Raw genomic sequence first — 143,820 nt, forward strand, 5'->3', positions numbered from 1 at the left:
AGGGAGCGAGGTACATAAAGCGCAGGGGAGGAGAGGAGACGGTGGGGGTGAATAAGTGTGCATGACGAGGACCGACGGAGGGGGGAGGACACGTCTTCGTCTTCTGCCGCAGAAGACACTCCCCGTGATTAATGCCGCCGCCCAGATGGACGAGCGGGACGCCGTGAACACCTGGAGAGATCCTGGAACAATTTATAGCTTATTTGCCGGCCCTTTCCATTCCGCTCGTACAGCGAAAGAAAAAACCAACCCCTCTCCCTTCCATTCTTTACCCTTCTGTCTCGCTGCACACTGTCCCACCTTCCCTCAACATCCCCCTCTCTCTCCTACCCTCTCCCCAAGTCTGCTTCAGCTGCCGTGCACCTGGAGCCCCGGCCGTGGAGAGGGAGAGGAATGCGTCTCATCCATCTTTCGAGGGACCACGCACCGTGGGGTGGGGGGATGAGGGGAGGAAAGAGAAAGGGTGTGAGCGGGAGATGACTAACTATAGATCCACTGAACAGGTTGGTCATACTGAATGTGTAAATACCGATGCATGCATTGTATTCGTCTGCAGTCGGATTGTCAGGTTAGCCTCTCAGACCAGAATGGACTTATTAGTTAGGAGCGGCGGTAATGTGATCACAGTTTAGACGCCAGGGCTCAAAAAGCCCTGGAAATATGATTTACCAAACATAAACACAAAACGTATATCTAACTAGCTAGTAACAATCCACTGCCATCGCAGGATGGAAGAATCCAAAAAATTGGAAAACTTGGAAAAACATCTTCCCTGTGTTTCTCTCTCCTAAATCTATTTTCTTATGATGTTGTAAGCCGCACAGCACGGAAAATTGAAGTAGTGGCAGTGAGACCCTTATTAAAGTTGTCCCAATGGGCGAAATGAAATGAATTCGTCAATAAATCATTAAACGTCTTGAGATGTGACAGGAATACTTCATACGTGCCAAGACATCATCTTCATAAAATGTATTTATCAGTGAATAGTTTGTTTGTGGAATCAATTTTTAATCGCAGAGTGTCAAAATTCTTAGATATATATATATTTTTTTCTATGCAGATTGGCTGGGGTATTTTTGTTGAAATATGCATGGGGTTTTCTATGCACTCCCAAGGCGCAGAAACTTGATTCGTTTAGAGGTGAAAGAAAGATGGATGAAGATTGTCCGGGGTTGGCTGTCAGGGGACCGGGGGAGGTTGCTCCGTTGTTCTATATCTGCCTGAAATGTCTCAGATCAGAAATGGCAGCTCCCGTATGGATTTCCAGCCCGTCGCAATGTGCATACTAATAAACAAACTACAGACAGACACAAACATGGGGAAGAAGTAAAAGGGAGCTCATTCGTTGCTCAAACTAAGCTCACACAGCCACGCACGTTGGGTCGCTTTGAGACAAAGAGGAACAATCAACCTGAAATTTTTGAGGTCACTCGTCTCGATAAATCATTGAATATTATAAATGCTCCGCTGATCTTTCGACGCCTGTATTTGAAAAATACCAAATTAACTATTGTAGAGTTAATTTCATATTAGGAGATTTGCAGGTAGAGATATGGCCCTGTCCCTCTTTTACACATTCATACATACAGATACACACACACGCACGCACGCACGCACGCACGCACGCACACACACACACACACACACACACACACACACACACACACACACACAAATCAGCGTCTCACCATTTCATAACCATTTTGGATGCTGTCAGTATCCGACTCAAAACTTCCTCCAAATGGGAATATCCCAGGAATGTGCTAGATTAGATTCCCGTCAGTTCTGGTTCCACCTCATCTCCTCTGGTGAGAGGTGGGACTCCATCACTGATGGGCTGCACTGGGTCAAATATCTGCTGACAGACCATCATGCAGCAATTTCCTCTCCTGCTCCCCCTCTCTCTCCTTCCCTCCCCTGCCATCTTGGATTCATCTCCCCGTGCCGCTCATCTTTCTCCCTCTCTTCCTCAACCCGCCCTCTCTCCCCTGCAACATCTTGGATTTATCAGTCTGTCCGCTGATTCCTTTCCTGCTATCGCACTCACTTTCTCAAATGACATATCACATGCATTGATCCATCCCTCATATTCTCCCTCAGTCTATTTCCAACATCTTGGATTTATCTTTAGCCTGTACTTCCTCCCTCCACCCACCCCTCTCTCTCTCTCTCTCTCTCTCTCTCTCTCTCTCTCTCTCTCTCGCTCAGTGTCTTTCTCCCTGAAATCTTCAACAAATGTTTGACCAAGCTGTTCCACTCTGCTACTCAGCACTGTGTGTGAGCCGCCGTCGTCGGACTCGTCTGTTTGACATGATGCATTGGCTCTGTTTAATTATAGAGATGCTGAATAAATATTTACAGATGGCCAATCCGTCTTCTCCCAGCCAGGCCTGTGGGTGTGATTTATGAATCGTCAGTTATGGTGGAAGAAAGTGGCTGTCATTGTTTCTGTATGGGGGGCTATAAGTAATACATTCTCTGTTTCAGAACCCAATTGCGGCCAAACGGTATCTGCTTGGTTATTATTTTCACGGGTTCTTCAGGAATTGAGGGAAGAGTAGCTCTATCTTTACGAAGATTTTAGGCCGGTTTCAACCAGGTGTCGGGAATGAAGTTGTGAATGTGAGCACCACATGAGCTGCAGCTTGATCAACGGACTACTTATGCAAGTGTAGATAGATGGAGTTGATGAGAAGTTCTCGAGAAGTAGCAGCAAAGGGGATGTATTATCAGTGACTATGCAACATACAAGATCAACCTGGTCTGTTATACAGAATCGTGGATGAGAATGAATATTTCTGGCGCACACGCAGCCTTGGAGGGCTTTGTTCGTGGTGCGACGGGACGGAGAAGCAGAGCCAGTCATGTGTCCATGAAGGACAATGTGTGTCGACCTTAGTAGACCTCACCTTATTATCTAGAGAGCCCACCAATGCCATTTTACCCCCCCATCGTCGAACCCCAAGATTGTGTCGTGGAAATTAAGACTTAACAAAAGAATTCTTTACAAATAGTCTCAGAATACTCTCGAGTCTCAGAATACTATAAGGCAAAAGGTTATTTATTCAGATATCTCAAGAGAGGACATGGGTGTATTCAAATTTTAAATGCGTGGGTTTAAATTTCATTCTGACTGGCACATAAAAAAAGAAGGATACTGATTTTGATTTTTCTCTATTGAATGGTCTATTCAATTAAAGATTTTGCGAGAATAGAGATATAGCGTCGTATTAAACTGTATATAATAGCAGCATTTGCATGCCTGTGTACATTCCATGGTAGTAGTGAGATTCACCAATCAGACATCGCCGTTACACTTCATCATAGGTAGTGTAGTCTCCACGACATCGCAAAAAAAAAACAAGGTTGATATCATACAGACTTCTGGCTTCTACAGGAGCAAAAAAAAATTATTGTATACATTGCGTAATATTACACCGATATTTATAAATGTTTGAAACCCTAATGCTAAATTCTGCGCAATTGTGTGATGCATCTTGATGCAATCTCCTCATGGGTAAAGTAGTTATATTATTATAAACCACCATAGGTATGGATGAAAAACGTCATGCATGTGTTAATAGAATTGACACATGTAATTTGCAAAGCCCTAAATGATGTGTTAGGACATGTCCAGAGCTGTCCAAAGCAGTATATCTTGTTGGTAGCTCTTTTAATAACTGAGATATAGGGCTTCAAAGGTGACCAATATCTCAGTTTAGGGTGCACTCAAATCTCTCAAAATGACATATGTTATCCTACAAGATGAGACCTTTCCAAAAATGTGCTTGGTTTTGTTCTACAATGAAGTAAAAAGAAAATAAAATGATTTTATTCCATTTAGAATGTGAATGGTCTTAGAACGTGGCACCCCACTGCCATGGCAGAGTTAGATTTTTATTTTTTTTTTTACTTTGTTGTAGAACAAAACCAAGCACATTTTTGGAAAGGTCTCATCTCTTGTAGTGTTTTTTAGCGGTTTAAATTTCATTTTGTATAGCACGTAAAAATCTCCCCGTTCAAACAAATTGGTTTAAATTTCATTATGTATTGCAAGAAAAAAGTCAGACAATGGTACTCGATTGTCTATTGAATAAACGCAACTCAACAGATTTTAGAGTACATTTTAGTGACTATGAGCACAAAAATGCGTGACCAGGTTGACGAGAAACAAGCAGAGCCTTTATGTCAACATCGAGGATGCATATGTGTCATCTGCTTTTCCTCCTCTGGGCCAATCCTTCTCATGCATCCCAACTAGCGTCCAATGGTCCAACAATGGAGCAGGAGTGGAATGGACTCCTGATGCTAGTCCTGAACGTACTGGACGAATAAAATATCATATTATTTTATCTTAAAATGAGGAACCAAAGGTGCTTAGACTTCCACAGTGCACTTCCACAGTCCCGATCACTGTTGGACAGTGGTCGGGACTGTGACCTAGACGGCCTCACAGACTGCGTCACAGACTAGATTATATTTTTGTGTTGATACCATCATTCCAAAAAACGTAGTTCATCTTTACCCTGACAGCAAACCCGAGGTGAGGTATATATGAGAAGCCTTAAACACCAAGAAACAGGCATTTCAGAGTTGTGAGAATGAAGCCCTGAAGTATGATTAAAGATGACGCTTAATTCCAGGGGGTTTGGAATGGTCGGAAGAAGAAGGAGCAGTGAGTTGATAAGCATCACAAAACAAAATAATTTTTGTTCCTGAATGTGAAGAGGTATTCTGCAGAATTTAGAAATGACTTTACAGTAAGTTTGTCAGCAGTTAGATATAGAATATAGGAGGTGCGCCTTTGTGTGCATGTGTGTGTGTGTGTGTGTGTGTGTGTGTGTGTGTGTGTGTGTGTCTGTGTGTGTGTGTGTGTGTGTGTGTGTGCGTTTGTGTGTGTGTGTGTGTGCGTGTATCTATATATGTAACATGTGTGTGCTCCGTCCCATAATAGAAAAAAGCGCCTGCATACGTGTTACAGTGTGTGCTCACTGCTCAGCAATGTCCTTCCCTCTATGTGTGTGTGTGTGTGTGTGTGTGTGTGTGTGTGTGTGTGTGTGTGCGTGTGTGTGCGTACGTGTGTGTGTGTGTGTGTGTGCTGTGTGTGTGTGTGTGTGTGTGTGTGTGTGTGTGTGTGTGTGTGTGTGTGTGTGCCTGCTTGGTGGTGACCCAGAGCCATCTGGTACCTGGTCAGCCTGGCTGTCCTCTGGAGGGCCCTGGGCAGCAGCTTGCTCACCTGGCTCCGCAGGCCCCTGCCAACCCCCACACCTGTCCCACCAGTACACTGTGAGAGGAAACAGCTTGCTCAGTGCATGTCGAAATCACAAGCGGACCTGTGATACACTGTAAACTTTTTTTTTTTGGATTATTACTTATTGCTTGGTTTGTGGAAGTTCGGTCTAAGCTTTCCCTAACCCTTGTCCTCACATCCTGCGATCACACTCATAATTACAGTGCCGTAGACTTCCTAATACCTCCATTATTGCATCTTGGTCGCACTAAAGGGTCTCAGATTAGACAAAGGAACACATTTTTCTAATTATTATTTCATTTATTTATTTATGTTTTTAATTAACAAACACCAATATCACCAATGCAAAAAGGTAATTCCCCCTTAAATGTAATCACTGGTTGCAACAGCTTTCAGCAGCAATATTTTTTTCCCCCATAATTTGATATCAGTCTTTCACATCGCTTTACTTCACTCTTCTTTTTGGAACTGCTTTAAATCAGTATTTAGGAAACGGTATTTTGGAATTTACAAATTAAACATGGGGCCACTCCCCTATCTTTAGAAAATTACTCTGTCGTGCCTTAATGGCAATCGGTCCTTTTTTCCACGAGGTGAGAGATTAATTCCCGACATAAGCATGCAACAATCCACAATGTAAGAATGCGTAGTGCTGATTGTGCCCCTGCCAGCGTGTGCCAGCCCATTCGCTTGGCATATAATACCAGGTTGTCCTCTACTATCAATTACACTCTTTTTTCCTGCGAGGAAGGTGCTCTTTGTACTCCGACACACACGGGCACATAAACACACACACAAACACAAACACACGCGCTCGTGCACACGTGCACACACGCACACACCCAGTGGACACGTAGGGACAGACACCTGCAGAGTGTTTGTCACCTCTTCTGTTGGCGTCTGCGACCGCATGGCATTGTGGGAGAAACCACCATCTGTTGTCGCCAAGGCTGGATTGGAAAGGGCAAGTGGGCATGGTGCATCAAGCTGCTCTTTTCTGCTGCTTCCCACTCAAGTGTTGTTGTGGGCTGTTCCTCTATGTGGGCCATTTAGAAAGAGGAAAAATGAGGGATGAAACTTATATTCAAATAAAATAAAGAAATAAAGATAAAGCCAAATGGCCAAATCGTCCGCCTAGATCCGTGGCAAAGACCTGTTTCAGCAGGGGAACAGCTCTTCAAGAACCTCTGTCTGGGTTTCTAGGAAAAGCCGGAGACAGAATTGAGCCACGTGGCAGTAAAATGCATTCATCCAATTGTAAATATGAATAAAGTATTTGCTAATAATTAATATTAATGTTTCTGAGGGAAGAAGGCAAAAGCAGTTGAGCAAATTAGCACTCGATCTTACTACGTTCATAGGACTTAATGATTTAACGTCACGGTTATAGAAGATATGTCGCTCGTGCATTTATCAAATCAACCTTGTTTTGTCCCTTATAAATATATACTTTTTTGGTTTCAGTTTTTGGACCCTAACCCTCTTCAAAAGAACGCCGTGTAAGAAACAATAATAGGCTTTACAGCATGGTCTCAAAATCCTGGGAGATTGCAGGAGGGAGAGAGAGAGAGAAGAGAGAAGGAGAGAGAGAGAGAGAGAGAGAGAGAGAGAGAGGGAGAAGAGAGCAATCTGCAGCATTTTAAAATGTGACAGCGAAGACAGATAACGGTGATCTTAACCCAAATGTTCCTAAAGGACGTTGGTACAGTGGCTGCTCAGCTGCTCAGCTCCCGCAGCCGGCCCGCATCGCAAACAGATGTTTGGCCAGCCAAGCCTGCAGCGCCACAGGCACTGTGTGTTCTAGAAAAACCCGGAGACCAGATGCCGCTACCTGGTGTCCCACCAGCCTGCCGCTCTACAACGCTGGGCACGCTCCAGCAGCGGGTCACATGACCCCAAAGCGGGTTTCCAGCTTGTGCGCTGTCAATCACATTGATGATGAAGGAGGATGCGGATGTAAGAGAGAGAGCGCAGAGGAGGTCAGTGCATCTGACAGGCCTGAGTTATATTGCGGGCGTATCTCAAATTATAAATCAAATACGGTGTCGCGCGTGACGTACTGGAGTGCAAATGAATCAAAGGGATCCCAAACAAAGTGAAATCAAAGAGTCAACCGGAGGAGAGGGGAGTTGAGTCGAAACTTTGACACCAAACAAGAACGATTAATAAAGCGAGGAGTTATTCTTGGAAACGTGTCAGCGGCAAAATCCCAACATGGTAAAACCCGACGCGGCATCCTACGGAGTGAAACATTTGAAGTGATGTCAAAAACATGCACGTAGGTGCATCTTTATTTCCCCCTCCAATTCCCCCTTCCCCAAATAAGCACTCACTCTCTCAAAAAAAACAAACAAACAGAGGCATACATTACTCATCCAAGGTCCCAATTATTATCAAAAACCTGAGGAAACTTTCAAAAAATATATTTGACTAGACTCTGGATAAAAAAGATTTATTTGCTCTTTTGAAGTCCCGGCAATGTTTTTGTGTTATTTCTTTGACAGCGGCGGGTGGTTAGGGTGTGTTTGCGGCGTAACTGGCTCTGACCCAGAACTGCCAGGGAGCGCACGCGGGCCTGACGACCGGCCGCTCGGCTCCAAACTCCAAACTCCAAACTCCCTTAATGAGCAACGGCTCCATAATGGCACCGGTTCCTCCCAACCTCAAAGGACCCGACGCTCCCCGTCGCTATTTCAACGGTTATTTATACGCTGTTGTGTGACAAGAACAAAGAAAGTGGCGGCCATACGAGACCGGCGCGGCTTTAGGTCGTAGCTGTTGCCGCTCTTCCCGGACACGGCTCTTGTGGGAAATTCAGTCTCCAATATTGCCTCGAATATTTCCCCAGAAACCTCCAAAGTGTTGATCGGGCGAGATATTTCTTTGAGTCGGGCCTGGCCTGATCGGGAGATAGCTGAGTTATTGTCTGGCGCAATCTCTGCCATCTCTGCCTTCGTTTTGATATGCGTCAGTGAGCGGGGAGAATCTTTCATCTTTTCTCATATTTGGTTACACTTATTAGCTATAATGGTCACGCATCTGTTCTAGCCCTCTGATCAGATGCTTAGATTTCAGCAAAGCTTTGAATTCTAATAAAGCCTCATTATTCTTGCTTTTATAATGTGTATTATCTCTTAGATTCATCAGACATACCTCAGTGCTTTGTGCATTGTTGCATCTGTAACCTCCCCGCCCCCCATCCACTTGGGCGCCAACAGAGAGGCACACTGCCCCCTAGTGGCCAATACAACTACTACCGCAAAACAAGTGACGCTTCAGCCATCAAGCAGACAATAATGGCCTGATCCTCTGCCAGCAGCTCGATACAAAGATCTGTCATAGGCAGCGATGCGAGACAATAGATAGCACTGATTGGAGAGGTGCGCTCTCGTGGCTAGGGCGGCGGCTCGGCGCTCACTATCGAATGGCTGTTTTTCTCCCGCTCTCTCCACAGGCTCCCTTATACAGTAATCAATGCTGCTCATTTTAATAGCACCACTTGAGTTATCCATCAGGGCTGGAGGACAGTGGAAAATCAAGGTGGACCACAGACAAGTGTTTTTGTTTTTTTCCTCTGAGGTGAACACAGAAATCATGGAGTACCTCGGGAAATGAGGCGGATAAATATCAGGGACAGGGGCTTATCATGCAAAAATTGTATTTGTATGGGGGGGTACTTAGGTATCTCGGCCTTATGGTTGTAGGCCTAAACAAAGCTCATTTTGGAGATGTGTAAAATGCGAGGGATTGTGTCAAGGATATATGTAAGACTCACTGAGTTTTCAGGCCACTAACCAATAAGAACAAGCGTGTCCTTCACTAATTGAGCGAGTGACCTTTCACCCCTGTCTTGCTGTCGCCTTCCCACGCGAACAGCAGAGAAAAGCCACGAGGCAGCGCCAAGTTACATCACAGCCTTTGTTCTGCCTCCTCCTTTTTCATTTGTGCCTCCATCTCGTCCCGAGCTACAATAAAAGACCTTGAGCCGCCACAGGCACCTCTGAAGAGGCCCTAAGTGAGTGTTCCCACTGACAAGACAGACTAAATACCCACTGACAAACAATGTGAGACTGTAAAGCACACTTTAACAAAGGCGGTATGTAATGAACCCAAGGTGCCTTCTTTCCAATATATCATCCTGAGTGAATTTGCCAACATCACTCTCCGTGCCTGCAAGCATGGTAAATGAGAATTTATGCGCCCGGCACTTTATCATTCTTTACTCCTTTCACCCCCATGAGGTAGCGCCATGCGAGAGAGAGAGATTTCCACCAAAGGCAATATCCCCTTGCAGTAATTATATCAGAGCTGGAGAATGGCTCATTAACATATGCTAGGTATGTCAGGAATTTACAAGCGCCCTTTGTAGACGATTCTCGTCGGCGCGCTGCTCCCGTCCGTATGGTGTCTCCTTTGAGGACGCCGCCTTCTCATTTACATGAATGTCAATCAAGCCAAGAATGCTTCGTATAAATATACAGTAGGAAAAAAAATATGGCACTCGCCGGAAATCAAAATCATAGGGGATGGATGGTTCAGTTATGTAGAAAAAACAATGGCATTGTGCATGTGAGAGTTAAATACAATGACATTAGGAAAACAAAGGCGTGAGACTAAAGCTGTTGGAGTGATGGTTTTAGTTCAAGTGTGTCAGCGAAGACGTGTTTGTGTGTGTGTGTGTGTGTGTGTGTGTGTGTGTGTGTGTGTGTGTGTGTGTGTGTGTGTGTGTGTGTGTGTGTGTGTGCATACGCCTGAGCGACGGTATTTGCATGCGCGCGTGCGACCTCACGCCAGACACCAGACACCAAAGCGACAGGCAGACGAGGCCCGGGGCCACGGAGCTTGTGGCGGACACCGCTCTGCTGCTGCTGCTGCTGCCCGGCTCCTGCTCCAGGACCCAACATCTGCTGCCTGGAAGAAGAAGAAGATGCACTCAGGTCTGGGGGCCTTCCCACCCTCAGCCATTAGAACGCAGACGCTACTGTGCAATGACCTAATTATCAAGTCGTGATGGAGAGGTTTTGTGTTTTCATTGCCTCAACATATGAGTCAAGTTGATATTTTGCAGAATGATCAGCAGACCGAGGAGGTATTTCCTAGACTGCATAGTCTCAACGTGCATCTGTACTTAAACACAGGAAGAAAAAAAACGACAGAAAAAGGATTCCTGTGTTTGTGATGGTTCAACAGATCTGTGTCATGATTCTAATCACTGAATCTGATCTTAATCCTGATCTTACTTTAGAAATGTTGAATTCAATCTCAGATCAAGGGACCTAAGTGTTCTTTAACCGTCTGCTACAGTGTGTGGGAGACGCAGCCAAACAGCGTAATCATGTAGCACGATGCCTCCCCGGTCCGTCTCTGGGCTCCCAGGCATGAGATGAGATGGCAGTGTTTCCCATCGCCCCCCAACCGCTGGACCACAGGGCTTTGACGGCTCAATGCCAACGAGCCAAAGACAAACTAGTGCGGTATTTAGTTCCACAACATTGGCTCAAGGGCCGGCCCTTTTCGTGCCACACAGGACGGAAGTGCGCACTGGCCGCAAAGTGGCTGGGCTTTCTTCAATGGCATGCCTGGGAGATGCGACACTGGAATTTTGATAGACTCTTAACTGTTAAAAGGCCTAAAGAATGGACCAAAAAAAAAAGTTTAAATGAGCCGACTTCATTTCCTTTCGATATTGGGGCCGGATTTACACGTGTCATTGCAAATGAAGAAGTGCCATAACAGGAGTTTGATGGACTATAAAGTGAGGTCAAGAAAGAGGAAGAAAGTCACGCAGCCTTTCAATGAGTCGCCCGTTCTCTCTTTTCATTTTTTGCCCCGGCGAGCGCCATTACAATGAGTGAAGACCCGACGTCCATTTCCATCACCGACCACTCTCTCTATCTCTTCCACTCTGTCTTGCTCATTGTCATTGCATTTCCCTTTAAGTGCACTTTTGCCCACACCACTTGGAAATTGATTGAAACAAAATGTCACAATTATGCCCTGTAGCTTGCCGCTTCAATTATTCATCAATTAGGGGTTAGGCTGCTTTTTTTCTCTCTTCCGAGCTGATTTTTCATTCAGTTTGCCTGAGATGTATGGCTCCCCTGCTGTTAACCAGTCCAAAGTCATTAGTTTCTGGGTTTGCAATTAAACCTGATGCATAATGCATGAGCCTCCGACTCAGTAGACACGCAGCAGAGGCCGCAGCAGCTACAGAACGGGCTAGCAAGCTCTGGAGGCGTGGATGGGAAATTAATTTGCCAGAAATGAAGTTCTCTCTCTCCGTCTCTGGCAGGTTGGAACAGATGCCACTGGCTAAAGAGGGAGATGGAGCCGGGGCAGCTCAGTGCAGCTAGATCAGCACTGATGAGGGAATAGAATCCCATTAGACATTCACAGCCAGAACATGTGTAGGAGCTATATATAACTTCATTTTGCACTGAGAAATAGATTTTTTTTTTTTTTTTTTTTGTACAAGTTAGTGATTTTATTAAGCTGATATCACTCAAAATAAAACTTGAGAGAGAGTTACATATTTAAAAAAAAAAGGATATTCTTACTCTTAACACAATAGAAAACACATTACAACCAAATAACATTTAAAAATGAGAAAGTGATCCAGGTTGTGTTTCTGTGTTCTGTGTGACAAATAATAAGTAACAATAAGCCATACTAACTATTTGATTTTGTAAAAAAAAAAAAAAAAAAAAACATAAATAAGTTAATAAAAACACAATGAAAAATGTTTTGAAATAGCATGATATGTGACTGAAAAAAATGCTTTATATGAGACTGTTAAAATGTGTATTGTATTACTCAGTGTAAAATACACTGAGGCTGCAGGAGCACTTCATACTGTAACGGTCACCCCTGGAAGCTGAGCCCTTTTGCACGGGCTTTTCTGCCATCATGTGGGCATTGTCGTTATCAGCATTTCCTCCACAAGTTATGCAAGAAATGGACTATTTTAACTTAAGCAGTTAAATCATATAAAAACATCTCATGTATACATCACATTTATATATTATGTGTATTATAATCATAATGTATTATATGTAGGTATTGTAAATTTTCATTATTATATTTGAGTAAAGTAACAAATAAAGTAATGCAAAAAAGAACTTCTGTGGAAATGGACAGGCCGACAGACAGACAGACAGACAGACAGACGGATAAATAGACGGATAGATAGACAGATAGATAGGCAGATAGATAGATAGATAGATAGATAGATAGATATATAGATAGATAGATAGATAGATAGATAGATAGATAGAAAGATAGATAGATAGATAGATAGATAGATAGATAGATAGATAGATAGATAGATAGATAGATAGATAGATAGATAGATAGATAGATAGATAGATAGATAGATCGATAGACTGATGGATAGATAAACTTGAGGTACCATCAATGGCTGTTCATCTTTTCACTTTTATTTTACCAAATATTTTGTAGACTTTTTAATTACACATTAATTTTGATAGCTTCTTATCAAAAGAATAAATAAAATAATAATAATAGTAATAATAATAATAATAATAATAATAATAATAATAATAATAATAATAATAATATATAAATAATAGTATAATAATAATAATAATATAATAGTTAAGCTAAAGTTAAGCTTTCAACATGTGTGTAACACATAAGGAAAACGTAGTGTGAGAGTGGTGCACAAGGGCCCAGCCGGTGCCAATTGACAGGGCTTGAGCACATAAACGGAGCAAACACACAGGTGTGCAGAGCTAGCACCAGCTGCGTGTTTGTTTCCTGAACTGGTACGACAAACGGCCCTGAGCTTCGTTCCAAATATATGGTTTTTGACCTTTCATTGTTTTGACTTTTTTTTCTTTTAATTGCTGCCTTCTGTTTTGTTTTTTTGGTTGTTTTTTTTTTTGGTCTTGTGTCACTACAAAGTCAGGTGACAGGTGTTGGCTTCGTGGAGACAAGGTGCAGACGTCGGTAGTACACAACAGATCAACAGTTGCTCTGCGTGTTTTTTTCCAGGTGTACTGCTGATTCCTGTTTATTGAATACTGGGGGGGGGGGTTGTTTTTTTTTACTGTCTCTATTAGCAAGGCTGTGAACGCTTCTGTTCTAGTGCTGCAGCTGGTGGTGGTCTCCAGGCACGGCTGGGGGAGGGCGTCGCTATCTCACACGGTGATTCTCTCTCTCTCTCTCTCTCTCTCTCTCTCTCTCTCTCTCTCTCTCTCTCTCTCTCTCTCTCTCTCTCTCTCTCTCTCTCTCGCTCTCGTCCAGGCACTGACTGCCTGTTCGCTGGTCCACCTGAGCAATTGTTTTGCCATTAGAGGTTTCCACCTACTTGGGGTGGTGTGGTGCACAAACAGTGGCCTCGTTCTCTAGGCCACACTCAGTCAAGAATTGGCGGGGGTTAGAGGTTGTTGGTGGCAGCGTGGGTGTCAATTACGCTAGCGATTGGTTCCCGACATCAGTGATACCTCTACAATTCCTGAGGAAATTGTGGCCAGTGAGCGGGCCCCTGTGCGGCTGAGAAATGGCCCTTTAGCCCCCTCATTAAGATGTAGAACAGTGATTCGTTTGTGTAGCAACCTCATGCACAACATTCAATTCAAAGTGCTTAATATTAATAGGCCATAAAAAGTACCAATGGAAGCAAACATACATTTAGTAAAGAATTATACTCATTTTGGATTGGTGGCAGTGCAGCGCCTGTGTCTTATAAGCTACTTCATTTGAGTGCATTGGAGTCATTATTGCTTTGGGTCATTTAATGGTGTTCACTCTGAGCTGTGTTGCAAAAAAAGAAAAGATTTACAGAAATTGGCCTGGAGCAAAATCAATCTTTGTCAAACAAAATTTTACAGGTCATTAAGTGCTGACCCTAAAAGTTGGCGCAAAAGGGTACTTGTGGACAGCTGGAGCCAATCCCAACTGGCAATGAGGGTAAGGCCAGGGAACTCCCTGAATGGGAGGAAGGCCACGCACATCTACTCAATGCACCCTTCCCCCTTAAGATCTCTGATTTGGTCACTTGAAAAAACTTTTGTGTCAAGGAGCTGAAATTGGCGTGTTGCTTGGCAACAATCACGAGGTGTATTTTGTCTGTTAAAAGATGGTTTAGAATTTGGTTTGCCACATACCCTTTACTCCTCCGCACACCCTGGATATTATGTAATTCTACCGTTTCTATGGGTACTGTGTTGTTATGATGTCACAGCCGGGTAGATGTCAAAGGCTCTCACGGTCTCATTTAATTTGCAGTTGATGGGGCTTTGGCACAGTTGGTTCAGAGTGGTGTCTGGATACACAGCGTGCTGTTCACTCATGGAGAAGCCGCAGAACTTCATGGGCTCTTCAAAATGTATGTGAGGTAAACTGGTTTCATATAATCTGCGCAAAACAGATCACACGTTTGACAATTTCTGGGTTGTTAACGTGACGGGTAACTTTGTCAGTTTGTGAATATATGGTGATATGTTAAAAAAAAAGAAAGTGTGCTTACACTTTATTTGGATCATCAAATGTTACTCGATTCAGTACAGACTGACTAAACACGATCAAAGGCAACATTAAAACCACTGTCTGAAGTGAATAACATTGCTCATCTTGTTCCAGGGGCACCTGTTAAGAGGTGGGATATATTAGGCAGCAAGTGAACAGTCAGTTCTTGAAGTTGATGTGTTGAAAGCAGGAAAAATGGGCAAGCGTAAGGATCTGACTGACTTTGACAAGGGACAAATTGTGATGACTAGACGACTGGGTCAGATCATCTCCAAAACAGCAGGTCTTGTGGGGTGTTCCCAGTATGCAGTGGTTACTACCTAACAAAAGTGGTTCAAGGAAGAACAACCAGCAACAAGGTCATGGGCACCCAAGGCTCATTGATGCATGTCGGAAGCGAGGTCTGGTCCGATCCCACAGAAGAGCTACTGTAGCACAAATTTGTGAAAAAGTTGATGCCGGCCATGATAGAAAGGCGTCAGAACAGTGTGTTGCAGCTTGCTGTGTAGCCACAGACCTGTGAGTGGCCATGCTGACCCCTGTTCACTGCCCAAAGCACCTACAATGGGCATGTGAGCAGCAGAACTGGACCATGGAGCAATGGAAGGTGGCCTGGTTTGAATCATGTTTTCTTCTACGTCATGTGGATGCCCGGGATTAGGGTCCAATGGCGCATCTGTGAGATGTTCTGGAACAAGCCTGATCCATGGGGGGCTCACCTCACAACTTCCAGGACTTAAAGGATCTGCTGCTAACCTCTTGGTACCACAGGACACCTTCAGAGGTCTTGTGGAGTCCATGCCTCAACAGATCAGAACTGTTTTGGCAACACGAGGGGGAGCTACACAACATTGGTGGTTTTAATGGTGTAGCTGATCGGCGCAAGTGTGAATTATTATCAACTTCTTCAATGTAGCTTTATCCATGTTAATCTCTGTGAATCTGAGGCATTTTGGCTGCAGGCTAGAGCATGGTTAAATGGCTGGTAGAATATTAAAGATGGTTAAGCTTAAATTCATATTTCAAGTGTTTCGGTTATCAGTCCATGTATTTTATTGAGGTTTGGCAAACCTGTAAACTATGGCAAAGGAGCCAATAGAAATTGTATTTTCTCAAAACTACTAAATGTGCAAAACTACAGTGAAACCACTGCAATTTGGTTATTGAAGAGTGGACTCCAGCTGGACTCTTAAAACATTACCAAAATTCAGCTCTGCCAGCTTGAAAATGTCTGACATAAAAATTATTGGTTTACATTCCATATAATGTCACAATATTTTCTTAGTGAGGACACAATTCAAAACTCATGTTGTAGTTCAACAGTTCACCAGCCCAAAGTGAAGCTACTAAGCAGCAGTGCACACACTATGTATTTAATTGGCCTGGGAAAGCAATTTTTTTTTCTTTCCCTTCAAATTCAAGGAAGTTGTTTGTCTTGAGTTCCTGACTGATTTAGGGCATAACATGTCAATTATACAGCCTGTCTTAAGTGGCTTCATGTTGTCTTGGATACAGGGCACTTGTATGGTGCTGTGCTCTAGTGGTCACTTCAAAATCATAATGGAAAAACAAAGACATATATTTTTCTTTTTTGTCAGGAACATGCAATCCAGTGTTGAATGATGCAATTAAACACCAATATTTGATTCATGATACTGATGTTTCACAAGATTTACATTTAAATCATCTGCACAAGCTCATCACACATTGGATCTTGACCACAAAACATCATGTTTGTTCTCGCAAACATCTAAAGTCCATTTAGATCACGAGGGGGGTTCCATGTAGCCAGCTAATTTTTCATGATCCTATTGACCTGATGATGATTGGAGTCCAATATGGAGAGCTGCCACACCTGATCTCTCATCTCAGTCACACATCACAACATTCTGTCCTTGCCATCATGTTCATTGGCAGGTGCTCAACCCAAGTACATGTTTGAGAAGTTCAGGAACCTCCTGAATTAGCGTGACTTAATGGACGCTCAGCTGTCTTCTTCATTGGCAGCTTCCTTTAAAACCTCCACAGAATTGTAGTGCTCTCCTAGTCCGTAGGCGTGGCGCATGTACCTGCAGCACAAAGAAAACACAAGGGATGTACTTCCAAACAACCTCCATGTTTTATTTTACGACATGTTTTTAATCAAGTTGACTATGTTTGTGCCTTGATATTATGTTCAATATTTACAAGAGCAATCTACTGAAAGGCTCGAGTCGAATACAGATGGCTCAATTTAATATTTCTAAGCAGTAGTTCAATTAGCTGAAATTGCAAGACTTGTTTTCTGAAGTTAAACTGTATATGTTAATTTAGGTTTTGTATTCATACTGCATTGACAACAGGGTTGTTTGTGTCACTTCATCAAAATGCCAACCAACCCCAACTTGTTAAAAGATAAGAACTTACACAAGGATGATGGGAGTGCTGTTATATTCTTCTCCTATTTTTATAGTAGAGGAGTCTGCCTGGATCACTTCTATTGGAAGCTGAAGGACCTGGGTTAGCGCTTGTAGCTGGTAGGATTAAAACATTAACCGTGGGTTTAGTTTTTGTCTGTTTTTCTTTGTTCTATGATCTAATCAATCAGAGCTTACCTCCAGCTGCCCGCCCCAAGCTGCAGTGTGTTCCACATCATTGCAGTATTTTTCAAACTCTTCTGAAAACACACAAGCATTTCCAATTTGTACCCATAAAAATTACGTTAGTAGTTTCCAGCTACTTGAGCCATATATTAAACCATTACAAATATGAAAAATAAATGCAACCAATCTTGTATACCTCCTGTATACATGTCACCAGTGTTGGCGTTTGTGAGGAACGGCAGAAAGTCGTCGGCATGGCTTCTCATGTGTTGAGCGGTGCAGGATCGCAGCTCCTTTAGCCCCGGCCCTGGCTGAAGAGGCGACAAATAGGCTTGATTTGGCGTCCTTACTTGGATCTAATCTTTTTTTTTCCTAAGATACATACCACTGCTCGTTGCTGTAGTTGATCTTCGATGGCATGGTACATGCAATGGCCATCGGAAGATATTTCCCTGATCTGGAGTCGTCGTTGAGCGAGTTTCTGAGCGAGCTTCAAGCCCTCCTGGTGCCGGATACCCTGCAGGTTCTCCACCTCTGCCTCCGCTATCCGGCTCTCCCTCTCCTTCTCTTGGGCAGCCTTCTTGTCCTGGAAGGGTGGTAAGGGCCATTTAGAATCATAGATTGACTTAAAACTGAAAGAACACACCTTATTGCAAGCCCAGTCGTTTTGGCGAAATGCTCAACTTGATTTGATCTTCGAATATTTAACTGATTCAAGATGTTTATTATATACATATGTGCAGTGAAATGTTATTGCAACACACCCTGAGATTACACACAAAAAGTACTAACTGACACAATAGCTAATTAACTAAACTGATTCCTAAAACGTAATTCAAATATTCAGTAAATAGAATGAAATAAGGGTAAAAAGGTAATATACTGAACGTGAATACAAAATAGAAATAAGAGGAATAGACTTTTGTATACACTAGTGTGTATAGACTGCTGTTAAATAATGAACATGCATTGGCAATGCATTTCCGAAACAGCGGCTAAAAATCATCATCATCATGGTGCTTAGACTGAAACTGTATCTCACTCTTCGTTTCTGTGCCTTTGACACACGTGACTGCTTGCCCTCCTCTTTCTGCTCGTCACCATCCACCCCGAGGGACTCCACTCCATTTATAATCTCTTCTTCCTACAGGACATCACACATGTATGTTAGGATCAATACTCCTGTCGGTGCCCCTGACCAAGGCACTGGCGAAAGAGCTGGAGTTGGTCCCCTGGTGCCGCACTGCGGCTGCCCACTGCTCCTAAGGTATAGGATGGGACAAATGCAGAGGACAAATTTTGTTGTATCCTACTACAATGTACTAGTAGTAGTAGTACAATGAAGAAATATTCTTCTTCGAGGACAGAGAAAGGATTGTGCCACCGTTAACATTTGATCTAAAACAGATTCCATAGACTTATTCACAACAGGATGCCATTTAAGTTGGATAGGATGTAAATATTCATTGCACTTAATCAATACTAAAATATGTGCATCCTCATCCGAAGGATAACCACAATCATTTGTTTAAAACATTATTTTTTTTATCTAACCAACAATTTGTGGTTTACGACAAAATTTACTGAAATACATCAAATTTTAAATAAAGTAGAATTTCTGTCCATATATTGTCAGAAACTGACACAAATATCAGTCATACAGTATTTCTTAGAAATCTAGTATTTCTTAGTATATCTTTAATAAGAACAGAGGTGGCATCTTATTTCAGCTAATGCATAGGCATGAGATTTTCAGCAAGTCCGCCTGAGGGTTTTACCTTTGCACCAGCTGTAGACATGAGCGCGTTGCGTTCCTCCTCCTGTGTGTTGTTAAGTTCAGCCTCTAGCTTGGCAATGTCTTCAGTCAACTGTTTCCTCCGTTTTTTGTCATTTTTGGGAACTGCATTTTTCATGCTCTGGATTTTAGCTGCAAAAGTGAAGGAAAGCACAGTTTGAAACATTAACGGCTACCAAGTCACGTCTTATGGACTCTTGTCTCAGACCCCAATCTGAGATGATTTTTTTACGGTTGGATGTGATTTAGTCCAAACTTCCAAACTGTCCATACTGTGGTTAGGGAGACAACAGTGGAACTCAAGATCAGAACGGTCATTATTCCTCATTCTCTAACAATGAGAATATCTTGTAAATTAAGTAACACGGACATATAACTATTAATCACTTTGCTGAGGATCCCTGGGAGTCCCCGGACCCCGCACTGAGACCACTGACTTAAAGGGTATTGATTCGGGGGTATTGATTAAAGAATGACCACTAATTATATTGTCAAGTCTTCCATCCATAATCTTCAAGCCACTTGGTCCCTTCAGGACCAGTGGTGGAATACACACCCACCAAAATCACCAACAAAGATTCTGAAGCAGGTCAAATAGCTGCGCTAGTCGTTATGATTACTGCTACCTGCTCTACTCCACGCTCCATGGCTCGAAAGCTCAGTTAGCGCCAAGCTGTGAACTAGAGGGGGGGGGGGGGGGGTAATGTCAATACCTTGCAGAGCCTTCTTCTCTCTGCGATGCCGCGCGGCCAGCAGCGCCTCCGGCGTCTCCGGCGTCTCCGGCGTCTCCGGCATACCCTCCTCCATGTCCGTGTGACGACTTGTCAAACGGCTTCACGATCAGCGTCGCATCCTCACAAACCCCAAACGGAAAGAGGAGACTCCAGAAGCGACGGAAGGGGCGGAAGGCGCGGCCTGGCCGGAAGGGGCGGAGCCTCCGCGCCTCGCTTCACTTATCCACGTCCAAGTAGCGTTACTGCCCCCTGCTGGCTGTTTTACAATATTAATAATAATATAATTATTAATATTATTAATAATAATCATAATAATAATAATAATGTTATGAATACTAACTGAAGTGCCACTACTACATTTTAACACTTTTTCCCCCAATACATGTAACGAAACAAGCCAGGTGTAGACGCGCGTAAAGCAGCATCAAAGTGTTAAAATGTCGTGTATTGGACGCCCCAGGCGCAGCGTTGTGACGGAGTTACCTCCACGTTGGACTAGGCGGCAGCTGCTCGCCCTCCGCGACCGTCCCCGGCGTCCGTCCCCGGGGCTGACGGAAACCCACACGAACGCCTTCGGAGCGCGGTCGCTCCACGTCGCGGCGCGGCGCACAACGCAACCTCTCCCGAGAGCGTCCCCGTGTGTGACGTGCCGCCGCCGGTGGACGCGTCACGCCTGACGTCGTGCGTGACGTGGCGCGCAGGGGCGGAAGAGACGCCGAGTGTTTTGGTTCTTCGGAGGAAGTTGCGAGAAGAACGGGAGAAGGCGAAGGTGGAGACGCGTTCCGGGGGGGGGGCTGTGTTGAAATAGTTCTCTAGTTGCTGAACGTCGCCTCGCCGCAATTTGCTCCCACCCCTTGTCTAACAAAAAAAAAACAAAAAAAAACAAAAAAAAGAGAGAAACTCCCTCCACAGCGGCCATTACAGCCCAACACCCGCGCTGCTTCCAGGTAGAGTACGTCTGCGTTTCGGACGCTAGCGGTGGCTGAGCTGTCAGCGAGGCTAGCTTGTCGACTGCGCTTGGGGCTCGCAAAGCCGAAGGCCTTCTGTCCTGCCACAGAAAGCACATTTATGGGGACACCAGTATGATTTTAATATCAAGTGGCCATTGTCGTCGCTAGCAGCTCAGGGGTTGGAATCAGGTGTGTGGAACGCAAACGCTAATGCTACTAAGGCTAATGCTAGTAAGCTAAAGTCAATGGTAGATGGCCGAATATATACATAATTACAGTGTTACAGCATCTCACATTAAACCATTAGGCGATAGGAAAATATAAACAAATGTGCGATATGCTACGATCCTAAAAGATAAATTAAATCTCGAAAGAATGGCAACATACAATACATCGAAACAATTGGTAAACACTTCAACCTCTGTCAAAAATATGAAATTGTGCAAGTTTGTATGTATGTATGTGTGTGTGTGTGTGTGTGTGTGTGTGTATGTATATATATATATATATATATATATATATATATGTGTGTGTGTGTGTATGTATGTATGTGTGTTTGTATATGTGTGGTGTGTGTATGTATGTGTATGTGTGTGTGTATATATGTGTGTGTGCATATGTATGTGTGTGTGCATATGTATGTGTATGTATATATGTGTATGTATATACAGTGGGGCAAAAAAGTATTTAGTCAGCCACCAATTGTGCAAGTTCTCCCACTTAAAAAGATGAGAGGCCTGTTATTTTCATCATAGGTAAACCTCAACTATGAGAGACAAAATGAGGAGAAAAAAAAATCCAGAAAATCACAGTCTGATTTTTAAAGAATTTATTTGCTAATTATGGTGGAAAATAAGTATTTGGTCAATAACAAAAGTTCATCTCAATACTTTGTTATATACCCTTTGTTTGCAATGACAGAGGTCAAACGTTTTCTGTAAGTCTTCACAAGGTTTTTACACATTGTTGCTGGTATTTTGGCCCATTCCTCCATGCAGATCTCCTCTAGAGCAGTGATGTTTTGGGGCTGTCGCTGGGCAACACAGACTTTCAACTCCCTCCAAAGATTTTCTATGGGGTTGAGATCTGGAGACTGGCTAGGCCACTCCAGGACCTTGAAATGCTTCTTACGAAGCCACTCCTTCGTTGCCCGGGCGGTGTGTTTGGGATTATTGTCATGCTGAAAGACCCAGCCACGTTTCATCTTCAATGCCCTTGCTGATGGAAGGAGGTTTTCACTCAAAATCTCAGAATACATGGCCCCATTTATTCTTTCCTTTACATGGATCAGTCGTCCTGGTCCCTTTGCAGAAAAACAGCCCCAAAGCATGATGTTTCCACCCTCATGCTTCACAGTAGGTATGGTGTTCTTTGGATGCAACTCAGCTTTCTTTCTCGTCCAAACACGACAAGTTGAGTTTTTACCAAAAAGTTCTATTTTGGTTTCATCTGACCATATGACATTCTCCCAATCCTCTTCTGGATCATCCAAATGCTCTCTAGCAAACTTCAGACGGGCCTGGACATGTACTGGCTTAAGCAGGGGGACACGTCTGGCACTGCAGGATTTGAGTCCCTGGCGGCGTAGAGTGTTACTGATGGTAGCCTTTGTTACTTTGGTCCCAGCTCTCTGCAGGTCATTCACTAGGTCCCCCCGTGTGGTTCTGGGATGTTTGCTCACCGTTCTTGTGATCATTTTGACCCCACGGGGTGAGATCTTGCGTGGAGCCCCAGATCGAGGGAGATTATCGGTGGTCTTGTATGTCTTCCATTTTCTAATAATTGCTCCCACAGTTGATTTCTTCACAACAAGCTGCTTACCTATTGCAGATTCAGTCTTCCCAGCCTGGTGCAGGTCTACAATTTTGTTTCTGGTGTCCTTTGACAGCTCTTTGGTCTTGGCCATAGTGGAGTTTGGAGTGTGACTGTTTGAGGTTGTGGACAGGTGTCTTTTATACTGATAACGAGTTCAAACAGGTGCCATTAATACAGGTAAGGAGTGGAGGACAGAGGAGCCTCTTAAAGAAAAAGTTCCAGGTCTGTGAAAGCCAGAAATCTTGCTTGTTTGTAGGTGACTAAATACTTATTTTACAGAGGAATTTACCAATTATTTCATTAAAAGTCCTACAATGTGATTTCCTGGATTCTTTCCCCCCATTCTGTCTCTTATAGTCGAAGTGAACCTATGATGAAAATAACAGGCCTCTCTCATCTTTTTAAGTGGGAGAACTTGCACAATTGGTGGCTGACTAAATACTTTTTTGCCCCTGTGTGTGTGTGTGTGTGTGTGTGTGTGTGTGTGTGTGTGTGTGTGTGTGTGTGTGTGTGTGTGTGTGTGTGTGTGTGTGTGTGTGTGTGTGTGTGTGTGTGTGTGTGTGTGTGTGTGTGTGTGTGTGTGTATGTGTGTGTGTGTGGATATATGTGTACGTATGTATAATAATTGCAAGTAATTGCTCCTGATGGCTGCGTCCGTCGGTGTTTGAATAATTGTAAGTTGCTTTGGATAAAAGTGTGTGTGTGTGTGTGTGTGTGTGTGTGTGTGTGTGTGTGTGTGTGTGTGTGTGTGTGTGTGTGTGTGTGTGTGTGTGTGTGTGTGTGTGTGTGTGTGTGTGTGTGTGTGTGTGTGTGTGTGTATACTGTATATATGTGTGTATGTGTGTGTGTGTGTGTGTGGGTGTATACTGTATATATATGTGTGTGTGTGTGTGTATATATATGTGTGTGTGTATGTATATATATATATGTGTGTGTGTGTGTGTATACTGTATGTATGTGTGTGTGTGTGTGTGTGGGTGTATACTGTATATATATGTGTGTGTGTGTGTGTATATATATGTGTGTATGTATGTGTGTGTGTGTGTGTGTGTGTGTGTGTATATACACTACTCAAATAGTTAGGCATATTCGACTTTCGGGTGAAATTTCAGGATGAACCTAAAATGCACTATAACTTTTACAGGTGAACTTAATTTGACCTTCTCTAAACTTTTGAATGCACATGTCCAACTGTTCAATGTTTCAGTACTTTTTGCACAACTTGCTGTTCTCTAACAAGGAGCTGAACGGCAAAATTCACAACAGGTGTTTGATCCATGAATCGACCAATACAATTAGTTCAATTAGAATTGGTATTTAAACAGTCCTCTTCAACATGCTGTTCACATTTTGACATCATGAGACCAAGACGACCCCTAACAACTGATCAACAGTACCTCACCATTGCGAGGCTTCAAACAGGATGTTCTCAGAGGGAAGTGGCCACTGAGCTTAGAGTGTCACAGAGTGTCATCAGCAGGTCCAACAGAGATACATAGAGACAGGAAGAGTCACAGAAAGGCATAGAAGTGGACGTCCTTTGGCAACATCCCACACTGATGAGCGCTTCATTGTGAACAGTGCCCTGCGGAACCGGATGATGAATGCCACTCAACTCCAGGCACATTTAAGGGAGGTGAGAGGCACCCAAGTGTCACGTCAGACCATTCAAAACCATTGACATCAGCGTGATCTACGTGCTAGACGACCTGCAAGGGTACCTGACCACACCACCAGGCACAGGCATCATCGTCTTGCACGGGCCAGGGAGCATTGACGCTGGACGAGGGACCAGTGGCCTCAGTGCTGTTCTCTGATGAAAGTCGATTCACGTTGAGCAGAAATGATGGCCGCCAACGATGTTGGAGACGTCAAGGAGAGCGCTATGCAACAGCCACTGTTGTCACCAGAGGAGCCTTTGGTGTTGGTGGTGTTATAGTGTGGGCAGGTGTGTCTAGTCAATACAGAACTGCCCTACACTTTGTGAATGGTACAGTGACAAGCCCATACTACCTGAATGACATCATTAATCCAGTCATTGTGCCCCTGCATGAACAACACAGGCCTCATTTCATCTTCATGGTCGACAATGTTCCAGCTCATGGAGGTGGCATCATTAGGGAACGGCTGCTGGAGACTGAGGTACCTCAAATGGAGTGGCCTGCACTTTCTCCAGACCTGAATCCCATAGAAAACCTATGGGATCAGCTGAGTCGCTGTGTAGAGGCTTGTAACTCTGTGCCCCAGAACCTCAATGACCTGAGGGCCGCCCTTCAAGAAGAGTGGGGGGCCAGGTCTCAGCAGACAATAAGTCGACTTGTGAACAGCATGAGACGTGGTTGTCAAGCTGTAATTGATGCTCAAGGGCACATGACAAGTTATTGAGACGTTGACATTTTTTGTTGTGGTAAACCCACCACTGTTGTTGGCTTTTGTTTCAATAAATTGTCTGAGATGAGGAAATCACCATTGCATGCTTCTACTTAAATGCCCTACTTTCATGATATAATATCACTGTAGCGTGAACTTTTTACATTTTCCATAATTTTCACCCGAAAGCTGTGTGTGTGTGTGTGTGTGTGTGTGTGTGTGTGTGTGTGTGTGTGTGTGTGTGTGTGTGTGTGTGTGTGTGTGTGTGTGTGTGTGTGTGTGTGTGTGTGTGTGTGTGTGTTTTATTTATATATATATATATATATATATATAAATAATGTGTGTGTGTATATGTGTCTATATATATATGGAAAAATGGGCAAGCGTAAGGATCTGATTGACTTTGACATGGGCCAAACTGATGGCTAGATGACTGGGTCAGAGCATCTCTAAAAAGGCAGGTCTTGTGGGGTGTTCCCAGTATGGAGGAGTTACCACCTTCCAAAAGTGGTCCAAGGAAGGACAACTGGTAAACCAGCAACAGGGTCATGTATATATGCGTGTGGAGAGCAAAGTCTAGTCCATCTGGTCCGATCCCACAGAAGAGCTACTGTAGCATAAATTGCTTAAAAGGTTAATGCTGGCTGTTATAGAAAGGTGTCAGAACACAGTGCGTCGCAGCTCACTGTGTATGGGGCTACGTAGCCGCAGACTGTTCAGTGTCCATGCTGACTCCTGTCCACAGCCGAAAGCGCCAACAATGGGCAAGTGAGAGTCAGAACTGGACCATGGAGGAAGGTGGCCTGGTCTAATGAATCACATTTTCTTTTACATCAAGTGGTCTCTTTCAACAGGATAACGCACCCTGCCACACTGCAAAAAATGTTCAGTAATGGGTTGAGGAACATAACATACAGTTCGAGGTGTTGACTTGGCCTCCAAATTGCCCATCTCATTCTGATCAAGCATCTGTGGGATGTGCTGGAACAATAAGGCCAATCCATCGAGGCCCCACCTCACAAGTTACAGGACTTTAAGGATCTGCTTCTAACATCTTGATGCCAGATACCACAGGACATCTTCAGAGGTCTTGTGGAGTCCATGCCTCAAAGGGGCAGAGCTGTTTCGGAGGCACGAGGGGGACCTACACCATATTAGGCAGGTGGTTTTAAAGTTGTGGGTGATCGGTGTATTATTGCAAAAGATGAATGTTAAAACATCACAAATGTTTGGTTACACCCAGAAACTATAACTAACAAGCACCATTGCAGCGAGCTTACCACAAAGCAAAACACAAAAAATACTGTCTGACTAAGTTAGTTAGTTCTAACTTCACACTCTATTCTCTTCATTTTCTCAACATCCAATGCATTGCCTGTGTTGGACTTCCAGCTCTTCTGGATCAAACCACCTTTATTATTGAGTATCTGAAATATTTTTATAATCACCAAGCACGCGTTCCAAACTTTGTTGTTTCATTTGTTGTTGGTGACTGCTTATTATTATTATTAGGGCTTCACCCCGCAGGACTGGAACCCTATTGTTATTGCTGAGATTTGTATTATTAAAATAATTCTCCTACTTGGTATTTCTCAGGCTAAAAGTGTCTGGAACGCAACAATCGCTGAACCCATGGACATGGTTGCGGTGTCATTAGAAGCAGGACGTTTCAGAGTGGTGGTTCAAGTTGGATCCACATCGATCTACATTTTGTCGTACCTTGATTAGTTTGTGAAGAGAGGCACTTTGTGACATCATGAATTATTTAAGTCCAGGAGATGACAGACTGGGGGAGCGATACAGCGTTCAATGTAAACTGCGAAAATCGTGCTATGTTTCAGAGAACCCGGAAAACAGTTATACATACCGAACTTGACCAAACCAGACCCTGTGTATTGCTGCCTGTAGTTGTATTTATTATTATTATTATTATTATTATTATTATTATTATGTTATCACAATAATACATTTTATTGTCTTGGCCAGGGTGATGGCACATTGTTTGGCTTGTTTTTTTTGGGGGGGATTAAATCGGCACATTTTCTTTAAAGGGGACATATTATCAAAACCTCTTTTTTTCAGTGCTTGTGCACATACGTTTGCGTCTCTCACTACTCAGACACAAACTGTGAAATAAGACAACCAAGCCAAGCCTTTTTTTTTTTTTTTTTTCTCTCTCTCAGTCATAAAATATGTGATTCAACAAGCTGTTCCGATTTTTCTCCCCCTGGGACATCACACGGGACCTCAGTAGAATTAGAACCGCTCCCCCATTTGAGTAACTCCACCCATGGCTGGCTTACAGACCAGCACAAATCTTTTAAAAGAAAGGGGAATTCATACCAACAGTCCATGGGGGGGAAAAAAAAATGCAGACGAGGGAAATGGTAGCTTGACGGTAGGCTGCAACATGTGGTCCACTGTGCGTTTCTACAAACAAAACTAATAAAAAGTGTTTTTATTAGAGATGTATTTTTTTTATGATACTTAATTATTGACTGAAACAAAAAATCTCTGTGCCCTGGCTCCCACAAACTTGGAGCATGACAACAAACGACAAAGTCTGAACAAACTTTTAAATGAGGCCTTATAGCTCTAATATGACTGAAAATTCAGCAAATCGGTTGCTTATTTCTCTCCTCAGATTTGTTCAGAAACAGATTTTGGTGGAGTTGTATCAACCAAACTCTGATGCTCAAACACCTTTCGATTACAAACCCCATTGCCTCACAGAACTAGGGGCCTAGGGAGGGAGGCGCCACCCATTGAAACAGACCATCCTGGAACAGGATGTGATTAGAGCCGAGGTCACTAATAGGTGGACTACAGTCCAGGTCTGGACCCAGATGCCGTCCTATCCGGACCCGGATCTATAACCGATAGATAATTTGTATTTTAACTGTTGCAGCTTTTCTAGCCTTTACGGCACTAGCACCGTAGCTCCGGTCAGAGCAATGTTTTCTCCAAACAAAGCAAAAAAAAAAAAAAAAACTTGATGTATTTCATTTACTCCGTTTCCTGCTGCTCTTGGGCGGCGCAGATTGCTCCTGAAAAATATCCTTCCTGTGTTCTCATGGTCCAAACTAGATAAACTTGTATTGAACTTTATTGCTCATCATATGTGAATTGATTTGCCAACATTGGCCAAAACAGTTATAATCAACTATACACAATCAAATGGCAATTTCAGCATTCAAATTGTGTAGTTCTTTTGCACCGTTAAATCATGTGGGATTTATTAGCAGCCACTAAAATAACAAAGCAAATATTGACCTCACACTGCACACATGGCCAAAATTAGTTACATGGCATCATCTGTTGAGATGCAATGACTTGGTAAACAGCAGCGACACTGGTGCTCTACCTGCCAGAGCACTGCAGACAGTAGTTGTGTCGATGTGTTTGGTTGACACATACTTTGTTTATTTTGACAACATCATCATTTATGGAGCATAACATACTATAAGCCACAGATTGTCATGGCAACACTGATACTAACGCTCTGCTGCTGCTATGATTGGTCTAGAAACTAGTGGTTGCTCTATTTTGGCACAGAACTACTCTGGTAAAACTATCTGGGGTCTCTCATGCTAAATGTGACTTGCTGTCAGTGCACATTGCTCAGAGATGTTAGCTAATACATTAAGCACACATACTGTAAGGTCTGCAACAAAAAAAAAAATTGTGTTGTGGCACTTGTATTTTAGTTACTGTCTTAAAAAACCAAGTCCCCTCCGAATCAGTCTTGAAAGACGTCTCATCCTAAAACTATCTGAAATATTCATTCTTGCTTTCCAAAGTCACATCTGCTCCTTGTTATTGTTTTTTTCTGTAAAGGAGAAACAGACTAAACAAGAATTAACATTTTTCTTCCCTTAATGCATAATGCTGTCTTTGGGTGAGACAGAATAATGCTTATACGCCAACAGAGACACCCACACAGTGGTGATTGTCAGTGTGAGGCTGCTGAGAGCTTGTGGGGTTGGTCAGCCACACAATTTAATTTGGAAACAAATAACAGAATATCCTATCAATGTTGCTGACATTCGACCATATTAACTAATTTATTCACCTGAAAGGCTTTCTTTCCGCTGAATAAAACGTATCCAGCTAGCCAGTGAAACTCGAGGGCCCACCTTATTCCCAGTTCTGCTTTGACTGGCTCTCCACTCCAATGCTCCATTCAGCATATTCTTTTAGAGAATAGTTATCTCTATATACTGTATATTCTGTTTAAAATGAAGTTTCCAAATCGTTGCGTCTTCCAAATTCTCCCAGTGATTTCTAGCTTGGTATCTCTGATCACTTTAATGTAGCAATGTCATTATGGAGATAACTTGTTAATTACCTATATGTCAGCAAGTAGTGTTATCACAGTGATAAGGAGGTGAAATGCTGCTTTTCCTTCCAGTATATGGCGCTGGTGCTTTTGCTTTTCCTTGTAGTGTCACCTGTGGTTTGCTAAGTATATATTTTTTTCTGTCACTATCAAAACAAGTCAAACAGCCAATTTATCACAAGTTCAAGGAACAAAATGATTTCCTCAGTTTTCTCATGTTATTTTATCCTATTATTGTGCTAATTTTTAATTAAATGTAGCCATTGTATCGGAAAGGAAACAAATAGCTTGAGCTCTTGTACCTCTCACACTTTTCGGAAGACATGCTCCTCAAATTTAAAAGACTAATATGTCCATATTTATTTGTCTGGCTTTTTGTAGTTGAAGTCCTGAACACAAAGTCTGACAGGACGCCAGGATCTGACTAGATGGCCAACCGGGGAGGAGCTACGAGACCCAATGGACCCAACGCAGGGAACAAGATTTGCCAGTTTAAACTGGTGCTGCTGGGCGAGTCAGCTGTGGGCAAATCCAGTCTGGTGCTTCGCTTTGTCAAAGGCCAGTTCCATGAGTTTCAGGAGAGCACAATAGGAGGTGAGGAGGTTTATTTGGGCAAATACATTTTCACACACAAGGAGTTTCTCTCAATTGCTGGATAGACAATTGGCATAAAAAAAGCTTAGCAGCCTTAAAACATAACAATAGCTAAATGTACAAAATGGCCAAATTTCCAATGAAATTAGGTAAATAAAAATAAAAAATGGCCAAATATACAGGACAACAAAGCAATTCTGTGCACAGGGTAACAAAAGTCTATATGGATAGTTGGCTAATGGCTTTCATTTCAAATTTATATCTGTATTTTTAACCCCTGTTTAAAGCAACACTACAGTATAGGTGTTCGCACCACAGGAATTTTTCATAGTTATAAGAACCGTTCCTTGTTTTTGTGTCCGCACTGCAGAAACTAGGAATTAATTTTTTTTTTAGCTCCTATTCTAGGACAGTGACTAACCGCCATAAGAGGAACCTTCAGTGATGTAAGTGCACAGTGATTGGTCCAGACGTAAGTCCACGGTCCCTTCACCGGTCCCTCGGACTGAGGACAGTCCCCCCGGTCGTGTGGCAATCAATCTGGTTGAGAACCAGCCCATGTACACTCGGCTGTAATAAAAAAAATAAAATAAAAAAAAACAGAATAAAAAAATACTTCTTTTTTTTTTTGTTTTGTTTTGTAGATGTATTTCATCTATTTCATTTTCGAATGTGTGCGAATGGAACCAGAAAAAAAGCCCTTGAAGGTATCCAGTTCTCCGGGGACCTCCCCAGTTCCTATTTCCCCCTCAGGGAAACTGATAGGTCCGAAAACACCTCATGTCACTTTTTTACCTTAAAAAAAAACAGCTTCAAAATCATTTTGATGATACAAGACTTGTAATATGGAGAATGGCACCTCTTTCATTCCCACCCTCCCCCTGATCAACCCCTTCTTGCACTATGTAACTTCTATGTTCAGGTTCAAAACTGCGGGAAAAATGCGTCACGTTTTACGTACTATATCACTTGCTTGATGTTTAGCTCCGGTAATTACTGTTAAATATATATATATATATTTTAAACAACAATTAATGATACACTTGCTAGTAAAAATGTCCAGTAAATAACGCTCATCCAAAACATAGCCGCTCCACCTCCCCGACAGCGTGGGTGAGACGGGCCAGTGGTGCACCTCAGCCGGTGCACACCGCCCCTCACTTTCATTGTGCCTCAGGGTTTGTTTCACCTTCTGACTCGCATGTGCGAGCTGTTCTGCCAAGCAGAGCACATCTGGTACCTACACCGACCTCTCTCCTTGCAGCAAGCTCTCAGGCCATGGCTCCGGGAAGCGGCGAGATCGGTGCATGGGGCGCTGTAACTTAGGTGTACAATATATTTGCGTATGTAACCTACTGTTATTGAAATGTGACCGATAAGATTCAAATTTGTCTGGTAAAATTTTTTTTTTTCGGACACCAGATCATGTTTTATGAAAGTGCAATTGCACTCAGAAACTGTAGGGGCGCAAATACCAAAAGTTACATAATGCTACATTAAAGGGATTTTTGAGAATGTAGTGTGTCCGTATTTTCTACTTTCCTGTAATGTGGACCAATTTATGATTTAGATAGTAATTCAACCTATAGATAGATTCGATTCTCCTCTAATTATAGTGGAGGTGAACTGGGACCAGCTTCATTTAGCTCCAAAATCAGTAGAAAGCAACCTGCAGTAATTTTAACATTCTTTTAGGAACTGATTTTAGAACCAAATGTTCAAGATCTTAAGCTCTTTTTTTAAAGCTGTTAAGTATGTAAAGTAGTTACATATGACTACCCAAACTGGAACACCCATTCACTGTGAAATAAAACCATTACTTCACCCTTGTTCTGTTTTTGCAAGTCTAGTTAGTCAGCTATAAATATAGAAACTATAAAAAGATATCCTACAGTTTAATCATCAGTGCACAAAGTTGAATGGCATGTGGTTGAGTAATACAGTGATTTTTTTAGAAAAAGTAAATGGGGTGATTTGAACAAGGTGAATTACTTATGCCTGGCAATACCTTTGCAAAATGAATGATAGTGAATGGCGTGAGTCAGGAGTTTTGGAAAGCTATCCGAAAGTACACTGTATTACACATCTATGTGACCATGTAACGTTCCTCTAAAGATAATCCACAGTGTACCTAATTACAGATAGTGCCACATACCGTTTTCAACTGTAGCTTCTAACCAATGTAAATTAATTATTTGAAATTCAAAAAAGAAAAGGCTGAGTAAATTATGAGCTAGTATTTGTCCCACAACATGGGGAGTTAAATGATGTATTCCGTGATGCTTCTCGTCCACATGCTGTCCAATTAGTCTTGCCGCACGTTACAATTTCCCCCTCTCTCCTCCCTCTTCCCTCAGCCGCCTTCCTGACCCAAACAGTTTGTCTGGACGACACGACGGTGAAGTTTGAGATCTGGGACACTGCGGGACAGGAGCGCTACCACAGCCTGGCACCCATGTACTACAGAGGAGCGCAGGCCGCCATCGTGGTGTACGACATCACAAACGAGGCACGTTGACCCACTTTGGCATTTTCTGCGATTTATTTTCTACACAAGTAGTTACGGATATTTACCAGCTCCTCGGTAGCAGCAAGTTCTGTCATTAATATAAAAATGAATGCTTTGTAACCGTAGATCCTTGTTGTTTGCATCAGAATATTCCGATTCTTTATATCGATCTAGATGTCCTCCACCCGTCTTCTCTCTGGCAGGAGTCCTTTGCCCGAGCCAAGAACTGGGTGAAAGAGCTGCAGAGACAAGCCAGCCCCAACATCGTCATCGCTCTGTCGGGCAACAAGGCCGACCTTGCAAACAAGAGAGCCGTCGACTTCCAGGTCTGGGGCGTTATTTGGGCAGTACGCTGCTCACGGTTTCTTGTACAAAAGGAATTTCTGCCTTGGTCGTCTTCATGTTCTGTCTGATGTACCAGCAGAAAGGGGGTCGACGGGGCGCTTGTAGGCTACCGTGCTCAGTCAAGGGTCTCATCGAGATGTAATGTTTGTCTTTTAGATAATGAATTTTAAACTAAATTATTAACTAAATATTTCTATTAATGGTCTTTCATCATGTCAATAATTTTCAACAATTGCTCACACTCGGGGTAGGTTTGTGTATGTGATTGTTTTTTTTTTGGGGGTTTTTTTTATTTAGCTGAATGGCAAAAATCATTTAATAGAAAAATGGTTAACTGATAGAAACATGACTTAAGATTCAAGATTCAAGATTCAAGATTTTTATTTGTCACTTATACAGCGATTTTAAAGTACTAAAGCTGAAAATACTTGATACCTTCATTACTTTATGCAAGCAATATCTTTCCACTCTTAAATACTTGAAATACTGATGGCCACTACACTAGGGCCAGGTCTCCATTGTTAAGTGGAAATAGATCCTGCCTTTATGATCCTACTTTTATGATAACTAAAACTTGGGGCAAGTACATTCTCTGGCATTCCTTTTTATTTTTTTTGCGGTATTGAACCTGTACTGAACCTGTGACATCACTGTATCGTATTGAACCCATCGGTGAATGTAACAACACCTCTAGTATGGGCGTGTGGGAAACAACTTGTGGTGTGTGTTTTCGCAGGACGCCCAATCGTATGCAGACGACAACAGCCTACTCTTCATGGAGACGTCAGCAAAGACGTCAATGAACGTGAACGACATCTTCATGGCTATCGGTGGGTGGCCCGTGCGCACGTTTACGACCCTGCCACTCGGTTGGCTCCAATTTCCTGATGTTTCACACTGTAGTTTGTTTTTCTTCTCAGCTAAGAGATTGCCCAAGAGCGAGCCCCAGGCGGCAGGAGCCAACAGCGGGCGGAACCGGGGCGTGGACCTGACGGAAACGGCCCAGCCGACCAAGGCCCCGTGCTGCAGTAACTAGCGCCCCCCCCCCCCCAAAACCCCACTCGTATAGCAGTAACTAACGTGACCGACGTCCCGAACGCCTCTGCAGTTACTAATGCGACATGTCGTATTGTCTTCCCAAGTCTTCTGGTCTGCAGAACAAGGTGCCCCTCCCGCACTGCAGTAACTAAAGCCCAACTAGGATCTCAAAAACTGCCTTTTTTCCTCGCCCACTTGGTTCTACAGTAACAAATTAAAGCTTCCCCTCCCCTATTCCCAGCTGCTTATTTCGATATTTGATATTATTTCTTAATAGATATTTGTTTCTTCTGCCTTTCCCAGGACTTTTTTTTTTGTTTTGTGGGCACAAGCAGAACTGGGAGGCGAGGCGCTTAAAATTGAACGATTGGTCTATCGCTGAAGACTATCGCTGCATTTCTATTACCAATATTGTTTTGTTTTCTTTCCTTTTTCTTTAAAAAAATATATATATTTTTATTTTCAAGAATACTGTCAGAATGGATGCAGGTATAATTGGGAGGCCTCAAATGGGAAAAAAGTAAACCATTTTTTTCCTCATTAGTACAGAAAAAAAAGATTTGTATTTGAGTAGAAGTGTTGTTGTACATCAGAGAAAGAGGGGAAAACAAGGAAGAGAAAAAAGAGGAATCTCCTTGGCTCGGTGGGATCTTGTCACTTCAAAGTTAAAGAACAAACACATCAGTTGACTTACGGCCTTTAGATCTGACGTCTCTCTCCCCGAAATGTCCCCACGTGCTTTCTTCCACTGGACCTGATGTAGCACAAGTGTCCCTGCCCCGCAGCTCCACCCCTGGGCCACGCCTGCTTCTAGCACCCCCTAGTGGCACGTGCAATGTTACACAGTATTTCATCTGTGACTTATTGTGTCTGCAAGGACCAATCTAATGTGACGTCTGCCCCACCGCACCTCACCCACCTCGGAGTCTCACCCACCAGCACACCTCCATCTTGTACCATCCTCCATAACCCTCGCCTAGATCAATCCGTGTGTGTGTGTGTGTGTGTGTGTGTGTGTGTGTGTGTGTGTGTGTGTGTGTGTGTGTGTGTGTGTGTGTGTGTGTGTGTGTGTGTGTGTGTGTGTGTGTGCTACTCTTTACAACTGTGTGATTGTGGTTGTACCTCCTGGATGTCTGACCTTGTTGTGTGTGTGTGTGTGTGCGTGTGCGTGTGCGTGTGGAGGTGACCCCACAACTCCATCCACGCACACGTTGGGAAGCGAGCACACATTTGCACATGCAGACATGGTACTCCAGGACAGTGGAATAATTCCTTCATTAACCTTCCCCAGCCTTGTACATAACGAGAGCGCGCACAGAGAAACACATCTTCACCGCTCCCTCCCTCCCATACCTTATACACAAACTTTATTATGCCCCCCCGCCCGCACACACACACTTGTTACATAATAGACACAATGTCCAGTCGACTCTTTGGACCAGTTGTCTTACTCATGCCTTGCACTAATGACGCTCATGAATATATCTTGTCATAATTACAGCCAGTGTGATATAAATATATATAAATATAAATAATATACTGTAAATAGGGTGTTGCAATGTAGTCTACTTTTTTCCGATTTACAATTGATAGGACTAATGCTTGCTAGGGAGTTGTCTAGATAATCATCGAAAACAAACTGTACAGTTGGCAGTAAAAACAGCTTCAGTCTGGGTTTTGGAGTTTTGTTGCCATTTATTTTTTATTATTATTTTTTCCTCACAAAGTCAGTTATAATCAGTGGTGGTCTTTATAAATGTATGTAGTGTTATTAACAAAACTCTGTCTTGCAATTTTCTCAAAAGAAACGATTATATCTGAATTTTCTTTTTGTTTAACATCTCACACATTTCACTAATCTTTTCCCCCCATTTGATATTGGGTAACAGGCCTTATCTGTTTAGTTCTCCCAGTTGGTAGAACTGGACTTCAGTGGTTTGATCTGTCAATCATACTGTCTCTACAGTGTTGTGGCGAAGGCTCGCTGGTGCCTCATGAATAAATTAACTAACAATAGGGATATACATTGTCTTTTTTTTTTTTTCTTTTTCTTGTCTTTTTTTTTTCTTTGCTGTGGAGACTTAATTGCAGCTGAAACATTTAAATGCAAGCATTTTACAGTACTGTCATGTAATGACCAAATAAATACAGAAATACATTTGATCATTTTTTTATTGCATTGAGGTGTCATCTGTGTTGAGAGAGGGAGGACCAACAGCAGAAAGACGTGTATCTCTTAACTGGAAATTGAAAATCTCAGGCATTAAATTGGTTCTTGTTCCGTTGATGTGCCATTTCTCTACCTCTGACCCAAGGTAATTTTCCAAAAAAAAAAAAAAAAAATCAAATGTCATCTTAAGATTATTGAATTTGTGACATTTAATACTTATCATTCTTGAACTGTTCAATCTCCCTGACAACCTTGTGTTTGTAATTTCTAGTTTGCATACCGGGTAGTTTTCAACACATTTGACCTTGAATTCTTGTTCCCAAATGCTTACATTTTTGTGACCTCTCCCCTGAATTAGCAGAAATAGGCCGATCCCATTTTGCCCCCCTAGTGGAAGAAAAGGGCACTGCAATGAGAAATAAAAAATAAGGATGAGCGCCATGTCTGATCCTCCGCTTGTGGAATAGAGAACGAGACGTTGGAAATATTAGATTCCCCCCGTCCCGGGGATCCAGCTGGGGGCTCCGTGGTTCAAAGAATGGCCGAGAGCGCCGGGATTCAGCAAGGCTCCCCAGCCATCGGGGCCGCGGGCTCGGCTCCCGCCGCTCCGGGAGCCGGGGGTACGGAGGGCTCCGGCGCCGCGGTGGGATCCGCTCGCATCGCCGTGAAGAAGGCGCAGCTCCGCTCCTCACCCCGGCCCAAGAAACTGGAAAAACTCGGAGTGTATTCATCCTGCAAGGCACGTTGTGTTTTGTGCTAAAAATGAGATTGACGTTAGTTGTTGTTTTTTTTTTTTTTTCAAAGTTTTACAAATGAATCGTATTTTCCGCGCTTGGCAACAATACTTTGCAAAATGCAAACGCAGCAAAGGAAGCCATTGCTACACAATGTTGTTGTTTTTTTTTTTTTCATTTTCTATAGAAGGACAATCTATTTTAAAATGATCGGTAATGTTGATATTTTGCAATAGCCTCGGGAGTTGTTGCACTCCTCCAGCAGCAGCCTGTGGACTGCAGACCTCCCCTGTTATTAGTGTTTCTGGATGGGGGGGGGGGGTTGGTGGACCTAAACACGGCACATCCCGGTCCACGGAGCGGCGGACTGCAGCCAGCACCGCGTGCCTTTTACATTTAGCCTTTCGACAATTCAAGGCAGCGGTTGTTCGCACCGTGTTGGTATGTGCGGTGCGTTTCGATCAGTTTGTGTTTCACCTGCAGAAGGGGAGTCTTTGTTTTGACAGGGTGACAGCTGCTGGGGGGGGCGGAGTTTGTTGATGTTTTAGGACGCGTGCGCAGTGCAGCAGCGCCAGCTGACGGTGACAGGCTCGCCCCACCCCTGCCGTGATCAGTCCTTGTTGGAACAATCACTCATTATTGTACTTTTTTTTTTTAAAGCAAGTCTTGAAAGGCTTTGTTAATTTTTTTAAGGTTTCCTTTTCATTGATCCCTCCCCCCCCCCCTTTTTTTTGTTTATTTTTACATTTATTATATGCTGGCATTTTCTATTCAAAATCTTTGTTCCTTTTTAGGATTAAGGCCTATTTCCTTTCCTTTTTTATTTTTACGACTTTGTTGTTTCGGCCTGTTGTTTTGATGTGTGCTGCTGTAACACCGCAATTTCCCTCCAGGGATGGATAAGTGTCTTACAGATCTATCTATCTAAGTGTTTGTACTCACACATCCCATGGCTTTATTACTTAATCCCTCTAACCCTGTCCAGGCTGAAGGAGCTTGCAAGTGCAACGGCTGGAAGAGCCAGAACCCCCCGCCGACGCCCCCGCGAACTGACCAGCAGTGCAATGCCGTCAACCTGCAGGAACCCTGCCGGAGCTGCTCGCACACTCTGGGTGGGTTCATGTGAATAGTGAATAACAGGGCCAATGCTGCATGGCGCACTGACCTCATGAACTGTGATGAGGCTGAGAGGAGAAGACGGCGATTGTGGGAGAATGTCCATCGTGTGGAAGGAGTGTAATACTTTCGACTTTGTTTTCTTTCTCAGGCGATCACGTGACCCACCTGGAGAACGTGTCGGAGGAAGAGATGAACAGATTGCTGGGAATCGTCCTGGATGTGGAATACCTGTACACCTGCGTGCACAAAGAGGAAGACGCCGACACTAAACAAGTGTATTTCTCTCTCTTCAAAGTAAGCCTGTTTTTTGTTTTTTTTTTTGTTTTGTTTTTTCATTAGTTTCTACCTTTCGAGAGTGATGTGAGGACGATAAAAGCAGTGCATTTTAGTTATTTCTTCAAACTATCTCAAATTCCAAATCAGTAGATTCCTCTGGCCTGGTAGCCTGGTTCCACAAGTCTTTCCTGCAAGGTCTTTACAGTCCCAAGAGGCTGGCCTTTCACAGGGAGTATTTCCCTTGAATCCATCATCTTCAGCCAATCAGATTGATGAAACACGTGATGCTATCACCGGTATATCGGTGTATATAAATTCTTATATACATATATATTCCACTATGTCCGCCGAAAATAAGATTTTTGTTCGAGAGCATCTTCTTAGTCACCAAAGCGGCAGGCGGATGAATCAATTCCGAATCCAGTCCTAAGAATCGCAAAAACGTCTCTTCCTCTGATAAAATCCAACAATGCACACTTTTGTTGGTGTTTTATTGCTGTTAAAAAAATCTATTTCTGCTGACACCGATGCTATGGCAGCATCGGCACGATCGTCTTCGGGAGCCGCTGTTGTTTTTCTGAAATGCGGCGCGCTCTGCACTAACCCGCCTCCTACAACAACTGCAGCCTCCGATTGGTTGGTCACATGGCGGGACAGGCTGAGAGGAACCACCGAGGACGATGTGCAACGACAACTAATACCTCATTCCCCTTCCTCCTCCTCCTCTTTCTCTTTATCTTCCAGCTTTTAAGAAAATCCATTCTACAGATGGGCAAACCGATGTTAGAGGCACAGGAGAGCCCTCCCTTCGAGAGGCCTGGCATAGAACAGGCAAGGGGTACACCCTGAAACCCTGTCACAAGTTACAATGCAGAGTAACACGTCTACACTCCACTTCATCGTCCCATTTTTACTTCCTCCGATTAGGGGGTGAACAACTTCGTCCAGTACAAGTTCAGCCACCTGCCCTCCAAGGAGCGTCAGACCATCATCGAGCTGGCCAAGATGTTCCTCAACCAAATCAACTACTGGCAGCTGGAGACGCCCTCCCAGAGGCGCCAGAGGGTTCCCAACGACGACGCCGCTGGATACAAAGCAAATTACACCAGGTAGAGCCAGCACGGTGACTAGCAGCCGTGGAGGTCAGGGGGCAAGGTCAGCCACATTAGAGCGGGAGTGGATTGCGTTTAAAATACCCAAACAATTCAACATTTCAACTATTAAGAAACCTTATCGTGAAAACAACCAACATAATCTGTCAGTTCCTCACCAATTGTTCGGATTTCCCAACATTGAGTTTATTACCGTGTTATTAAGACGGAAGTGTTTCTGTTGCTCTTCCCGCAGATGGCTGTGCTACTGCAACGTGCCTCAGTTCTGCGACAGTCTGCCGCGCTACGAGACGACCCAGATCTTCGGCCGCACACTGCTGCGCTCGGTGTTCACGGTGATGAGGAAGCAGCTGCTGGAGCAAGCGAGGCAGGAGAAGGACAAGCTGCCGCCCGAGAAGCGCACACTCATCCTCACACACTTCCCCAAGTAAGAGGGATATGGTCGCTGTCAAATACCCACCAAGAACATGTTAAGGAATAAACTAGCAACTACAAGTGCAATACTGTAGTCATCATTTCCAAAATGCAGCCACATAAGTATTCAGTCACTGGCTATGTATGCATTGTGCAGAAGATAAATGTGCTTTTTTTTTTCTAATGATGATGTCTTATGACCACTAACTGTAGAAGTAAATCCAAACTTCATTGCAGCACTTGAAATATTTATTGTTTATAAATGATCTCTGATGCTTGTTGATGCTCAGTTGCTCAAGGGAAGTTAAGATAATGTCATCATATGAGGAGAAATAAACGTTGGTATTTGGGACGTATAGTTAATTACTGTTAATTAATGTAACATATACTACAAGATAAAATGAGATACAAAATATAATTTGATCACAGTCTCATGACATCCATTTCAACGTTTGCATGGATTTGCACTCTCAATATGTGTTGCCAATGTAACTTGCAAAACTAGTTATGTGGGAAGGGACGATGAAAGGTCCGTCCTTGTTTTCAGTGCAGCAGTGATGATGGGAGTTAGATAGCATCGTGATTTTTCCCCTTTTTTGATCCCTGCCACAGATTCTTGTCGATGTTGGAGGAGGAGGTGTACAGCCACAGCTCTCCGATCTGGAGCCAAGACTTCCTGGCTGGAGCCACGGGAGGGCAGATTCCAATCCACACGGGTAACACACACGCACACGTTGTTCTCAGTGCCGAGCTCCTAAACTATCTTCTCTGTAACAGATGGGAAATAAACCTTCTACTGTAAAGGACGCTGTCTGTCTTCACCTGTGCTTCATAGTGATCAGTCCGCCCCCAGTGTCCAGACCGCTGTATTACAGCACCAGTCCTGTGCAGGTGGACCCTTCAACCTGCGGGAGTGTGAGTCCCGCTAGAAAACCAGCCTCTGCACTGGAGCCAAGCACAGGTAGCGTAACAGAGCTAAGAACACATATTTCACTTAGATCTGTTGCTACGTATCAATCACCCTCACCTTATCTTCCATGCTTGCAGTTGGTGAGAAGCGCAAACCGTCTGATCCTCTTTCTCACGAGGGCAGCAAGAGGCCTCGGGCAGTGGGCGACATTCCCATGGAGCTTATAAACGAAGTGATGGCGACCATCGCTGACCCTGCTGCCATTCCAGAGGTACCCAATTACAAACAGGCCTCTTGGAGTCATCTTTTGTCTCGTTATCCTTGTCTGAAAATGACATCTTTCGAGTTTGATTGGAAAACGCAATGAAAAAAGTTTGTTAGTTGTGTATGATATCGTACAGCACATGACAATGAGGACGGGGGGCTGACGGACCGGACTCTGTCCTCCCCCTGCAGAGCAGCCTACTGTCGGCCCACTCGGCCCGCGACGAGGCGGCGCGGCTGGAGGAGCGCCGGGGCGTCATCGAGTTCCACGTCATTGGGAACTCACTTAACCAGAAGCCCAACAAGAGGATCCTGATGTGGCTGGTAGGCCTCCAGAACGTCTTCTCCCACCAGCTGCCCCGCATGCCCAAGGAGTACATCACCAGGCTGGTCTTCGATCCGTGAGTGGCAGCAGAGACAGGGTTATATTAGGCGTTCAATAGGGATGGACTGACACTGATACCAGGCTAAAATATTTGATTGGTATCAGAGAATATCCAGAACCATATCAAACATGTGAGACATGCGAGAAAGGTCTTAATGTTCTGCTTTTTGACACATGGTAACTAACCTTAATAGTCCACATTATTTTGAGAAAATCCATCCGCTTCCTCTTCCAACAGGAAGCATAAGACACTGTCTCTGATTAAAGACGGCCGTGTGATCGGAGGGATCTGCTTCCGGATGTTTCCCTCGCAGGGCTTCACGGAGATCGTCTTCTGCGCCGTCACTTCCAACGAGCAGGTCAAGGTGAGAGGACGTTGGGCACTCTGCGTTCGCTCAATATGTCCACGCTTGTTGACGAGTCATTTTATTTACGGTTTTGACCCGTGTGTTTCTAGGGTTACGGCACCCATTTAATGAACCACCTGAAAGAATACCACATCAAGCATGAAATCCTCAACTTCCTCACGTATGCTGATGAGTACGCCATCGGTTACTTCAAGAAGCAGGTTAGTCTATTAGTCAGAATGCTATTGCATCATTAACCAACGCTAAATTTGTACTTTTGGGCGATGTTCCCAGATCGTTTAAAATCATACCAGTAATGACAAAAAAAAAAAACCTTCAGGTGCAGGCACATGGAGGGAGAGAGGGAGAGAGAGAGAGAGAGAGATTCCCATTGGAAATGTGCGGGAACAATGCTGTTGTTTCAAGGCAGACGTTGTCAGTGACTGTGATCCTCCTTCTCTCTCCCTCATCCTCCACGCTGTCGAGCGAGAGAGAGGTGGAGCAGACATTTTTTTCTCCAATCTGAATTTCAATTGCCAACTTAAGGCAAAATAGAATTATATAAGCTCAAATAATAGCCCTATTTAAGGGAGCTCCACTGTGTGGTTTTAGTTGGAAAAAGAATACAAGAACTCCTTTCCTGATATTATTTTTTGTATTCACGGCAGAAGAGCGACGTATACAGACTATGTAGGTGAAGTATAAATACATTTAGAAGCTTTTCAATCATAGGCCTATTAATTAATCTTTATGTAATTCCATATATACACCGATCAGCCACAACATTAAAACCACTGACACGTGAGGTGATAACATTGCTCATCACGTGCTGAGCAATGATGGGATGGCACCTGTCGAGGGGTGGGATACAGTATATTAGGCAGCAAGTAAACAGTCAGTTCTTGAAGTTGATGTGTTGGAAGCAGGAAAAATGGGCAAGCGTAAGGATCTGAGTGACTTTGACAAGGGACAAATTTGTAATGACTAGACGACTGGGTCAGAGCATCTCCAAAACAGCAGGTCTTGTGGGGTGTTCCCGGTATGCAGTGGTTACTACCTAACAAAAGCGGTTCAAGGAAGGACAACCGGTAAACTGGCAACGGCTTCATGGGCGCCCATGGGCTCATGATGCGTGTGGGAAGTGAAGTCTAGCCCGTCAGGTCTGATCCTGCAGTAGAGCTACTGTAGCACAAATTGCTGAAAAGGTTTATGCTGCAGGTGTCAGAACACACAGTGCATCGCAACTTGCTGAGTATGGGGCTGCGTAGCCGCAGACCAGTCAGAGTGCCCATGCTGACCCCTGTCCACTGCCGAAAGCGCCTGCAATGGGGCATGTGAGCATCAGAACTGCACCATGGAGCAATGGAGAAAGGTGGCCTGGTCTGATGATTCACTTTTTCTTCTACATCATGTGGATGACCGGGGTTAGGGCCTGATCTGATGGAGCATCTGTGGGGTGTGCTGGAACAACCAGCCCGATCCATGGGCTTGTTGTATATACTGTATGTATGTACATGTATAGCTATTGCTATAAGATAAAAATCTGAAATCTTTGTTTCAAACATAGAAAATCCTCAATCATACCTCAATATCGATAATTTGAGGCTATTTTGGGGATGTCTGCATCACAATACATTATGTCATTGATCAGACGTTTTTATCCAAATCTACTTAATTTACTTAATCTACAATAAGTACATTTTGTCACAGTATCAAACCAACTATATCAGTCACAACCAAACCTTCTCTGGGAACAAGCAGAATTAGTAGAGAAAAGTTTTTATTTCTATTTTTAGCAGGAGAGTAAGTAAGAACACCCTGTGGGCCCACCACCTGCAGGGATAGGCGTTTCGGTCGGGTGCAATGCCAGCCGGGCGGCAGGAAAAGGCGGGGGCCTGGGCCTGCTGATCCTCGGCATCACAGACTAGTTCTAGGGACGTGGAATGTCACCTCTCTGGCGGGGAAGGAGCCGGAGCTGGTGCGGGAGGTGGAGCGGTACCAACTAGATATAGTTGGGCTCACCTCTACGCACAGCACTGGCTCTGGAACCAAACTCCTGGAGAGGGGCTGGACTCTCTCCTTTTCCGGAGTTGCCCAGGGTGAGAGGTGCTGGGCGGGTGTCGGGATACTCACAAGCCACGGCTGAGTGCCGCTGTGTTGGAGTTGTCCCCAGTGAACGACAGGGTCACCTCTATGCAACTACAAGTTGCTAAGGGGAAAGCTCTGACTGATGTGTGTGCTTATTCACCGAACACCAGTTCAGAGTATTCGGCCTTCATGGAGTATCTGGGTGGCGTCCTGGAAGAGGCTCCGCCTAGGGACTCTATAGTTCTACTGGGAGACTTCAACGCTCACGTGGGCAACGATGGAGAAACCTGGAAGGGGGTGATTGGGAGGAACGGCCTGCCTGATCTGAATCCGAGTGGTGCTTTGTTATTGGACTTGGTTATTGGACTGTGCTGGTCATGGATTGGCCATAACGAACACCGTGTTCGAGTATAGGGTGGCTCATAAGTACGTGGTATCAGACCACCGTAGGTCAAAGATCGATGATCGACTTAGATGTTGTGTCATCAGATGTGCGGCCATATGTCTTGGACACTCGGGTGAAGAGAGGAGCAGAGCTGTCAACTGGATCGGATGGTGGGGGAGGCTGCCAGACAGACCTGGTGAACCCAAACATGTAGTGAGGGTGAACTGGGAATGCCTGGTCGATGGCCCTGTCCGCAAGGTCTTAAACTCCCAACTCCGGAAGAATTTTTTCGCACATCCCGGAGGAGGTTGGGGACATGGAATCCGATTGGATCATGTTCAAAACCTCCATTGCAGAGGCGGCCGCTAGGAGCTGTGGTCGGAAGGCAGTCGGTGCCTGTCTTGGCGGTAACCCAAGAACCCATTGGTGGACACCAGCGGTGAAGGAAACCGTCAAGCTGAAGAAGGAGGCCTTTCGGGCTTGGCTGGCCAAGGGGTCTCCCGAGGCAGCACACATGTACCGGCAGGCTAGAAGGCCTGCAGCTTTGGCAGTCACTGAAGCAAAAACCCGGGTGTGGGAGGAGTTCGGGGAGGCTATGGCGGACTTTCGGTGGGCCTCAAGGAAGTTCTGGCAAACTGTTCAGCGGACTCAGAAAGGGAAAGCAGGGCTTGGCTCAGGCTGTTTTCAGCCAGGGAGGAGAACTGCTGACCCGGACGGGGGATATTGTCGGGCGGTGGAAAGAGCACTTTGAGGAACTCCTGAACCCGACCAATACGTCCTCAGGGGAAGAGGCAGAGCCTGAAGACTCGGGGGAAGTCTCTCCACATGCCTGGCAGAGGTAGGCATATGGAGAGGCAGTTGAAAAGCTCCTCGGGGCAAGGCACTGGGGGTGGATGAGATTTGCCCTGAAATGCTGAAGGCTCTGGACATTGTTGGGCTGTCTTACTGTAGTTGACATGCCTCTTTAGTGTCGCGTGGATGTCGGGTACAGTACCTGTGGAGTGGCAGACCGGGCTGGTGGTTCCAATTTTTAAAAAGGGGGACTGGAGGCTGTGGTCCAATTATAGGGGTATCACACTACTCAGCCTCCCTGGGAAAGCTTACTCCAGGGTGCTGGAAAGGAGGCTCCGGCCGATTGTCGAACCTCAGATTCAGGAGGAGCAATGCGGATTCCGTCCTGGACGTGGAACAGTGGACCAGTGGACCAGCTCTTTACCCTTGCAGGGTTGCCGGGGGGGTCGTGGGAGTTTGCCCATCCAGCCTACATGTGTTTTGTGGACCTGGAGAAGGCTTTAGACCGTGTCCATCTCGGGATCCTGTGGGGGCTACTGAGGGAGTATGGGGTACCAGGGCCATTGGTACGAGCCACCCGGGCCTTGTACAACCAAAGTGAGAGCTGTGTTCGTATTCTCGGCACAAAGTCAAACACGTTCTCAATGGGTTTTGGACTCCGCCAAGGTTGCCCCTTGTCTTCGATTCTGTTTGTGATATTCATGGACAGGATCTCAAGGCGCAGCCGAGGTGAGGAGTGTCCAGTTTGGGAACCTCAGAATTGCATCTGTGCTTTTTGCAGACGATGTGGTTTTGTTGGCTTCATCAGACCGTGACCTCCAGCACGCACTGGGGCGGTTTGCAGTCGAGTGTGAAGCAGTCGGGATGAGAGTCAGCACCTCCAAGTCTGAGGCCATGGTTCTCTGCCGGAAAACAGTGGATTGCTCCCTCCGTGTTGGGAGTGAGTTGCTGCCCCAAGTGAAGGAGTTCAAGTATCTCGGGATCTTGTTCACGAGTGAGGGGAAAATAGAGCGTGAAATGGACAGGCGGATCGGTGCGGCATCAGCAGTGATGCGGGCGTTGTACCGGACGGTTGTGGTGAAGAGTTAGCTGAGCCGGAAGGCAAAGCTCTCAATTTACCAGTCCATCTATGTCCCAACCCTCACCTATGGTCATGAGCTCTGGGTAGTGACCGAAAGAACGAGATCGCGAATACAAGCGGCCGAAATGAGTTTCCTCCGTAGGGTGGCTGGGCTCAGCCTTGGAGATAGGGTGAGGAGCTCGGACATCTGGAGGGACCTCGGAGTAGAGCCACTGCTCCTTCACGTCGAAAGGAGCCAGTTGAGGTGGTTCGGGCATCTGATCAGGATGCCTCCTGGGCCCCTTCCTTTGGAGGTTTTCCAGGCACGTCCAACTGGTAGGAGACCATTGGGTAGACCCTGAACACGCTGGAGGGATTAATGTGGAAATGATGGATATTTTGAATATTTAAAATTTTAAATATCAGAATCAGAATAGTCCTTATTGCCAAGTAAGTTTACACGAACAAGGAATTTGTCTTGGTGTTCGGTGCATACATGAAACATAAATATAAAACAATAAGTAAAATATATAAGAATATGTAAAATAAGGCTGTTTTTTATTTTATTTTATTTTTTAATAAAGCTGTATATTATACATACATTGATTGAGCATTCATTACAACAGTCTGGGAAGTTCATAAATCACATTTCTTTACTCCAATGCAGACTTAAAGCAACATTTAACTATATCACGATATCATGATGAAAATCAAATAATCAATACAATCTAAAAATGCATATATATATAAATATGTGTCAATAGCCCTCCAGGTGCTTTTAAATGCTATAAATGCTTTCGAAAGCTCTCATCCAGCAGCTTAACTTCTCACACCACTGAGTTGTTGTCTCCTCCGATCACCTGATTGAAGGAACCACTGCGATGACTCGGATAGAAAAATTGAGGCTTGAACCTGTGACGGCGGCACAGGCGGTCTTTCCATATGGCATAGTTAGGCAATTGCCTGGAGCCTTGTGCGCTAGGGAGCCTCGTGAAATTGTGTGGATTTTATTTTACTCGTAACAACTCTGTTTCCTTTGTTGCTCCAGCGATCGGCGATGTGCAACACACATCCCATAAGTAAAAGAAGAGTAGTGTTGGGACTTAATTGATGAAAAGTATGTCTCTTCTGAGGGATTCGGATCTTTATGTGAATGAAATTCTCCCAGGCTGCGACTCACAGATTTTTTTTATTGTCGTCCATGCCTACATCATTACATAAGATAAATCAACCAGGTAAATAAGCAAAAAACTTGTTACATGGCACTACAAGGATTATCATCAGTACAAAACCAAATCTGATAAATGACATTATTATAGCGCTCAATATGGGGGATAACCCGTGTGCCCTGTTTAACTTTGAGCACCTGCCCATGTAAGGTCTCTGCACGGACTTTTCAGGTGTCATGCTCATATCTTTTCACTGTCTCTCTCCAGGGTTTCTCTAAGGACATCAAGGTCCCCAAGGCAAAGTACGTGGGCTACATCAAGGACTATGAGGGAGCCACACTCATGGGATGTGAACTCAATCCCAGCATTCCCTACACCGAGTTCTCTGTCATCATCAAAAAACAGAAAGAGGTGTGTGTGTGTGTGTGTGTGTGTGTGTGTGTGTGTGTGTGTGTGTGTGTGTGTGTGTGTGTGTGTGTGTGTGTGTGTGTGTGTGTGTGTGTGTGTGTGTGTGTGTGTGAGAGAGAGAGAGAGAGTAGGTAAATATTATATTCTTCAAACTCATACCTTGCTCTCCCTCTATGATATTAGGAATGAAACTATTATGTTTCTTTTCTTAGAGTAAACTTTTTATGACCAATTTTGAGAAGATCTTTTTCTCTACCTGTCAGATTATAAAAAAACTGATTGAGCGGAAACAGGCTCAGATCAGAAAGGTCTACCCAGGACTCACCTGCTTCAAGGAAGGAGTTCGGCAGATCCCCATCGAGAGCATTCCAGGAATACGTACGTTTCCGCCAGTTCACTACATACGGATCTTACCGATTTCATATAGAAAATGAAACGAAAAAATATTATTTTACAGAAGGTTATGAGAATCAAATACAATTCTTCACACCAACAGGTGAAACTGGCTGGAAGCCACTGGCCAAAGGGTAAGTGGGGACTCCTTTGTCATGCTCAGGGCTCATGATAAGAGCAGAATGACTCTTTAGTATTATTCTTATTTGTGACTGCAGATCTAAACATAGACTGTAACGTTTTGCCTTGTGTTCCTGGTTCTCCTCTAGGAAGGAGCTGAAGGACCCAGATCAGCTGTACAGCACTCTGAAGACCATCCTCCAACACGTGAAGGTGAGGGACACACACGTGCTACACACACTTTGCATCAATACACACCCTCCTCTCACGAGACTGCTGTGAAGTAAACTGTATGTTTACTATAGAGTCACCAGAATGCCTGGCCTTTCATGGAGCCTGTAAAGAAAACAGAGGCGCCTGGGTATTATCAAGTCATTCGCTTCCCAATGGGTATGTATTAACATCACCAGTTTTGATCAGAAATAAAGCAATACATCCGTTTTTTAATCAGAAGGATTTTAAGGTTTAAAAATGTGTGATTCCCAGAAGAATGATTTGTAACGTTCCTAGGAGTTAATATGGGCTAAGTTAGTGAGTTAATAACAGCTTGTTCGCCAAATCGAAACAGCATCTTTTTAAATTCTTGTCTAATTGCCATACAAATTCCCTTAAAATATTAACTTGCTATTAGTTCAGGGCTTGACTAGGGATGCTAATTAAAACATATTTTCATGACCAATAGTCAACCCTCGTTAACCGTTATCTGACAATATTCAAATATTTGGGCACTGTCCCCTGAAAAAAATGAATCACACACATTTCTTTTTGGACTTATAAGGGGAATCATAAATATATTTGTATACAAACACAGCTCTCCGTGCACCCCAATCGTGGAGCCATTGGAGCCGTTCCTCCAAATAAAACAACTTTTAAAAACACACTGCTACTACATTGTTTAGGACCCTTGTGACCCATTCCTCCACCCCCCCCCCCCAAACACTCACGTTGCACATATTACATTCCACTGTGTTGCTTTTGCGCCCAGTCTTAAAATAATTCCACACCGCAGACACGTCTCGCTCACTCGATGTTATTGCTGCTACTGGTTACCACATGACTTCTCCTTGCGGTACGTTGTACTGTGTTGCTGCTACTTTATGAAATGTCGCGAATGAGCTGTGGATACAATTCAGTGGCTACAAGCGCAACAAGCACGTTTCACCGTGGCGTTTCAGGGGGATATTTATCAGCGGATAAATATCTGATCGGTACATCCCTAGTTGGTATCAACCTTTTTGTTGAAAAAAAACAGAGCTGAATTTTATGATACTTTTTCATTCACACGCACTCGCAAATGAGAGTGAAACGCCCGCACTGTTGAGCCCTGGTTTTGGATGTGGCCTCAATGAAATCATCAATACATCAAGAGGGGTACGCACTACAAGACAATAAAGCCCATTTCGGGCCAGATTGCAGATTTTTGATGGTTCGAAAGATTATCTTGCGAGACTTACTTCCCCCAATTTGCTCGGAAGTCCGTCCTGGCGGCACTGGCCGCAAATATTGAACATGTTCAAAATTTTTTCACCCGATGTCCTGTCGTGCAGGGGGGAACCTCGAGGACGCAGTCTGTGGATTGTTACATGGGAAAGACCGATAGCCAGTTGGGAGTCAAGCGTACTGAAGCAGAAGAAGTCATAAACACAACATCAGCCATGGCGCAAAATGCTAACGCTGCAAAGTATAAAGCTCAATGCAACATGTGCAGTTCATGCTCATGCTGTCTCCATGACATGACATCCATTGTTTTTTATTTTTTTCCATTTGGATTTTATGTTATAAATAGTGCAGAAAATTGCATCGCTAGTTGGAGCCCGTCATCCGCCGTGTTTGTTTACTCTAAAGGCATGTTTGGTCACGGAAGATTTCCGGTTTTGAGCCGGGTAAATAATGACATTTATTAGACTTGGTGATAATCCCTAGTGCCATCTAACAACTTCATTGTTACTTTTGCTTATTCACCTGGTTGATTTGTCTTATGTATTGATTTTAGACGACATACATTCATTTGGTCTTTTGTGTTGGATGCATGGACTAAAATAAAAAAAATCTTTGAATCACAGCCTGGGAGAATTTCATTCACATAAAGATTCAAATCTCACAAGAGACTTACTTTTCATCACTTTTCATACACTCTGTACATTCTCTAAGGGCCTTTTTTTTTTAACTTTTATTATTGGGATACTTATGGGATATGAGTGATGCACAACACCGATCGCTGGAGCAACAAAGGAAGCGGGGTTTATTAGAAACAAAAATCCACACAATTCACAAGCCCCCCCAAGGAATTAAACTCAGGTTAAACATGCCAAGAAATCCCGTTTCCTGAGAAACTTCTCAAAACAAATACTCAAAGACTATTACACTATTTTGCCAAATAAACGATGCTCGACACTGTGCTGTTTTCCACCAGATCTGAAGACCATGAGCGAGCGCCTGAAGAGCAGGTACTACACCACCCGCAAGCTCTTCATGGCCGACATGCAGCGCATCTTCACCAACTGCCGGGAATACAACCCCCCGGAGAGCGAGTACTACAAGTGTGCCAACTTACTGGAAAAGTTCTTCTACACCAAAATCAAGGAAGCGGGGCTGATCGAGAAGTAGAACAAACGAGGGCCAGCGATCCACCAAGAATAGGAAAGACTGATCTCGGAGCGATAGTTTGGTTTGTTTTGGAGCAGAACCCGGAATCTGCGTTTGAAAGCGAGAGACTAGGATTGTTTTTGTTTCCAAGTGGCATGCATTTCAGGGGTTGTTTTAATTAGCAATGTCTTGACAATTTAAACCTACATCTGGACTAAAGCCAGCGTATTTTTATCTCTGTAAAATGGGGGGGGGGGGGGGGGTCTAGTTTAATAACACATTTTAATCAACCGCTTCCCACCTGGTTAGGATAGATGCCGAAGGAAGACAACAATTCAAAGATCACCAACACACCTTACTTCCTCTGTCACACAACCGTCTCCATGCAGTCCAACCTTCTCCTCTGTCCTACTGTCCCTCTCTGTTGACTCAGGTATGGAAATTTCAAAAAGCCACATCTGTTTGGAATCAGTTCAACTCGTGCTGCCTGTGAAGAACTGGACTGAGAGATCTGGATTTTCTGTCCCTGTGACTTGGTTCCTGTCCGCATAAATGAGGTCAAAGTTTGTGTTGATGCTGAGTTCATCCTGCCAAAAAAAGAACGAAAAATATAGGAAATTTGTATAAAATGTAACTCTTCAAAGCACTTAACCCATGTATATTTTAAACGTGTATATATTTTCCTCTTTCTCTGAACTCAGCTTTTTTTTCCCAGTAAACTGGTCAGGCACAACTTGACATTAAATGCACTTTTACTTTTTTGTATAACAAGTATTCTTCAACAAGGCAAATACAAGCTTTTTTTCCCCCACCAGAATCAGTTTTAAATTTAAAGTAAAGAAAAACAAACTATTGCTGTTGACTAATGGCTAATTTAATTAACTAGAGTTTATTCTTATTTATGTGCTGTAATTTAAAAATGCTTAAAGAAAGGTCTTAATTTATTATTTTTGTCCTGCAGATGGAGATTGATACCTTTGTACTTTGGAGATAAATCAAAGATTGTGCAATACTATGTAGTTTTGCTGTTTTGTATATAAAAATTGTTTGTACTTTTCAAAATTTTAGGAAAAAAAGAAAACAAATTTTGTAACATGTGAAAAAAATTTCATGCTCTTTGTACAACTTGCTTTAATGGCCTAGTATTAGTCTATTTTATAGACTGAATAAAATAGAAGTTAAAAGCACTTTATCTGTGTTTTTTTGTGTGACGGGAAGCCAGAACAAACCTGGTCAACAAGTCTGACTTGAGTGGCACAACAGCTGTGGAAAGCTTATGATTCAACTCAAGTTAGAGCTTCAGTTTATTATGTGATCATAAGGAAAACCATCTCAATTTGTACTGCCTATTTCAACAGTTAGTACATATATAGAATGTGATCTAAAAGCTTATTACCGCATCAGATTTGATATTTAATGCCACGAAATATTCACAATAAGGATCATAAACAGTTTGGACATATTACAAACTGAAAGATGTAGGTATTAATAAAATACATAAAATAAAAAATGAAATTATTATTAAAACATAAAAGAAACGTAACAATGATCACAGCCGTTCTTAATCACAGAATAAAAAAAACTTAAAAAAAAACAGCTTCAAAGAATATTTGAATAAAATAGAGGTTGAAAAGGAATCACAACTATGGTAAAATAAATACTCAAAGATGACCCGCCGCGCTGTCAGCGGCAGCCTACGAACGACTCGTTGTATTTCTCAAAGGGCTGCTGGCTCTTCATGGACTTTCTGGGCCCTTGGTCGGACCTGTGTTTGAAGATGGGCGAGCGGAGGAACTGCACGTCCGTGAACTTGTCTCCACGTCGGAGTTTCCTGGAAACGCGGGAATAAATAAAAGAATCCTTCGGTGAATTCCTGGGACAGACACAAGCGGAGAAGTGGTCATAGTAAAAAGCCACTAACGCGTTCAGCGATGGCTCCTTGTAGTCCACCGTCATGGTGCAGCTCCTCTTGCGGGTACGGACGGGGATGGAGCAGTGGACGTCGGAGAGGCGTGAGCCACCGGCAGAGAACTTGCGGTACGCTGCGGGGGACAGATTGGTCACATCACACAGACTCAAGCCCCGCCCCGCTGTCCTGACACCAAACCTCCCTGTGGAAAACGTGAGAAACAGTCCCGCTGGAGGTTAGTGAGCTGTGTGTGTGTGTGGGCCTGCACACCAGTGAGGAGCTAACGTGCGCAGTGAAGCCACACAGAATGCCCCTAAAAACCCATCCATCTTACGTTTCTTGCACTTGGTGGACTTCCTGGGAGTCTGGTTGGGCGGGAGAGGAGGGCAGAGGTCTTCTCTGAAGCTGGTGAGGACGCTGTCTATCATCATTTCAGCCTCCAGTCCAGGGGTGACAGCGATGGCGCCCAGGTTATCTATTTCCCCCCCACAAGGCTCTGGAACAAAGACAAAGCATCACCTGTTTGGTAAAACATCTATATAAAGATCAAGTTGAGATTGAATGAAACATGTTTATTTATATTAGATACATTATCCAGTATACATATCTGGTAAAAAGCACGGGTAGAGATTCAAGATTGAGATCAGTATGTTCTGGATGAATTTGTGATCATTTGGCCTGTATGTATGCTGACGGCCCAGATCACCAGTTAACCGTATGGAAGCATTTTAATAAATGTTGGTCAGAGACTATCTGCATTTTTGGTAAATTAGGTTAGTTAGGAAAATTAGGACCAGGTTGAAAATGGCGGTCAGTTCTATGGTAGACCAAAGGGAAGATATAGCTTAATTATACTACTATATAAATAATAAATAATACTACTTTGCAGGTATTTGTTTATCATTGTACTTGGTGGACTTCCTGGGAGGCTGGTTGGGCAGGAGAGGAGGGCAGGGGTCTTTGAAGCCAGTGAGGACGTTGTCTGTCCTATTTTGTTAATTCACTTAATTTTTTGCTCTGGGATTTAATTGCCTGTATGTTTCAGCATTGGTTTTTAAGAATTTACAGATAACATTTACGGTTCTTCCTGGCCGGGCCTCTAGCTATATTTTAGACCTCTTAACCCTAAATGAGACTATATGTAGCTTGAGTTCCTCAGAGCGGAGCTTGTTGTCTACTTTGTCACCTTAAAACTAAGTGTGACAGAGCGTTTGCCCTCAGAGCCCTAGGGAACAACCTGACTGAGAAAATAAGTCTGGCTGGGTTTGGGTAATGCTTGGTTTCAAGTCTTCTTTCTACTGGAAAACATCCTGATTGTAGTCGAGATGTCTTTATCTCTTATTTGGCATTATATTATTTTATGTTATTTAATTCATTGATTTACTGTTTAACCATTGTCTGCGTATTTATTTTATCTGCATATGGACTTGTTGTACCTTGTCTTTGTATTTAGTTTTTTCTTATATTTGATGTTCTCTGTGAAGCACTTTGGAACTCAGTTATAAAAAGTGCCCAATAAATAAATGTATTATTATTATTAATGTATGAAATTGTGGTCAACAAGAATTATTTCCTAAACCATGACAGAATCAACCTTCTCTTTCATATTTACGTTGGTGGTTCTCCTGTTCAGCTGGGTCAGTTCTTCCAGCAGAAACACGATCAGGGGTCACAGGCAGCTTCACTCTCTCCTGGGACACAGCTTCACTCTCTGAACCATCCTCGCTAGACACTACACACACACACACACACACACACACACACACACACACACACACACACACACACACACACACACACACACACACACACACACACACACACACACACACACACACACACACACACACACACACGATATGGAGGCTTAAATTTAAAAGGAAGAGAATAAGAAAGGCATCGACTGGTAATTAAGTTAAACCATCAATTTTCTTATCTAAAAGTTAATGTCTTAAATATGAACTACGTATAGTATTGAAAGAAAATGCCCGAGTTCACGGAATACAATGACTGCTTAGGTTACATTAACTCAACCCTGCAATTTTGAGAGAAAAATGATTAAGTAAAAAACAAACTATATATGTATGTGACAAATAACCTCTTGAACTTGAGCTTGAACGTAAACCTAAGTTCTCAGTGAGCAGGTCGTCCTCTTTGGTCGCCTTCACTGCACTTTGTCTGCAGCGCCTTCGGGTGGGGACCATCTTGCTCCTGTCGGGGGAGCTCAGTCTTCTCCAGGCTCTGACAGGAACATAGGGACTATCATCCAGATCAGACGAAGACAAAGACACATCAGACTCTCTCTCCATGGAAACCATAGGCGTGGACTGCGCTGGAGTCTGTCCCATGTGTGTGTCTTCTTCGTGGACGGGTGTGGCTGCCTGGGCATCTTCAGCCTTTGCCTTGAACGGGGTGAGGTGAACCGTCCCCTCGCAGTCAAAGTCAAACGTGTCGTTGAAGCCGAGCGAGGTGTTGAGCTTGTCAGTCTGCGGCTGAGCTGCCTTCCTGGCCCGAGTGGCGGATTGCTCCCGGCTTTTAGAGCGAGCTCTGGGTTTCGGATTTTCCCACGGTTTCTTGAACGGGCCACGCTCTGGTTTGCGGCCCCTCTCAGGTTTCCGCGCCACCGGCTCCGGTTTAGGCCGGGGCTGCTGATTGGCTCTTTTCCTGCCAAGCTGCTGCTGAGATTTGGCTGGAGCGGGCTCTGGTGTGGAGTGCTGGATCTCCTCTGGTCTGCTGGTGCTGATCTGCTGGCTTCTCTGATCTGACAGTTCAGTGGGCTCAGCTGGTTCTGGTCCAACTTTGGGCTTTGTTTGGTTCCTGGTTATACATTCACTGTGAATAGGGCTTGCTGTGAATGCCCCAACATCCTCCAGAATATCTGCAACAGCCGTCGCCGCACCCAGAGCAAGGTTCACGTTGCCCAGTTGCCTTGGCCCCTGCAGACGCTCAGACGTTCTTCTGTTGCAGCGCCATGCTCCACGCCTCACAACCACCGTGGGTGGCAGAATGACTTCTGTGTCGATTTCAATCCGTCTCGGCCCTTCTGGTGCCTGAAAGTCTGCAAGCAAAGGGAAATTAATAGTACTGAGTTTATTACCACACAGCTTAATTCAGAATGTTTTATATTAGTCATAAAAATTATGCTTCCCATATAAATAAAATACATGTTTTTTGTGCTCTTAGTAGTGCAATCTTGAATATAAATTAAAACATCTAATCTCCTTTCACTTATGACATAACGCGTGCATAGTACCTTGACTGTTGGTTGGAGCCTCACACATGAGGTGCTTGTCAGTGTTTGGTCTGATCTGTCTTTTCCTGTAAAATTCCATAAGTTGATTGAAGGCAACTGGACATAGGAATTCATGTATTTGATTTAGAATCTCTTACCTGGATAATTCCTCTGAGTTGTGAGGTTCAGCTGGGAGTTTAGTAGAGTCACTCTATAATTACAATAGAAATTATCATGACTTTTTATTTTTATAACGATGTACCTATAAAAATGAAAACAAAAACACAGTATTAACAGAATTTCTTTGATCCTGGTCGGACCTTCATGTTATCAACACGTTAATCCCCGGTGAAATTGACTGAGCTTGAAGTCACTGAACCAGGATGGCCATTATTCTGTGCACTCACATCTTCATAGAGGACAAACTACAGTGGCCCAAGACACAGTATACATACAAGCATCACAATCCTAACCTCAAACCTCCCAGGCACAACAGCCTTACCGTCACCAAGACCTCCTGTTCCTTAAGTTTCCTCTTGAGCAACAGCAGGTGGATAAACAACGCCTGCTGTTCTCTCTTCATCTGCAGGATCACGTTGTTGGCCTGCTGCACTTTCTCCTTTTCTGCCTGCAAGGCCAGAGCCAGCAGCTTGTTGTTCAACTGGACTCCCTTCAGGATGATGTGCCTTGTGTTACCCACTTGGAGGTAGAAAAGTAAAGGGGGGAGGGTTAATTGGTTGGGGAATTGACTGTGTGGCCCACAATTTGTTGGAGGGTGTCAAGATTTCCACATTAGAGTAAAGTAAATTACACTGGAAGATATAAATCGGATATAAATTTCAACTGTTGCATGTCAAAAATGTGTTGGTATATGGATATTAGGGGGGATGGTGCTCAGGCGGTAGAGCTGGTCGTCTAGTGATCTAAAGGTTGCTGGTTCAATCCCAGGCTCCTCCTGCTAGCATGCTGTGGTGTCCTTGAGCAAGACACTTAACCCCTAATTGCTCCTGATGGCTGCGTCCATCGGTGATTGAACAATTGTAAGTCGCTTGGGATAAAAGCGTCTGCTAAATGCAATGCAATGCAATGCAATGCAATGCAATGCAACATTGTCTACAAGGAGCGTACATTTGATATGCATTAAGGCCACGGACCCCATTTGAAGAAAGCATGTCTCTGGGGCCACAATTTATATTGCTAGATATAATTTAGTTCACAATTATAAGATTAGCGTCAAACTATGATCACAACATTATTTTTGATTTCCTCAAGTCGTTTATAACCAAGTGAGCATGTCATTCATTTCAGCAAGTACAACTGTAAGGGTGTCTTTGCATGCTCTCCGCTTCATGGTAAGGGTTCCATTTAACCCCGCCCCCTCAAAAATGATAGGCATTAAGGCATTAGGCATTCACAAAGTGTATTCATGCTTTGTGTAACCAACAACAACAACAGCAGCAACAGCAACAACAACAACAACAACAACAACAACAACAACAACAACAACAGGATAGGATCTTTCCTCACCGTTGGTTTGTCTTGTAATCTTCCTGTGTCCTCTGGGTGCTGTGGCGCTGGACAGCCGTTTGTTCCTTTTCTCCTTCATCTTCTCCTTTATGTTGTCCAGACTCTGCTGGATGGACTTCTTCTGGACCCTCTCCCTCGCCATGGCCACGGCCCCTTACCGCAACACAACGACGTTCAAACATTACAAGAGGAGGAGGAAAACGCAGCCAGACGCAGTGGTAGACGTTAGCTAAGCCGCTCGCATTTTAGACTCTAAAATGCGACGCAACGAGACTTACCCGCATGAGGGTGGGGTGAGACGTGTTGTCTCCGTGTGTGCATCACCTAAACGCGACGTTCGATGCGCAATAAATTGCAATAATAATAGGACATAATAGTCTATTCCGTTCACAACTGCACGGTTGCTGACGTTCGAATTGTCCGCTGCGGCCGCTCATTGGTCGAAGGGGGGGGGGTCACGTCACTTCCGGTAAATCAATTTTCCGCCAGCAGATGGCGCAGTGCACCACAAACACATGACTACACGTGTACGTCACAGTTGTAATACATAGAGAATTACGACTAAAATGAACAGGAACAAATGTAAATTCCCATCAAGAGGATTTAAACTAATATATATTTTGTACTGATGGTTGATTGCGATTGGGCTGAGACAAAGACAAAGACAGTCATTTCGAAGATGAGAAGAATAACAATGAGAAGAATCTTTGGACACACGCACCGCAACACGCACGCACGCACACACACACACACACACACACCACAACGTACGCACTCATGCAGTGACGGTGACCAACACACACACGCACACACACGCACACACACGCACACACACACACACACCACAACGTATGCACTCATGCAGTGACGGTGACCAACACACACACACACACACACACACACACACACGCACACACACACACAAACGCACACACACACACACACACCACAACGTATGCACTCATGCAGTGACGGTGACCAACACACACACACACACACACACACACACACACACACACACACACACACACACACACACACACCTTGTTCTCTGCTTCTATCCCATCCTGGCTTGTCCTCCCTCCGGGGGGGGGGGGGGGGCAGCCAGGAGCAGTGGGCAGCACACAGGGACCAATTTCATACGTCAATCGCTGGTCAGACAACGATTTTCTGCATGTTTTTTGGTGGGGGTCCTCACTGACGTTACAAGGAGGGAACCCCATGTGAGCACGGGGAGAACATGCAAACTCCACACAGAAAGGCCTCTAATCGGGAGATTATATTGAGTATTTATTAGGTTCTGGTACAAAAGTTTTAAGAACGTGCGCCAGGGGTCTTTCCGGAAGAGAGCCCCGATCTCCGGGGGCCGGCTGGTTGTAATTGTCTCTGTGGTGACTTTTACCGTCAGAATCACAAAAAGTGCAGTTGCTGTGGATAGTGTAAAAGCTGAACATTGCTTTGTGACAAATGTTTGAGATTTCAATAAAGATCATTATGTTCGGGAAATTTTCGGGAACATGGTGTGCACCCACACGTAAGCCCGGGCACTGGCTATGAGACTAAACAACATGACCCTATATGGTTACATGGTTAGTGAAAAGAAATGGGGGTGAGTGTGACGACCCATCATTACCAAATAAATTACATCATTTTCAGTACCCATCACTTATTTGTTCTTTGTACCTTGACTTATTTTTATTAAGTGTATTTTGCTTGTTTGCATTTTTATGTTTTTATGTTTATGTCTCCTTTACTTTCCATATGTGCACCTAAAAAGGTGTAATTATTCCGTTCAACAAGATAGGGAATTGTGTCTTTGCATTGAGCTATAAAATGTTGCATAAATATTGCAAATTATTGCACAATTGTTGTATAAAAAGCATTCTGCATTTGCACACTTGACAAGCACAGGGCTTGTTTACTCTAAAGGGTTAACATGGTCATATTGGTACACATTTCAGGTACGCTGAATACTGTACAAGGCCGGGGATTTAAAGCAGGAGCAGCAGGAGTGCTTTCAAATCCTAACCTGAGAGAACCTGAGATTTAATTAATGCAGGATAACTTCCGCTCATCTGTTCTAGCTTTTTCTCAATGGGAAAAATATCCCTCGCCACACAGCAGAAAGACAGAAACAAACATATAGACTCTCCAGAGAACCTTGGTGTGTATTGGCTCCCTTGCTCGGATTTCCAGATCTACAGTTTCATCTTATTCCTTTCCATACTATCCGCGTGTCAGAGGAGACGAAAAAAAACAAAAAAACAATGATAATAAAATATCTTTTAGCAGAGAATCGAAGACATCAGTTCTAATGCGTTGGTCGGTCAATCGTGGTATTGTGTTGGCTGCAAGACTTTGATGAAGGCCCAATGAACAGAAGATTATAAACAGTAGTAGATTAAGATCAAATAGATTAATTCTACAATTATTTTTCACATTCATACTGTAAAGGCTTACTGTAAACCCTGCAGATACATAATTACCAAGCAATCGCCAACCTGGCTCTGACAAAGTATGCCCTTACACTGCTCTCAATGTGTGCGAGCAGCTCCTCACCCAGATGAAAAGCATTAACTTTAATTTGTGCACGCAGCTTCCCACAGCACAAAATAAGCCACAGCGCTGTGCTAATATGGAAAGTGTGTGAAGTCAAACTCCGAATTAGGGATAATGAAATCATAACACAGGGTGTGTAATCAGCCCCAAGGCAAACATTAAGAAAGGAACAGATTAGAGATTCATGGAATTTGGTTTTATGGCTGCTGGATTAATAGAGTTTGTAGGACGGATAACTCTTTGTACAAACCCCACAGGCCTAGACATCTCCTTTACTTTATTATTGCGAAAAACAATGTTTACCTTAATAGTCTATTGTGCAGTAAAATGCCCTTGATGTTTCAATACTATGATCAAATGAACGTAACTGAGATCATTCACCAATGCATTTGCAGTCACAGACTTATTTCTTTGAGGACACGACTAAGAGTACACCTGCAATGGCATGCACTTTAAAAACTGGGGCAAGAGAAGCACAAAGCCTCACAGTCACAATGAGACTCTCTGGCGATACAGTTTGGCCATTATGCCTTCCAGGCTGTAATACTTTCAGAGCCTACGTCACCTTTTTTCTTTTTTTCTTTTGCAGGTTTAACATTAGTCCCTCGTCTCACAGGGATAAAGCAGTTCTTGGTTCGCCAGGCGGGGCTGTTTCTGAACACTCACACAGGGGAGACCGGGAGTTGGAAAAGACCGTTTCATTGCAGAAGAAGAGGACTCACATCCCTCCTTTGTTATTCCATGACCTCAGTCCACCATTAAGCTTTATCGACAGCCGTGGGCAGAAGTTCTCGACCTGACTCACGACCCCCGACCGGTACCTGTGCCCCAGGTCCCTGCCCACCTTTCTGCAACCCTGGCGACCCACTGGAGGCGGAGATGCATCGCTGGCCGATGAGCAGCTCCCATAGGCTGTGTGGTGCAGGAGTTGAAATGGACATCGCTACATGACGTCATGGAGGAGTGGCTGTTCAGGGACCAATGTTTACTCCATTACACCACGTACAATACAGGGTCTGGATGGAACGGTCATGTGGGTGAAGGGTAAAGGAAGGGTCAGGAAATTTGAGTTTCTAGATGCAAAATAATATAGAATTGAGATAATCTGTGCAACTTGTAACTTAATTTAGTTTTAGATTAAATATTGGCAGTTGCCTTTTTAATATCCATTTTTCAGAGTGTTTTCTTATTTCTCTTGTTGCTGTTTAAAGGTGCAGTGCGAAGAATTTAGTGGCATCTAGTGTTTCGGTAAATTCTACACACTGCGCCTTTTTTTCTTTTTCATGTAAACCTTTGTTTAGTGATTTGAATTTAACAACACTATAGCAAACAGCTCAAATGGCGACAGTTTTCGTCCCAACCCAGCCTAGAATTTTATTATTCCGGATGAACAGCAGGCAAACCGGCCCTCGCATGGCCTGCACAACTCTCCTTTCTACTCCCTCCAGCCAAGCCAGTGCTGAAAAACACTCCCCGGGCGCCACGTCAGGCTTCAGTGCTGCTGACATGCGTGTGTGTCGTGCATCTGTATGTAAGAGACCCTGTTAACAGAACAGCAATTAAAAGAACAAGGAGGAAATCAAAATGAAACAAAGAATGTTGAAAATGGGAGACATTTCAGCGGGGGGTTGAGCTTGGCTCCTCAGGGGCCGAGGAGGCCTGGATTCTGAGAGCCAGCTTAATATTAAATATTAAGCCGAGAATCCTTCACTGTATGCAGATGTTTCTAATCACCAGATGTCCTCGGCGGCAGTTAGGCTGCTGTGACAACTGCGAGATGATTTAAATGATTTGTTTTTGGAGGTACTACGGGACAGGAATTTGTATTTTCCAGCTCAACAGTTTCAATATTGCAGTAATTCATATATTATTTTAATAGTAAGTTTAAAGACTGATCAAATTACCTTTGACCTTGGCAAATATTAAAGATGACATCACCTCGCACACCCCCCCGTGGTAGACAGCGTGTTCATGTTCTACAGAAACAACTACGCTATGTGTGTCTGCGCGAACCCTTCAATGTTCAAAAGGTTCCATGGGAGCTTCCCCTCTGTTGGATTAATGTTGCTGCAGCATCAGGTTAAGGTTAGGGTCAAAAACTCAAATAATGCAAAACATTTGTGGTCTGTGTCTCTCTCACAGGGACGCTTGGGCTGGAGATCTTTACCTAATCTAAGTAATAAATCATCTGTAGAAGAGGGCTTAATCTGGAGCCAAACATAGGAAATGGATGTCTCCTAATTTATCTTGATTTGTTATATTTTAAGAAAATACCTGAAAGGGAACCCAGAGGGCGTTATTGTCGATCTGCTGTTCCCCTGAAGATGGAAGACTGATGGTTCTGGCGTCGAAGTCGAAGTTGGAACAAAGAGAATTACGGGTTTGGGAGGTGGTGACATCTGGTGTCTGACAACGTCTCAGCGGACACCTATTCACGGAGCTAAAACAAATTAAAAAAACCTCTTTTATGCAGATCCAAAAGGAGTTCCTGTCGGGGGCTGTAATATATAGTCATTTCTTTTCAAGTGTCCCCTTTTTACAGTAAGCCTGGTAAAAACAATGCAGCTCACCATAGGCGGTCATTCCTGTGCCTGGGGCTGGTTATGTCCCTATATCACGTCATATTAACTGTGTATGAAGACCCAATAAAGACACACAGCTGCAGAGGTCATCATCCACTGTCACGGTTTATTAAAAATAATAAAAAAAATCTTATTTCAAGCATGCTTAGATTACATTCACACTCATTTGCATTTGGGACCGACAGCAATTAGCAATCATAGAAGTTCCTGTTTCACGTACTTTGTTTCGTTTGCCCGTGTTGGAACTGCGATGGCACTAATGAAATAAACCAACCAACCACATTACTGATCCAGTCCAGGCCTTACGGTGACTAGGGAGGATAAGTCTTATCTAAACAGACTTTAAAATGGTACTTCTACACACACACACACACACACACACACACACACAAACACAAACACACGCGCACACACAAACACACACACACACACACACACACACACACACACACACAAACACAGGTACGCACACACAGGCAAGCACACCAACACGCGCACAGACCCTCACAGGCACACACACACACACAAGTACGCACACGCAAGCACACAAACACACGCACACACGCCCGCGCACGCAGGCACACACACACACAAACATGCACACACAGGCACACTCAAACACAAGCACAAGCACACACACAAACACACGTATGCACACACACGCAAGCACAGCAACACGCACACACGCACACACGCACACACACACACACACACACACACACACACACACACACACACACACACACACACACACACACACACACAAAATACTAAATTCTGCTATGTGTTTCCATATCTATAGATGATGTCATTGGTCCACTGCACTTTATTTGTGTCCAGTTTCCATCCTGGTTTCAGTCCGCGTAGATTTGCGATGTCTTCCCCATGACACGCACACTCGCCCGCGCACGCACACAAACACGCGCATGCACGCACACGCACACACACACACACACTCGCCTGCGCACGCATACAAACACGCGCACGCACACACACACACACACACACACACACACACACACACACACACAAAATACTAAATTCTGCTATGTGTTTCCATATCTATAGATGATGTCATTGGTCCACTGCACTTTATTTGTGTCCAGTTTCCATCCTGGTTTCAGTCTGTGTAGATTTGGGATGTTTTACCCATGACCGCAGGTGTCTCTGCCTGGTATCTCGAGTTTAAGTTTGAGTCCAAAACTCTACACAATCCATGGGTCTGTGTGGCGTGAGGACGACCACATGGCGAGGGTGTGTTGGGGCCGTGGTCCATTGAGATGTAGCTCCCGGTCAGTAAGGGGAAAACAGAACAGGGGTGTGTGCGGAGCAGATTGGCCTGGCGGCCGGATGCAGCAGGGCCTGGGCGAGGGGCTGCGTCGGGAACAGCGAGGGGCCGGAGTTGGGCGTGGCTCGAAGGTGGAAGGGCAGCAGAGTCGCCATGGCGGCGGCGGTGGCCGCAGAGCGCTGCCGCCGGACGAGACACGAGGACAGAGGTTTGATCAAGTCCTGCTCCTTCCTCAGCGCCAGGCGAACCTGCGGGGGAACACAAATGTACCAACAACTCAGGCCCGTACACGGTCATCCTCATTGTGCAACCTCAAGTCTGGCTTCAAAGCATACTCTTGTCATCTCCATGTTACTCAAAACCAATCAGGTTGGTGTCATATCAACTTCTAAAGCGGGATACACACTACAAGATAATGGAGCCCATTTTGGGCCCCATTCCGCCCTTCAGACCGTGAGAGAAAAATGCATACAATCAACTATTTCAATGAGGACAATAGCCTCTACCTGTAGAGGGGGGGGGGGGGGCTTCAAAACATTGCCTCTGTGTTTCCAGGAGCCAGCACCCCCCCCCCCCCAGAGTTTCCGTAAAGAGGAATGTTCTTTCTCGTTACAGTGTCAATTCTAACATGGAAGAACCAGATCCCATTCGGTCCTGTTTACCTCGGAGATGAAGAATAACCCCAGGGGAGCCTGGAGGTGCATTGTAAGGGATCATGAGCTGCGTCTGCCAGGTGAGGTTTGCAAGTGCCTGTGAAGTCACTGTTTTGGGGCTAACACCCAGGGAGACAGCTGAGGGGCACAGCCCTGTAAACGACTTCTGACCAAGGCCACACCCTGTGTTGTTGTATAAAGCCCTCTTCATCTGAAATAACATCAGACTGGTCAGAACACTGCTTTGGAGCAGTACTGAATCTTTCTCTTTATTCTGCAGAATGAATATCTTTAATATTCTCACTTCTTGTTTTCTTGCAGCGGGCTGATTAACCTCACCGATCATGGCAGAAGAATTTCTTCCACAGGACGTTCGTGAGCAGAGTCCCGACTTTTTTGGTGGTCCTAGATTACCTTGCCAGATTTTCCTGCGGTGTGAGGTATGTTAAGGGTGTTTTTTACTTCCCCGATCCAACATCCTGTACTGCGAGGGGGGAACCCCTGGGAGGCCGTCTGTTGTATTGTCAGGTGAGAAAGACAGATATCTGATTGGGAGTCAAGCGGACTGAAACGGAAGAAGAAGAAGTCATAAACACAACACCAGCCACGGCGCCAAACGCAAACGCTGCAAAGCAGAACATGTGCAGTACATCCCTGCCGTCGAATCCAGCTGGAACCAGCTACAAACCTGAGCAGGTCATTAGCTGGTCTTGCTGGATTTACCTGGTGGGCCAGATTCGTCAAGCTGGTTTGACTGGTGATCAGCTGGTAGACCAGTTGGTGTAGCTGGTTGAGAGGTGAGCAGTGTGACTGGTCGGATGGCTTCAGACCAGCATGGTCGTGATGGTGTGACTGGTCGGATGGCTTCAGACCAGCATGGTCGTGATGGTGTGACTGGTCTTGTAATTAGATTTGATTGTAAGTTAATGTACAACGGTGTCTACATGGAATCACTTGAACTCTGATTCCCCTTCAATTTCCCCATAAGTAGCTGCAAAGTCAGACGTGTTTTTTCTACTTCTTGGACGACAATGGCCCATACTGGATATTCTGCTGGTTGCAACAATTCCCTGAAGATTCCTTCTTCTACCTCCTTTCCCTTCGTTATTGTGTATTATTTTTGATTTTTCTTTGAGATGAGTTATTTCTCTCCGGTTCCGCGAGCTGTCTCCCATAGGTTCCGTCTATGTGTCTTCCTCTTCTGTGATTGGCTGGACCGAGAAAAACCTGCAATGTGATTGGCTGCTGCAGGATTTTTTCGCTTGCGGCGAGCCAAAGGTCTCGGACGCCGCTCCCTGTGCTCCTCTGAAGGGGCCCAGGACGTCCCTGGAAATACTGAAAAAGTCCCGTTGGTGGGCGTAACGCACCTCGGAGCTGCTTTGTCACCCGCTCATAAACACCAAAGAAGAAGAACGTTGGTTTTTTTTTCGCTTCAGCGTGAAACTGGGAGAGAAGTGTCAGACATCTGCACTGGGTTTTTCACCGCGATTATCCAAAAAGATGTTCACTTCGCATGCTTATGTTCACGTTGTGGGTGACGGCCTGAAGGGTGCTGTCAGGAGTAAGACGTTCAAGGGTTAAATACAGTGACTTCAATCCTCGTGGACTTTATTGGATTCGTTGGAGGAACACTCGCAAATTCTTCAAGGGACAAATTATGAAAGGTAACATATAGCCCATGTTGGTTACGCCCGCAAACGTTAGCTAACATTAGCTAATATTTGTTACATTACATAAGTTAACCAAGGCAGTGAAACTTCAGCTGTCTGGCTCACATTTTGACCTTTGGCACTTAAAATTAAACATGAGCATTAGCCATACTACTACTACTACCACTAACACTTTTAGTATTAGCCACACGGCTAACATTTTTAGCACAACTAAACTGGGCTGACTGACTAACGGCTAGTGATGATGAACGGTAGCGGGGCATTTTATTTGAGCTGGTTTTTCTTGACCCCGCGAATACGTTCCACAGAATGTGTTCATTTGAGAATTGCTTCGGTGCTAAACGTGACTAGCTAACTTAGCATTGTTGGATCTAACGCTGCTTCACATGAGAGGATCCAAACCAGATGAAAAGGTAAATGAATGCACTGCTCTCATCCTCATGTTATTATGATTGGCTTTGAAGAAAATCTTAGTTTTTTTTTTTAATTGATCGATTGATTCATTGATATCTACAATTTTATAATAGGTAGGTTAAAGTAATTTCCAAGGCCATCAAATAAATAAACAAATAATTAATTAAACAGACAGACAGACAAACAAACAAATAAATAGATAAATAAATGGATGGATGAGTAGGTGCAGATTTAAATGAAGCAGGTACTGAGACTCTTATATATCATTTATGCTCCCCCCCCTCTCTCTCTCGTTGTTGTTTTCGGGACTGGCTACAGGCCAAAAACCTGCCAGAGGAGGAACTAAAAAAAAAGACACTCAACATAGTACATGTCTACATGGTAGATATATAACGGAAAAATACTATGGACATCACCAAAAAGTGCACCTAACTGAACCATCAGGGTCCCCCAGTGTCCCGTAAAACCTGGATATCCTGAAAATTTATGGACGAGTTTTCCAGTCCAGGAAAACACATGGAAATTCGAAAACTGATCAAATGTCCTGGAAATATCAGTGAGATTCTGGAACGTTATAAAGTTTGGCTAAGGTTACATATTCAAATGTTTTTCTTTGCTTGTTTTTCAGGTGTTTGATGGCTTGTGTCTTGGTTTGTGTCGTTTCCTCAATCCTATAGCGTGTGTACTACACGGCTAGGGGGGGGGGGGGGTCTTAAAAGGTGTGGTGTCGGCCTGTGTGGGAAGTCTTTCCCTGGCCAACAACTCAACTGAAGTGAGGGGAGAAAATGCTTGTTCTTCAACACGGACGGTGCATTCACACACACACACACACACACACACACACGTCAGACCCAGAGGACTCACCGCCCGTGGACCCTGCTGGCGCTGGGTGGGGCCGTAGGGGCTGAACTTAGGTTTGGCCGGTTTTCCAGCTGCTCTGTCTTTATGCCTCCTGCTGCTGATGTGCTGGGGGGCGAGAGAGAGAGAGAGAGAGAGAGAGAGAGAGAGAGAGAGAGAGAGAGAAAGAAAGAGGTGCGGGCGGGGACAGAACAGCCATGAAGACCGAGCGCTAAACCCAAGACGACATGTTTCCGTAGCGGGAGGGGAGACGGATCCCAAAAGGGGGAAAAAGCTCAGACGGAACGCCCGATATTTCTTCGCTATATCTGCGGAGCTCGGAATATTCATAAGGGAAAGTGCTTAAAAATGGTTTGGATTTGGGTTGACAAGCACCAACAGATGTCCGTGGCCTCGGCCCCTGACTGTTGGATATGCATGAGCACCTGGACAAAGTCTACTCTAATCCGTCCCGATTGCCGAGACCACAGCCGTGCGATCGCAGCGCTGATAACGCCGCGACTGTACCCGCTCAGCTGGAGAGGCTGCGCTGACTCTCTTTCACCCGCCTTTCACGGCAAGTTTTGGGGGATCGTGAGATTGTAGTGAAAAGCGGTTCGATCGAAACTCAACCGTTCATTAAATCATGTTAACTCGGCAACTTTGTCAATCCAAACAAAAAAGATCAGCCATCATGGGAACGGGTCTTTTCATTTTTCCTCTCTTTAGGATTAAGACCTACTCACAAACTATTTTGTTTTATTTGTGTCCCATTGTTAGCTACTGTAATCGGTTTGATTACACAAAAGTGGCAACGTTGGGTCTTTATGGGTTCAACTTTTCCTACTTACTTCTTTAAAGTTGACCTATTACGCAAAAGTCACTTGTTCAGTGTTTGTGCACATACACTTAGGTCTCTGGTGGGTCTATTAACACACAAAATGTGAAATAAGACAACCCAGTCAGTTCATTGTGAGCTGTCAGTTTCAGAATACATGTCCTGAAACAACCAGTTCACATTTGCCGCCCAACCCCTACGTCACGGTGGGATTCAGCAGAATTAGAAATGTCCCCCATCTGAGTAACTCAACAAACAAATAACAAAAAGAAAAAGAAAGAGAAATTAAGGCCAACTGTCCATGAAGGAACTGCAGACAGTGAAAATGTAAGAATTAAAAAATAATTTTGCAACAAAAAAAAAGCATGGTTATTGTCAATTTATATATTTGTAGAGTATTTATTTATTTGATTTAATTTTATTTCACGACATTAACATGAAGAAATAATCCCTGCGTCTGAGAGTCCCAGTGGGTCGTGGTGCAGTGTTGTCCCACAAGCCTGAAGGAAGGCAACGAAAGTCAGAACTAACTTTGAAATGAAGCCTGGTAGATCTGATATGAGTGAAGATTCAGAAACCGGATTGCTTGTTTCTCGCCTCAAATTTGCTCAGAAACAGATTTTGGTGGACTGATGAGGTGAAATCAGTGAAAGTTATGGAGTAAATACAACGGAACCTGGGAGCCATGCTCAAACCCCATTGGCTACAAAACCTGGAACTTTTGCTCAAACGCCATTGGCTCACAGAACTTGGGGCCTTTGGAGGGTGGCTCCTCCCACAAAAAAAACTTTTTGGAACAGAATGGTTAAGAGGCATGTTAGAATGGCTAGAATTCATAATCTGAATTGTATTTTCAGAAAAAGAAAATTTTAAAACACGTTTTGGGGACCTCAGAGACCTATATTTACTTGCGGTAAAAGGAGCATAATAGTTCCCCCTTAAACTTTGCAGTTTGAGGTAACCTGCACAACAACTCACCTGTTTAAGCTGCGTCTCTGAGTTGACATGCACGTCGCAGATCTCGCAGTGGAACGTTTTGTTCTGGAGTCCGGTCGGCGTCTCAGATTGGGCGGTGAACTTTGCCTTGACCCCCGACCTGGGAAAGGACTTGATGGCTCCGTCCCCGCTCCTGGCGTCCAGCATGGTCTTGTGCTTGGTGCCTTGGTACGAGATGGAGGGATACCTCGGTGATAATGTTCAGCATCAAATGGAGCACGGCAAAGTTAGAAAACATTCACATTGTGCTCTTGCGGTGCCTTCGATTTCAACACTATTTCTTTTGGACACTGACATCGGACACTGCCTTCTAAGACTGGCTTGCCGATTGAGCAGTGGAAAGCTATTAAAAAGAAATCACTTCTTTGCAAAATGAAGCGTTGTATACAGCCAACTGAAATAAACATAATCAAAAGGTGCACGGACATTTACAGTCAATACCATGTAGAACAATCAAGTTCCGTGAAGGCTGAGAAACACGCACGTCTCTTCATGGGATGAGTTAATAAATCCTGTTTATGTTTTATTGCCGCATCTCGTAAACATAAATAACTGTGAAATGATGTGCAATGAGCAAGGCTCCTGAGCCCATTCCCACAGTTATCCGTAATTAGTTGAATTGCGTATAAAACAGGCTGTTTATTGTTGTCATGACAAATGAGGAAGGAAAGCCAAAGAAAAACAGCGGCGGAGATGAAAGTGAATCACTGGATGTGTTTTGTGAACCAACGGTGCGGTGCGATGAACAGACCATACTGGTCAAATTGAGTTTCTTCCATTTGACTTGTCGCACATTTTACATTACCCCGGGCCATTTTACTGATTATTAGAAGAAAATTTGAACAGTGTGGTCGAAATGGAGTTCAATTAGATGGAAAGCGATCAGGAGGTAATGTAAAATGGGTTTTCCTTGAAAACAGAAAAATAACACACAAAAATAACCACACCACTTAAAGGCTTAATTTTTGGCACCCCTAAAGATATCATACTGAATGCCAGAGAACAACAGCAGCGTTTGGTGGCTGCACTTCTCAACAAGGTGAGAAGAAATCGCATGATTTTTCAGCCAAGTACAGCTTTGATGAACTTTGTTAAATTCAAATCAGAAGAGTGGTTTCTTCTTTATAAACGAGCGAAAACAAAGTGATTAAAAACAAAAAAAATCACACAAGCTTGAAATTAGAATAATGATTCATTTTGAGGGATATATATTTGCCTCCTAAAAGAGTAATGTCACAAACAGTAAAAAGGTTGCACAGAAAGCCTTCTCTTTGACATTATCCTCACCCTAACCCACCCGACCAAGACTCATCGGATGTGAGATCTGCGCGTCCTCACCCCATGTTGTGTTTTTAGAAAGTGCCATCCATAATTTCTGCTCTGGTTGTGGGAATGATATCAATCTCACTCCCAGTTGTGTTTAAAATAGCTCCGATGTTCACACGTCAGGCCACGGAGGCGCCGCCTGACTTTGAAAGGAGTGAATCCGGTCCTGCAGTGTGTGTGTGTGTGTGTGTGTGTGTGTGTGTGTGTGTGTGTGTGTGTGTGTGTGTGTGTGTGTGTGTGTGTGTGTGTGTGTGTGTGTGTGAGTGTGTGCGTGCGTGCGTGCCTGCGTGTGTGTGTGTGCGTGTGTGTGCGTGAGTGGTTCTCACCGCTGTTGTGGGCCTGCAGCTGGGTGGCGGAGTTGACAGCCACTTTGCAGAGGGAGCAGTAGAGCAGTCGTCTGGCTTTCTCTTCCTCCGTCTCCGTCTCCATCTCTTTCTCCGCCTCCTCCGCCTCCGGCCCCGTCCTCGGGGGAGCAATGGGCGACAGGGAGGTATCCGCCGAGCCGCCGCCACTGGACGCTGGGGCCTCGGAGGAGGCGGTAGCTGCTGGCACCTCTTAAACAAGAAAGTAAGATACGTTGTCGTTTGCATCGTCTGTATTGAGGATTCTAAACAAACGTGTGGGATTTAAAAACTGCCAGCGTTCGAGCGAGACGCAGAGACAGAAAAAGAGCTCTGTGTGTGATCTCATAGGATATACGATATAAAACCCACCAGCATTAAAAGGACACTGGGATTACGAGGACAAATTAGGTGACCTCATAATTTATAAGGAATTTAAATTGAATTCAAATGCATCTTCTCAGGATTCTAAAACAATACTATACCTATACCTGTGTGTGTGCATGTGCGTGTGTGTGTGTGTGTGTGTGTGTGTGCGCGTGCACGCGCATGTGTGTGTGTGTGTGTGTGGTAGGAAATTCCAACATTTGGCCATTGTTGCCGAAACTCTTTGTAGAGTGTAGAACGCAAACCACAAATTTGGTTACACAAACAGAGAGAGAGAGAGAGAGAGAAAGAGAGAGAGAGACTGGGCTGCGGGTGATTATGAGCTCCTTCAACCTCCATAATCTCTCCCATAATCGATGATTTCTCCGGGGACGTGCTTTCCCGGAGCCTAAACGGAACAGCTCCGCAGCGAAAATACTTTGGCTGCGTTATCGCTCTGCGAGGCTGAGCTGCTGGAGCTGCTTCCCCCGGAGGAGGAAGGCTGATGTAAGGATTCACGGCTCGGTAATAACAATGATTATCTCCGCCATGCTGAGCGGGTGCTTGCTTGTTACCTTTGATACCCCCCCCCGCCACCCCACCCCCACCACCACCACCACCACCACCACCACCACCACTCTCGGAGGCTGATAAGGAGGCTGTTTGCCCAAGTAATCTGAGAGCGCTCTCCCGCCGCCACGCAAAAGTTACGCTGCACCGCAAGCGTTATTTTTCATTATTGTTCTTTGGCTCTCGCTCGCTTGCCCTGTTTGCAAACACACCCTCTAATTTCGGCAGTGTCAAGTGCAATTCAACCTGAAGGAATCAGACCCGACGAGGAGAGGAGAGGAATTTATTGTTACATACTCCCACATGCTTACAAAAGCAACACATCCAGAGGCACAGACACAGACACACACACACACACGCACACACGCACACACACACACACACACTGGTTTGAAATCAGTCAGCAAACTCAGGCCGTCCTACCACTACATACACTACATTCTCACATTTCCCAGGTGTTGTGCTGCCTGTGTAAATATGTATCCATGTAAACGTGAAGGATGCCGTTTAACCTTTAATCCTCACAGAGTGAGACTCGAGGCGGCGCAAAGCTTATCGCACATCAAAGAGTTAAAATTCATGACGTAGGAGGGAGAGAAAAGAGGTATAAGTCACAATCAAAGATGTGCTCCTGCCACTCGTTTGATGTCTGCGCACATTGAGACATATGAGACACACACAGACAGACACACACACACACACACACACACACACACACACACACACACACACACACACACACACACACACACACACCCACACACACACACACACACACCCACCTGAGGTGTCTGAGCTGGAGGGCTCTGCGCAGGGGGATGTGAGGATTTGTGACGTGGTTTCCTTGGCGACTGGTTCAGAGGTCCTGATCTTAGCATCCATTGCTTTGAGCCTCTTGGCGTGTCTGGTTCCACTGTAATGGGATGAAGCCTGCATCTGCATACATAACAAGTAGAAAACACATCAAATGAGGGCAGAGCAGATTATTCTATTAATATTGTTTTATATAACATACTGTATATCTGTCTGTCTGTCTGTCGATCTAGATTAAACAAACAACATAATCTACAAAAAAGAGAGCATGACAGGGGAATACGTTTGTAATAATTGGTGTTAGGTTCAGGTGATACAATCAATGCATTCCTCAACATATAATTAGTTGACATATAATTAAATGAACAAAATTACTTCATACCATACCACTTCTCCTGATTAACTTCCTCCTTAATTTTCATTTTGACCTCCCATCATATTTACTTCCAGGAATGAATGTATTATGGACCTCTATTGCCATGGCAACAAGCTCAAAAAGTCTTTCAGCTTGCATTGTTAACTTTTTTTTTTCCAAACCAACACTGCAAGACTCTTATTCATGTGTACTCTACATCCAAAGATCACACAAGTATGTTCACTGGAAAACACGTGCAGTGCCAATAAGAACTTAGTTAGTTCAAAATTAGGCTGTGAATTTTTATATTTTTGCTATCTTCGTTGTATTTTAACTGTTCAATAATACACATTTAACATCACCCAAAAAATGTCAGCTGTAATTATTCAACTTACCAACAGGGTAAATTGAATAATGTAATAGTGTAATAAGTTATGAATGGATCGAGTATAATGAACAATGACATCAATTTCAAAAGGGGTCCATTTGACCACCTTTATGCCTTCATGTAGTAGTTTTCTGGCACATGAATCCCGGGGCTAATATGAGTTCCGAATTGCACTTTTCGAGAGGTAATCTCGCCTGATGGTGAACGAAAATAGATAAAGAAAAAAATTAAATTAAATTAAATTAAATTTTAAAAAATGGATAAAGAAATAGTTGTGAATGTTACTGGCATCTTCAGATCCATTCCCAATGCATTCGCATACATTCACACCGTTCTCGATATGTATCAAAGGCGGTAATAGGGCTTTTTACTTCAGCAATCGCAAAACTTCACATGGGCACCTTTTCCCCGCAGAGCCGAATGGAACAAGCTCTGGCTCAGAAACATTCAGATACTCCCAGAACAGGTAAGGCGGCCTGCAAACAATAGACGGGCCTGATCCACATTTCAGTTTACCTGCGTGGGCGCGGGCGAGAAACGAACACATGCACGGGCGGAAGAAGAAAACAAAACCCAGAGCAAACGGTTCCCACCCCACCCACCTCGGAGTTGAACTTGAGTCGACAAACCCCGCAGGAACTGTGCCGTCTCTTCGAGGGCGTGGTCAGCCCCAAGCCCGGAGCCGCCAGAGCCTTGTGGACATGATCCATCTGCAACAGTTAGGGTTGAAGTTAGGGTGAGAGGAAGGTTACGCAACGCCTACTACACAGAGAAAGTAAATGCTTAAGATGAGGGGTTAACCCTCGTAGGGTAAACTGTTACGCAGGAATGTGACCAGATCCACATGCCGCTCACACTAGTATAAACACATGCTACATAAACACGTTAACCCACACAACGACACTTAAAAGATACATTTTTACCCTCAGCACCAATGGCGAGGCTTTGAGAGGCGAAGCCGTGGAGCCAAATCGGACTAAAAGCATTAACGCGGAGTTATTCTCACATTGGGAGAGGTATGTGAGTTCACTGCATGACTTATTTTCATTGAGACATTGTGACATGAGGACATGAAGGCTAACCAATTGCACAACAAAAGTGGTTCACTGTTAGCCTTGGGAACCAAATCTGCAGCTCATGTTTCATGTGCTCTGCAGAATACGTCTGGCCACCCTCCCATTCAAACAGATTTCCACCTGACCTTGCCGCGGTCGGGCCAATCACAACCGTTTTTTTCTAATACGGGGCGGGTTTGATACCATGACGATGCAGAGGAGTGGCGTTAACACACCTTACCAAGATGGCTGCCGCTGATGTGGAACGGTCTGTTGAATCCGTATTGCGACAGTATTAAACAAACTGGACGGTATATATTCTCTGGAAAGCGTTTGTTGATAAGAAAGATGTGTTTGCCGTACTTCTGACAGGATTTGGTAAAAGTTTAATTTACCAACTCACTCAGCGCTACATCACCTGTTTTGTTGCTCTGATTGGTTGCGGGTTTAACCAATTGTGTCCGGAGACATTTTGGTCTGCGCCCGTCGATAATGCCGCTTGGAAAATTGAAAATTAACAGAAAGATTCCAGACTGATAGTTCACTGTTACTGCACAGTACACGAACACAAGCCGAGCTGCCCGGTCATTGCTGAGGTTGGAAGCTGCACGGTGGGTGTGTTGGTGAGAATCCAGTGGTCATCCAGTTGGATCTTTGATCTCATGCAGCGATCTGCGTGAATCCACCGGAGAGCTTTGCCAGTCTGCGCACCACAGATTAATTCCATTCACTGTCTAAAACAATGAAGAGTACTTCTGTGTGTGTGTGTGTGTGTGTGTGTGTGTGTGTGTGTGTGTGTGTGTGTGTGTGTGTGTGTGTGTGTGTGTGTGTGTGTGTGTGTGTGTGTGTGTGTGTGTGTGTGTGTGTGTGTGTGTGTGTGTGTGTGTAATACCCTCTTGGGTTTCTTTGATCATGGCTCGACAACAGTGCACAGGAATGTGCTCCAGTTGCTGCTTTCATCTGTACTGTTCAGCACCAGCTCTCAGGCCGGTGTAACAGACACTCAGTTAGATGACTGGTTCTGATGACTGTTTCTGTTTCTTTTTCTTTCTTCTCTTTAGGTAAGCTATCTTGGTAGAACACGAACGGAGGCAAACGACAAGAGAACAGCAGTTCCCGCACATAAAAACACTAAATAAAGACAAAAGAACATATGCTTCCCCTAATTTATATTCCGCCAAAATCTTTACACAACCTTCCACGCTTAAGGGCTTAAGGAGAAAAGGGAAAAGATCATTTACCTTCCAACTCAACCCTCCCCCCATCATTTCCCTAAACCACCCCACCCCCTCCCCCGCTCCAGGCTCCTACGTCACTTTCTAACCTCCAATCACACATTGCATTCGCCTCACCCCTCCATCTGCTCCTCTCTGAATCCTCCACCACCCCCCACCCTTACACCACTCCCCCCACAACCACCACCACCACCACACCACCACCACCGCTCCTTACTTCTACTCCTCTGATCAAAGTCACCTTCAAGCCTCCCCCCGAGGAGCCACTGTCTTATCCATCACTCCAGCTCCCCTCATCGAGATGGACTCACACCTGTGGCAAAGTCACGACACCCTCCCATGCATTCTCCTTCCCACTCCCTTCTCTGCAGGTTTCTCCCGTCCGCACACACACACACACACACACACACACACACACACACACACACACACACACACACACACACACACACGCGCGCGCGCATCACCTGCGGCAATAGTCTCCCTCTTCCTACCTGCCGACCGGCTTCTCTATATTTACGCCTTTCGGCGCTCTCCCTTTTTAGACCGTTTAGCTGCGAAACGGCTAGTCGTGGGAGTGGAATAATACTTATACATACAAACAGATATATAACATCCACGTTAGTGCTTTTAGAAAACAACTCATGCAGCGCAGCGTCGGAGTGTGTGCCACATAGGGGGAGTTATGGCTGAAACATATGGGAGAGTTAAAGCGGCGCATATGCGAACCTGGAGCGCTGACAGCTGCCTCGATATTCACGGTGACCAATGTTTCCGAATTCACCTCGTGAGGCTCCGGGTGAGGTGCGTGATGTCGAGGTTTAATGGTAGTAGTTATGACGAATGAGCGGGCGCGGCCACGTGTTTGTGATTTATATTTTTATTAATTTAGACGGAGCAGCGCCCCTTTGTCTCCGTTCCAACACAAACGTGCCACTATAAGGGCCGAGCTGCCCAATGAAGTCCACCATTAGAATAATTGGGTTCTTTGGCGAGAGACAAATACACACAGGCAAATGCACGCACACACACACACACACACACACACGCCAGCACTCAAACATAAGTAGCCATGGCAACCAACATGTGGGTGCCAAACAAACTCCTGGATAGCGCCTTACAGGAACAACCGCGTACTCACACACACACACACACACACACACACACTTCTCCGCTCGTACACAAATATATGCGTGCACGCACACGCCTACACATTAAAAATGTGTATTTCATGGGGCTCGCAGGCAGCCGCATCAGCTCTGTGCCCACACACTCATATTTGATTCAAACTCACAGGTTGGAAACACCGGCGCTGTTTTGATGAAGGAGGACTCTTGTCACATCCAAATTCTCAGACAAAACAAGCACGTTTGACATGGGGATGGAGTTTCAGTCTTGCCTTGATAAAAGGTAAAAAACAACACCTTTTAATAATTTGGGGAGGAAATGTGTCAACACCACAGGTTCCCCTTGAGCTTAGAAAAATACATGCAAAGCCCATAAAAAAGACATTGATGAAATACCTTGTGATCTCCAACATTCTTATTATTTTAGTTATTATAGTTTCTAAGGATGAAGGAAAGTAGGCTTTTCTTGTGAAAGAGAACAATTTGAAAGAGAATGTGACACGAGGAGTGAGGCAAGGGTTGTCAGGTTGGATTTTGATTTGAGTGAAAGGAAAAGAGGCTAAAACAAAGTAAGAGAAGCACCGAAGACTAAAACGGTGGGAAAAGCGGTGGGAATTACGAGAAAATTGTAAGAGTCAGCGGAGAGGGTGATGGAGAAGGAGAGACAGGGGTGTTGAGAAAATGTTGAAAACAAGAAAAGAAACCGCATAAATGGGCGGTACCGAAAGAGAGAGAGAGAGAGAGAGAGAGAGAGAGATGAAGAATATATGAAAGAGTGGTGGCGTTGAGATTGGGAGATCGAGGGAGGGAGGGAGAGCGGGAAGGGATGAGAGTGAGAGGAGAGGTGGGAGGAGAAGAGAGAGAGGAGTGAAATGGAATGGGAGGGACCAAGACATCGACCGACATCTGTTTAGTATCTTATCAGGTGGCAGAGCGGGCCCTCCAGCGAAGAAAGGACTGGATACACACACACACACACAGACCTTCTAATACTGGTATCAAAGCGAGGTCTGAGCAAATACACCTGGTAAGTGAGGACCCATGTTCCTGGTGAACTTCTAAACCAAAAAATAGTCATTTCGGAGACCGGTCCTCACAAGTATAGTAAAACAAACAAACAAATTAACACACACACACACACACACACACACACACACACACACACACACACACACACACACACACACACACACACACACACACACACACACACACACACACACATTATTTTACTGGTATCAAAGTGACGTCTGAGTCAATAGACCTCGTAAGTTAAGAAACCATGTTCCTGGGGCACTTCTCAACCAAAGAATAGTCAATTCGGAGACTGGTCCTCACAAGTATAGTAAAACAAACAAACAAATTAACACACACACACACACACACACACACACACACAGACACACACATTCTTTTACTGGTATCAAAGTGAGGTCTGAGTCAATAGACCTCGTAAGTTAAGAAACCATGTTCCTGGGGCACTTCTCAACCAAAGAATAGTCAATACGGAGACCGGTCCTCACAAGTATAGTAAAACAAATAAACAAATAAACACACACACACACACACACACACACACACATTTTTCTACTGGTATCAAAGTGAGGTCCGAATAAATAGACCTGGTAAATTAAAAAAAACGTGTTCCTGGGACACTTCTCAACCAAAACATAGTCAATTTGGAGACCGGTCCTCACAAGTATAGTAAAAAACAAACAAATTAACACACACACACACACACACACACACACACACACACACACACACACACATACACACACACACCATTTCCAAAACAATCCCCATGTACTGTAGCAAGCACAGTGTGGATATGAGAAGTAAAAGTAAAGCAGTGGTAAAGGGGGAAAAAAATAATGGCCAATTTGGTTTCAGATTGTGTATTAGGGGAGTGTGGACGAAGCTTGCGGCCTCGCGCTTCATCTCCCCGAGAGCCCTCCTCCATCTGGAAAGGTCTAGACAAGTAAAAGGAAAAAAAGTCCAAATGCAATCTCACGTCCCTGCCGCTTCCGTGGATATTTACTGTATATGTGTGTGTTTGTGAAGCAGGGAACACCATAACACAAACAGCTACCAGGCACATTTTTTTTTCCACGACACCTCTGTTCCAGTTGTTATGGATGCACCCCTGTGTGTACGTTTGTGTTGGAATATATTTCACTGTGTCATAGCCACAAAAACAAACTCCTCACACTGCCTGACTGTGTCGTTTTTATTGTTTTCAACATTCTCCCTCTCTTTAGTTGTTGCTTTATCGCTGTTTCACTGTGTTCGCTATTTTCGTCAGTGGTTGAGGCAGTACCGCGCACCTTTCCTTCCTTCCCTCCTCCCATTCTTTCTTCCCTCATTCCTTACTTCCTTTTTCTCCTTCCTTCCTCGCCTTCCGTCCTTCCTTGCTGCCTTCCTTCTTCTATTCCTCCCTCCATTTTTTTGTCAAAATGAAAATAGAATAAAAAAATGTACTTGAGAATAAATCATATTTAACCCGCAAATCAGATGTACCTTGGCCGCAGGCGTTCCTTACTTCCTTACCTCCTTCCTTCCTTCACTTCCATCCTTCCTTGCTCCCTTCCTTCCTTCACTCCCTCCCCCCTTTCTTTTTTCATTCCATCGTCCCCCCCTTCCCTCCCTCATTCCTGCCTTTCCTCCTCCCTTCCTTTCTTCCTGCCCCTCCGTCATTACCTTGTTTCCTTCCTTCCCTCCTCCCATTCTTCTTTCCCTCATTCCTAACATCTTTTACTTCCATCTTTCCTTGCTCCCTTCTTCCCTCCCTCCTTCCTTCCCTCCTTCCATCATTCCTCACTCCCACCTTCCTTTCCTTGCTTCCTTCCGTGACATCAGTTCCACATTGTGAATGAGTGATGCTAACAAAAACTAAAACTACTAATCGATTGTTGTGTAAATTGAATAAAAAAACACCCTGTGCAAAAACCAGACCCCTGAACAGTGCTTTGGCAAGGTTTGGAGGCGATCAGAGGGATCGTGCACGATGCAAATCCAAACACACAAACATGCACGCAAACATTCCGTCCCCAATTATGATGGGATGGGAGGGATGGGATGGGATGTCATATCAGGTCAGTGTAGCAGCTATAGGTAAACTGCTTCTTCCAACTCTAGGAGTAGTAGAAGTAGTCCTCATCAAATGTCAGCCGTGCAATGTGAGATCTGAGTGCTAAGTATCATTCTAGGTGCGTATGACAGCAAGATGAACACATTTCCGCTCCATCAAGTGACAAAACTGGCAGGCAAAAATAAATAAATTGCATTTTTGTTCTGAGAAAATGGCACTTTCTGGCAGGAAGGGGTGGGGTGTTACTATGGCCATGGCGATTAATTAACATCACTCACTTTGCTGAAAGACGGGAGCAGTTGGAAGGGGAGGAGGCACTTCAGGTCGGCGGAGGGCTGAGGGCGACCCAGTGTCGGGCAAGTGAGGGGGGGGGGACTGCTCTGACACACATTACCTGGGGGGGAGAGAGGGGGAGAGGGAGACAGAGAGAGGCAGACAACAGGGTGAGGGAGGAATTCACCATGTTGTCCTGCTGTTACACTTTACATTTCTAACTGTTGGTTATAGCTGCCTCATTGTACATAATAATAATAATAATAATAATAATAATAATAATAATAATAATAATAATAATAATAAATATAGCTGCAGGCAGCAATACACAGGGTCCAGTTAAGTCATGGTAGGTACATATTACAGGTTTCCGAGATTCTGCAAAACACATTGTCTTATTTGGACAAGTTGAAAATTTCCCAATTCTTCAATCTAAAATGTTACACAAGTTGAGCATATTTGTTCAAATTAAAATTGTCTACTGCACTGGCTGATGGGTACACAGGCGTGCAATCTATCCCTGCATCCGTCCATCTATTTACATCCACCTAATCTTTCCATCATTATCAGTGTGCACTGCTTGCACTGCGTTGAACATATGAGATATCGTTCTCCTGCTGAACTTTGGTTTTATAACAATATGAACTCACTTAAGCTCATTAACAAAATAATACTTATTTCAATGATTCAATTATCCCATATTTTATTTATATATATATATATATATATATATATATATATATATATATATATATATATATATATATATATATATTTAAAATCTGGCAATGGAAAAGGAATTTCACTGCATTAGAGATTGTTGATCTTGCCATTAGGCCTAATAATTCAAAGAAAGATAAATCAAATGTGTTAATTCTTAGTAATAAGCAACAAACGGCATAACCACACACAATATCACTATACTGTTTCCAGTCTCACACACAAACACAGACATAGAGAGTGGTGTGTGTGTGTGTGTGTGTGTGTGTGTGTGTGTGTGTGTGTGTGTGTGTGTGTGTGTGTGTGTGTGTGTGTGTGTGTGTGTCCATGTGTATGTGTGTGTGTGTGTGTGTGTGTGTGTACGTGTGTGTGCGCGTGTGTATGTGTGTGAGTGATGTGCGAGTTTGAACAAACAACTCTTTTTCCCGACTTGGGACTGACGAGTCCTCGTCTCCACTGACTTGTTCATTGGGATCGCCCCGCCCACCTGCTAGGAGCTAGACAAGGTGTCACTCACACTACTGTGAGAACCCGTATATCAACTGAATTTGTGCACATGTATCAAGTTAGTTACTGTGTTGACCGAGCCCTGTGAGAGAAGAAAGCACTTTGGAACGTGTTTCAACTCAGTACTCGCTCTCCAAGCCCGGAGACGAAGGTCTGACTCACCCGCAAGTCCCATGCCACAGTGATAGTTACTGCCCACGAATTTAAATTTGTCCCTTTTTTGGTTGTTAAATTCCTACTCAGCTTGATTATGATCGATCATAACACTTAAATGACATTGACATTGAAATCAAAAGTCATCAGAAAATATGGGACGTGGGGGATTCCCCAAGTTCTGGGTGACTGACTGGGTGACTTAGTGACTCGAACACCCGACTCTCTTTAGTCGGTGACTCATACAAACTCGAGTCAGTAAAAAGAGTCAAACCTCCCATCACTCCGTGTGTGTGTGTGTGCGTGCGTGCGTGTGTGTGTGCGTGTGTGTGCGTGATTGTGTGTGCGTGTGTGTGTGTGTGCGCACTGCTGCTGATTACAAGGGGGTTGCTTTCGGGAACATTTTCCCACAGCCCTGATTACAGTTTGATGCAGGAACCGGCGTTTCTAATCACAACAATCGCAATGCACAACACCATTAGCTTGATTACCTTTCGCCATGCTACGTGCGTGCGTGCGTGCGTGCGTGCGTGAGCGTAGAAAAGGTTGTTTTACAGACTACAACTACCACACATTGACGAGGTTCTCGCCAGAAACGACAAGGATTTGCTAAATAAAAGAAACAGGTGTTCAAGATAAGGGGGTCGGAGACGCACGCACGCACGCACACACACCAACACACACACACACACACACACACACACACACACGCACACACAAATATACTCGTGCACTCTCCCACGACAGTTTATTTGCTCTCTCTCTCTCTCTCTCTCTCAAACACACCCATATATACAGTATATATTCTAAAACAATTAGAAAAAAATGCAAAACAATTAGAACACAGCCTGACATTCCTTAATGAGCAGAAACAAAACTTGAAACACTATAGTCTAAATATATATATATATATATATATATATATATATATATATATATATATATGTGTGTGTGTGTGTGTGTGTGTGTGTGTGTGTGTGTGTGTGTGTGTGTCTAAGACACTGTGAAACACAGTGAAATGTTTAGATGGACACCTGCGAGTGTTACAATAATAAAGTCAGACTTGTCTCCAACAGCAACAAGTGCTCACTGGGGGGGACGTGGGATCTACATACCGAAATACATCCTTCAGCGCGCGGTGGACGTCCGAGCCGTCGCTCAGCGGGGACGAGGCTGGCGCGTCCCCTCACGTCTTCCTCTCCCTCCTTCCATCTCTGCCTCTGCTCATCCCGCAGCAGCGACGCTGCGCTCACATTTCAGACTCCCTCCCTCCTCCCATCTGCACGCCCGCTCTCTCCCTCCCTCTCTCTCTCTCTCTCTCTCTCTCTCGTGTTAAATAATGATTTATAATTAATGAATAAACAATAAATGTGTATTTTATTTACATCATTTACATCATATGTAAACATTACACTTAAACTTGATATGTATTATTTGATTCAGCTGTTACACACATTTATATATTCTTGACATTCTTTATATACTTCTATGTTTATTACGATTTTTATAACATTATTATTATTATTATTATTTTTTTTTTTATGTTGTGGCTGGGTCTATGTGTAACAGTTTCATAGCCAGCAACATCTACTTCCACACTGTTTTGTTGTGGTCAAGACGATAAAAACACGAACATGAACCTTGAACCTTAAGGGCGCTTCCCCACCTCCACCACCACCACCACCACCACCACAATCACACACTAATATACACATGAGAACAGTTGTTAGGTTTAACTGCGTCCTATCATCAATCAAAAAACATACTTCCCTCTTCTCGAATGACGAGTAACATTATGTTCTGAGCAGTGATGGACAGGAACCTTTTTCTTCTCCTGGTCTGATCCGCGCTGTCAGCCGGGGCTAGGGCTGTGGGATGCAGAACCGGTGCCCTTACCCCTACGTAAGTCGCTTAACATCCTGCCTCCATCCCTCCATCCCTCCATCCCTCCATCCCTCCATCCCTCCATCCCTCCATCCCTCCTGGGCCCTGTGGTATTTTTAGACGTATCCCGAAGGAAACAACACATGACAGGCACGTCATCCAGCGCCAATCACAACGGGTGCCCTCGCAAAACCAATTATATGTATGCAAATTTGGGTTGCTCATATACACACACTTGATGGGGACTCTCGTACAAGTTCTAATTTTATCAGTGTCTCCAAACACTTTTCTCTCTCTCTCGAAACAGAAACATTGACAAATGATTAGAATGCAAAAAAAAAAAGTGCCGTATCTTGATTCTGTGACCTGGTCCAACTACATTCCCCTGCGTCTCCTGGTTCTGCCATTTTGGATCTTGCGTGATTTCTCCCAATTCACAATCCACGTTAGAATCTCAGGCCACTTCACCAAGCTGTTGTCCTCAGTGCATGTATTACTGTGGCTCTCTAAATTCTTGCATTTTAAACATGATTTGGGATTGAGGCTGAATAGAACAATTTAAAGCCTTTAGGGAGAAAGACAGAGAAAGGCAAGGCCAAAAGTGCGTGCGTGTGTGTGTGTGTGTGTGTGTGTGTGTGTAGGTCAGTAGAAAAGATAAGACAGAGATTAATTCGAAATCTCCGAAACCTGTCAAGGTGAGTACGTAGCGTCTTCCATGTCATTTTAATTGTCTGAGTTGCGTACAGGCCTCAAACAGCTCATCCTGTCTCTTCTTATATCCAACGACTCCATGAGACAACAGCAGAGGAAAAAACTACACATGGAAACATCGCCTCATAAACCTTATTTAACAGCCTTTTTGTCATTTACAGTTTTGCCAGACACTATCTTTTTTTTCTTTGTTGAGAAAAAGCAGAGCACTTTTTGGGTCTGTGTGGTATTATTTGCCGATATTTTCTCCTCTGGAAGAAACCGGTAAAAGCTTCCTCCGCTCTGAAGCTCAGGCTTCGTCTCAGAGTCAGAGCCCGGTCGTCCTGTTCCAGAGTTGGGTTCGAACCGGGAGCAGTCTGGCAGAGAAAACGTTCCTGCAACGTGGTAACGTGGGGGTTGTTTCTGTCCCAGAGATGTGCGGGAGAAAAAAAAAAACACGTCCCCAACAAAAAAAAAAAAAAAGATCTCAGAGTTGACTGATGACTGGAAGAGTTTCCTCCTGCTTCTGGTGTGGTCTTTCTTCTCCAGAGGCTGTAGTGAATGCGACGATTTGTTCCAAGGTCAGAACAGGTGCTTTTCAGAAAAATGTGTTAAAGAAAGAAGGTTACAGTACGTATTATGACCTTTTTCACTAATGAGTCTTCTTTACCACGCTGAAGGTCTGGTGCCTCAGCCAAGGACAGTTCTCCAGGGACCTCTGGTCTAGTGCTGGGGCCCAACACGTCACTATACACCTGCAGCCATTTAGAGTCCTAGACTCAGACAAACACGCTTGCTGTCATGGCAACTGACGTATTTAATGCTATGTTAGGTGGACTGAAGCTCGGGCTCTCGGCTCTGTTTGTTGCTGGTAACCTCTTTAATTGTAACAAAGACATGAATCTTGTGACACCAGTTGAGCCTTGGGTATGAAAAGCCAAGCACAAGTGAATGTGTTATGATATTAGAGGCTTTTTAAAGTTGTTAATAGCGCCGGCAATGTGGGAAGGTAATATAGTTAAACACAAGCAGTCAGTATTATGCACATGTATAAGTAATAAATCCAACACACACACACACACACACACACTGAGGAAAGTGCTTTTTAATAAGAATTTAAACTCATAAAGTGCCGAGCTGAGATTGAAACCATGGAAGTCGTTAAGCAGTGCTGATTATCATACTCTTAACGTTTGCTCAGAAATCACCCCCGGGCAGCAATCATGCACCTTTCAGCCCACTGCCGAGGGTTTTCAGCGTCTTGATTTTTTTCCCCCGTTTCTGTTTTAGTTTATTCTGTTCATTGTTGTTATCCTTCTCTCCCTAGTGTATGTACTATTGTGTGCCACCTGTCCTGGCATCTCCCTGTGTTCTCTCTCTGTCCCTCTCTCTCTCTGTTTCCTCCAGGTCCTGTGTTCCCTCTCTCTCTCTCTCTCTCTCTCTCTCTCTCTCTCTCTCCCTTGTGTTCCCTTGTTAGTCCTACAGATGTTTTTTTTCCCCTCAGGCGTGTTTCATAATGTCATTCGGAGCAGTTCCAGACCCGCCGTTTACAGATTTTATTCATTCGCTGTTACCTCTGGATTAAAAACACTGGATTTCAGTGGCAGTCCCACAAATGATGTGAAGTACCTTGTAACTCCATGTTTTAAAAAGTGCAACTATCTCCCGGCACAGTAGTGCCTTACAGTGCTCCGGACAAGCCCTCCTTCCGAAGCCTCCCCTGTTTCAGCTTCAGCGAGACCCCATAAGTGACCTACAATAGGATACAACTCGAAAGCCACTTCAGTAAACGACAGCTCTTCTGCAATCAAGTGCAAGTTGGTGTGGTTGCTGGGAATTTATTTAGAGGTAAGTATACTTTTACCACAAGGAGAGGTTTTTTAATATGGGAGGCTAGACTAACCACCACCAATCAAAGTTTATATGAAGAGATTGTTCTTTCTAACAAATGTCAATTGTAGTATTGGAAAAACCAGATCACATTCCCTCCTCACTTAACCAACCTTGTGTGAAGATAAGGATAACCCCAAGGGGGGCTTAAAACAGCGTTGTGTGTTTGTTTTATGGCATAGTAGGATTGCGTCTGTGACCTGAGTTTGACTGTTAAATCACTGTTTGAGGGTAACATCTGGGGAGATGGTTGAGGGCTCACAGTGTTGTAAATGACACCTGACCAAATGGCACACAACCCCTCTTCGGTATAAAGCCCTCTTCGTCAGAAATATGGGTAGACTGATCAGAACACTGCTTTGAAGCATGACTGTATCTTTTTTCTTTATTCTGCAGAATAAATATCTTTAATACTCTCAGTTTTGTTTTACTGTAGCGGGCAGATTACCCTAAACACCCACGCAGGAGAATTTCTCAAACAGTGCACGGTTTCCTAACTTTTTACAGTGAACAAAAAGGATTATCAATACTTTAGTGACGGTGTTCTTTCCATAATAGATTACTATAAAGCTTTTACTTTAAATTCAGGATTAATGTTAATTCGTATAAGCATTACAGCGGTGCAATCAATCAATACCATATGAGTCGGGTTAGAATAAGAATGAAAAATAAGAACCGGAATAGTAAAATAGAAATGAAAATAATGATTTAAAGTTTAGTAAAATAAAAAAATGGTACAACATACCCATTCATTTCCGATTTAATCAGATCTAGCGAGAACAGAGCAGTCCCGGTCCAAGGACATTCAAGGTCTTATCTGTTTCTTCATCCACCAAACATAGGTCTTGGCCCTGTGGCCCCAAACTTAATAGAATAAAAAGAATTTAAAAAAATTACTACTTCTTTCTCCTACTTGTCTGATTGAATGTAATTTAGAGAGAAAAGAGATGCATGGATGTGGAGCTCTCGCTTTCCCTTACAGCTCTGATGACTGTATGCCCAGAACGACCTGTTTCCCCGTCCAAGGAACCCAGGCTTCAACTACACGGAGCCCTGCCATACAGCAGATGTCTCGTCACCAAATTTTTTCTGGAGCCTAACAGCCTCCTAGCTGGGGGATTTTATCCAATTCTCCAGAGATGACTTTGGCGTGGCATGATCCCTTCCTGGATCTTATCGCGTCCATCTTCAGACCCGAATGCCAAACGACTGCAGCTGATCAGCGGCTTTTATATGTCTCCTCCCTTGGATCTCCCCTCAGTGACTCATGTCTCTCCAACTGTCAAGATGTCTTCCCTCAGGCCCATTTATATATACATTTTAGCTCTCTCCCTCTCTGAAATCCTAAAGTGGCCGACCATGTTACAGACATTTAGAAGTTCACATTACATGTAATAACATTACATACTTTATTACACTTTTCCACAAAATCATTTAACACAATACAGTTTACCATTTCTATAAAAAAAAAAAATTCTATCATTTTTCTATTCTACCATGAAATCACATTCTAACCATCAGATTATTATAGACATAGATCATTAAATCATTATCTCTTCTACGACTCTTCCATTATTTAATTTTCTCCATCGGAAAGCCCTATCTGCATTTTGTTCCGTGTTATTCATTACAGCCATTACAGCCTTACCCCCACCTGTCCCGATGCTGCAAGCCACTAGTGTGTCACAGCCCAGAGTTTCAAAGCCACTGTGCTTACACACCCCTTGAGTACATTATCAAATTATGCCAGTTTTTACCCAAGTGTTGGTCCTAATGGCCCATTTCACTTGTTCTCATCTGTTCATTTGGCAGCAATTTTGTATAATTATTAAAGATGTATTCACAGATGTATTATAGCAGGGCAAACACAGCTAGGATAATGAGCACTGACAATAATCAGTGTAAGTTATTGCTCACATAAATCAGAGGTCTTTTGTTAGGATTCATGTATTTGCTGCAGCTACTTACCTGTAGTGACCAAGAAGGTTGGTGTGGCAGTTCCGCCTGGGACCTCCAACACAGAGACATAGGCGATGGGGTTGAAAACCCACCAATTTTATCGTAGAGAGCGGGAAAATATGTCATGACAAGGGCTCCTCTCGTGTGTGTGTGTGGGGGGATGGGGGCTTTGACCCAAGAGAGGTGTGGCTGCTTAATCCACACTACCCCCACACCACTGTTGGCTTTGAGGTGCTGTTGCCTCTATCTATGTATCTATCTATGTATTTATGTATCTATGTATGTATGTATCTATCTATCTATCTATCTATCTATCTATCTATCTATCTATCTATCTATCTATGTATCCATATGCAACAGGTGTCACTGAACTGTCAGGTTACCTATTATGTTCGGTTTAGTAACTATTGAGCATAATCTCCGGGTGCATTGCAAAGACATTTCACTGCATATATGTATGAAAGTATGTATGTGACGAATAAACCTCAAAAACACATACATACAATCAAGTGTAATAATAAAGTACCCTTAACATATAATATTGGTTTATGACTTTCGTTAATCCACCAATAAACATGCATAGCCATAAACAACCATTGAATGCAAAATAATTCTTGCAACTCATATATACCTTCCCTAAATAATACCAATAAACTAAATTAAACTGCACTGATACATGCTTATGAAGTTCATGAGTGCTGTGACCCCCTGTCACCAATTGAGGGAGAGTGAACATAATTTAGGCCGAACAATAGTCTCCACACTTGTGAATTATAAATAAAGTACACCAGTGGCATCAAAGTGAACAGCTTTAAACAGCATTCCATTTATCCACTAACATGTGCCCAAATGCAGGTCAAACAAGTGCTACTTCTTGAATTCCAGATCCAACAGGGAAGCAAAATGCAAAGCAACTGCCCAGTCAAAGTAAAAAAAAAAAAAAAAACAAGAAAAAACAGTGTATCTATCTGGCTATCTGTGTGTGTGCGTGCGTGCGTGCGGTTGCGTGCATGTAGGCCTACAGCTGTTTTAGATTCATTAATGTTTACATTATGGTGAAACAAGTCATTTTGAATGGATCAAATTGTGATAGTTAAACAAGTCATTTCACAGGGGTTGTGATGCTGTTGTGATGGGGGGGGATGCTCTTGGGGCCCCAGTCGGACCTGGTTGTAATTACACGGTTTGACCACTACTTTATGTCAAATTGGCCTCAGAGCCTGGCACTGTTCCTGGGGGCTTGCTCAGAAGAAGCACTCAACCAATCAGAGCTACGCCCGCTCACAAGCTCACGCGTCAGAGCCGCTCAACTGGAGTTTAGAGCCGGGTTTAAAGTCATCCAGTCGCTCGCTCGCACCCACTGAACCAACGAGTTCCACCCACCCCCAGTCCCCGCTGATTCACACCAATCAGACCACCGATTTGCTACAGGAAAATGATCCATATCATTGCGATAAAAGACTGAAAGACCAAGAGCTCTCAAAGGCAACAAGTTATTTTTAAATGACTTTTAATTTAAATTTAAATGTAATGTTAATGTTATGATCAATCATAATCAAGTTGAGTAGTATTAAACTACTAAAAATGGACAAATTAACATTCATGGACGGTAACTATCACTGTGGCATGGAACTTGTGGGTGAGTGAGTGAGTGAGTGAGTGAGTGAGTGAGTGAGTGAATGATTTCTTGCAGCCCGAGTTAGACCTTCAGCTCCGGGCTGGGAGAGCGAGTATTAGTTGCAAATCACTCACTCACTCACTCACTCACTCACTCAGACTCTGAGTCAGACCTTGACTTCAGCTCCGGGCTGGGAGAGCGAGTACTGAGTTGAAGCAAGTGCTAAAGTGCTTTCTTCTCTCACCTGATACATTTCCACAAAATTTGTGGAAATTTACAGTTAATAAGAGTTGCACAGTAGTGTGAGTGACACGTCGTCCAGCTAGCAGCAGGTAGGAGGGGCGTTTGTTTTCGAACAATTCATTCAAACATGAGCATCGCTAGTCTAGGACTGCCTCGACCTCTGGCTGGGCAATTGGATGTATCTCGTGTTTCGTCTCATCATTGCCCCAGTGTATTGAGTTTGTCTTCTCCAGTCAGTCCTTGTCAGTCATAAATTCCCCGTGTGTGCTGCAACCTATATACCCTGCAAAGTGTCACGTTTCTTTTGTAAAATACCTAGTTTGAGCATTTCCTCTCTACGTCTCCGTGTGGTCTACATTTAGGGTTCACCAGACAGCGACGTGACATTCAGCAGGTGCAGAGCCCAGAAGACATGACAACAGCCCGTTGGCTCGCAACTTCCTTTGATTGGTCACCATAACAATGTATCACCATGGTAATAGACCGTTTCCTTGAAACCAATTTTTCTCTGGTGAGGTGAGCTAAGATAAGAACAATGTTTATTTTTAGGTTATACATTTTGTTGTTTATCACTAGGTTTAGTCTATATTGTCATATTTTATTGTGTACGGTCAACCTTTTATGTTTTTATTGTATATTTTCCAAATATTGCCTTTTTCTTTTATTTTTTATTCCATTGCTTTGTTATTTTTCACAATTTCTCTCTGCTTGGGCTAAGAGCAGCTTAAGATGCACATGTTTCATAACAACTTGGCCTGTACAGATTAATAAACCAGACAATTTAACTTAACTCATCATCCACAGGACATAATTAAACATCTACTGCCCCATGCAGGGATTAGCCCATCATACTTTCATAGATTAAAGTCCCTGTAAAGCAACAATAAATATGTGTTCTGAGTTTGTCACACCACAGAAAAATGTGTTATTAACCACCCAGACAAATTTGAATCATTAAAAAAAAAAAAAAATCGCCAAGTGTATAAAAAGGTTTTAAAACCGTGGAGAAAAAAATAAAGATACAAAAAAAAAAAGGCAGTTCCCTCTGCTCTGAGACACAGAGCGTGTTCACTGGAGGTGCTGAAACCACGCCCAATCGCAGGAGAGGTGCAGCCTCTCTCAAGTGTCAAACACCATGTGGCAGTTTCGCCGACCACCCACCACCCAAGTGACCTTTTCAGGGACCTCCGGCACAGACACACAGACAGTGGGGTTGTAGACACACCAGTTTATTCTAGAGAGAGAGCTAGTTGGAAAAAGCCCAGGAGCAAATGGACATTTGTCACGACAAGGATTCCTCTCCTGAGTGTGTGTGGGGATGGGGGTTTTACCTGTTGCTCGTTAGACCAACCAACTGGCCCCCAATTGCCTAGACCCAGGTCAGATGTGGCTGCTCAGACTACACCATTACCACAACCACATAAGACTATTCTAATATATACAAATACACATCCAAAATCAGAAAACCAATAACGGGTAAACCCCAAAAAATCAGGACCACAACAGTTTAGTGGTCTAACTCCACAATTCAGAACTACATAGTTCAGTTTTGTTTTTTTACATGTTTTAAGCAATTACTTTTTAACATGAATAATATGTTTACAAACAAATCTCTGTTTCTTAGTGATTTTACAGGGTTAAAAAAAACCTATCGTGGTCATTTATATTGTAGTAAATGATCTTGCATGCACACCACATAGTGCACACAGCCACAGTCCTATAATGCACATCTGAGAGCCAGAGAGAGCAGAATCTGTCACAAATGCATAAAAGAACTGGCATAAAACCATGAGATGGAATAATTTAGTATTTTCAGAATGGATGAGATGACTGAGAAAATGATGTGATAATTCAGCCATATGTGCACCTTGTATTGTATCAAACCTTATTCTTTTGATAAAATGTTCCTTCTTTTGTGGTAGTACATCAACGGACACTCCTTGGGTTTGAAATGGGGTAATACCTATCATGTTACAGACTCATTTCTAATTTTCTAGAACCTCACCCTAGAAGCTGGACATGAGAAACCTTTGTAGTTATTTCTGTTTGCAGGTGTGTGGCCCTACACCGCATTTCAATGTCAACACTGTCACCTACAGGCCGCCATGATACATAGCAACGGCAACCCTTGACTCTTACTGCTCCTCTAGACATCGTTTAGGTACAATAGGTACAAAGGAGTAAATAAAGAAACCAAAAGTAATTTAATATTTATTCTTGCGTTTATTATAATTATTATTATTATCATTAATATTATTATTGGAACAAATAAAACCTGTGCACCCCCTCCTCCTCCACACCGCCACCTTCTAAAACGTGCATTCAGGTTAAGTTGCAAAGATTGTCACATTACATTTAGGCCATTATATCGGTGGATCCATACATCAAATATGGATTATCGTAATTTTCATAATCCTTTTTTATCCAGATCTTCCTCCTTTGACTTTGTGAATAGGAGAGATGTGCAATGCTGTGCACTTTTACCCGGCAAACTGTCTGCGGAAAACATCCCGCTTACAACTGAGCACGGTGATGACGACGCTGTGTCACAGAGCGGGCTCGTCCCTCAGAGGTTCCTGCAGCAGGTCCTGCGCTCCTCCTGGGCCTCGCTGACCGGTCCAATGGGGCTGGACAGGGTCACGGCACTGATGGATCCCCGGGTGACCTCTCTGCTGGCAACCTTGTTATGGATCGCTGCAGGCAGTCGGCACATTTACATTTAGCAGACGCTTTTATCCATTATCAGATAGAAAATGAGTTCATGAAAGAAGGTTGTCATTAATCTTTATCAAGATAAAATAAATCTGGAGTTTGCGACAATTTAAAACATTCTGCTACGTTCGTCCTCGGCGGGGAGGCTCCTGGTTTTTATGAAATGAACACCCATACCTGTGAGGACCTCGTTGAAAGCCGCCTCAACGTTGGTGGAGTCCAAAGCTGAAGTCTCCATGAACATGAGGCCTTTTTTCTCTGAATCGGTCGGGAGAGAAATGGAAGAAATATATGAATATATGGCTCCTAGGAAAACATGCAAACTGCATTCCTATTGAGTAATATAATCATTAATTCTGAAACATGTATATTATTGTTGAATACGTTGAAATAAAAGCATCAAAGGTAAAGACTTAGCGCTTCCGTAGTCCAATACCTGTTAAGTAGGGATTTCTCCCCAATACCATTTTAAACAGAACATTTTTCCTGAGAGAGACCTGCAAAGTCACTGGCCTCCTCCTTGGGGACGGTGCGGAGGGAGTCCAAGTCGCTTTTGTTGCCCACCAGCATGACCACGATGTGGGGGTCGGCGTGGTCGTACAGCTCCTTCAGCCAGCGCTCGGCGCTCTCGTAGGTCAAGTGTTTGCTGATGTCGTAGACCAGCAGGGCCCCCACCGCACCCCTGTAATACCTGAAGAGGACAGGGAGACACGACAACAGCCTCAACCACCACGACTCACAGTGGGTATAAGCTCTGAGCAGACTGGAAAACTTCCATGCCAGTGAGTGTATACCTTGAAGGTGTAATTGCCTGGACTGAAACCACAGCCCATGTTTTCATATTGCGTGTGTTTGTGTGAGAACTCTGAGGCCATCATCCTCCAGTGTGTATGTATGTGTGTGTGTGTGTGTGTGTGTGTGTGTGTGTGTGTGTGTGTGTGTGTACCCACGCTGAGGTGATGGCTCTGTAGCGCTCCAGGCCCGCAGTGTCCCAAATCTGGGCCTTAATGATGTAGGTGCCCTGCTGGATGGTGCGCGTGCTGAACTCCACCCCGATGGTGGTGCGGCTGTCGTGGGTGAACTCGTTTTTGGTGAAACGGGACAGAAGGTTGCTCTTTCCCACGCCGGACTCCCCTATCAACACCACTTTGGAGGGGGGCGGGGGTGGAAGCTCATTGGTTTGCCAAGACATGAAGAACCCTGCCCCCCAATCGGACCTTGTGACAAGTGATTATTCGGTGTGATAATGACTGACGGGTGACATTTTTCAGTAGTCCTGAATCCATCAGATAGGTAGATTTATAATTCACTTATAGCTACTAACACAACAGATTTAATGACACAATAACATAATTGTTGTAGCATCTCTGCTCAGTGGTTGACACGCATTTGGAATGTGTGGAATGGACAAAGGCGGACTACTTTATTTGAAGCCAGGAAATAAAACCTATGCAACATTTACATTTCCCTTTTAACAAGTTAGTGGGAAATAAAAAGACTGTGTCAAGTCAAAGGTCAAATGAGTGTATCAATGGAAAGGGCAATCGCCGCCTCATCTTGTCAACATTCTATCAGGTAACAATTAAAAAAACAAAATATGACTAAAGAAAACGTGGATAGTCTTGACTCCCGTTAAGAATCATGGTCTCACCTTTGAAGACAAAGTTGAACGCCTCGTCAGATCCCATGATAGTTTACGTGCCCGTGAGGTTCCTCCTTCACAGCCGATGCCCGGAGCCGTAAAAACCATTAGAAGAGACGAAGAGGAGGGGAAAAAAAAAAAAAAAAAAAAGGAAAGAGCACAGGGTGACCAGAGACCACCTCGATCTGTTCCAGTGGAAAGGGTGAAAGCTCCTGACTGACAACGGGAGTCTGGCAGACAAACAGACCTGTCCTGTCACCTGCGATCCTTCGTCAGGTGACACCCTGGGAGGGACGGAGACGGGGGTAGGGAAGCGTGGGATGAGGGCAGAGAGCTGGTGGAACTGGTAGAACCACTGAGACGTTGGGTCATTACTGACTCCACCCTCGCATTCCTCCTCTCAGTCCTGTCACTCACTTCCTCATCCATTTCCCTGTAATTGAATGACACATAAGAATACAAGAATAGCAAGGTATACAGAGTGGGGCGCTCCCCATACAACCTTTTAGCGTGACAGCTGTAATAAATACTGCTTTCTGCTTTATTACAGACTGTAAATATAGAAACAAACATTTATGGAATGAACAGCAATTTCCAATTTGACATGAATACAGCAAGACCTACCACAGACTTTTAAAAAGTAGAACAACCCTGATCCATTGACTTATTCAACTTTATATTGTAGATAATCAAAGTTTGAACCTCTAACAGTGAAAACAACGAGAACCCATTTTCAAAGAGAGAACACTTAAAAAAGAACAATGAAAAATGGAAATAGACGATCTAGTCCTAGCTAAGCTTCCTGACAATTAACACAATTAACACTGTGACAAGAAGCCGTTTTTGACCAAGTTTTTATTATTCTTTTCTTAGTACAGTACTGTTAAAAGTTAGTTCCAACATGTTGAATTGGGAGATGGATTTGTTTTCAGCTGCGGTCAACAGACAAAGCAAAGCTATAGAAGCAGTTGCCAAGGTTACCACAACTACGCAAATGCTGATTTTCAAAAGCAGAAAAAAAAAAAAAAAAAACAGAACTTGATTTTTCTTTTTACAAGAGTATGGTGCCACCATAACAAAAAAAATTAATTTGTCATTTGATGTCCAATTTTTTTTTTTATGCGAGACAACTTATTATCTCTAGGCACTACCTGCATGTCAAAATAAAATTAAAATAGATTAAGAAAAAAAAAAATCACATTAAAATAAAAGGAAATCTGGTTTGTTTCCGTTATATTTTTCTGCCTCTTGTCTTTCGAACCCTGAACTGATATTTGAACATACAACATTTGAACGTAAAACGTTCTATCTATCTATGGCTGGGGGGGGAGGGGAGCAGAAGGCACCGAGGTAGTGCCTTAAGATAAGATGCAGAAAGACACAGAGCGGCCACGGCTAATAGAGCCACTGTACTTTTTCTGGAATGACAAATTATAATTTTGGGGAAGAGGTGGGGGGATTTCTTAGGCGCTCATAATAAATAATGAGGATTTTATGAGAGAGATCAACTGTTTAGAATCACAAAACAAGTCAGGGGGGAAATAGGGAGAGGAGGAGGAGGAGGAGAGGGGCTGAATATCTGTATGGACGACAGGTGATCCACAAAATCTGAAAGCAGTATTCATAGACTGCTTAAAATGTATAGAACAGACAACGATCCGGTTCACGCCGCTCGGGGTCCGTCTCTCATTTTACACATTTCCGTCAACACTCCAGCTGAACGGGTCAGCTCCAGCTCTGGATGAGAGAAAATGTCAAAAGAAGAAGTGATGGTTGTGGTTCCGTCCCCCTGCCTTCTGCAGCCGAACACCCCCCGCAGGCAAAGGAAATGGTTCCAACCGCTTCTGCCAACCTCTGCGGGTGACGCCATAGGATTCAAACAAGGGAGGGAGGGAGGGAGGGAGACGGGGGGGTGGGGGAGGAGGGTGGAGTATAGAAAAGAGGGGTACGATCTGAGAGGAGACACATCCTGTCCATGTTTCTTCTGCAGGGCTGAGACGCTTCGCTTGGTATTTCTCTTGGTTCTCTTTAGATGCTGCGGGTGTTCATGGGAGGGGTGTATGCGTGTAGGTATCTATGGATGCCGATGTGTGTGTGTGTGTGTGTGTGTGTGTGTGTGTGTGTGTGTGTGTGCGCACGTGTGTGTGTGTTTGTGTATACGTGTCTGTCTGGTATGTGCATGTGTGTGTGTGTGTCTTTATGAGGGCTGCGAGCCCAGCAGTCTCTCGATGGCTGCGTTGATGTCTCCCCCGGTGGCGATGAGGGCCTGCAGGTTGGCCTCACGGTTGATGAAACCCATGGCGCTGAGCTGGTCCAGCTGGGACTGGAACCGGACCTCTGGGGTCAGAGTCTGCGGGGGGGACACAGGGAAAGTCAAACGCGTGGAATTGTCTATTTATTTATACATATACATTATTTATACATATGTGTGTGTGTGAGTGTGTGATGTGTATGTATGTTTTGTTTTGTGTGTACCCGTCCGCTGCCGCCGCCGCCGCCTCCTCCACCTCCGCCTCCAGCGAACATGTGGAGCATCTGCTGCATTAGCTGCTGCTGCTGGGCGGAGTTTGTCCCTGCGCTGGGCGGGGTGGCGGGGTTCTCGGGAGCCACTCCCCCTGCGGCCGGCATGCCAGGAATCCCCCCTGGCACCAGACTGGGAGGCAGAGAGCGAGAAGAACACGAACAGAAAGGAAATTAACTTGGTCATTATCCTATTGATGTACCATCACCACAATATACAAGACAGACAATATTTTACTATATTTTTGATTATGCTGAGAAAAAAAATAAAAATCCGCTCATATACAGTGAAGATTGGATCAATGCAGAAATCCTATTAATTGATTCACAACCTTCCTTTAACATGTTTCTGTTCATCTATATTTGTTACTTAATTATTGGTGTGTACCTTGGCATGAGTCCCGGTGCCTCCGTCTGCAGTGTCTGCAGCCCCTGTTGGATCTGCATCAGAGCCTGCATTGCCCGCGGATTGGTCATTACCGACAGAGCCTCCGGGTTCTGCATCTGGAAACCATCGCACAGAATAATAATCCGTTGAGATGTTATTAATAATATAATAAACTTGACTGAGACCACCGCACAGAAGCGCCCCCCCCCCCCACCACCACCACCACAGTGCATTCATCAGACAAGGTGTGGTTACCTGTTGCAGGAAGACCGGCAGCTGGGCTCGGAACTGTTCCTGCAGTTGTGGGTTTCCGGCAAACAAGGGGTTGTTCATCAACACCTGAAAGAGTGAGAAACAGATGTGTCACAAATCAGTCGTTAATAAAGTGGCCTTGATACTGCTGTAAGGAGTGCATATGGAGACGGGCGAGAAAACGGGTCCAGTGATATACTGAAAATTCTGCCAGGCAACAGCAGATTCTATCATCTCATCAGTTCAGCCACGTAATACCCTGCACAGCACCGTGAAGTCTCCCTCACAAGAATAAAAGACGTGCTGAAACAGGGAGCAAGGTACTGACCTGCGCTCTAGTCTCTACACAAAAAGCGCCGATTGATATATATTGATAGTATTGAGAATATATTATGAGGACAAGAGGATGAGGTTAAGACCTCGATAGTTGTTACGATTATAAAAACTGCTTTAGTAGAAACAATATCTAAGGTTTACAGGAGGGCAGTTTGACATGGTCTATACTGACAAATCCTTTTGTGGTTTTATTTATTCTGGAGCACACTCATTTTATACATTACAATTCACTTTCAGACCTCCAGGCAACAGACAGGAGGCTGAATATGAATCTTACTGTAATAAAGGTCCAATTTTATTATATCATAGAACACGGAGAGAGCTCCAAATTAATTTAATAGAAACTACAATATATTTCTAATCTATTTAAATCATTACTAAAAAATGTTTTATATATAAATACACATAAATCATTTCTACACACACATACAAACACACACATATATATATATAGATTTCTCACCCACCCACTCACCCACCCACCCCAACACCCACACCCACACCCACACACACACACACACACACACACGTCCCCCGACCCTGTGCGCATAGCAAGTAACCTCACATGGGGCTACGACACCATGGGTGAGAATGCCGGCTCTAATTATTGTTTTTTGAGACAGCGTCTATACTGTCTTCCTTTCATTAACTTTGGTTTAGTGCGATGTGGGCTGAGAGAAAACTCCCACTGAGTTCTGTTTGTGTGCTTTGGTGAGCTAGACGTAACCTCTGCTGGATCCCCTTTGTTACAAATCATTACAGACAGCAACGGCCAATTACATCAATGTCCTGCCAAGTACGGGGTCAGAATTACAACAAGGTCTGGGACGGCTCTGACTCCCAACATTTATCAGAATGTCTGCGTGCCCGCCCTAACCTGCGAGGCCAACTCAGGGTTCTGAGACAGCGACTGCATCATGCTGCGCATGTAGGGAGCAGACAGCATGTTCTGCATCAGCTGGGGGTTCTCGGAGATCTGCTGCATCAGACTCTGCATGCCTGGACTGCTGAACATACCTTGGGGGCACAGAGAAACAGGAATGACTTGTGTGGCATGTGAGATGGTACAGGTCGACCGAATGACTGGACTGGAATTAATGACCTCCCTCCCGTTACCTACCATTTCCCAACGTGGCAGCATTGATGCCCAGAGGATTGGAGACACTGGGGTTGGTGCCAGGGGCGGTTCCAGTGCCTCCTGTGGTGCCCCCTCCACTCTCAGAGGGGTTGGTGGAATTGGGGGGGCCCCAGGGGTTGGGAAGAGGCTCCCGGTTCTCTGTCCTCGACGGCTGGGCGCCAGCGTCAGAATTCCCTCCCAGGGCTGAGAATGGGTTGTTACCAAACTACGGAGAAAGAGATATTGAGACTTACTCTTTATTTAAAGTTATTTAATGCTGCATATATTTCCAATAGTCAAAATATATATGAACACAAATGTGCAATAAAAGTTAACATTACTGCAGGGTAGAGTTAGAGGTTTGCAATAGACTAATCTGTAGCTCCGTAATTGTTTAACTTGTTTAACTTTGCGTCATGTTAATCCAGTGTAGTTGAAAATGTGGATGTCCCAAGTTATCTCGTATTTTAGTGTTCACCGGAATGCACATAACACAGTGTCTCCAGGTTGTAATGTTTCAAACACAGTATTCATTTTTCCTGAAGACTGCTTTACATTCCTTTCAGTTCAAAGAGTTTGTAAACACACAATACTGTGCCAGTTAGTACTGAAATTTCCCACAGGCCTTTAGTACAGTAGCTACCTGTTCTCTGGCAGCGCTGAACATGGGTTCCTGGATATCTGTGTACATCCTGCGCAGGGCATTGTAGCCCCCAGGAATACTCTCAAGGTTGCTCAGAGCACGGTCCTGATTGCGCATCATTTCCTGCATCATGGCTGGGTTTCTGGCGAGCTCCATAGTCTTGGGGGATGCAAAGGTTCGATAAGAGATTCATTTGGTACACCGGATATTTCAAAAGCACTGAAATCAGTTCAGGAAATATATCAAAAAGCAAAAGAGGAAGGTATTCATTCCACCTCTTCACACTTTTCCTCACCTGTCTCATCAGCTCGGGGTTGTTGAGCATGTGGGAGATTTCTGGGTTTCGCTCCATCAACTGCTGCATTTGAGGATTGGCCACGATCATCTGCCTCATCAGGTCAGGGTTGGACACCATGTTCTGCACCAGTGGATTCTCCATGATCTGAGAGAGCATCTCGGGATTGGACATCAGCTGTCTCTGCATCTGCTGCTGCAGCTCCATGAAGTTGGAGGAGCCCATTCCCAAACCAGCCAGGTTGGACAGGTCTCCAAAACCAGCTGGGAAGAGGGATTGTGGGTGTCAAAGATGATGCAAAAGCTGTTCGGTGCAGACTTCAGTGCAACCATGCTTAGTATAATGGATGGGCAAATACCAACACAGATTCCTGTCCTTTAAGTACTAAGAACACGATGGTCTCATAACTTAGTCTATGGTCATTCATTAGAACACAACAACTGAAATATAATCCATTTTTCACAATTGAGTGATCTATCATAAATGAAAAGCAACTTGAGTTTTTTTTGTTTTTGTTTTTTTCTTAAACATTTAGAAGCATCAGCAAAATAAAACAACTAAAAATGGGAGCTGTTGTTGATTAATATCCCATAAGATTGATATGGTTCTTTTATAAGTTTTTTGGATAAGGAATATTCCCCAAAGCCTTGACCAACACCCGAACAAGTGTCAGCTCATCTTTAATGCATGGTCTGTAGGTGTTTACAGTGATGTACAGGTGAACTCACACAGTATGTTGGGCGTGGGTGGCGGGGCAGGGCCCGTGGATCCTGCTGTTGTGGAAGGGTTTGCCGCCGGGCTGGGGGTGGAAGTGTTGCCCGCCTGACTGGCAGACGAGCTTGAAGACGAAGAGCTAGCACCATCTCCTGTCCTACAGACACAATGTTTAGGTTACTTAGAATAGAATATTGTAATCATAATTGTTACTGTACAAGTACAACGAAAATAAGTTTGCAGCTTCCGTACTCGATGTTATGAAAAAAGAACAAAAAAAACAAAACCCCAGCAGATTGATATAAATAGTAGCAAATAACAAGATAAATAAGATAAAATAGCTTAACATTAGCAATAAGGTAACAAACAGTATAAACAGTGTCTGGCAGTAGTAATTTGTGCTACAGCTTAGATGTGCAAAGCAGCAATTAAAACCAGTTGAGCATAGGAATGTACATGTAGAGTCTTCATAAAAACACAATGTGGATGATGTATTAATCCCTGACAACTGCAGTTATTAACACAATATTCAGACAGTAACAATGAATAAAGAAGAGTGGTCATGTGTGCAAAGCAGCAACAAAACCAGTTCAGCACGGGAATGTAGATATAGAATTTTCATAAAAACACAATGTGGATGATGTATTAAACCCTGACAACTGTGGTTATTAACAGAATATTCAGACAGTAACACAAAATGAAGGAGAGTGGACCCCTGTGTAACTGTATAGCTAATTTGGTGCATAGTGCAGTATGTGTGTGCATGTGAAGATCAATTCTCACATAATGTGGCTGGACAACCAAGGTTCACAGAACATTTGGAATAAAATAAATAACATGTAAATGGAATGGAATGTAAAATAATAACTAAAACTTAAGACACCATGTTGACTTTGCCAACAACAGCAAGTTTGGGCCGCTGTAATGTGTATTGCTTTACTTGTGTGCTGTCTTTATTACGAGGTGAACTGTCAGGCCATCCTTAATGCCATGCTGGTTGAGGCTGTCGCCGTCCTTCAAAATCTTCCCGGCAAAAATCAGAACCAACTGATCCTGTTTGGCCTTGAATCGCCTTGAGATCTCCTCCTTAAACTAACAGAGCAGGACAAAGAATTAGCACAAAGATACAACAGAGAATGAACATTTAGACAACTCAAGCAGCCAAAAAGAAAAATGGTGAGAGTAAGGCTCAAAGAAATCACCTGACCTTAACAGCACACTCTAATCCTAATCAAGTCGATCTACTTTACCACACAATTGTAAATCCACTAAGTCACCAACTATAGTCATTGAGCAAAGCTTTATTCATGCTAAAATACTGTCGTTACAATCTGAAACCATTTCAACTGAACTATAAACATTGTCTTCTTTTTTTGTGACCGATAACGGTAAAACACTCCATGAATAAAAATAATTAAAAATTCTACAGAACAAAATGTTATTAATTTAACAAATGACTTAATCTCTAACTCTGATAAGAAAAATATTGACAATGCAGTTTACGGCCTTTCATCTGTATTCAACACACACACACACACACACACACACACACACACACACACACACACACACACACAATTTGCACAATATATTGTAATAACACTGTAATAAGTTAGACCAATACATTAGACTCATGTACAAAATAAATTCCTAGTCTTCATTCATATTCTATATTCATACAGTAAATACTTGCATCCTCATTGCCACCTCATCCCTGTCATAGCTTCTTTTTTGTAATTTATCTTTATCTGGTGGATAGAGCACTTGTATTCTGTATTTAACTTGTGTATTCTGTATTTAACTTGTGTATTCTGTATTTAACTTAATGTTTTTTTAGATTGTTAGGCATTCTTTTTTTTAATGCTACGCCGCTGGCTGCATTACAAGGGACCAACTATAACCAAGATATTTAAATTGTATATGAAAATGAACTTGGCCCATACATAGATTCTGATATAAGCAAATAGGACTTTAAACACGTCTGGGGAAAAATGTCTATTAGGTACTCAGATGAAGAATTCAAAAAGGGTGACACATTTAAATGTATGCCACACAGGTAAGACTAAACCTCCAGATGTTACTGAGAAGAAAGAACACCAATGGGTTACATAATGCCATAAGAACAGGAGAAAAAGCGCCCTTACTTAGGGTTGTCATCATGAATTGTGAATTTTTTGTTGACACTTGACATACAAATAATTTCAATTAACAATTTACTTTGTCTGTTAACATTGTGTGCCCTGCAATGGTGTAATAACAATCATTTTAGTGTAATAATAAAAGTGCACCTATTACAGAAGAGCATCTTCTGACATTTTACGTATTTTGAATGCCAATATTACCCCCACGCGACTGACGAAAACGAGGAAAACCTCTGACAGTTGTTGGTAAGACACATGTGACTGGAATATAACGATTTTACAAAAAGAACGCCGTCTGATCAAATAATCGCGATCAGGCGATTCGATGTGTGGCAGCCCAGGAGTAAACACTGGGGTTTGTTTATTCCCTGCTAAGCTGTGAGACTCAATGGCATTTCTGAGAGAATGTTCTGGAGGAAAAAAACACATCCAACTTTCAAGCATCGCGTTCTTTAGTCAAAATAGCCTCTAAGGCGATACGCAACATTAGTGACACGGTTAGTAGCTGGGGAATGAGAATAGTGGAAGTAAGGCATCATTTTTACACACAAGACAATATTATCACACCCTGTAAGCCCATTTAGCTAGATAATGCTAACGGGCTAGCCTGTGAGTAATGCCATTTACATTGCCCCCATTCATATTTCGATCGTTATAGAGAAAACTAGATAGTGTTCATCCCCCGCGATGACACTCATATTAATCTTTTGGACTCAATATCATGCTGGATGTGAGGCGGGACAGCGGTGTGACACATGCTAATCATGCTAACTAGCTCCGATGCTAGGCCAGGCTAGCACAAAAAGTGGGCAGGGGCATGACGTTCCGGCGCCGGCCAGAAGGAAACAAACCTGGGTGACAGAAGCATCTTCCGAGATGGCGATCTCCTCCTTATCTTTCGGGGTTTTGACTGTGACCTTAATGATTGTTCCCTCCGGGGCGGCGGTTTCGATATTGTTGTTGTTATTAGCAGGATCCGCGGCGCCGTTGTCAGCCATCTTTGCTCCTCCGATGGAGAACAGCTTGGATCTGGCGTCAGCTTCCGGGTCACAGGAGGTCACAATTCTTTCGCGAGAGAGAGCCTCGACAAGGATTCTGACGTCAGCTTCCGGGTTACGGAAGGTCACGGTTCTTTCGAGAACGAGCTTCGGGATTTCACACACACGCCTATTATTATTATTATTATTATTATTATTATTATTATTATTATTATGATTATTATGATGATGATTATTATTATTATTATTATTATTATTATTATTATTATTATTATTATTATTATTATTATTATTAATAATAATAATATTCTTCTTCTTCTTCTTCTTCTTCTTCTTCTTCTTCTTCTTCTTCTTGATGATGTTGTTATCATTGTTGTTATTATTGTGTTGTATTTGTCGATGATACTTTGCATTTAATTGAAAGTAACTACGCTGTATATTTCCTGATATGTTTATTAATTATTTTTATGTCGTATGAACTGTGTCATTTTTTTTTCGTTTTGTGTGTATACTCTTGACCCGCTTCAAGTTTCTCACCAAGCTGCTGTACTCCTGAATCTCCCTTGTCAGACATATTGAATAGACATTGGGGCAAGAGAATGTCTAGTGATTAAAATTGCCCATCACCTACAGTTTATGATGACAAAAGCAGAATATGAATTGAAATTGCATACCTACATGGGTTTTTTTTCTTTCTTGTTTTTGTGGAGTGAACAATTTTAAATTGAAACGTGAGTTGAATTCTATAATGTGATTGTCAAACTTGCTGGGATAAAAGGGAAAGAAAACAGAGCCGAAATATGCTCTTCCCATGCAGTAAACATGACTGAAAATGAACAGTATTAAATGAGTGTTTATTTCTGTCACTATAACTGAAAGACAGTCGCTTCCCTTAAAATTATCATCACATCTTGCTCAGAGAAACAGGCATCCTGTTGCAATTGATAGCATTTAATTTTCAGAAACCTGATCACAAACACTGATTGCTAGATTCAAATTAAATGGCATTACCAGTTTTGATCAAATTATTTGGTGAAATGACACAGCATCTGTGACCCGTGATGAAAGGAATGGCATTTGAGTTGACCTTCTCTTTATAATTATTTACTTTTTGCAAGAGTGTGTTTTCCTTTTTCTGGGTGTCTGTGTGTTTGTGTGCATTTGTGTGTGTGTGTGTGCGTGTGTGCGTGTGCGTATACATGTGTGTGTGTGTGTGTGGGGGGGGGGGGGGGGTGTTATATGTGAATGTGCTTCTGTATTCATGTGTGCATGAAATAAATACAAGGTTAATATACCCTTTTTCGTGATAAGCTGTAACCCAGATTTCAATAAAAGTAATACATGCAATGTAAAGAGTGATATACTACTGATGCATACGTTCCTCTCAGAGAGAAGAGCAACCAGTGCAGTGTCCTCTCTCTATAGCCCTGCTATACAACTATGTGACAGCCCTCAAAGAAAAGTGTCTATTTCAGCATGTTGCATTGACACCAGCAGTAATGCATACCTATGCATGTCCCGTTCTAGAGCACGCCACTCGCAAACAAACAAAAACAAACACACACAAAAAAAATAGATGAAAGCTGCCCTCCCCAAAGCCCACCTATGTTCCCCCTCCTAAACCCACACAGCAACACATCCCACCTAAATGGCACCAGGTTAAATGCCGCACGCCTCTCATTCAAGTGCAGGAAGACAGACTGCTACAAAGGTTTTTGCTGTCATCATCAGAAAAAAAGGTGGTGGGGGTGACTTTTTGGATTCTGGCCAAGTGGAGTTCTCTCACTCCATCACAGTCACCAGCATCTGAACCTCACTTTCTTCTGTCCCTCTCTTCCTTTACCTCAGAGAGGTGGGCTGTAAAGAGGGTGAACTCCCCAAGGAAACAAGGTAAGGGCATCGCTTTTCGCTGTCTGGTGTGTGTGTGTGTGTGTGTGTGTGTGTGTGTGTGTGTGTGTGTGTGTGTGTGTGTGTGTGTGTGTGTGTGTCCAAGAATGTATTTTAATGGCAGAACTTTAAAAAAAAGAAACCTTGACACCATGAATTTCCTGCCTGGCCAGCATCATTACCGTAGAACATTCATCGGAGTGCCATTAGAATATGAGCCGTGAAAAGCCACGATATAAAGAACAGCTTTTTACTGTACACCCCACAGTCTGCAGTCACCAAGTGGTGGTGAGTCAGGATGAAGAGTAGCATGGGTGACGAAAAGTTTGTAGACACATTTATTCTTTATCATTTTTAACACGCTTTAGTTACAGCTTATGATGTAATTTAAGCTGTTCATTCATGGAATAGTTTAAAGCGGTCATACTCATAGGACATGCTATTTGGATTTTGCAAGGATGGTTTTGGTGTTTTTTGATTTCCTCTAATTGTATTTGGCTGATTGTCTACTGTTGAGTATTTGTTTTAAAAATAGTTTTAATTTCTTTCAATAAATTTAAACTTATAGCTCTGATGCATTTCCTATGATTGATAAGATGATGATTGATGAATAATCCCTATTGTCATAATTGTGTAGTTTGATATTGTACTTGCATAATACAGGAGGTTACAGCATTGATGAAGAACATGGTATTCAGTCTCAAGTAGAGTCAATATAAAATATATATATAGAACCTATGAATGTAACCAATGTGCTTGTGTGGGTGTGTTGCATTTGATTTGCCATCGTTTGTAAGCACGATCTTTAAGGCATGATTTTAAGGCTTTTCTATCTGTCCTGTCTCTCCTTGTCTCGCCCAGTGATAGGTGCTCTGCAGCAGGCCTGTTATCTCAGCTCAGGATGTACAGCTTCATGGGAGGAGGCCTCTTCTGTGCCTTTGTCGGCAACATTCTCCTGGTGGTCTCCACCGCCACCGACTACTGGATGCAATACCGTCTCTCTGGCAGCTACGCCCACCAAGGCCTGTGGAGGTACTGCATGTCCAACAAGTGCTACATGCAGACAGACAGCATAGGTAAAGCACCCGAATTCCATGATGATGTGTTAATGCAAAACACCTTGATTGTCTTATGTAGCAGGTGACGGTTGGTTCTACTTGAGGCCTGCTGTAAAATGCTTTGTCTGAAATGAGTAGCTGATTCACAAAATGCAATCTACTGAAATGATCCTTCTATAAAAGGACATCAATTATTCCGCTGGTTGTGGGTATCATGGTCTCCCAAGTCTCTTTAAGCAACAAATGATTAATATTCAACAACAGTTGGGGATTTTTTCATCCAATGTTGCTTGTTGAATTTCTCCTAATCGGTTAAGTGGAAATAATGTATTTCTGCAGCAAGAACTTATTTCTTCATCTCAAGTCGGTATTTAACCAAACAACAGCACCGTGTTAATGTTGCCCCCTCCCCCCCAGCCTACTGGAACGCCACCCGGGCTTTTATGATCCTGTCAGGGATGGCGTGCTTCGCGGGCATCATCGCGGGCATCATGTCCTTTGCCCATTTCTCCTCCTTTGAGAGATTCAACCGTTCTTTCGTTGCTGGGATCATGTTCTTTGTCTCCAGTGAGTTCTTCCCACGCATGTCACACAAATACACGGATATACACCAATGTACAATACATGGACTTGAAAATAACTTCCTGTCTCCAAACCAGCGTTCTTTGTCCTGCTGGCCATGGCCATCTACACGGGTGTGACAGTGAACTTCCTGGGAAGGCGTTTTGGTGACTGGCGCTTCTCCTGGTCCTACATACTAGGCTGGGTTGCTCTCCTCAAGACCTTTTTTGCAGGTAACAAGGGACAAAGTTGTTGAAAAGACCTTGACCTTGTTCACAGTAAAATAAAATACTCCATTTCAAGCCATTTTTCTTTTCACCCAACCAAATAAATGCATCTTGTGCACATGTTATTGCACAGAAAATACTGAATAACATTGTATGTGTGTGTGTGTGTGTGTGTGTGTGTGTTCCAGGTATATTTTACATGTGTGCCTACAGAATGCATGAATGCAGGAGAGGTGCCGGCCCACGCTAAAGGACGAGCAGCAGCCACAGCAAATCTGTTCAAAGGTGAAGAAATCTATTTTTAATGGCAGCAGATCTACACAAACCTGTGATCCTCCACCCGAGAACTGACATGTGAAGCTGCATCTGGAGCTACAGAACAGCAGGAGGGAATGACCATGAAGGCCTATGTCAGGATTTCAAGGAAAGCACAGAGAAAGAAAACACATTTTATACTTCTAGCCTCCTACCATCATCTTAACGCCTTGGTGAGACGAGTTTGCATCGTTTGGGTAATGTGTAGGAAAAGAGGATAACACTTTAGGTTGGCACAATCTGAAGCTATCTTTCAATAAAGTTCCTCCTCACACACATTTTGCCTCCATTTCTTTGACGTTACAATTAAACTGACCAGCAGGGGGCAGCACTTGATTTGCACATAATATACTAGGCAAGTTCTAGGATAATTCTCTGTGGCAATATCCACTCAAATACATATTGAATTTTTAAATAAATCTATCGATATAAAGTATCACCCATAACTAAACCCTTTATCTGTACCATGGAAAAACCTCAAAATCCATGATTTATGTGTGTGTCTGTGTGTGTGTGTGTGTGTGTGTGTGTGTGTGTGTGTGTGTGTGTGTGTGTGTGTGTGTGTGTGTGTGTGTGTGTGTGTGTGTGTGTGTGTGTGTGTGCGCGTGCTTTTTTAATTGTGGAGGAGAGCAGAGCCTCCTTATAGAGACTAGGAGGACGAGGGGATCTGGGATTGGGGTGTCAGACCTCAGCTGTTGCCATCAGCTGAGAGGAAGAGTAAAGTAGCATTCCAAGTACAGAAATGACTGCTTGGTTTGGGCCTTGATGCAGAAACAATGAGAGAAATGTAAACAGCCACTAAACACATCTCTTAATCTAAGTTTCCGTACTTGGTCCATGAGGCGAGAGATGAACAAATCAGTAAGAATCGATGACGATATTGTTTAAAAGTTTTCAACACAAATACTGATTGACCTGCGTAGGAGCTGCTAAAAGATTTTTTTTCTTTTATAGTGGAAATACCATTTATCCACCCGCTATTATTAGCACTGCTTCAAATTAGTTTGGGGTTGCCAGGTTTGTACCACAATTACTCACATCAGAACATTATCGTTAACTAAACTCAGATGACTGAACTGGCAACCCTACTCTACATTTAAAACAACAAAAACCTTGTTTTTTATTTTTACTTGCAAAAAAATGTAGCAAGATGTGTTGCTTAAATCACGCAGCTTTTGAGAAGTTGGAAGGTGTACAGTATTTCTCTAATTTCACAGGAGTTGGGCTCGTTGATTCCCCCCTGCAGTCTTGCATTGAGCTAACACAGTTGCAGCCTGTCCCTATCTCAGTTCTGGACAAACAAAGATGAAAAAGGCATTGACCTTTTGTGAATTTCCCGCAAAAAGTATCTCTGGAGTATCCCTATACATCTGTATCTCTCTCCCAGTAAAAGATTCTATAATTTGCCTGGGTTGAATCGGATGGGGCAAACATGTATCAAAGGCAGGTTATTACACACGTATTAGAAAATTATATGAATAAAAAATATTTTATTAAGGTGTTTTGAGTTATAAGAAGTTACAGAGTAACCCTGAGTTGCGCTCACAGTTTAACAGGTTTATAAATGACAACTCATGAAGGCCAAGTCTGCAGCAGGAATGCAAGGTCAGAAGCCTCGCTCCGAGGTGTCTATACCGGACACGCCGGGTCCTTTTACTGAGTGCGTTCAACATGTCGTCGGTGTTAGTGAAAACACCCGCTGGGTTTTTTGGGGTTTCTGACCTTTCTGAAATGTGAGACATTTTGCCCGATCTGTCCTGTTTTGTAGACCTACAATTACTTCCACTTCAAACACCCGGGTCCCATCTTTCCAGACACAAGAGGATTCCCTCTCTCAGGCAGATGTTCACACAGGTGTGTGTGCACCTTGGAACGCATGGAAGCGCTGATGTGACGGACACACACATACACACAGACACACAGACACACACACACACACACACACACACGCACGCACGCACGCACGCACGCACGCACGCACGCACGTACGCACACACACACACACACACACACACACACACACACATACACATACACACATAGGAAATACATTAAATGTATTTGCTATTAAATAAAATTAAAATTACAAGTAGTAGTTGCAGTATTTTAAGCTTGGGATAAATTATATTATTGGATTGTTAATTTAAACAAAAAAGAGACTTGAGTAAAATAAATGTATTGAATAAAGTGGCTTTCCAATCAAAGTCTCTTTATTAGGAAAATAATGTACGTATTTGACTGTTATCATATTTCTTTTATATTTTATAGGCTTTTTTTAAAGGAAAGTAACATTGGGTCTTAACACTTCTGGCACATATCGTGACGGTGAAGGTTTTTGTGTACTTAGAAGACTTACAAATCTATACTGTCATCTGATTAAGTAGTAGATTGCAGTAATTGCGTTCATAAAAAATACACTCCTTCTTGTCATCTGTTTACTTTACACATACACAGGCAACGAATGTGATGGGATCCATCTGTGTGTGTGTGTGTGTGTGTGTGTGTGTGTGTGTGTGTGTGTATGCGTGTGTGTGTGTCTTTGTGTGTGTGTGTGTGTGTGTGTGTTTGTGTGTGGGTGTGTGTGTGTGTGTGTTTGTGTGTGTGTGTGTGTGTGTGTTCTACCAATCGAAGGCGAGAGGTGTTGCTCTGAGTTTTGGCTGACACAGCACAACCTTGTACAAACTGCCCTCATCTCACCCCCCCCCCCCACACACACACACACACACACACATACACACACACACACACACACACACACACACACACATACCCACACCCCTGATCCCCGACTGCTATGCCAAAATCCTCCGATATCGAATACCTGTGTCTGAGCCTCACCAAAAACAGCAGCACACTATAACCGTCTTTCACAGATATAGATCTATTTTCTGATAGTTTTCATGTTTTCATGACGTGAAGTAACTGTAAACACAATTCAAATTGATAATTACTTTTTAAAGAGATGACCGTGACACAAGGTTTGTTTTTGAAAGACTTTATTTTGCCACAAAAACACTGTCGTTTTGCATTAAGTGCACACAATACACGAAACGAAGGATAATAAAACATTGCACAGGTAATAAAGGAGAATAATGGTATATAAATTACACATTCATAAATAAAGTCTACACATGAGTGATATGCAGTGATTGTTTTTACTTTGAGAATACATGGATTTCTGACGAGGGTTTCAGTTTCGGATGCTTTTGCAGTACAGCTGAGAAAAAATATATAATAATTGTTCAACAAAAAGTGTTTGTTATCATTAGAGAACTGACTTCCCTGACTGACTTTCCTAAAGGGCATTGTTGATTATCTCTGTTTATTTGTTCTGCTTTTAGGCCACAATGCCAAAAGCTTTTGTTTAGACTTATCATTTTCTCAAACATTTTTTGAGACTGTCAATGCAGCTGGATTTCAAACCAGACGTGGACAGACATGGACATAACATTTATATCAAAATGTCTAGCAAAAAAAGAACAAAAAACTGAAATTATTTTGGCTTTGGTCAATTTCCACTGCTTCCGCTGCATGACTAATTCGATTGTACCAGCAGCTTATCCCTATAAGGACACGTCTCGGGCCCGCTGCATGGGAAAAACTGCCAACGCACCAGGTTGACCATCAGGGTGACTCTCAATAGATATCGGGGTTGAAGGTGTATGTCAATATGCTGGAAAATGGGCACGCACCGAATGCAGGTAATACAACTGTAATGACTGTAGATTATACGGATGGGGGGGTCTCATAAAAGGATTTGCCTTAAACACTTTCAAGCTCCACCGGTTAAAGTCCAGCTGAAATATTTGTGAGGTAAAGTGTAAGAAAACGGCAGAGTGTTTGAACAGGGGCCACTGCAAAAGAAAACTGTTCTCAATTGCCCATTTTCCCTGTTTAAAAAAAAGGTATCTAACAGAGTAAAATGTACTGAAAATATATTTTCCATTGGTCTTTGTCATTCTTGTAGCAGAGATAGGTCTGCATCCTTACTGGGAGAGGTTGACAAACTCTTCCTGGGATAGTCAGCATACATTTTCAATTATAGCAAAGAATATTGTCAACCGCCCTCCATCACCCTAACCATCACACTACCCTTCCTACATTGTAGTCCGTGGCTAACCCATAATGCATCTCACCCTGACGTACTCCTCTTTTGAACACCTTCTGCCTTCGCTGCCTGTGGACTGGAAGCAGAGGTTCAGTAGATCACAGGGCTAATGCGCCAACACTGATCTATTATATCTTCTCTACAACACTGCACATTGCTTGTCCATCCAGACCCCCCTCTATTCCCTCTTCATGCCTATTCCTTATCTGGCTGCGATCTTGCTACTTGATCTGCAACTTTAAGATCAAGTAGAAAATGTTAGACAGTAAAACTCGGGGCCGGGCGCTTTTGGGATGCAATTAAAGTGAAGTGGTCATAAGGCACTGTGCATTGTGTGAGCATTTTCTGGGAAGAAAACTCAAAGGCCATTATGTGGCAGGCATAAATGAAGACACCATAAGTCCTGGTGTTAACAGAAAAATGCACATAGAGGATAGGAGAAAACATCTGTCGAGTCAAGATACCAGAAGGAATACAAGAGAGCACCTGTACAAGCTCGACAATTAACCTGTGATTTGCTGCAATTGTGGAGCAATTAAACACTGTCAGCAATAACACCAAACAATCTACTGTGAGTAAGTGGTTAACACGTTGTGGCTGCAAATTCCACCCTGGCTTCCAACAGATGTTTGTGAAATCATGCAGTATGTGAAATTTTAGTGCCGTACTGAAACACCCTTCGGAGCGGCTGAATTTGCAGAAGAAGGTAATTATACACATAAGCATGAAATAAGATAAGAAGTAAAATACAACAGCAACAAAAAATGAACATCCTCAGAACATGTTTGTAACATAGTGTACACAAAACTAATTAAGACGACTTCACACAAATACTATTTTCTTTCAGAGGCCAAAACAGCACTGTTTCTTTAAGGCTTGTGACCCCTAAATGCTTCTCCATTTTTACTGTTATGACACAATGATATAGAGTTAATGGGAAAGCAGGAAGGTCAACCTTAACGCTTTTATCATTGTTCGTAGACAAAAGGAAAGCTATTGATTATTTCCAGCAACGGTTACTTCATCGTTACATCTGTGGAAAAAAAACAGACTCTGCATATTTATTTTTGATAAAGAAAGATAACTGGTGTGGTGGCAATTTCAATTATTTTACATCATTGTCAATTGTTAAAAAAAATGCAACCTCCGCCACCGGCGTAAAGACTTGGTCGGAAATATTCATTTTGACACTCTCACTTTAAAGCATTCACCTTGCGAGTGGAATTTGTCTCAACAGTTCAGATGACGCTTCATAATGTGCCTTTCTGATCTCCTGCGGTAAATAGTGGTCTTGTAAATCGCTCCAACCTAAAAATGAGACCAAATGTGTCCTCCTTGAAGCACCTATCGATTTTGTCCCTACTCCCAACTAACTTCCAGTGTAAGATTCTACGTGTTTGAAATGTGTTCTGCCATAAACTACTCCTTTGTATGCATGTGTTTTCTCTGTGAGCGTGGGAATTAAGACGAGATAAGATAAGATAACACTTTGTTAATCCCCGGGGGGGGGGGGGGGGGAATCAGTCAACTGAAAGCAACGCCCCTGGGGTTGGCTTCCAACATATTGGACTACAGGACTGAAACTACAAAACTATAAATTCAGGTTGACTTGGGAACATATGAAAGGAATGAATGACTGCTCTATTCATCTACTTTTCATCGCGCTGTCATGTGACGATGTCTCGCCAGATGTTCAACTGAGGATTTTGGGATGTGGCCTATGGAGTAGCTACGTCCTGAGATGCTCGGCAATGTACTGGAGTTATCAAGTAGACGTGTATCATTGGCACCATGAATGTATTCTGGAAGTGTTCTCTTTCTTCTAAAATGGTTAAAACAAGGAAGGAAAGAAATATTTGGTGGGTCGTAACATGCGTAGCTCCCAGAGCGTAGTAAGGCCTAAAGGCAGAGAGATATAAGTTTCTTAGCTTAATTTGGTGGCTTAAGCAGCCGATACAGTGGGCGACAGGGTATTCTAACGCTGTGGGACTGGTGATGCGATTCTCCTCCGTGCTCCTCCTTAAAATGGCGACCTCGGCGGGAACGAGTGTCTCCCGTTTTCGCCTCTCACTTGCGTCGGCGGCGGTGGTGGTGGTGGTGGTGGCTGTGCATGTCTTCGACCGTCACCCGGCCCCACACCCCGATCACAAACGTCTCGATCTCGCACTCGTTCTCCCCGCGGGCGATGCGGAAGTAGCCGCTCTCTCCCCACTTCTTCCCCCAGGAGTTGGCAGCGATCTGGAGAGAGAAAGCGAGCGGATGACTCGCATCGGTTTCCCCAAGATGAAGACATTTGGGATGTACATGGATAAGGGACATGTCTGTACTGTTTATGACCACGAACATACAACTTACCCAATATTTTCTTAGCGACCCATTGAAGTCTCTCTCCTCTCCCCATCTGTGGTACATAAGTAGAGAAGGTTGATATTAAAATATTTTTCATCCAATAAACAAACAATACCAGGGGCTGTGCCTTTAAATGTCGACCCTCCAGGAATGTGTTCACCTAGGATATGTTTGGCATTGCTGATAGGAAAAGGGAGGAAGAGCTCTAGGTGGTGCGAACCCCAAAAAAAACGTTCATCTTTAACAACATCCTGAAAACACAACGTTATTTATGGCGGTTTCACAGGGCATAAGTCACAGAAAGTGGTTTCTAACACACAATCACCTATACACACCTACACACACACACAGCTCTAAGGGACTCCAAACGACAGAGCATGGAATTCCCCCTTTCCGCCGCTCTCTGCTACTTCCTTAGTCCAGGCGAGAAACAGGAAGGAGAGGGATGGTCAGTGAGGAAGTGGAACCTGCCTCATTCCTGGCGTCTTAGCGTCCGCGTAGCACTGAGACAAAAAACACCCATACAAACATACAAAAACAGGGGCCTAAAGAGGCTGTTTCTGTGGTCCTCGAGCCACAGATAGACTGTCCGGTTGTGACCCTTTCTAAATGTCCAACCTGGATCGGACCTGGACCCCTTCCCTGGAGGCGTCTACCTGCGGCACTGTGCACCAATAAATAGACTCTCCTACTGTTTAACATTGCATAGTATAGAAATACAATAAGTTGTGATTTGTCATATTATATTAATAATGATGCCCACTCGGCATCCACTGCAGCCTGAGTCATCTTGGAAGGGGGATTTCTCCTTCGGTGGCGCCTTCTCAAGGTTTCTTCCTTTTTTTTCCCAAAGGGTTTTCTGGGAGTTTTTCCTTGTCCAGAAGAGGGTTCAGATAAGGGGAGGCCATTGGTTTCTGCGTGAAATGTGTGTTTGTTAAGCCCTTTGAGACTGTATTGTGATTAAGAGCTATATAAATAAACTTGACTTGACCTGACACACACATGGATAAATGTGACAACACACACATCTAGACTATAATTTAGAGTCCTGTCTCTACCCAGCAGGCATTGCTCTCAGGAAACTTTGGCCTGAGACCAAAACGGCAATGCATTTCGGACTAAGGTGGCAGCTGCCAACTTCTAATGTGGCTTGCATTCTGCTTATCCTGATAAAAAAAAAAAGTAAGCCTATTTCCATCCTGTTTGTTCACTCCAGACCTCTAGTTTCACAAGACATCTTTTTGTTATTTGTTATCTTTTATAAGGAGAAGAAATGCTGGGAAAAGAACAGCGGCCAACACAGTAGCTTGCAACCACAACATTGGCTGTGAACACCTACCTTCAACCTTTGATAAGCATGTCTCTATATTAGCCCAGTATTTTGCTTGGTAGAATTAGACATCACATCCACCCTGAGCAGGCAAATAAAATCAGCTGTGTAAACATTAGAAGTCATTTACAACCTAAAATAGAATAGGCTCTGATGGGTTTGAAGCACATTTTCCATTAGGTATTGGTGTGTGTGTGTATGCGTATGCCTGTCCATGTGCCTGTGTATGTGTGTGTGTGTGTGTGTGTGTGTGCATGCGTGCGTGCGTGCGTGCGTGCGTGTGTGTCTACATGCTTGCCTCCCTGCATTAAAGCCAGACAGAATCAGACCACTGCTGATCTCTTATTTGTCCCCCAATCAGCTCTCTTGCTCCCTTGTGGACAATGATGGGCATACCACTGCCCCTGTGTACCCTGCCCTTCCAAATCGCCCCCTCGCTCCACCCCTGACCTCCTCTCATGGCTCCTGATCCCCCTCTCTCTGTGCAGTACAGTCAGGATCAGCGTGCCAGACAATACCCTTTCCACCACACTGGACCTCAATGCTGTTTCCACAAACTTTCCCAGGCCCCGAGCTTAAAGGAACGCACCGCAACGGGATTTGGCTTGTGTAAACACCGATGGCTGAGGCCGACAGGTCGGAGCTCAAACACCGAGCTTCCCCCTCTTTTCTGCCTTCCTCTCTCCACCCATACAGCTAGCCAGCCAGCCAGCCAGCCAACCATCTTCCCTTCCAACCAACCACCGATCCATCCATCCATCCCTCCATCTAGCCAGCCAGCCAGCCAGCCAGCCAGCCAGCCAGCCAGCCAGCCAGCCAGCCAGCCAGCCAGCCAGCCAGCTAGCCAGCTAGCCAGCTAGCCAGCAAGCCAACCATCCCTCTACCTATCCATCCATTCATCCTTCGGACCAGCCATACACCCAGCCAACCAGCCATACAGCCATCCAGGTCCCTACTCCTGCTGCACTCTAAACCATGTAGAAGTACCACAGTGAGAAGTATGGGGGTTGGGGGGCTGTTACCATACACCGTACATACAGTATCGGTGTCTTTAGCGGCTGCATCGTCCACAGTTATGTCATGATACAAAATGAGTATGATGGCTACAAATGCACATTTACACAAGGACATAAAACACAGACATTCCATAGAAGCATTTGTTATTATAACACGTGGTTGGTAAAGTAAGTACAGGTTGGGAACTGCAGACATATTTTTTGGCTGAAAAGGTTTACCATGGCATGCCATTTCATAAAAGACACAAATACACACATTGTGCATGCAACGTTTATGAAATGCAATGTTTATGAAGGGACAGGAAGAGCTTTGGACCCCCTATACACGAGTCGCATTTCTCTTGATCAGTGAGCAATCAGATAAAAGCAGAAAAAGCACCGCTATCATCTCTGTGCCGGGGGCGTCTTTTAAATTCCATTCACACTGTGAGACAGACATCGCCCCCAGCCACAACTTTTTATTGTCTAAGAAAATTATTGTCAAGGAGCAAAGCACCACAGATAAGAAAAACCAGACAGAAAGACAGACGTACACACAGACACACGCGGGGAAAGGCACACCCCAAAGCTTTGTAACTGAACCATTAGAAGAAAGCTCCGATTTTTTTCTCATTTCCAAAATTAGACTTACCAGTGAGCAATACCATGTTATCGCCTCAACACAAACACTAAAAAAAAACAGCTGGTGGACTGACAGCGCTGCCAGATAAATACCAATGAAAAGTGTGTTTATGACCGCCTTTCCTGGCCTCACGCTGCCTTCCAAACAGCACATAAAGACAAAGTCTGTAAAAAAAACAAAACAGCTACCTGTCGAAAACAAAAACCGAACTATTTGGACTTGGATGAGGTCTTACTGCCGTGTGACAATGCAGAGAACACAGACTGGGTAGCAAGGGAAGGGTAGCAAGGGAAGGGGGGGGGGGGTGCAGAGTGATGATTGGCGGGGCGGGGGGGCTGTGGGGTGTTTTCGGAGACGGGATGGGTGGAGGCAGGGGATCCAGGTGTGTGTCGTCTGCCCGCCCACATATTTGTGGTTGCTGCAGTCCATGGATGGGTTGGGGTGGCGGGTGGGCTTTGTCTGGGCAGATGGTGCAGTGGAGCCAAAGTGTGTCCTCGGTCATCCGTGGCATATAGTGCAGAGATCACACAGACTACCAAAAAATAGTAGCCCTGATCTAATAAATAGCTAAATCTCCCCCCCATAAACACCATGCATGTAAATAGTAATTTGCTGAGGATGAAACAGGGAGTCGTCCAGACATCGGTAAAGGAAGGCAGATGTGATTTAGATTTTTTTACCTCATAGACTTGAAAGGTTGAAAGGCAACTAACTGCACGACGGAGAGCAGTTGGTGTTACCACGGTGGCAACTGGAAAGGCATCAAAGCAAACAAGCCTCTAATCTAATCTCCTTTTAACATTAACCACAGACTAATTGAAGTGAAAATAAACATCTCATCAGCAAAACCCAAGCTAATGAGGCCAAAAGGAGCGTTAAAAAAAACAGAAACCACAGCATTATCTTACCCAATGATCCTGACTGAGTGTGTGCCATGCTTGCGGTACTGCGGGGGCTTGGTGAAGCTGACGTCCGTGTGCTTGTAGATCCCACTCTTGTACACAAAGAAGTCCTCGTGAACTTCCATAATAGCTGCAAGAACAAACAAGCAGAGGGAATTAATGGGCGGATGCGAGACACATAAAACACACAAACACACAATGTGACCGCGTCCATTTTGAAAGGTGAAACCGTCACGTGCGGCAACACATTGAAATCTTGGTCCAAGGCCGATTCATCTAAGAGCAATTTCCCTTTTTCACCGAGAAGGCAAATTACAATTCCCCCCCTGAGGAACGCACACCCACAACTTGGAGAGGGAAAGTGAAATGCTAAGAGCCAACTGTGTGTGTGTGTGTGTATGTGTGTGTGTGTGTGTGTGTGTGTGTGTGTGTGTGTGTGTGTGTGTGTGTGTGTGTGTGTGTGTTTGTGTGTGTGTGTGTGTGTGTGTGTTTGTGTTTATCATTTATTTTGTGTGTATTTCTCATTCCCAGTAGCAGTCTGAGACATCTGGCGTAGTCATTCTATGCTTTGTTGGCCTACCTGCACCGAATCTAGTATCGCCTCCTCTAGTATCGCCCACACTTTGATGACAGCAAGTCATACAGATATACAACCGCCTATCCTACCATGGCCTCCCCAATCACCTGATCTCAACATTATTGAACATTTCATCGTAAGTTCTGAGGCGAATGAATGTGAAGTAGATTTCTAGGGCTTTCATCCCTCAAACAACGGGAAGTCTTCCCCCTTGAAGAATGGTCCAATATCCCTCTAGACACAGTTCAGGACTTGTGTGACAGCATTCCTCTAGGGGTTGCAGCTGTTAGGTAATTGCATTCTTGACATTAATGTATTGCTATGTGTTCCCGTTATTCCCCCCCCCCCCCCCCCCCCCCCCCCCCCCGATACATAACTTAGTGTTTGGGAAAAAATTCAATAGGAAAACTTGACCAAAGAACCAAGAGGGGCTTCCTGTCCCTCTAAACAATAAAACTGGCACAGAATCATAGAAAATATCTCCTCGCATCCACTCCCACTATTCAAGTACACGTGACAAGCACTCAGAAGCGGAGACTATTTGCTTGTTAAGGTGGTTTGATCAGCTCAACCATGGAGATGATTTCTGACCAGGGTGACTCTGGGGTCAAAGCTAGAACTCAAGACAACGCCGTGCAAGATGACGGGGTCATGCATGAGCTCATCTGAGGTCAGTTTGCCGTCTCTGGGGCCGTGTGGAGCACATGGTTGAAATAACTGCATCGTAATGGCAGAGGGAAAAAATACCGGGAGGCTGTAAATATTTTTCTCCATGGTAAAAATTAAAAAAGGTGGTTTCAGACACCAACGCACCTTGAACAGGGCCGTTATCCATGATTTCCTTCATGATCTCCTTCTCCTAAAAATAGATGGATGAAAGAGGAAGAGCGTTATTGGCAGGGGAGGGAGATACGGGCAGAAGAAATATCATTTGACGACAGTAATATGGAGAGGATGAAAAGCTCTTAATGCTCAATTTATCGACTTCACAAGCCATCCGGAGACAGGAAACAACAGACTGTAATAATTTCAGAGGCATTTAGCCGTCGTTCACAATGATGGTTGAAGGCTGACACACCACATGCTGACTGCAGCCTGGCGGCCAGCTTTGAGGGGGATGAGACACGGAGACGGCTTATGGAAACCAAAAGTTTTTGCGATTGTTAAACGACACCTCTCCTAGATGGATCTACTCTAAAGAAGGATATAAAAACATATTTTCCTCTGGTGCCTTGCATTATCGCTGTAGAACCTTCAAGAACCACTTGCACTTTCAGGACTTAAAAATATATACAACTTTCAGATGACAGAATTTTATTGTTGGAGTTATTATTGGAGTTCATAAGCAGCCCTGCCATCAATAATTATTCAAAAGGGGGTACTATTATCAGCAGCCAGCCACAGCCCTGGGACATAATGACTAATATTATGATTGATGATATAGTATCAAGTTTCTGTAATTGGTGATGGATTTGTGAACACCAGATCACATAAAAATGGGTTATTAACATTGGGTTATATTATTCCATTATAGTCACTGTAATAACAACTCAAAAAGGCAAACAGGTTATTTGTATTAAGGGGAGGCAAAGTTTTAAATAGTTAAACAGTTGTACAGTTGTGGCTATTACTGTACAAAGGGGATTTTATTTGCAAATCAAGCTAATCAATCATAACACGATAGGTTCAAAAGTAAGTGACCGTGATTTCAATGATAATAAGACGGCCGGTCTCCGTATACGGCATCGGACCTCGCTGGCTTGATGTTCCTTGCCCTCCTTGATCTGAACTCGCCTTTCGTTAGGTTTCCACAATCATTCACAAAGGAGTCAGGTATGCGTGAATGAAGGTATGCAACGAAAACATAGCGAGACCGACACGTGAGAGAGATTATTGTCCACAATGGCTCATGGAATTCTTACCAATGTACAGCTGGCTTATTCCAGCCGTTGTACTTATTGAAGATTAAAGCGCGTGTGTGGGTTTATTAAACTACGCTGTGTGAATGAGTGTGTGTGCCCACGCGTTCCTGTTTTTTTACATCCATCCACCCATCCATTCATCCATCCAGCCAACTCCATCTATCCATCCATCCTCCCACCCACCCACCCACCCATCCAAACATCCACCCATCCATCCAGCCAAATATCCATCAATTGAACCACTCACCCATCCAAACATCCATCGATCCACCCAATCAATCAATCATCAATCTACCCACCCATCCAAACATCCATCCAGCCAGACATCCATGCATTCATCCTCTCACCCAGCCAGCCAGCCAACCACCCATCCATCCACTAAAAACGCTTGGGAGTATATGTGTGCTGTCCTTACGTTGGAGGAGAGCCTGTAGGGCGGTGTGGACTGGTAGATGTTGTTGTGGTAGTTGTGTGTGTTGGGGCAGCGCTGCGTGGCCTGCCTCTTGCCCCGGCCCACCGAGCGGCTCTGCATCATGCAGCGGCCCACCTCAGCAGGGGTCTGCTGCGGAGCCAGGAACGGGTAGCATTCCTCCGTCACCACCCTGAGAACAAAAGGATGGATAAGCAGAGTCTTCAAAGCGCTTCCTTCAGCATCAGGCCTCAAATGTTGATGTTGTAAGTAGTCGAATGCCTTCATACCCTCTCCGTCTCAGATACCACCAGGCCCCGTCGATGCGGCCCCCCGCACAGCCCCCCTGGTTGCGGGTGTCGCAGGAAATTAGGTTCTGCGGGGACAGCTGAGGGGTCATGTGACCCATGGACTGGATGGAGATTCGGTCTGACGCCACGGCTAGCGGTGAGGAAGACAGGAGTTTGGAAGTTTATGCAGTGAATAGAAAGTGATCATTTTCATTGCAGTATGTCGTGTGTGGTTGCGGAGGTCTAAGTATTTCTCGAGTATCTCAGGGAGAATAAGGAATAACTCCATATTTATATTTTGTTGAATATAAATCCATGTCCATCCATTTCTAATAACAGTACCAGTTCAAGCTTTTTTCCTCCTTATTCCTCTTATATTTTCTTTGCAGAGCCTACCTGCCGTTGAGAAGGCCCAGGAAGCAGCACAATTGCCCTGGTCCAGGGGCTCGTGGATCTTCCCCGGCCATTTATCCACTGCGTTGAAGGAACGAGGGATGGTGTCGCTCTGAGGGTCCATGTTCATCTGAGGGGACAAAGGAAGAAAGGGGAACAGAGATTGAGGGAGTGTCCATGTCGACCTGCATTTATCACGGACACACCGTCACTTAAACAGCCGAGTGACAATAAAGGTTCTGATTGGGAACAGTTATCAGCATATTGTTTGTTTGTATGATATGTATTTGTTCATGTGTAGGTTTGTTGTATATCTATCTATCATAACAGAAAATAAAGATGACAATAATGGCTCTAGTTTTGCGTACAGATGGTTTTGGGCTAACAAAAACTTGGCAAACAGTGTCACTGTCCTAGCAACACACTCGCTGAATATGTCGAGGAGCGCACCGTAATAGTTTGCCCGCACAGAACACAGAACACCTCAGAGCCGGTTTATGTGGCAAGTGTGGATCATAGGCCGATAACATAATTTGGCTAAGAAACTTTCCAGTAGAGAGAACTTATTTACAAGCGATTAGGACCATTTGGACCCTCACGCCGGATCTCTCACACTGTAGAAAAGACAGGAACCTTTGATCCTGGTCCACACACACAGCCCACTCCATTAAATCACGAGGCCTAGACCGTCGTGTTACGTCAGCCGTGGGAGATAGGAAGAGGAACAAATCTGATACCTAATATGGACACCGTCATCGCTGTGCACCCGACACTTAGACAGAAGTCGGTCTTAACGACGAGACGGGCATTCTGATGAGGTAATAAATTGTTCTCTAAACGATGTACGCGAGTGCATTCCTTAATTATCTATCAGGCTCCGTTTCTCCTTCAGCCGTCCTTATTAGTGCTGTGAACAGCCGGTTCGGCTCACCAGTTTGGATGTCTTCTTGCACTCTCAGATATGTGATTAAAAAGCACGTGCTTCTGCATAACTGGCAAGTGTTTTATATACATAGACTGGCTGGCTGTGCATTCCTAGCTTTAATATTTAGCTACTCGAAGATCAGACTAATAACAACTTCCTGATGCATAACTGAGGAATGTGAGATTGTTCTGATCTTTACTCTTTACCCAGAATGGTGCAAAAAACAAAAAACATCCAGTGAGCAGCAGTTTGTGGATGGAAACATCTTGTTGATGAGAGAGGTCAACGGAGAAGGGCCAGACTGGTTTGAGCTGACAGAGACGCTATGGTAACTCAGATAACCGCTCTGTACAATTGTGGTGATCAGAAAAACATCTCAAAATGCACAACACGTCAAACCTTGAGGCAGATGGGCTACAACATCAGAAGACCACGTCGGGTTCCACTTCTGTCAGCCAAGAACAGAAAGCTGAGGCTGCAGTGGGCAAAGGCTCACCAAAATTTGCTGCCAACAGCATGAATCCATGGACCCAACCTGCCTTGTGGCAACAGTCCAAGCTGGTGGTGGTGGTGTAATAATGTGCAGTGCTTAGCACACTTTGGACCCGTTAATACCAATCAAGGAATTGGCAACTTCCAGTCTAATGGCAACTTCCAGCATGATAATGCACCATGTCAAAAAACAAAAGTCATCTCAAACTGGTTTCATGAACGTGGCAATGAGTTCAGTGTTCTTCAGTGACCGTCCCAGTCACCGCATCTGAATCCAATAGAACACTTTTGGGATGTGATAGAACGTGAGATCGCAGCATGAATGTGCAGCTGACAAATCTGCAGGAATTGCGTGATGCAATGATGTCAACAAGGACCCGAATCTCAAAGGAATATTTCCAACATCTTGTGGATTCCATGCCAAGAAGAATTGAGGCTGTTTTGAGAGCAAAGGGAGGCCCTACACAGTATTAGTATAGTGTTTCTAATAAAGTACTCAGTGAGTGTACATTGGTTCCCCAGATATGGAACTCACAGAAAGACACTGAGATTTATTAAGGGAGAAAGCAAAGAAACAAAAATCTGTCTTTTGGTTAGAGGCAGAGTGTCAGAGAGCGGGGCGGAATCAAGGGAGAGCAGATTTATGAATGAGCCTGCTGCCCTGCTGTGATCTGGTTCCTGGCACAGGTAGGGACATGCTGAAGGAGAATGGAAGGGGGGAGGTGCGGAGCTGTGGCTGTAGTGGAATTGTGGGTTGGGATAAAGGGGTGGAATGGTGAGTTGAGGTGGTGGGGCAGACCGTGGGAGGAGGTGGTACTTTATTCTCATGCCACCAGACCTCATGTTTTGCCGATGTTTTGCTTCCGTCTCATGTAAAGAATGTAAACACAGACTAAACAAATCAGAGAAAACCAGTTTCTAGACTGGGACATTGTCCCATACAGATGGGCCGCCGTTATTCAGCAAAAATTTGTCAGTGTTGATTTGTTATATAATGACATTGCAGCAAAAATAGAATGATTCATGGTACACAAACTGCACGCACAAGAGCTTTTGAAAAAGGAACACAACTTCAAAATAATTTCTAATGATAATAGCTGTCTATTGTTAGAGATATCACAGATATAATATAAACGACATACATGATGTAATAATGTATTCCAGAGTATGCCCTACAGTGCAGTGGTTCATGTAGTCAGTGTGTTTTATACATAAAAGTGTTTTACCCATATTATTTGTCTAAATTCCCAAATAAAATTAGTTGCACTGTCAGGCTTTGTCTATTGTTAACTACAGTTGCCGAGGAGCACAAAGAAGTGCATTAAGATAATTAATTGGTAATGGTAACCATAATCAAAACCTTAATTTTCTGAATAATATTTTCCTTTATTTTTTCACAAATTTAAAATGCCAGGAAATAAGTAAAAAGATCAGATATATCACCAAGAGTGATAGCAAAGAATTGAGTCAATAGATACATTCAGCGTCTTCTCAGTTGAAGTGTTTTTCACGCATTTCATTACTAGGCATGTCAAGCCCTTGAAGGAAAGTGCTGTTTTACCTGGATCTCGTTCATGCTCATGATAGTTCTGGAAGGTCGCTGGGTGCCTAGGCGGTAGCGGATGCCCTCGTCCAAACTCATGCCGTAGAACTCACTATGGTTCGCTGCTTTCCATCTGGACAAAAAGGTGATTACAAAGTGAGTACTCTAATGTGTATCGAGGAGCGTGCAGTCATCTTTATGATAGTGCAATTAATATTTCCAGTGCGCCGTGTGTGAGGATTACCCATAGTTCCCCCTGTTGACTGCCTGAATCATGTCGCTCTCGATCAGACAGGCGTTCTGCTCACACTCCCAGCGGCCTGTGGTCCCACATGTACTGTAGGGTACAAGCAAGAGACACTTTAAACCCTTAGAACTTTAAATGTTGAGGAAAAAAGTCATTATGGATACATACTGGAAAACAAGCAAAAGAGAGCGACGGTCTCAAAAGAGGGCAAATATTTAGGCTGACTTTGGAATTCCCCAGGGTGGAACTGAATTAGAGAGTAAGGGGGAGTTGAGAGAACATTCCTCCTTTAAAAGGGGGCAGAAATCATCTCCATTTTTAGTCAAAGAGAACCGGAGGGAATGAAGAAGCCAAGGTTCTGATGGAGGAGATAAGTGAGCAGGATATTAATGATGATGTTACTGCATTGGCTTGGGGGGGAAAGAATGCAGTACATGGACATTTGCCACTGTCCATGTACAGCATGTGTGTTTGTGTGTGTAGCTACACATTCAATTGGGTGCCATCATGATCCAGGAAACACAAGAGACAGAGTTTTTCTAAACCGACGCCGGATACTTTGGAAGTGTATGGCATTGAACAAAGTTGTAGACACATGGCGTTTTTTCTTCAAATAACTTTTAATTGAAAATGTTGCATCTACCAAGTTTCCAAAGAATTTGCCTCCAAGGCCTGATATGGAAAACCACAGTCTGAGAAATGTGTCCATATCTGCAGTCGGCAATAAGGCTCTATCCAACACAGGAGTGTGTAGAAGGTTACTGTACTGAGTCCTTCCTGCAGGAAGGAGAGACAGAACGACGAAGAACCCAAATTGTTACTCATGCTGAAGCCCATTAATGTATTGCCTTTCAGCATTCCTCCCTGGTGGATTTTGGCCATGTACATTGCACACACTCCAATCCTCACCGTCGCTACTGTACACACCTTTAAGCACACATAAATCAATCTCCATCTTTTCATCACCTCTACCAGAGGGTCAAACATTAGGTATATTAGCCCCAGCGGCTTCCTTCGACAGCTTGTTACCTTTGATTGTAGGAAACAGACCACGACCTTTGACTCTTTCCTCCAATCGGAGGGGAAACTAGGCATGCAGCGCAGGAAACCAAACCCAATGGGTCAAAAATCCACATTAATTCACACGGCAACGGGCCGGAACGCACACACTCGCAGACACGCTCATTGACATCGCCTGGGCTGTTATGCAGCCTTGGGGATGCAATGTGTGTCTGAGAATGAGTTATGAGGTCTGTGCTGAGAGAGGGGAGGTCATATCTCACATTCTTTGTCACACCATTTTAGTAAAGACACACATGCTTCTGACCTTTAAGGCCATTCATTCAGCAGTCTTCCAGAACAACACACACACACACACACACACACACACACACACACACACACACACGCGAGCGCACGCAGAAAAACTAACAAGAACTCACACAAAGATACACAGGCAGATTGAAAGACATGCTCTGGTGTCTAATCTACATGTATTGTATCGGTATGCCAAGTCAACATGTGTGTGCTTATACTGTACATCGATCTCCTGATGCTCACATTCTAACAGCACACAGACCCACAGACTAGTCAAACGTCATTAGCATCTCCAATGGCAATAAACAACCACTTGATAAGTTGGACTGGAACCGCAGGCGACAGGCTGTCACCAACTAGCTTGGCAGGGAAATGGCCTCAGCAGTTGCCGCCTTATTGCAGTCCAATTTGGAGAGCCTTAGAAATGGTACAGGTCCCCAGAGGGCCAACATGTAGAGCATCTGATGACAAAGAAACTCCAGCCAAGCCTGGATGCAGATAGGAGATCCTTCTATGTGCGGTCAAATCGATTGTATCAGTGGGAGGCACCACGTTGCACGTCCCCAGGAACAGATCAAGCCTATCTGGAGTCCGAAGGAACTGGCTGGAGATGCAATTATGGAGACAAAAATAACTACCTTATCGCTTATCTGCGTCCTCACAGACACTCTCTAACAATAACACAGACACCGGCAGGAAAATAAACATGAACAAGGCACCGAAAGCGACACGGGTTGAACTGGACTTCTAGATTTCGTAACATTTTTTCTGGCGGCAGGAGCCTCCTAGGTCTCAAGACCTGAATGTTGTGTATGTGATACCTCTCTGTCTGGGGCTGTGGTCATCTTGGTGACGTTAACCAACGGAGACGTGGGGGAGGGAGAGATAAGGGAGGGAAGAGGAAGAGCGAGGGAGTGATCGCCTTTCATTAGAACAGGAACAGCCGGCTGCACACTTGGGAAATGAACAACTGGCGAAAGTTGGAGCAATGGACAGGAGTGTGCGCGTGTGCGCGTGTGCGCGTGTGGGCGTGTGTGCGTGTGTGCGTGTGTGTGTGTGCACTTTTAAAAACTGAAAGTGTGTGGCTCCGTAAGGCTCATGTGTTTAACAGTGAGAGTAGGTGTTGGCACCGATTCCTGCTTCTAGCCTGAAACACCAGAGGCTATTTTGACCTGGATTCCATCTTCATGTTTGTTTAACCTCACTTAGTCCCCCCAAAAAACCTACATCCATTTATCAACCAGGCATCACATATTTATGCCCCCATCGGGCCCTGTGGTCAAGCCAAATTGAGCTGCTGTGATGGCTCAGTGGTATCAGACTGACACAGAGCAGCTGTGAGGCTGGTGTAGTGTCAGCGAGGTCAGGGTGGGTTTGGTTGGACAAACCAAGACACGGACTGTGTCTGTCGAGTTAATATGCAGATATACTGTATAGAGTACTGTATGTAAGGAGGAATGGCACTTGAATGCACACACACACACACACACACACACACACAGACACACACACACACACACACACATACATACACACACACGCACGCACAGTTACACCCCGTGTTGAAAGTGATGGACCCACAAAACATTGTCTTTGAGGAACGGCAAATGACAGGAAGCACACTGGAGAACAGGTGAGGAATTCAGCTCCTCCTCTCTCTGCCTTTCATTCACTTCACCTCCTCCCTCCCACTCCCCGCTGGGGCTCCCACTGGGTCCTCTCCACCGCCCCCTCTCATATTTCAAGAACTGGTTTTTTTTTTCCGTTTTTTTTTTATGTCTCCTTGACTGTCATCCATATCGTCTCTTCAAGTGACAACAAACAGAATCGACTCCATTACCACTGGCGGCACATCGGGTCCCCGGGAGATAACAGGCCGTCTCAGGCTCTAACATGGAGGATTAAGAAACCCTTAACCTTCATCCCAGGATCGTAAACCAACAAGATAGTGGTAAATCTATCCGCCGGTGCACCTGATCCCTGAACATTAATATGATCATGTAGACCCGGGGATGGACACTTCCACCCCTTTATGACCTTTGAATCAATAAAAAAAAGATATATCTACAGTATGTCAGAAGCTCATTTTACTTTATTGAGCAGAAATTGGAAATTGGATTTTGGATTGACACAATAAGTGCACTTTTAGGCGGTTGAATCCTTTCGATAATACTAGATTTTCTTTTTTCGCCACGTTGCTCCTCGGAAGATGTCGAGACGCTGCCGCCCCTATCCCTCCTCGGGAGTTGATCTAACCCTGAATGAGCAGCTCATTTCCCCTGCGTGCGTTTGGGAAGTGAAGGGAGACTCGGGGGGGGGGGGGTTCTTATTAAGGACAATATAGTAAGTAACAGTCACAGATGTGTGTGTGTGTGTGTGTGTGTGTGTGTGTGTGTGTGTGTGTGTGTGTGTATGTGTGTGTGTGTGTGTGTGTGTGTGTGCGCACGCACATGCGGGTGATTCTACAAATGTCTCTCTGAGTTTTCCTGCCTCTGTTTGAAATCGTGATTTAAAATCATAGAATGTCTGAGCTAATGAACATGTCAAGCAACTGAAGGTTTCCGTAAAGTGACAGTCAAGCTAACAATGATATATTATTGCAACGTTTCGTCCACGCAGACCCATCTTGGTCTGAATGTTGCCGTGATGAGTTATTGGGAGGTGCGTTTTCCCTGTGCAGATATCCTTTGTTTCTTGTTTTTACAAAGACTCTACAGAAGGAAAACTTCTAGGAAAGAGATGGATGAAGGAGCGGCGCAGACAGAGAGGTTCACGTACCATAAATTGCAGTTATCTTTGTACGTTTGTCCCGAAAAGAACTTGTTTCCATTTCTTTCGCAGGTGCCTGGGAAGGAGACAAACGGGAGAATGTCACATGTCCCACTTACAGACGGACTCAAGAGCAAACACGCACATGAGCACAAACACTAACAAGCCGTATTGATTGACATACAATATTCAGCACAGGTTTTTTTTGTTTTTTTTTAGTAATGGAATTTATTTTTTCCTCCATCTTATGTCTTCACAGTTCTCTATTCCCAATCATTATTTGAAACACAGTCAACACATTACATCTATACACACACTGGCCTTCCCCCTCCACCATCCACAAGGACTGAAAGCCTCAACAGTAACGGTGTGTACTGCCTGCTGTTTGTGTGTGTGTGTGTGTGTGTGTGTGTGTGTGTGTGTGTGTGTGTGTGTGTGTGTGTGTGTGTGTGTGTGTGTGTGTGTGTGTGTGTGTGTGTGTGTGTGTGTGTGTGTGTGTGTGAGAGTGTGTGTGTGTGTGTGGGTGTGTGGGTGGGTGTTTTGCTTAGAATATGTGAGGTCTAAGTAACACTGAGCTCCAGTAATCCAGTGCAGGAATGTGGCGTTAGCTTCTTTCCTGCCTGCTGGGCCCTCTTTGAGCCTTAACCTGCTTTGCCTGCCGCTCCGCCTCCTCCACCGCACAGACACAGAAACCATCTCTTTGTGAAGGTTGAATTATGACAAAATGTTGTCATTGGACGGTGCCAACATCATAATTCTAAGTGGAATTTAGGGAGTGACGTGACCGCCTCCGCCTCTGGTGTGAGGGGATGTCATTTATAGTGGCGGTCCTCAGAAAGCTCAGATACCCATCCCTCTCCCCACTCAACCGCTCCACAACAACTCCATAAAATCCACACCATCAGATAGAAGCTTTGAAAGAAGAGAGTTTGATGGTGATGATTTAGAGGTGCAGATTTGATCTTTTCTCCAGTCTATTTTCACAAACACCAACGCAGAGAGATTTAGTGGCGATTCAGTGGCGTGTTGCAGCGACTGAAGGAGCACAAACGATATTTATCACCTTAAGCGTAAGCATCTGTGTTTGTGTGCAGTGTAATTCATAATTCGTAATTCATGAGTATTAGAATTCAATGATTACAATTTTTCATAATACACCTTTAAAAGCATTTCAAATATAATTGCCAAATTCAGTCAAAATTCATTGAATATACTTTTCCTTCATTTAAATGAATTAAAAATACATGAAATATATACATAATACATAATAGATGGATATATATTATAAACTACCATAATATTATATATATACACACACACACATATATATATATATATATATATATATATATATATATATATATATATATATATATGTATGGAAATATACTGAAAAAGGTAATTCATTGGATCACCTTAATGTTCCACAGAGCCTTTGGAATTTTTAAGCCTTTAATTTGTGTTCAATCCCTATTTTTTAGGTTTCCTCAACTTAAAATAAAAAAATTAAGGTGCAAATTCTAAGCTGATTGAACCAAAAGAAAACAGGTGTTAATCCTGTTTTCTTCAACACTTTCTCAGGTTGATGCAATGACCCCAATGCAATATTCTTTTTTTAATCGTAACTTATCAAGGTAAATACGGTAAGTAACAGATGTGCGCGTGCGCGTGTGTGTGCGTGTGTCCGCGTGCACGTGTGTGTGCGCGCGTGTGTGTGTGCGCACGTGTGTGTGTGTCCTCTGACACGCATGTTAAAAGCCCACAGTGCGTCCCATCGCGTCGGCCACTTCCTCGTCGTCTGTCGAGCACATACCTGCTCCGACCTCGCTCCCCTCTCGCCTCCCGCCTCCTGTCATGCACCCGGCGTCTATCTTTCTTTCCTTCCACATAGCCCCCATTCTTTTTTCTCCATCCACCCCTCCTTCCTTGTCTGGGATAATAGGAAGCCCACTGTTCTGCGCTCTATTCTCACCGGCCCCAGCATCGCCGCATTTTACACCTGATCAGCAGCCGTTAACACGGCAGCACTGTGGCGAGGAGGAGTCTCTTTTCCTCAGCACGCACCCTCAAACTGTACAAATACACACAGAGTCAATGGTCTTTTGCACTTTTTTGAAGTTTGAATGTTTAAGGTCTTGTGTTTTAATTCCTTTACAGTATAGTTGATGTCACTGTAACACATTTCCTTGCAACTTTGGTATTGTAGTCACGTATTTTTATTTTAATTCATTTATTTGACCTTACTTACCTCACCTTTATTTGACCAGGTTAGACTCACTGAGATTCAGAATCTCTTTTACAAGCGAGCATCAAACAACATTTACAATTGAAACATGTAGACGTGGAGGTCGAGGAGGTAAAACAATTTCAAACTCCTACTCGATGCCCCATAATTCTAACCATCACTCGGCTTTGGTCACATGCAAAGTGACGTTCTCCAGCAGTTTCAGGGTGTTTTGTAACTTGTTCCAATCTGAAGGACCAGTGAACTGAGAAAATGTTGAGCCCATCTCCATTTGTACCTTGGGGACTTCCGTCAAAACACAGATATTTGAGCGTAGGCCATAGACATTGTTTGACCTTTGAACAAAATTGATTTACCATTATCAGTCTAACATTATTATAATAATACAAAGTTGTCTTTTTGTTTTGAATAAGTGTGAGCTTGCCAATTAAAGGTAGGTAACAGCATTAGGTACCATCAAAACGATCTGCTCCTAACTTAAATTTGTGAAAGTGCTGCAAGTACAAACACACACACACACACACACACACACACACACAGACACACACACACACACACACACACACACACACACACACACACACACACACAGACACACACACACACAGACACACACACACACACATAAGTACACGTGTCTATTTGCTTACCGATGAAGGGGGGCGGCACACCCAGACAATGCCCCCAGAAGTCGGGGCAGCAGTCGGACACGGTGCGGTTGCAGAACAGGTCACAGTAGCAGATGGTGTCCAGGTACGGCACGGTGCACAGGTCATCCCTGCCAGGACAGCAACCCCCCCTCCTCTGGCAGTAGGAGCCGAATGGGTCCCTGATGCCCCCCATGTGGAGCGGGCTCGCCAGCTCCCTCTTGGTCCTCCTGGACAGGATCCTGTCCGCGGTACCTTCTGCAACCACCAGCAGCAACACTGCCGAAACCATTAGGATGAGCTTCATGTTGAAATCTGGAAAGAAATTGTTGATAGGAAAAGGTTGTTATAGGGCTTTTATGGTATCAGTGATACCATAAAAGTATCGCCCGAGATGCATTGTCACGTTAACTGCCGCACAGCTAGCATTGTGCCTCCCCGTTTCCCAGCATGCATCGTGTTCAGACTTTGTGCTATTACGTTTTATTGTTTAGTATGAGTTTTAAATTTCATATGCATGTGTTATGCATGATTGTTCAGTGTTGTTAAATTGTCAGTAATAGTTTCTGTTTATGTTGGGGTTAGGGTTAAGGGAATTAGGTTCTGAAACCGTGATGGACATTCCTGTTTGGTTTGATGATATCAGTGTTCATGTCATACTTTCATAAGGATATTCCTTCATTTATTAGTTACATATAGAACTGAGACAGATGAAAATAGCAGCATAATTCTTTGACTATAAACTGTGATGTTGTTACTGGATTTACAAGTAGTGATATATTGTGTACGTTGAAGACTGATGTAATGTGATTAGAGTATCGTGGGGTTAACGCATTATCCCCAACAAGGATGCGGTCACTTTACTTTAACTTCGTGCACTGCAGAGATAGCTGAGTCATTTATTTTGGAGCTGATATATCTCATACTTCATGCGGGGGAGAAAAAGGTGGAGAGGTTACAGGGTCAGCTGCATAATTAGAGTATGACCGCTTGGCAACACACTGTCCACCACCTGCTGGTTAATTTACACACACACACACACACACACACACACACACACACACACACACACACACACACACACACACACACACACACACACACACACACACACACACAGACACACACACACACACGCACACACTCACTTTGTGGATGAGACTAAGCTGTGCTGGCAGCGAAGCCCAAATAGGAGTCCACATGATTATCAGAGAATCAAAAAATCTTCCGCTTATTTTTGGAGTTTCTCGTTTAACCAGAAAAACAAACAGCAGCTAAGGCTTAAAAATATCCTCCGTTTTGGAGAGGAGTGGGGAAGCGCGGATGGGTCTTGGTTAGAAACGATTGAGATTCTTTTAACACCGCATGACACATGGAGGGTTCGATTGGGGTCCCAGGTCCAGCGACCCAGGCCCCCAGCTGCTTGCTCCGCCCCCCCTCCCATCCTGGCCCTTTATGGGCCTCTGGGGGGAAGCATCTGTCAGAAGCTCACTGCATTTTAGGCTTCTTGAATCTTTTACGAAGTCGTTGACCTTTACTCAAACACTTCGGATGAACTCCTTGAGAGTTCGGTTTTGTTTATGGTATCACCAGTCATAAAGACAACTAAACGTTTAGAAGCCCCCAGGGTATCTTCAGAGCGAGAGATGACATTATCATCCAAGATTAGAATGCTATCACAGTTAGAGAAACGAAAAGTGGCTTCCTGCTGTCACGGCTAATCTGACACACTCCACGAAACCCCACCCGTGGGTGCACGGACACCCACCAGTCTGTCCCTGTTACACACACTCCTGACTGCATTTATGGACAGCGGTCATAATAATCTTTATCTGAATATACCACGCCGTGCTTGGAAGAGGTTAAAGAGACAATGAATCAGAAATGGGGAAGAGAGAGCGATAGAGAGTGAGTGGAAGGAGTAGTGCACGGTGGGTGGTGTTGCTTGGCTACACACACACGATCTGTAAGTGCTTCTCTCTCTGTTGATGTCATCACATTGTGTTTCAGGTGGTGTCTCTGCAAGGTCCCGGCACTCCATTGTGGGACAAGAAGGAGGAAATATTTACACTATTTCAACTACACTGTATGTGTGTGTGTGTGTGTGTGTGTGTGTGTGTGTGTGTGTGTGTGTGTGTGTGTGTGTGTGTGTGTGTGCGTGCGTGTGTAATAGAAAAATTATGTGTGTGTGTAACTACCCCTTATTAGCGTCTTCACTGGCTAAGCTCAGCGGTTGCAGGTGTGTTTGTGTGAACTTTCAACTCCAACCCTCACCCTTGTCGGTGAAACAATTGGTCGCATTGGAGTGTGTGTTGGTGTTTGTGTGCATGTGTATGTGTATGTGATTTGGTCTCAGGTTACTGGACAGGGGCTAGACAAAGGGAAAGGGTTGAACGCTGCTTACGTAAAGAGCATCATTTATTATCCAATCAGGACTCAGAACACAATGAACCCTCTACGCACGAAGGGGCTCCGGAAAAAGGTCTTTCAGTCCAAACACACACACACACACACACACACACACACACACACACACACACACACACACACACACACACACACACACACACACACACACACACTCTCACAAACAGGCATATGGTGGCACGGCCAGGGCCCCTGTTTCGAACCAGTGTTTTGCTGTAGCAGACTTGTAGCAGCGGTGCAATAAAACACCCACTGCACTCTGCAGAATGAGTTGCCGAGGGCCCGGGGTCAAAGAGTGTTAAAAAGAGCAAGCTCACTAAATCCTAACAAGCCCTCATCATTAACATAGCAATACGCGGCAACATATATCAAAAAAACAACAGGTTTTTACATCATTCAGCAAACCTAGGGACTTAAATCTAACTTAAAGTTTGTGCTGATATTTAGAGTGAATTTTGTCTGGAAATACTAAATAAATGTTTAGTTTGTGTTATGACAGGTTTGTAACTTCCTTCTATATCATCCACAATGTTCATTCATGCAGTAGGTTCCCTATGAACCACAGACAATTTACGTATTTTAAAAATAATGCAGCTATGAAGTACTTGTTTCTTAATTTGCTTACTGATCAAGGATTCTCTGCTTTGTGCTGATTTTATTACAGAGGCCATATGGCTCCTCAGGGCTGCTCCCCATCCGGCCATAGCACAGATGAACCCAAATCAAACATTTTGAAACACAATATAGGCACACATACAGACAAGTGCATACATGCGCTACATTTGCAAACTGTTGCCAAAAGTCCCTGCAACAGTGTCAGAGGCTGCAATTTAATGCAGTTTAATGCACATCAAAGTCCTATTCTGAATTATCTGAGTGCTCCGACTGCACCAAACTGGTTTGATCTCTGAAGAGTTCTCTGCTGGACAGACTGTCTCTCTCTCTCTCTCCCTCTCTTTCTCTCTCTCTCCCTTGCTCCCACATAAGTCACACACGTCATAAAGGAGCATAAAGACATAAAGGAGCAACAAGCTGAACTTTGAAACATGACTGCACAGATTGAGTCAGGTGCCCTAAGTAGGTCTGTCTGTCTGAAAGCCTTTCTAGCTCAGAGAGTCACACTGAGCTTCAGAGTTTTTTTTCTTTTTCGTACCACAAAATTAGGGCGCCACTTTAGGGCGCACAGCCGCCGTGTTGTACGGTGCAGGTGTCCTCTCATTAGTGTAGGGATTACCTATTTGGATGTATTATCACTTCCATAATCGGTATTAAAGGTGGGCGCCAAACCCGACATGCACTCAGTAACCTCTGGTAGCCATGCCTCCCCTGAGCCTGCGCTTCATTCACTCTGCAATGTCGAGAATCTTGAATCCGTTCTCAGATTTGATGAATAACAGTTCAGTCAAAAACCTACGCCCAGAAGGTAAACAGCTTTTTAACGGTATCACAATGAGACTTTAGTAACATAGCTACTGCACCTTCGCTGAAACACAATGAAGGCGCTGAAACCAGTGAAATAAGGTCTAGTCCAAAGAAACTTTTACTTCAACTTTTACCTGTTTTACTTAATCCAGAACGTCTTTATTTATTTATTTATCTATTTATTTGTTTGTTTATTTATTTATTTCTTCAGAGTACTGTTCACTACCTAGTGACATTCAGCCCTGCACCTGCCTGGAACCTGGCAGGAAGACAGGAAGGGAAGAACTGGTGAATAACTGAAGGAAAACAGGAAAATGAACGCAAATACTAGGTTTCTTACCTGGAACAAAACTGGTTATAATCCCACAAGCACGACCGTCACCAAGGTAGAGATGTGTCTCATGAACTTGCTCACATGTAGGGAGAAAGTCAGCCCTCCTCTCTCTCTCTCTCTCTCTCTCTCTCTCTCTCTCCCTCTCTCTCTCTCTCTCTCGCTCTGTGGGTGTGTGTCTTGTACCCGCTCACAGGTTCTGATCTGTCAGTCCCTGCCTTTCTCTATATAAAGGCGTATGCAAGGACAAACCACTCCTCCTAACCCCCTTTTTTCACTCACTCACTCTCTATCCTGTCCCCTGAGTCACTGCCTCCTCAACCCCCAGGTTCTCGGACATTCTCTCTCTCTCTCTCTCTCTCTCTCTCTCTCTCCCACTCCCTCTCTACTCATTACGGTAAAACAGCCGCAAGGTAAATCCTATCAGATCTGAGTCTTATCCACTCTGGATGTGGAGTATAAAGGTTAATAGTTTTCCTTCGGACAGCTCAAACAGAAGTTGGCAGTTTTGGCTTTCATTTCTCGGTGGTTACTTTCACAAACATTTGTGTTGGAGGTTTCCCTCTCCTCTCTCTGGCTGTGGCTTTTCCCTCTGTGATCTCATGGCAGGGTCACTTCTCCCATTTGTCGTCCTCCAGTCCACCACCTAGTGGTTGTGGACTGCACGACTCAGCCCAATACAGAAAAAGACACTTTTTGATCATTTGTGAAACACCCCTGTAAAATATCCACATGTCCACACCCCGTCCATTGTGGTGCCCGGTGCGTTTTAGCTGCTGGTGTTTTCTTAGAACACGGGTCAGCCCTTTTCACCGGGCGGTTTTTGCGAAGGACGTTGAAGGAGACAGAGGAACCCTGAGGTTGACAGGGTGGTCCCCAGAGCCACAGCTGTGACCCCCCCCCCCACTGCAAAGCTGATCAATAAACTTAAAGGCTGAATCAATAACCCCAACACAGCAGGGGAGGCAGGGGAGGGCAGGTTTGGATGGAGGGCGGCAGCCGGGGCCCCAAAAACCCTTTTAGCTAAGAAGGGAACTTTAAAAGGAGTATAGAATACCTCAGACAGAGAGACAGAACAACTGACAGATGTAAAAATGTATACAGTTAAATGCAAATACACAGAGCCAACTCAGTGGACACTGTTTTAAACTCAGCGTACAAATCTACAAAATGCATTATAGTAATTGTAAATGAGGCCACCCTCAGTGTCCACATGTGAAAATATTATATTCTGCAATGTAGCCTCTATCTACATCAAACTACAACAAGGCGGGCAGAACTCAAATCCTTCCAGTCAACTTGTGTAATTAACGTGAGCAAAGTTACGATAGATCTGACAGGATCTGGATTCTGACAAGACCATAATTATGACGTACAGTGTAAGCTTTCCTTGCTCAACCCAACCCCACCTGAAGAAAGGTGCACTGATCCCTGTTTACTGTGTTTGTCTTCATTGGAGCCTGCCAATCATTACAGGGGTCCAGTCATCGCTGTGGCGACACTTTACTGTATGTGTTGTTTGCCTTTCGAGGCAAGACGGATTCCGCTGTACCCAATGTCAAGAATGTCATTGTAAATGGTGGGCTACCGATGAGTCACCTATGAAGAGCGTGGACGGATAATACGCCTCCTTTGACGGTAAATGCACAGACATTTGATTGTAGACATCTGGAAGTGACAGCACAGAGAGGGTCCTTGGCCCCAACTAGACTCTCCAATGAGGGGAGGCGTTCTCCAGACAAGGGAGTGTGTGTGTGACTCATTATGGATCCATCTGTAGCGAAACCAAGGATGAATCATTAAACGTGGCTATTAGCAATACTGTGCGTTTCCCAACCTCTGTAGGAGGTGGTAGTGAGTGTGTTGCAAGTTATGCATCTATGGCACATGGCATGCATGTGTGTTCATGTATTTGTGTAGTGGATATATGTGTGTGTGTGTGTGTGTGGGGGGGGTATACTGTATGTGTGAGTGTGAGCCTGTCTATCCATTGTGGGTATGTGTGTGTATACGTGTGTGTCTAATCATAATTACGCAATAATAATTTTCACAGTACTGTTTTGAAACGATATAATCCCAACTAGTCCTGTTTTAATATTTTTATAAACATGTCAGTATGAGCGAATGCGTGCGTGGGCACGTGTGTGAAGATGTGAGCTCTGCTCTGGCCCACTGCGACTCACACCCCGTCGGGCCTCTCCTCATTTGGAACTGTGACACTTTGCTTCTGTTCATTAGCTCACTTCCTGAACATAGAGCGGACTGAACTGTGGGGGCCGAGGGACACACACGTGGTAACAAGAAAGCCCATACATCCACTGGAAACCCACAGAGAGACGGACCCTCACATAGACAGAATGTAGGAAAAACTAGTAATCGTTTACTTCAAAACCTTTGGGACAAGGCTTGGAGATTACCAAACACACACACACACACACACACACACACACACACACACACACACACACAGACACACACACACATATGGCAACTCATCCCGGACAACAAATCCTCATCTCTCCTCAATTCCTCCGAGCTGCAGAGTGGAGATCCCAAGGTGGAGGAGGGAATCCCAGCTGCTCCGTGTCAGGGTGCAAGTATGTTCCCTCCAACCTCACTCATCCCGCGTCGTCTCTTTGGTGCGTTGGAGAACACCATTACCACAGAGGAGCAGGGGGAGGAGGAGGAGGAGGAGGATCAGGAGGAGGAGGAGGAGGCGCGATAGTAAACAGGAACGAGTGGACGCACGCACGTGGACGGAGTGTATCGTAACTTCTTGTAAAACCTTTCAGGGGATTTAGCAGCAGGTGTATGGAAAGAAACACCCACGTCAGAGCGTTGATGAGGAACACAGACGTTGGGGAGCCAGGCTTGTTTTCTTTTTTCTTTGCTTTTATTGTACAGTTTGTTCTCTGCTGCTCTGCAGCTGCAAAGAACCGTCTAACCAGGTCATTTCATCTTATGTCCCGTCTCCACATACTCATTTCTTTTCACCAGGAGAGACATAACTCTCAACTGGGAGTTTAGCATTTATTTGTTTTCAAAGTGGTAAATTCATATTCCTCATTCCACTAGAATGGAAGAAGTGTAACTGGAAATGGAAAAAGGTGTATTTCTTTACACATGGGTAGTTTTTAAGTATTCAGGCCTCTTGAGGAGGTTTTGGTGCAAGGGCTGTTCCCTTGAGCCATGGTAGCCAACACAGAGGGTTTTGAGCCTCAGTCTCTCTCTCCTCGCTCTCTCTGTAACCCTAAGGAAATAATAATATATATATATAATATATATATATATAATAAATAATAATCTTAGTTTGTTCCTGATTCGTTTTTGTGCTAAGAAAAAAGGCACCGCACAGGCGCTGTTTTTCTATAGATCCACATGGGTGTACAGTATGTTCTGCATGACAAAAACAACATTCCCAAAGAAGGCGAATCAAGGACAGGCGTAGGCAAAGAATGCAGAATGATTATTTTGTTTTTTTGGACATGCGAAGTCAAGAGCATTTGTAGACCTGGCAGTACAGGATTTAGGTGGTACCCCGTATCAGTTCCTGAAATAGACTAAACTGTTCTGGCTTGTGACCTGCTAACAATAGAACCTACACACTCCCTGTAGAAACACAAACACACACACACACACACACACACACGCACACGCACGCACGCACGCACGCACGCACGCGCACACACACACACACACACACACACACACTTGTTGCTGTTATACTTCAAGCGCTAACTCTGGCAAAAATAGATAAAAACATACGGATTCAGATCAAAAGATGTACACACGTTCCTAAGTGTAATTTCCTATGGGTGACGTTAAAAAGCCACCCTCCTATAATTTCTCAGACATGTTTTCTCTTTATTACTTTAACGTTTAATGTGGATCTTAATACAACATACAATATATTTCGTACGCATCTGATCTTGTGCGGTAAATTACATATAGGTTGGATTTTAATTCTATTTGATTGTCACGCCTGTACACTCAGTATTGGGGTCACTGCCTCAGTCACCTCTGCTGCTCTTCCATGTCTGTCTGTCTGACACAGAGTCACATTGATTGCAAAGTCACTGACTGTGTATTTATCACGGCTGACACAGGCGGTTGCATATTATGAGTTATCCACTGATTGGAAAATGTTTTGGGCCCCGTTTGTGTCAGCAAATCAGAGAACAGCTGTCGCAATAAATAGCAGTAAAGATATGCATATATTGGTCCATCTGACATCAAATAGATAGATAGACAGATACAGATAGAGGAAAATATACAACAAACCTCACAGTTTACTCTACCCGATAAAGAAATCTGACAATATACACTAAACCTAGTGATGATCAACAAATATAACCTCAGATAACAATAAAAAATAAAAGGGATAAAAATGTAAAAAGACCAGAAAAATAAAAGGTCATGTCAAAAAATGAAATACATGGTCCGATACTTAACTCAACTGAAATAAATCTGTTCCTTTTTCACACGACAAACGCTCCAATCTAAACATAGACATTAAATCAAGCTCCAGAGAAATTGTATCGCTATAATATATGTCATAAAGTAGACACAGTGACAAAGATTATTGTGAACCAAAGCCCTTGATTCTTTGTCTAACAAAGAAACACATGTAACCCTTTCAGCTTCTTACACAAAGTATACTTAAAGGAATGGATGAATAATATATTGTGCAGCATGCATGGGCTTGCTGCCTTTGTTGCCTGTTTCCGTGTATTTCCTTCATGCACGGCACTTTCTGCCGCACTGTTCTATATGAACAGTATGTGTTTGCTTCCGGCCAAAATTGGGTGTATTTTCACAACACGAGCCAGGTCATTTTTATTTTTTTAGAATTGTCCAACACAGGATGAGGAGTACATTTTTGTGGTTAAGAAGCAGTTTAAGATTAGAATCAGTACAGTTTTAATAAAAATAAATGTCAAGGCTATAGGTCTGTATAAGATACGGATCCCAATACCGTTCAGCGTTAACTCAAATCAACTTCATGAATTATTTTTGGTTACTTAGTCATTCACTGTGTTGCAATAACGAATCATCACCATGGAATTGAGCAGTGTGTTTCATCAAATATAAACAAATATGTATTAGAGGTCTCATCTCATCGGGAGGGATTTGGGATTCTTTGAGCTCCTGAGGGAGGAAATAGAGCCTTGGACACACAGAGACGAGGAGCGGCCAGGCGAGGGATGTGTGCATCCACAGGGAGATAAGGGTGGAGCAGGACCTTCGCTCTCTTTCTCTCTCGCTCTCTCTCTCTCTCTCTCTCTCTCTCATTTACTCCTTCTCACAGCCTCTCCCTAGTCGATGATGTCATCGCTTCCTCTTAAGCTAAAAAGAGAGCACCAAGGGGACCCAGGTGGTCCCATCCACAGTTTAGAGCAATCATCCAACCCTTCATTCCCGCTGGGACTGACCCGACCATGGTAGTTTGAACACCCTCGCTCAATACCTGCCATCTACTGCTAAACTCATCCGTCCATCCATCCGTCCATCCTTCCATCTGCACATCGGCCGACATTATTGAACTCTCTACAGCTTGTTCACGATGGTGCTTTTAACATACGCCTTTTTGTTTTCATGAATCAAAACAGTTTGTGTTAATATTGTCGAATGTAAAAAGTGCTCTGCTCGTGGTGTGATGTTTTGGATGTTTATCCATTCTGCTGAATTACGGTACAAACAAGACCATGACCCTCAGGGTGTTGTCTTTGTGAAGGGCTGTATCGCAACACGCAGCTTTTGTTTTTCCCATCTTGCGCTTGAATTGAGGAGGAGGAGGCCGAGGGTCGACCCCAAAGGAGCAGCTCTATTTTATTTGGAGACAGCACTCACCCCTCCTGCGTTTCTCCTTTTTGTATCGTGCCATATCCGCCGACGTTCAGGACTGTCCACGGGGATGCGAGAGTGAGGAAACATTTTTGCAAATAGTGTAAAACGATCCTATTACCTTGTTTGTTTTGGAGAATTAGAATTTTTGAAAGGGTTGGATCGGTGCTATTTTAGGCCATTTTTTAGACTCTTAGTCTCTGTGTACTCCGTTTCTTGCCTTTCAGCCGAGCTCTTTCCCCCACTCCCACCTCCCTTCCACACGTTGTTTACCCTATAATTATCAGATGCTGCTGGGCTCAGACATAGCAGGATACTTGAGAATCTTTCTACGGCAACAGGTAGTTTTTGTGTGTTTGTGGGGAGACGGGGAGGGGGGACTTAGATGTTTTATATCCATGTTATAACACAGTCGTAGGCATGTGTGGTGTTAAGGGAACGTGCGTCTGACAGTGTGTGTGATGAGGTTGGCGTCGGGGCAGTGGCCTGAGGTCTCTGAGCGGAGCCATTGTTCTGCGAGCCAGCCAGTGTCACAGGAGCAGGATTGTCCCGGTCGAAGGCTGCTGAAGGCTGGCAGCGTCCTGAGATAACATTCCTGGACGCCTGCGGAAAATCCAGCGTCATGTTCCATGTCAGCTGGCTGTACACCCAGGGTAGCCGTGGAGACCGAGATGGTAATGGGCCAAAAAGAGGAGCGGAGCGAGAGACGGGCGAGATAAATGGAGGAGGTTTGAGTCATATAGCAGGAATGATAAAAATAGCAGAGCAAAGCGGTTATCAACCTCTAGGCTGACCGGTCCTTACACCTTACCAGGACCGGCACAACAGTATGGGAGTGTCTTCCCTCTGATCCAACTGTGCATTTGACGACCAACAAATATTTGAGTACACAAGCTTGACTGAGGATCTACAGTTTTTCAATTCTCTTCAAAAATAATGGGCCCTTTGAGATCACAACTGTATCTAGGCATTAAATGATCAGAGTTGCCAGGTGTGGTTTAACAAACTGTTGCGTGGTTTCTTGTTTAGTATTAGGGACGAGGCAAAAACTGAAAACCACTAAACCATTCATCAGATACTCCAAATCTGATGCCAGTCCATAACCAAATCCAAAAGCTCCCTGCTGCCTAAAGACCAAAGCTGTTATCGATCTATAGGTTTAGGTCGCTGATGGTTAGAGATGAGTTAAAAGAGGTAGAGGGTGTTGTTGAGAGAGAGCAGACAATGGCAAGGATATTATCTGAGACACCTTAAATCCCAGTCTGCGTCTGGTTCTACCTGTGGCCTCGTCCCACCCCACCTTTATTTCTATCCCTCTCTTTCTTTGTGCCCGTTCTCCTCCCCTTTCACGGCATGTTCCCACACAGCTTTTACCGTTTAGAATTCCCAGGATTCCTAAGATACGCTATCGTAAGGAGTGTGTGTGTGTGTGTGGGTGGGTGGGGGGGGGACTGTGGGTTCAGAACAAAGGAAGTAAAAGGAGGGAGCATGCGATGGGGAAGACATAACAAGATCCTGATTTGTGATGTTGCTTTCTGGGGCAGAGGGTTGTTGAAGGTTAACCTTCAAGGCAGCTGCGCTGATAGCGTCCGAGGACATTCGAAAAACTAAACATCAAGAATGACCTGCCAGGGCCCAATTTGTTTTATGAGAAGTGTGAATTTTTTGTGGGATTCTCTGTCATTTGCACACAACAACGAACAAAGAGGAGCATTTTATTTGGCAACCGTTATTTATACTGAGATAGATCTGTATTGTACTTGCCATAGCACGGTTGTCATAGCAGCATTTGATAAAGAACTTAGTGCATAAACTGAGTGTAAAAACTTTATCATCAGAAAGTGAGATAACACACACACACACACACACACACACACACACACACACACACACACACACACACACACACACACACACACACACTCACATGCACACTACGTAAAATGGCTGTCTATCAAACTTTCCGCAAGTCAACTAAGTTGTTAAATCAGCGATGGAAGCCATTTGTATTCAGTGTCACAATTTGTCTGTCTAACACCACACAATGTCAAACTGTGAAGGTGTGAAGTGACACAGAATCAGCAGGCTCCTGCTGGAACTTGCACTGTGGCCCGATTTGGCCCTGAACAGAATGAACAAGTCAGTAGCAGAGTTCACAGCCTCCATGACACCATGACATCATCACGGAAGGTTTCAGATGCTGAGGCATGCATTGTCAAAATGCTCTGTCACACG

At 43.9% G+C, this 143,820-nt stretch overlaps 9 protein-coding genes across 9 annotated transcripts; 3 read left to right on the forward strand and 6 right to left on the reverse strand.

Annotated features, from left to right (window-relative positions):
- Positions 1–15,760: 15,760 nt before the first annotated feature.
- Positions 15,761–20,499, reverse strand: otud6b (OTU deubiquitinase 6B). Its single transcript, XM_080018541.1, has 9 exons — positions 20,335–20,499; positions 19,831–20,107; positions 19,101–19,249; positions 18,365–18,466; positions 17,708–17,908; positions 17,519–17,633; positions 17,335–17,396; positions 17,147–17,253; positions 15,761–16,809 (listed from the first exon to the last, which is right to left on the reverse strand). The coding sequence occupies exons 2-9, from the start codon at positions 19,922–19,924 to the stop codon at positions 16,725–16,727; spliced, it is 915 nt and encodes a 304-aa protein (XP_079874667.1). The 5' UTR covers positions 19,925–20,107; positions 20,335–20,499; the 3' UTR covers positions 15,761–16,724.
- A 63-nt stretch (positions 20,500–20,562) lies between these two features.
- On the forward strand, positions 20,563–35,979 carry rab5aa (RAB5A, member RAS oncogene family, a). Its single transcript, XM_080018554.1, has 6 exons — positions 20,563–20,798; positions 29,707–29,919; positions 32,277–32,428; positions 32,632–32,754; positions 33,510–33,603; positions 33,694–35,979. Exons 2-6 carry the CDS (start codon positions 29,754–29,756, stop codon positions 33,807–33,809), a joined length of 651 nt encoding a protein of 216 aa, XP_079874680.1. The 5' UTR covers positions 20,563–20,798; positions 29,707–29,753; the 3' UTR covers positions 33,810–35,979.
- Positions 35,980–36,437: 458 nt separating this feature from the next.
- Positions 36,438–51,680, forward strand: kat2b (K(lysine) acetyltransferase 2B). The gene is given in 19 exon segments (XM_080001715.1): positions 36,438–36,718; positions 36,721–36,734; positions 37,701–37,827; positions 37,983–38,128; positions 38,855–38,941; positions 39,038–39,219; positions 39,458–39,649; positions 40,249–40,352; positions 40,472–40,597; positions 40,684–40,817; positions 41,003–41,211; positions 41,434–41,560; positions 41,653–41,763; positions 47,304–47,447; positions 47,708–47,822; positions 47,941–47,971; positions 48,107–48,170; positions 48,263–48,347; positions 50,371–51,680. Coding segments are annotated over 19 exon segments (2,391 nt in total). The 5' UTR covers positions 36,438–36,519; the 3' UTR covers positions 50,565–51,680.
- Positions 51,681–52,035: 355 nt separating this feature from the next.
- Positions 52,036–57,574, reverse strand: sgo1 (shugoshin 1). The gene is made up of 10 exons (XM_080016213.1): positions 57,490–57,574; positions 57,212–57,364; positions 56,187–56,383; positions 55,843–55,895; positions 55,706–55,770; positions 54,551–55,510; positions 54,065–54,184; positions 52,787–52,948; positions 52,465–52,654; positions 52,036–52,374 (listed from the first exon to the last, which is right to left on the reverse strand). The coding sequence occupies exons 1-10, from the start codon at positions 57,530–57,532 to the stop codon at positions 52,227–52,229; spliced, it is 2,091 nt and encodes a 696-aa protein (XP_079872339.1). The 5' UTR covers positions 57,533–57,574; the 3' UTR covers positions 52,036–52,226.
- Positions 57,575–63,645: 6,071 nt separating this feature from the next.
- Positions 63,646–74,926, reverse strand: LOC307242015 (zinc finger protein 385D-like; the record flags this gene model as incomplete). The annotated part of the gene is made up of 8 exons (XM_080016339.1): positions 63,646–63,888; positions 67,242–67,343; positions 69,031–69,212; positions 70,701–70,928; positions 72,434–72,587; positions 73,810–73,917; positions 74,131–74,183; positions 74,830–74,926. 8 exons carry the CDS (start codon positions 74,924–74,926, stop codon positions 63,646–63,648), a joined length of 1,167 nt encoding a protein of 388 aa, XP_079872465.1.
- A 17,059-nt stretch (positions 74,927–91,985) lies between these two features.
- LOC307240111 (ras-related protein Rab-25-like) lies at positions 91,986–94,098 on the reverse strand. Its single transcript, XM_080013745.1, has 5 exons — positions 94,016–94,098; positions 93,315–93,510; positions 92,862–93,055; positions 92,542–92,622; positions 91,986–92,346 (listed from the first exon to the last, which is right to left on the reverse strand). Exons 1-5 carry the CDS (start codon positions 94,050–94,052, stop codon positions 92,219–92,221), a joined length of 636 nt encoding a protein of 211 aa, XP_079869871.1. The 5' UTR covers positions 94,053–94,098; the 3' UTR covers positions 91,986–92,218.
- A 786-nt stretch (positions 94,099–94,884) lies between these two features.
- On the reverse strand, positions 94,885–103,439 carry LOC307237469 (ubiquilin-4-like). The gene is made up of 11 exons (XM_080010186.1): positions 103,264–103,439; positions 101,212–101,363; positions 100,286–100,428; positions 99,558–99,820; positions 99,263–99,421; positions 98,623–98,845; positions 98,380–98,519; positions 97,170–97,253; positions 96,915–97,030; positions 96,482–96,659; positions 94,885–96,356 (listed from the first exon to the last, which is right to left on the reverse strand). The coding sequence occupies exons 1-11, from the start codon at positions 103,408–103,410 to the stop codon at positions 96,204–96,206; spliced, it is 1,758 nt and encodes a 585-aa protein (XP_079866312.1). The 5' UTR covers positions 103,411–103,439; the 3' UTR covers positions 94,885–96,203.
- Positions 103,440–106,198: 2,759 nt separating this feature from the next.
- On the forward strand, positions 106,199–107,585 carry LOC307236016 (lens fiber membrane intrinsic protein-like; the record flags this gene model as incomplete). Its single annotated transcript, XM_080008276.1, has 4 exons — positions 106,199–106,373; positions 106,773–106,922; positions 107,015–107,149; positions 107,332–107,585. The coding sequence occupies 4 exons, from the start codon at positions 106,199–106,201 to the stop codon at positions 107,391–107,393; spliced, it is 522 nt and encodes a 173-aa protein (XP_079864402.1). The 3' UTR covers positions 107,394–107,585.
- A 2,852-nt stretch (positions 107,586–110,437) lies between these two features.
- On the reverse strand, positions 110,438–135,921 carry tinagl1 (tubulointerstitial nephritis antigen-like 1). The gene is made up of 12 exons (XM_080002516.1): positions 135,751–135,921; positions 131,565–131,876; positions 128,679–128,745; positions 124,581–124,673; positions 124,355–124,469; positions 121,380–121,506; positions 120,984–121,134; positions 120,700–120,886; positions 119,176–119,221; positions 117,792–117,915; positions 113,922–113,967; positions 110,438–113,804 (listed from the first exon to the last, which is right to left on the reverse strand). Exons 2-12 carry the CDS (start codon positions 131,866–131,868, stop codon positions 113,634–113,636), a joined length of 1,431 nt encoding a protein of 476 aa, XP_079858642.1. The 5' UTR covers positions 131,869–131,876; positions 135,751–135,921; the 3' UTR covers positions 110,438–113,633.
- Between the last annotated feature and the right edge of the window lie 7,899 nt (positions 135,922–143,820).

Source organism: Zeus faber (assembly GCF_960531495.2).
Source record: "Zeus faber genome assembly, chromosome: 1".
Taxonomy (NCBI): domain Eukaryota; kingdom Metazoa; phylum Chordata; class Actinopteri; order Zeiformes; family Zeidae; genus Zeus; species Zeus faber.

What these genes read in the sequence shown, in the direction of transcription:
- LOC307240111 (XM_080013745.1), bottom strand. Translation starts at nt 94,052, where the DNA reads ATGGGATCTGACGAGGCGTTCAACTTTGTCTTCAAAG. An exon ending in GTTCAACTTTGTCTTCAAAG is followed by an intron (nt 93,511 to 94,015) that starts GTGAGACCATGA and finishes CCCCCTCCAAAG; the next exon opens with TGGTGTTGATAGGGGAGTCC. An exon ending in TACAGAGCCATCACCTCAGC is followed by an intron (nt 93,056 to 93,314) that starts GTGGGTACACAC and finishes TGTCCTCTTCAG; the next exon opens with GTATTACAGGGGTGCGGTGG.
- tinagl1 (XM_080002516.1), bottom strand. Translation starts at nt 131,868, where the DNA reads ATGAAGCTCATCCTAATGGTTTCGGCAGTGTTGCTGCTGGTGGTTGCA. An exon ending in TGAGCATGAACGAGATCCAG is followed by an intron (nt 121,507 to 124,354) that starts GTAAAACAGCAC and finishes TTGTCCCCTCAG; the next exon opens with ATGAACATGGACCCTCAGAG. An exon ending in CTGGGCCTTCTCAACGGCAG is followed by an intron (nt 121,135 to 121,379) that starts GTAGGCTCTGCA and finishes CCTCACCGCTAG; the next exon opens with CCGTGGCGTCAGACCGAATC.
- rab5aa (XM_080018554.1), top strand. Translation starts at nt 29,754, where the DNA reads ATGGCCAACCGGGGAGGAGCTACGAGACCCAATGGACCCAACGCAGGG. An exon ending in TGTACGACATCACAAACGAG is followed by an intron (nt 32,429 to 32,631) that starts GCACGTTGACCC and finishes TCTCTCTGGCAG; the next exon opens with GAGTCCTTTGCCCGAGCCAA. An exon ending in AGAGAGCCGTCGACTTCCAG is followed by an intron (nt 32,755 to 33,509) that starts GTCTGGGGCGTT and finishes GTGTTTTCGCAG; the next exon opens with GACGCCCAATCGTATGCAGA.
- sgo1 (XM_080016213.1), bottom strand. Translation starts at nt 57,532, where the DNA reads ATGCACACACGGAGACAACACGTCTCACCCCACCCTCATGCGG. An exon ending in GATTACAAGACAAACCAACG is followed by an intron (nt 56,384 to 57,211) that starts GTGAGGAAAGAT and finishes TCTACCTCCAAG; the next exon opens with TGGGTAACACAAGGCACATC. An exon ending in GTCCACCAAGTGCAAGAAAC is followed by an intron (nt 52,655 to 52,786) that starts GTAAGATGGATG and finishes CGTTTTCCACAG; the next exon opens with GGAGGTTTGGTGTCAGGACA.
- otud6b (XM_080018541.1), bottom strand. Translation starts at nt 19,924, where the DNA reads ATGGAGGAGGGTATGCCGGAGACGCCGGAGACGCCGGAGACGCCGGAG. An exon ending in TGTCTACAGCTGGTGCAAAG is followed by an intron (nt 18,467 to 19,100) that starts GTAAAACCCTCA and finishes GATGTCCTGTAG; the next exon opens with GAAGAAGAGATTATAAATGG. An exon ending in AACTACAGCAACGAGCAGTG is followed by an intron (nt 17,634 to 17,707) that starts GTATGTATCTTA and finishes TCGCCTCTTCAG; the next exon opens with CCAGGGCCGGGGCTAAAGGA.
- LOC307237469 (XM_080010186.1), bottom strand. Translation starts at nt 103,410, where the DNA reads ATGGCTGACAACGGCGCCGCGGATCCTGCTAATAACAACAACAATATC. An exon ending in ACCCCGAGCTGATGAGACAG is followed by an intron (nt 99,422 to 99,557) that starts GTGAGGAAAAGT and finishes GCATCCCCCAAG; the next exon opens with ACTATGGAGCTCGCCAGAAA. An exon ending in GCGGCGGCGGCAGCGGACGG is followed by an intron (nt 96,357 to 96,481) that starts GTACACACAAAA and finishes TCCCCCCCGCAG; the next exon opens with ACTCTGACCCCAGAGGTCCG.